This window comes from Notolabrus celidotus, chromosome 9 (assembly GCF_009762535.1).
Source record: "Notolabrus celidotus isolate fNotCel1 chromosome 9, fNotCel1.pri, whole genome shotgun sequence".
Lineage (NCBI taxonomy): Eukaryota > Metazoa > Chordata > Actinopteri > Labriformes > Labridae > Notolabrus > Notolabrus celidotus.
This window is the reverse complement of record NC_048280.1, coordinates 9,385,780-9,529,958: the sequence shown is the minus strand read 5'-3', so window position 1 is coordinate 9,529,958 and position 144,179 is coordinate 9,385,780. Positions and strand designations below refer to the sequence as shown.

The window sequence follows — 144,179 nt, the reverse complement described above, 5'->3', positions numbered from 1 at the left end:
CCTTCACCAAAAGTTACGAGAAAGAATCACCAAACCATATACTGGGCGGTTGTATTGTCTGAAGAAAACAGTAGGGGTAAAATAGGAGACGTGCAGACTGGCCAGAGTGGTAAAATATGAACCAGCAGCTCTGTCAGTGAACTTGCAGTCAGCCTGAGAGTTAAATCTGTCAATGGGACAGTCATTGAACAAAACTGAATCTGCACCCATTTTCACATGTGGTCGGTCAGTGAGAAAATTCCTTTTGTCCTGAAGTCTGTTCTTGAAATTTTCTGTCGAAAGTGATGGGCCATAAACTCAGTGAAGCTTGATTTATTTATAAGCTGGTTTAAAATCACATTTATAGCTTCCAAAGGCAGCTAATCCATCATCATTTGCCTCTCACAAAGCAGTTCTGCCTTTTTCACTCAGTGTCTCTAAAAATAGTTCTTCCTAACTTAACTGTATTTCCATTGGTTATACATTAAGATTAAAACCCAGATAGTCTTCCCATTGGCTAAAGATTTCCAAGAGTTAATCTGCAAGAGCCAGAGGTTATAACTGATTGTCACAAGATGCAATTAAACCACAGATTATCATAAGCCTAGCCAGTGGACTGTAATAATGAAGATTTTTTGCTAGTTACTTCCTTTATTGAGGGCTTATAAAGGAGCAGAGAGAGAACAAACAATCAAATAACAATATACTGTATAAATCTGAATGTAACACAGTTTTTCCTGAAAATACATCTGAACAAAATGTGGAATTATTTTTAATTTTGGGCTTAATACAACCAAAAAAGTTGTGTTGTGAAAAAAACAGAATTTGATGGTCTGCAAATCATTTAAGCTTATATTTAATTGGAAATAGTCTAAACACAATACATCAACTGTTGACACTGAAAAATTGTATTGTCTTATGAAAATATATTACATTTTTGAATTTGATGCCAGTAACACATTGTAAAGAAGTTGGGACAGGGGCGTGTTTACCGTTGCGCTACATCACGTCTTCTTTTAACAACACTCTGTAAATGTTAAGAAATGGAGAGACCAGTTTCTGGAGTTTTGAAAGTGAGATGTTCTTGCCTGATGAGTGATATCAGCTGCTCAACAGTTTTAGTCGTATGGTTAATTTCACAATGCACCAAATTTTTTCAATTGGCAAAAAGACGGGCCAGTCTAGCACATGGACTCTTCTACTACAGAGCCAGGCTGTTGGGACACATACATCGTTTTCCCAGGAAAAGGTATTGTCTTGATGTCAGCCTATGTTGATCCAAGATTCGTACAAATTGTTCAGCATTAATGGTGCAATCCGAGGTGTGCTACCCATGCCATGGCATGTATGCATCCCCATGCCATCATGGGTGCTGGCTTTTGAACCGTACACAGGTGATTCCTTTTCTCTTTAGAGCAGAAGATGTGATGTCCATGATTTCCAAAAAGGATGTCAAATTTAGATTTTTCAACAGGACTGATATCCACTTCACCTCAGTCCATCTTATATTGACTCAGGCCTTGAGAAGTCACTTGCAGTTCTGGATCATGTTTACATATAGTCTCCTGGTTTTAGTCTGCATTTTAGCATGCTGTATGATCTGCGTTTTCCACTAAAGAATCATAATTGGTTTAATGCAGTGTTGCTCGAGCGTCCAAAGATTACGGCCATCCAGTAAATTGATTTTCAGCCTGGTCCCTTTAGTATTGGGATTTTTCCAGATTGTTAAAATCTCTTAATGATATACCAGATAATGAAATTCCTCAATTCTTTTTAATTTTTATGCTCAGGACCATTCTTCTGAAATTGTTGATGTATTTGCCCACGTAGTCTCTCACAGAAAAGTGAACCTCTTCCCATCTTTACTTCTGAGAGACTCCACTTCTCTGAAATGGCCACTTTATTGTATTAATCGATTAATTAATTAATACAAATCACTGTTTGAAAGAAGTTGAAAGTTCCCAACTATGGACCTGAACCATTATAGCCTTTGTAGTGGTTTTACAACAATTTCATCATTGTTCTGTTAATCACGACTGACATGCAGTGACAAAGGCATGCACAAATAATGTAAAGTCTACTTTGAACATGTGCTATAGGACCATGGAAACATCCAAGCCGATATTTTCATCAGGAAAAATGCAGCAAACCACTGGAGTGCTGAAATTAGTGATGTTTCAGCACCATGGACAGCGTCACAGTGTGCTGAGAGGAAGCAGCAGATCTCTACAGAGGAATGGTTCTTTGTTTATTTTAATGTTCTACTACCATTAAAATAGTTACACCATTTGGTTGGTTCCATCTATAAATAATTGACTTTACTTTGGTCAAAAGAAAACCCATATCCGTGGTATAACTGATGAGAGAAAATGATAGACCCAAATGGACAAACCGAGAGACGCAACAAGACGTTGTTTGAGCATGGGGGAAATAGGATAAAAAGACAGGCCAGAAAAGGACCTGCTATACTTTCCCTGCTCTTAGAGATATTTTAGAAGCTGATAAATTGCATCTGTAATAATGTTATTTTACACTCTCTGCAAGCACCATTACACACCTCTGTGTGGAGTGAGGCTGTTTCACAATCTCCGAGAGGGAGAGAGAGACGGAGGCAGAGAATTTTAATCTCTGTTCTGTAAAATCTGAATGCTTTGAATGCATCAACTTTTGAAGTATGTTTTGCATGTTTTCTGCGATGTTTCTCAAAAATCATAGTACCAATGACCTATTTGATTAGTTTGCACATGTGCGGTTCTGCAGTAAACTTTTCTATCTGCTCCTTTTTCCATTTAAACTATTTGCTGTGTTAAAAAAACAAAGTAGGACCGTTGTTCCTCCAGTCTTGTTCTTGTCTGTCTGTTTGTTGGTGGGTTCCACAACTCTGTTCCTCCAGCTTTTCTTCATTTCCATCCACCTCTTTTAACCTCCTTCCAACACCCCTCCTCCTCCTCTAGCCTACCTTCTTGATCTTCCTCCTCTCTTTCTTGTCTCTTCTTCCTCTTTCTTTCTCTCTCCAGAGTTTCATCTCGCTCTGAGGTTTTGCTGTGTAATTCATAATTAATTGGAACACTTGTTTACCTCTGTTGCTTGAGGATGACTGAGTTGCACTCCTCAGCAGGCCGTTTGCGTGTTTGTGTGTGTGTAGTGTGTGTGTGTGTGTGTGTGTGTGTGTGTGTGTGTGTGTGTGTGTGTGTGTGTGCATGTGTGTAGATGTGCATGTGCAGACCTTTTAGAAGCGCAGTAATTCTAATTGGCTTCTTAATTTGCCTCTTCTCGCTAAGAGGAAGTCAGTAAGTAGAAATAGGAAACTGAACAGTCAATAATCTTGATGAAAACTGACACACACACACACACACACACACACACACACACACACACACACACACATACAGACACAGACACACACACACACACACACACACACACACACACTGAGTCTTCAAGCTCAAGAGTTCAACTATTTTCACAGTTTTTGTGCTTTAATAACAGCATCTTCTCTCCTTGTTACCCACATTTCTTTTTCTTTTATCATATTTGGAGCTTTTATTTTCTTAACTCCCCTATTTTCTCTTTGTGTTTGTGTTTTGTCTGCGACACCATGGAGTCAGTCTTACAAACACACTTCCCAGGTTCTCTCTTGTTTGTTTCAACCCACACATCATTTGGTTTTGTTACCAGTATTTTTATTTCTGAACAATATTTATTTTCAGAATGTGTCTGACGCCTCTCAAAATCAAGAAATTATGATCACAAGATGAGAGAGAAAAAAACATAATGGTCCCACCTCTTGAGAAAAAACACTTTCACTTGTTATTGAGATGTTCTATTTTCAAGGCTGCGATCAAATCAGGATAAGTTCCTTCCGTAGTTTTCATACCATTCGTTCAAAGCATGAAAATCTTTACCTTAGTCTCTTCTTCTCTTTTCATTCATAACATTTTAAGTTTTTTTTATCAAACATCGCAAATAACTCAACCCTGTTTTTATGACTTTGACCTTAAACAATTCTGTTTTATTCACTTTTCTGTCTCTTCATTTCTGAAGAAGCGAGCACATCATCCTCATTTTTCCTCCACCCCATGCCCTTCCTTCTCTTTTCAGTTACAGTATTTGCTTGTTAGACTTCAACCACCCAATTAATCAACACATATGACATATTCTACCACTGTGTGTGTGTGAGTGTGTGTGTGCAAGAGTGTGTATGTATTTGGGTCACTGAGAACTTGCATGGCTCCAGGTTCATTTCCATACCAAGCGGCTCCGGCCCGCGATCAGTCAACAAGAAAAAAAGAAGGAGAGGGTGTGTGGGAGAGAAAGGGAGGGGTGTTAAAAGCTTTAAAGCTAGAAGAGGAAGTTTGAGGGAAAGTTAGAAAATGACAAGAGTGAAAAGGCAAAAAGAGGAGATATTCAAGCTTTCTAACTAAATATAAAAAAGAGGTAATGCACAGAAAATAAACTAAGAACTGTCGCGGGGTTCTCCTTCCGGACTCAAAATAATGTGGGGAAAAAACCCAGGCGCTGTCGGAAAACTTAATTTTGTTGGTTTTATTTCCGGCCTCCCCAGTGCAATGCAAGAAAAATATTTACAACTAATGTTTGAATTTCTTTTTATCCTTGAATACTCAATTTTTAATCCTAAAATGTGTCAGACTTTTCTCACTTTTTTTTTTTTTTTTTTTTACCATTTTAATGTTAGAAAGTATTCTTATATTAAACTTTCTTCAAAGTGACCATGGCCCTAATTATGGCCATTATTACTGGCCCTCATATGCCTGTATTCAATGTTTATCTCTGAAAAGATGCTCAGGAAAACTTCTCAAAAGACTTCACAGAAACCCTGCTGATGGTAGTGCTGGAAAAAAAATCAGCATTGCTTCTTTTGTGATAACAGCCTGTAAGGAAGAAAAGATAAAAATCATACTGTGAAATGCTCTACTGCTGCATATTTTCCCCATGAAGTGAGCAAAACCATGACTTTTACCCGCAAAATAATTTCCTTAATAATACATTTTCCCTGGCAGAATATCCACTGCAATAACTTTTCCCACTCTAACACATTATCTCATCAAATACCGTGTAGGTGAGGGATGAGTAATCATGTACCAAAGAGCCATATTTGCAGGGTTTTTTCTGCCCAAGCAAATGCTAGCATTAATTTCATTTGTACAGAGGGGTTACAAACAAAAAAGGTTGGATCTCACACTGATTTTTTTTGTTTGTGAATCTGAACCCACATGTAACCCAGTAAAGATATGAAGGTGTGCAAGCTTTTGCTTGAAAGTGAGGGGGACATTTTAGGAAATGGTAAGATTTGCTGATGAGCTTCCCAGTCAGACCCCAGCGTCCTTGAGTAGCTAAAGCAGATGTCTCCTGGGGGCTTTGTGCTGTACTTGAATGTGCTACATCAGTAATGCGAAAGAAACAGGAGATGCCTGCCAGCAGGAAGGGTATTGTTGTTGAAACTGGCAACCCTCTCAATATAAACCTTTATTACATTTAAGACCGAAGACTACTACACCAGGGTCTAAACTTATAAATAAAGGGATAAAGTAAAGTGAGGGGGCTGCTAAAGCAATGTGGAACCCAGGCAGGGTGATACAAAGCAGAGGGGTCTTGCCTCTCTCATAAGGAGTTCCTTCCCCATAACAACCATCTCACTTTACACTATCCTTCTTTTTACATAGCTACATACCTAAGAATAAATAATATTCAAGTTAGGTATTCATGAAGTTCAGTATTTCCAGTGCTCACTGTCCACAGCACGAAAACGCCCCAACATCAGCTGATTATAGTCGCTGCTCTCACAGTGCTCTCGATTGAAAATGGTTCTGCTATTTGGACACCACTGCACCTCTCCTCTATCAATGTCCAATCAGAATCAAGAAGGGGTGGGACTTCTGATTCCACCTTTATCAACAACAATGGTAGAGGTCCATACAGAGAAGAAGCTGACCACACACTTTTTAGGTACAATTTCCAGGTCTAGAGCTGCTGCATTGAATAAAAGCAAATGTGAAGCATGCAGAGTATGTTTTAACTGACTTAATAGTCACTACTAAGGGAAGTGGAAGTGCTCTGGACAACTCTCTTAACTTAGCGAAAGTAAATGCCAGTGAGAAGCTCTCTGAAATTGAGGTTGTGGGTGCTATCAGTGCTAAAAAACAACTTTAGTGGAGGCAGGGCCCAGTTCTCATGTGTATAGACAAACCTTGTACTTACTTTCATACTCTGTGCAGTGTTTTAGTTTGTTCATCTTTGTGATTATTTCTTTGCTTTGATTTGTTGATTTATTTTATTCTTGTATTTGTAAATCACTTTGTACATGGGAGTTACTGTTGTCGCTGTTGCTGTTGTTGTTGTTGCTGCTGTTGCTGTTGTTGCTGTTGCTGTTGTTGCTGTTGCTGTTGCTGTTGCTGTTGTTGCTGCTGTTGTTGTTGTTGAACCTGCAACCACTGGGACAGGGACTATAGTCTCTGTATACGGAGCACACCTAAAGGCTGATTTATACTTCTGCGTCAAATCCACTGCGTAGCTCCCGTACCTACGCAGAGGACTACACACATAGCTGACGTGCACCTCCTCCAAAATGTAACTACCCGTAGAATCAACGCTGACCGCAAGCCCTGTGATTGGTCCGCTCGGCGGCATTGTGTTTCCCGCATTTACAACACTTCCGGGATCCCGGACATTATCGGCCGCACATCTCCTCCTCTTTATTCTTCATGTAATCATGTCTGTATGATAAACAACAACATGTGCTGTAGATTAACATAACACGCTCTAACTAACCACACTGCCCTCAAGGGTTTCGGTGGAGAATAGCTGCGCGACACGGACACATTGACGCACAAGTATGTGGTGCTCATGTCTACGTCAGCCCCTGCTGCGTAGGGGCAACGCAGAAGTATAAATCAGCCTTAAATAGCTAGGCCAACAGTGCCCTACTCGAGAGTTTTAAACTTATGTAAAGCTTTAATTTAAAGCATTTGATAACTTAAATGTAGTTTGTTCCTCTACCCTACACATTACAGTCCTCTTTGAGTCACTGGTGAAAATAAAAGTCATCATAATACCAATAATTAGTGCAAGCTGGAAGGTTTTCTCTCAGATGTTTCTTCATGTACCTGGTTACATAGAAGACTGTCATCCTATGAAAGTTTAAAAGTATTTACATCAGAAGACAATAATAGTCCCGAAAAACACAATGAAGAGGCAGAGAAACAGAGAAGTACACAGGGACTGGATGTCTTTTGAAATTAGTAAATATGACTAAGTGTATGTTTAAAAAAAACAACAGACTGAGCTGAAAAAAATCTGGGTTCATAATGGGTAAAGTGAGGGGTGGGTTGGGAGAGAGGGAGAGGAATAAAAGGGAGTTAGGTTAAATTGATAGACATTGGCAGGACAAAGAATAGGCAGGAATGGAAGGGAGTGGTGTTACTAATTGATAGACTGAAAAAAGGAGACAAAAGGATGGAGATGCTAAGGGAGGACAAAGAGAGAGGGAGTATGGGGGAAGGAAATAAGATGAGGTAAAACTGTACAAGTGAAAGCAGGGGGAGAGAGAAAGAGGGAGAGTGGAGTAAAGAGAGAGAGAGGAGGACCCAGTGGAGGTGCAGAGCAGCATGTAATAGTCCCCTGGAAGTACTGGGCAGCACAGAGGAGGAGAGGGAAGAGAGAGAGAGAGACATAGGGAGAGAGAAAGAGAGAGAGGAGACGAGAGCAGGGCAGTTCTAATGCAATTAGGGGTCTGGAAATTGAAAGTACAATTCTCCCTGGGATCTTTGCAAGAGTGCTCTTTCTGTGTGTGTGTGTGTGTGTGTGTGTGTGTGTGTGTGTGTGTGTGTGTGTGTGTATGTGTGTGTGTGTGCGTGTGTGCGTGCGTGCGTGCGTGTGTGCGTGCGTGCGTGCGTGGGGTTGGATGGGCTGTTAGCTTTCATATCTACCAAATGTCTTCATCCCCCTCCCTCCTGTTCTACCGCTCCGTCTCTTCCTCTCTAAATTTGATCCCCTCCCTTTTCAGACCCCTCCCTAACTTTTACTTCTCTTCATGTCTTTCCTCCCTCCTTTCTCTCATTTTACTTCCTCCATCCACCCCCCTCCCCAATGTCCTCCATCTGCCTCTGCATATTTTGCGCTGCATAAATGTGCACAGAGGAAGCTAAATGTCAGCTGCTTTTTACATTTACATTTTGTATTTCAGACAATTAAGTGATGCTATTATCCGTTTGGACTCACCCTGAGTGCTACAGTGGAACTAATTCAATTTTTTAGATGAGCAAAAACCAAAGAAGCAGAGTATTACATGCAGGGATTAGAGTCAGAGTCTCAATTATACAGTGTAATAAAAGACAAATGTTGTTATATCATTAATCTAAGGTTCTTGTGCAGCAACACATTCAGTCTGGCAGCACATTATGTTAGCAGCAGTAATTCAAAGATTCCAATCCTCACAGTGAAGTGACCTGTTTTACTCACTTATCTTAAAAAGATGTTCTCATATACTGAAATACAATGTGTTTATTTTGATCTGGTTATATTTGAATTTAGTGTTATGGATGCTAATTAAATGACACATACATACAAATGAAAAATAAAAATGTAATAATGGCTAAATCAAACATGCAAGTTATTTTCTAAAGTATCAGATACAGTTTAAAATACAATTTGTCTCCAAAATGACACAATTAAGCATTAAAATTATTATTGTTCATATTTTTTTGTATGTGAAAAATGTCAGCACTCGCAATCAAGTTCAAAACTATTAATGTCAGAAGTTGACAGTAGCTGATAGTGAAAAGAAAAGGCGCACAGTGGGGAAACACTGATGAAAGCCTAGGTCTTAAACGTGTCCGTTTTTCTAAGCTTTTGCCAATATCTGAGATTAAACATTTTTAACTTTATTGCAATAGCTGACATTTTTCACTTATATTGTCCACTTTGGGTCAGCGTGTGTTTTTTTTAGTATTTTTGAGGGAGCAGGCCAGTTCTATTTCTAACAAAAAATGTGGACCAAAATATCCCAAAAAATCCAGATATACCCATTAAATCATGACTTCCTATTGAAATAAAATACTGTCATTTAACAAAATTTGTTTATGTTTATTTATTGTATTATTATTATTAATAGTATATATATTTTCTTTTTTTTCTAATTTAATACACAAAGTACAGTGTCGTGAAAAAGTATTAGCCCCCTACCTGATTTCTCACATTATTGCACATTTTTCTCACTTAAAAGTTTCAGATCATCAATCAATTTTTAATATAAGACATAGATAACCAGAGTAAACATTAAATGCAGTTTTTAAATTATGATTTTATTTTTCAAGGGAAAACAGTTATCCAAACCCACCTGACCCTGCGTAAAAAAAAAAGTATTTACCCCGCCTTTTAAATCACAAATTATTTGCGATTAACCAGTTTTTTTTTGGAAAGCTGAGCTCAATTTCACTATCCACACCCCGGCCTGATTACTGACAGACCTGTTGAATAAGAAAATCACTTAAATAGAACCTGTCTGACAAAGTGAAGTGGGCTAAAAGATCTCAAAAAGCAACACATCATGTGATCCAAATTAATTCCAGAACAGATGAGAAACAAAGTCATTGACGTCTATCAGTCTGGAAAGGGTTACAAAGCCATTTCTAAGGCTTTGGGTCTCCAGAGAACCACAGTGAGAGCCATTATCCACAAATGGAGAAAGCTTGGAACAGTCGGAACCTTCCCAGGAGTGGCCGGCCTGCCAAACTTACTCCAAGAGCACAGTGACGACTCATCCAGGTCACAAAAGAACCCAGACCCACTTCTAAAGAACTGCAGGCCTCACTTGCCTCAGTTCAGGTCAGTGTCCATGATTCCACAATAAGAAAGAGACCGGGCAATAATGGCATCCATGGGAGAGTTCCAAGGCAAAAACCACTGCTGACCGAAAAGAACACAAAGGCTCGTCTCACATTCACCAAAAGACATCTTGATGATCCCCGAGACTTCTGGGAAAACATTCTGTGGACTGACGTGACAAAAGTTGAACTTTTTGGAAGGTGTGTGTCTCGTTGCATCTGGCGTAAATCCAACACAGCGTTTCACAAAAAGAACATCATACCAACAGTCAAACATGGTGGTGGTAGAGTGATGTTCTGGGGCTGCTGTGCTGTGTCTGGACCTGGACGACTTGCTGTAATTGATGGAACCATGAATTCTGCTCTCTACCAGAAAATGTCTGGCCATCAGTTCGAGACCTAAAGTTTAAGCGCACTAGGGTTATGCAGCAGGACAAAGATCCAAAACACACCAGCAAGTCCACCTCTGAATGGCTTAAAAAAACCAAAATGAATGTTTTGGAATGGCCTAGTCAAAGTCTGGACTTGAATCCAATTGAGATGCTGTGGTATGACCTTAAACAGGCTGTTTATGCTCGAAAACTCTCCAGTGTGGCTGAATTGAAACATTTCTGTAAAGAAGAGTGGGCAAAAATGTATCCAAAGCTATGTAAAAGACTCATCACCAGTTATCACAAACAGTTATTGCCTCCAAGGGTGGCACAACCAGTTATTAGGTTTAGGGGGCAATTACTTTTTCACACAGGGTCAGGAAGGTTTGGATAACTTTTTTCCCTTGAAAAATGAAATCATCATTTCAAAACTGCATTTAATTTTTACTCTGGTTATCTTTGACTTATATTAAAATTTGTTTGAAGATCTGAAACGTCTAAGTGTGAAAAATGTTCAATAATGTGAAGATCAGGAAGGGGACAAATACTTTTTCACAGCACTGTATGTTCGGGATAAAAAAAACAATATTGAAGAAAAGCTGGAGTTAGCAAGAACGCACATCATTAATCCATAGGCAAGTAACATATGAAACTTCTACTCCTGCACAAATTTCTCACATATTCATGGTTAGGCACTGACCAGCACTCAAGGCTGAATGAACTAAGCACAGACTGCAGTCACTTATAGCACCAAGAATTGTGCAGTTTCCTCCGTCTCAATGTCCAGTGCACAAAGCATATTGAAAGCATTATAATATTCAAATCCAAACAGGCTGAACAGTTTTGCAGCTCGGCAAAGTTTGCTCTTGTTTTGCGTCTGTTTGTGGAGAATAGCTGTCAGCACCCCCTTCTTTTACTATGCAGAGCTACGCACTCATCCAGAAATGAGAAATACAAATTTCACCGTTTAAGAATCCTTCCCTAAATGAGAAAAAAAGGACCAGCTCCACCAAAAGGACCAGCTCCATCAGTTTAAAAAACAGCCTGTCTCTGCACACGTAGACAAAGTGTTCTCACTTAATGCAATGTGGTAAACTTGCAGAAAAAGGGTCCAATTTGTCGAAAATGTCTGCTTAAAAGCTCATTTAAATACTCAAACAGCATCTGAACATGGACACTATTTGTCTTGCGGTTTAGGGAGCATTTAACCCTTTGTGCACCCTTTGCAAATTGGACAATGTCATTTGGTCTCATTTGCACAGGTTTCGTCAATCCTTTTGAGAATCAGGCCCTCAATATTATTCCATCTATTTTTCCCCTGATAACTGGTGTTTCAGCCAAGGCTTGAAACAGCACAAGTCTCTCCATTCTGTTACCTGCCTTACTTATCTGTGCGCATAATTACCACTGCCAGGTCTAAATGATGTCTCAAGAGAAAACCTCTTCTGTTAGCCCCAATAACACCTGTGTATGTGATTCAAACACAAGCGGTGTGTGTGAGGAAGTGTTTGTCTATAGATTTAACCTGGGTTTTTTTCAGAATGGCAGTTGAATAAGAAGGAAGTGGGTTATAAGTTTGCTAATTGCCTCAGCAGGGCGGTTGCCTCACTGGTACCCTTATAAGCTTGTTAGCATCTTGTTACGGGGCATTGAGGAACAGCCAGACAATAGATGTAGAAGTGAAGAGGGTTGATGATTTCATGTACAATGGTCAATACGGTAGACTCAGGAGGGGGCTAGTGGGGGTAGTTAACAAAAAGTATGAAAGGCAACAACATATTCACTCACTCATACATTAATTGTATGATACAAACAACCAATACAAGTGCAGAATCCCTGTTAAATAGTCAAGAATGTAAATAAATAGTCCTAACTTTATAGCCAGTTCGGGCAGTTTATTTATTTGTCCTTGTCTTTTGGGGACCCCAGTTTTGCCTCATACTGAAAGTGGTAACATGATGTAATGGAAATGAAACCTCACCATCTCCAAGCCCTCAGTCCTGTTACAAACACTCTGTTTTTTGCTGATACTTCCTTATGAAACAACGCTGCCTTCACTGTCTAACTAATGCACCCTCTAAATTTCAGGAAAAAACTGCATGGTTTACTTTAGAACATGTTTTAGTTGGTCTGTGGTGCAGTCACCTTCTATCCTTAAGATAGCAATGGGCCATCTGTGCATTTGAGCACACCTTGTTTTAGGACCAATATGACCATGTGCCACCAGCAGGGCCTGAGAACCCCCCTGAACCCCCCACAAATATGACTTTAAGGCACTGAGATACAGCAGGAGGTATGTTTTTTAAAAAAGCAGTCATGGCATCAGTATTTTGAATCATCATTTATGCAGTACCTCTGAGGAGGGTTACCTAATCATAAATCCTTTTTTTTATTTTAATCAAACCAAAAATTAACAAAACACACTTTCACACTTGGGAGGTACCTGATACGATCAAAGTCTCACACTGCTGTCCACCCACCAGCTGGGTTTTTTATTACCTTGAAGTTATCAATTGGACATGTTTCATCACACAGTGTGTGGTTGAATTAGTCACACAACAATCAACAGCACCTTCAAAAACGCCCTCCCATCCGCCCTGCTTTCAGCTCTCATCAGTGCTACACTCCTACACATGTTATATACTGCCTAGTTCATGCTATTACACCCAATAAAGCCTGACATATCAGGCAAAGTTCAGAAGTGTTATGAGTTAAATGTTGTGTAGGAGTGGAATTTGTCCAAACACATGACAAAATGTTTGATAAAATACGAAATATTGTGAAAAATAAACAAGGTACTGGATATTTGCAGTGTATCAAAATAGCCAATAAACTAGCAGATGACAGTTTTCCGTCACAGGGTTTTTTTGTTTTAAGATTATATTTTGGGTAGCTGAAGAGAGACAGGAAATAACAGGAGGGAGGTTGGGGGATGAGTCAAACCCAGGCTGCTGGGATGAGGACTGAAGCATCTGTGCACTGGGCTCACACTTTTACCACTGATGGATTAACCAACAGCCACAGACTTTCAAGAACAAACTGCCAGACTTTTTCTCTAATGGTGTTTGATTTAGTTTTTCATTCTGAAGATGCTGTCTGGTTTTCAAAATACATTGCTTGGTAACCTCTCAGTGTCAGACCTTTCAAAGTCCCCAATAGTAACTGTTCTAAGTTGGCCAAAATTAATATAAAAAATATATATGGCCATTGTGGTTATGTTAGACTTGATACTGCTGTCAAGGCTAAGTCAGGGCTCATACTGCGGAAGTCTCCAGACTGTTTATACCAGTTTGTTCCCAACTTGCTCCTCTAAGATTTAAAGATAAACCTGAATAGGGCCTTTGGCTCGTACCAGTGTTTTTGCCTTGAGTGTCTGGTAATGTGAGGGATTTCCAGATCCAATCTTTAGTCTCCTGAGTAGCTTGTTGACTCAGTGGAGCCACCCATCATTAGTAAACATGATTGGTATATGGGATGATAAAACTGAATATCTGAATCAAGCTTCAGCTGTCAACTTAAAAAGACTACCAGCAAGCATACTTTCCTTTTTTACACGCTTAACTCCTGCACTGGCACCCAGGGATGTTAAAACCCTGATCAAGTTACAGCTGACTCATGAAATTCAATCATTAAGGTTAATCAAGGTCAAAACTAAAGAGAAACGTAAACTAGCATGCTACTTTTGAAGGACAGAAAACAATCTTAATTTCTTACTGGAGAACAGACAACTTGTGTTGACCACGTATTTCCAAAGAGTTTCTCATCCAGTCTTCTATCTCTTGTAACCATCTTGTCATCTAGTTTAATGGGTTTTTTTTTAAGTCTGTATGTTTTTGTCTCTGTTAAAAAGCACCTTGTGACTTCTTTGTCAGTGAAAAGTGCTAAATAAATACATTTTCTTATTTTACTTTTATAAGCTATCTCCGTCTGTTATATCCATATCCAACATTGGTTTCTTGCATGGCCTCATAAAGGCCAATAGTGGCATCTGCCGTATTGGAAATGCTGACTTGACCTAACTTTTCATTAACTTAGAAACAGGCAAAGAGGTGGAGTTAAGGTGGACTTTGCAGCCTCCTGGCAAACACCAGCCTTTATTAAGGGAAGGTATGCAGTGTAAAACAAAAAATGAACCCCCTGTACAGTTGTTAGAAATAAAGAAATAGACTGTTGAGGATTGAGAATTGGCATTCAAATATTGGACTTATTTGTGTGTCCTTTGTTCTTGGTGCCATCCTTGAGACAAGACAAGAGGATCTGTAATTTATTTTGCACTTGGTTTTGGTTTCACTTTACAACGCCAGAGGTTGCCATTTGGTTATATCTCACTGCAAAGCAGAAATACACTGTGAGATCCCGTTAGATCTTCTAAAGAGATCTTTAGAGGTGGTCTATTGCTATCTCTTGCTTATAAAGTCAATCTCAAAAGTTTCCTAGAACAAGAAATTAGCCTTTATTTTTACTCCTGTAGTCTTTTTGGGTTTGCAAAAAGATGTATATGATGCATTTTTGTACCTGTTGCCAAATTGCTTTCCATCCATGCATGGTTATTACTCTATATACTGTCTAATGATGCAAGATGTGCAGTTATTCCTGAATAAAACTTAACAAGTTCCACATTTTAAGACCTTTTTTGATCCCTTTCACACTCAATGCCCAATCATAAGCCTTTACACAGCTCAGTCAATACATTTTCTCAGAAATGTGGGAAGAAACCAGGAAGACCACCGCACTAATAATCCCTTGATTCCATGAGAAGAAAATATTGGTTATAAAAGTCTTAAAATAACCCCAATGAAAGAGAAAATTTGGCTCTCGCTCAGTTAGTAATGATTAGGCTGAAGTCTTATAGATCACAAGAAACATTTCATCGTTTGGCCAAAGCCTGAAGTAATTACTCTGTCTAACAAATAGATTTGATGTGATCACACACACACACTGTCAAAATCACACACACACAACCACACACTTAGGCACTCACAAGCATAAAAAATGGCAGAGGCACACACTGAAACATTCACACGCCCACACACAACTGTATAGCAGCCAAATAAATGAGCCGGCACTCCTCAGGCCTAATAGTCTGGCTGTAATTAACATTGTCATAGTGATAATAGCCATTTATCCCTGACATATCGCACACACACACACACACACACATACACACACAGTCCAAAACCTCTATCTTGTCTAGGCAGCTCGCCCAGCTGTCACCTCCCTCATCTGTCTCCCTCTCCCTTCTCCCTCCTCTCATTCTCTTCCTCCTCCTCTTCAGTATTTAGACCTCATGATCTCTTTTTTTCTGTTTTCGCATTTAAATTTTACTCAGTCACACCCCCTCCTTCTGCAGTCTTCTCTGCGATATTGTATGCCATTCTTTTTTTCTACCTTCGCTTCCTATCTCCCGCTGACTTATCAACATTCAAACTGCATTTTTCATCTCTTTCCCATCCTTCTTCCATGTTTCCCGTAGTGTATTTCTATCACACTTTTTATTTGTAGTTCTCCTTAACATGCATGCTGTCTTTGCACGACAGGAAACCGGATGTTTGTTGTTTTTAATTAGATGGTGGTGCAGAAGTGTGGAGACTACAGTTAGTTTTCACCTATGTTTACTATCACAACAATAAGCACAGCTCTGGGAGTCATTTTCTTAACCCAAAATGAATCTTAATCCAGACTCTGTGGGGGAAAATGTTCCCTACAGATCGATCCATGAGGTGACAGTGTGCAACAAGTAGACCTGCAGAGAAATAGCAGGTATCAGGAAGGGAACAAGCTATGAGGTGATGGGAACAGGCATTAAAGGAGGCCGAACTGGTAGATGAACTCAACCTTTACTGAGGATGATTACGACTGAGGTGTGACTGCCAGGTAACCAGGTTAAATGATCTGCAAGAGGTGTGATCCCAGCAAGCAGGAATGAGATTGAAGTTTTTGTAAGTTATTTTGAAAATGACCCGATTATTGGTTCAGTTTTGAGCAAAGGCTGTCACATGTGTTCTCCTTCATATACTGTTTTTTTAAGCAACAGTTCCTGCCAGGATCCCTAAAGAGGTGCCACCAATTGTGAGGTTTTCAGTCAATGCACGCCCAAGCAGAGCAACTGTTGTGACTCTACTGAGTCCAAGTGGTTAAGTTCGTTAAAATTCTGAATAATAGCAGGAGGGCTGCAGATATTTTTGGGTTTATTAGACACCTGCAGTGATCCTACTGCAGCAGAATTGTTGAGTGGGCTTCCCCATGAAGAGAGGCACAGTTTGCACTTATGCATGATGTAACTTCAACATTAAATTTAAGACTCTAGACACACTGACAGGATCAGTCTGAACTTTATGTTGATCAATGAAATCTGTTATGTACACATCCAAAAAGGTCCAACATATATTAATAATAAGGACCTGACACAGACTTGAACTCAGGTAATAGGGACTCAACTTGGATTCCACTTGGACTTGAACATTGAGGACTCACGACTTGAGTTGGACTTGGACTTTTGGTGTCTCGACTATAACACCTCATAAGACATAGTAGGCTAATACTGAAGCTTGGTTTGGTGTTCAAAGAAAAGAAGTAAATAAAAAGAGGAACCAATACTAGAACTGTCCAACCGGAAAGCCAAATCCTGTTCAACTGACTTGATTATTATTTGGAAGTAACAGCTAAGAACCATGGCTTTGCTAGCTGCCAGCATCACACAAATCCTCAACAAAGGGATGCAGGCCTTGAACAAACCTTGTTGAGCTGTGTTTACGCCAGCCTTTCCCAATATGCTTCTTGTGTCAACTACTTGAGACACGTGCTGAAAAAAACTAAACCAAATCACAAACCTTCCATGAGAGAACTGTTATACTCATGGTTGTCTTTGATTTCTCTTTTCACATCAATATGGCACCAACATATATCTGGATCACTTCCTTAGCTTTTTCCTTGACACCAGCCTCCATAAGACCCACCCTTTTGAGTCTGGCAGCCAATCATAACATAAATGACAACCTGTGGCTATGACAAAGTGCTGTTATTAGTCTAGGAGAAAAAAAATCCTCAGCCAAGTTTGCAAGTTTGTCCCACATCCATGCCTGGCCCTCCTACACATGTCCACTGAGAATTTTATCACAGGTATCATCATCAAACAAAATATGTTTGAAGTCAAATAAGTAACTGAGACACAGTTTTCATTGTTTGATTGCAGTACAAAAACCAACAAATCTTTTAGTTATCACAGTCTCCATGGCAGCAATTTGAGTCTGGCGTTGCAGTTGACTCCCCTCCAATCACACCAACTGGTATCAGTGGCTTATTTGAGGAGCGGCGTGTAAAATGTGCATCAGACACACAATGCACTTTGATTGTGCACACAGTTTGCTTTAGTTTGTGTTTCTTCATCTAGGCATTCAAACACACACATACTGATGAGTGCATAGTTATGTAGACTCTGTCTGTGTTCCTAGACGTAAGAAATTGATGCAATATTGATGGTACAACAGTTTGCACATTAGAAAGCCACTCTCTAATTATTTTAGTAAACAGTATTGACTTTAGTGGCACCAGGCAGCCGCTCTGCTGAATCACAATATCTGTTCAAGTCGAGGTTCATTTACTTCAACAAGACCAAACACAAAAACAAGTTATTTCCACGACTTCTCGCCCAAGACTCTTTCCAAGAAGAGAGGGGGAGAGGGATTAGGACAGAAGCAGAATCAGCATGTGCAAACCAAAACGATTTGTAGCACGAATCACTGCATGCATCGTGACAGTCTGCAACTTAAACAACAGCTTTAATCTTTTTTCCCATACAACATCTGAAAGAATGGACACAGTGTGAATATATTATAATATTAATGCTTAACTCAGATCAATACAAATCGTTAAACCTTCGGATGTGCGGGCCAAAGGTTGGAAGGTTGGATCTCAGAATTGATGGCAACGTTACTGGGCTGCACATTAAAAATAGCACTTCAGATTCAGCTGCGGCGGGATGGCTACATTTGTCTCTTCTAATGTTGAACTGTGCTGAACTCTTCCAGTTCTCTAGATCACTTCCCTCTGGCTAGTCAGCCAGTTAAACTTCCTACTGTCATTTATACAAAGAATACATGACAATAAAGATGAACACAAAGTGATGTTTTCTCAGTTTAACTGTTTTGCTCTGAAGCATTACTGCTCTTCAAGCTTGGAGGGGGGACAGTGGTGCTTTAAAACACTGATGTGTTTACAGAAGGTTAACTCATATTTCAGCCAATTCAGCGTATGAAGGCTTTCAGCTCTAAGCATTTAAAAGAGGTGTGCAAGACTGTAAACTTTTGTTCCTCTTCATATTAAACAGAGAACAAAAATTGAGTGTCTAGGTTTAAACTGGCGTTAGCTAAAAGCCTGATACTGCATTTGAAGACACCTAACGATAATTTGTGCATCTCTGTGACACTAAACGTTTTGTGACAGAACACATAGTTAAAGGCCTGGGATGAGAGTGAGTTTCGTGAACATGTAAGTGTTGGAAAGTTGAGGGAACATCCCAATGTGCTTGCATTCTTACGGTTTCATTGAAGCAGTTGTTGGTGTCCACTTAGTGGACTAGGCCTGGGCTAAATCCTGAAATGTTTAAATATCGCTTCCATAAGGATGAGATTTTGCTTGAAAAGAATGACATCTCAGACTTGAACTGCTTTATGTTATCCTAACATTGTGCTGCAAGGTGAATTATCTTGTGTGCACAGTTGATTACCTTGCAGCAACAGTGTTTAAGATTCCTCTTGTCTTTAAAGCTGCTATTGGTAGGATTGGTGTAAAAAACGTTCACAAGGTCACAATGCCCATCGGTACTCATCGGTAAGGGAAGTAATTTGAGACTATTGCGAAATCTGTGTTTTCCAATGCTTTTGTATCAAGCAATGTTATTATTCCCCTCGTTCCCGTTATGACGGACCAATCATAGCTTATCTCCAATCATCTGTCCTGATTGGTTAAGGGGCAGCCCCAACTACGTCCTCGGATTGGTTATGAGTCCGGCACTATCATGACTGCACACGCCGATCTGTGTTGGTGGGCTAAGTGGAAATCTGGTTGGTAGGGATAGTGTTGACATTCGAAGTCCCTCTCTCTGAACAGATGTTTACTCTGTGACTACCAACCAGCAGCTTTACTCGCCATCATCTGTCATTAAATGCCATTATTTGCCAGTAATTTGCTTATTTGATTGTATGAATACAGTTTATGTTTGATTCTGAGCATAACACTGTGCCCCATGTTCTGTTGATATGTAATATACTCCTTTCAAATACTTTAAATCAAGTCAGTTTTTCTTGGTGAAAGAGCTGTTCAGCCATAGTTTGTTTGAGAGAGGCTCCATGTTTGATCGTTTAAGTGGTGATTATATGGATTTGCTGTAGAGTAAAGGCGGCTCACTACAAAATGCTATGCTAGCTAGATCTGCGGCCTCATAATTCTTAGCATGGAAATGCTACCCAGTGGTTAGCTATATCAAGTCTTTCTGCTTTCAAGCATTTCCTTAGCTTTTTACTGCGAAGTTAGCTCTGACAGGATGTGAAATGTATCTGTAGTTATCAAAAGGAATGGCATGTTGGAGCCAAAATTGCTAGTTAATGCCTACACATCACGCATAGAGACAGAGTACACAAACACTTCCCGAACAACGTATTATTTTGTGCACACCAGAAAAAAAATAAGCACATTTGCAGGACTTCAGGGCTCTGCATTAATGATTGCATTACTTATTCAACAACAATGGATATATTCTGACAGCTGCATGGGCATTATCAATGACTTACAAAGTGTATGTGTACCAACTGTGAGTGCTTGGACTTCTTACACTCTACGATAAGGCAGTTGAACCTAAAATACTACCCAGAGACACACACAGCACATACAGGTCACATGGAAGGAAACACACACACACACCCATAAACACGTGAATATGAGCGCACGTACACACACATTCAGAGTGCGATACACTTGATGTGTTTAATGGGTCTGTAGTAAATTGCAGCTAAGTGCCTTCAACCAATTTTCTTTTCACAGCTGAGCCCCAACACACACACACACACGCACACAAAGGCACATGTGAGCAAGCACACACACCCACACACCCACTCACACACCCACCCACACACACACACACACACACACGCACACACACCCACACACCCACCCACACACCCACACACACACACACACACACACACACACACACACACACACACACACACACACACCCACACACACAAAAGGACAATTTGCTCACGTTCAGGTTGGACAGATGTGACAAAAGGAGTTAGTCAGAGAAAAGCCAGCCTATTGTTTCAATATAAAGTAATTATACCACAAAATTGAAAATCTACATGTTTCAGCTAAAAGCATCTTTACTGAGCTCATTCTTATTCAGCAGGCTTTGCTTCTCTGGAACCACTAAGTATGAGTTTCAGAATCAGATCAGGCTTTTTAAAAGTATTCTAAACACTTAAAGAGAATTTCTCATAATACAATCATTCAACATATCAAAATGATAAAGATTAGAAAGCAAGAAAATCACAGTACCTCTACCATCAAGTTACTAAGATGAAATGAAATAAAGAAGTTAATGAGAGTATGAAGCTCTTGAAAAAGTGCAACCATTTCCATTAAATCCTGAATATTCATGATTTGCATATGTTTCCAGATTGTTAGAAACCCCTTTATGTCAATGCAGCGAGATAACCCGACTTGAAACAACCTCCATTAATGCGCTCGTCCAGCCGTAAAACTGGAGCCTGAGCAGTAAGACATTGAACATCTGATTCACACGCATGCACACCCTCACTGACTTTATTGTTTTATAAGTGCCGTATATAATGCAATAAACAACCTACATGCATGCATGACCTGTGATTTCCTTCTCTCGCTTTCTGCTGCAGCCTCTCAGAACAGATACAGACGCTTGGAACATTTTCATCCCTCTTCGCTCACACACTCGCACACGTTCAAGCCTTCTTTGTTTTGAACCCTGTTGCTTCTTCTCTGTTTTATGATCATCTCGTCTTTTGCTTGAAATCAGAGATGTGTAGACGCATAACAAAACAAGGTGACAAAGAGGTGAGAGGGAGCAGGTATGAAGTTTAGAAAAGAGACAGTTGCTGAAGCAGTAAAGAAGAGTAGGATGCAAAAAAAAAAACATCCAAAGAAGAAAACAATAATTTAATAAAGAAATTAAATTTATCCTCTCCTCATTTTGTGAAGTAAAAATTATTATTTTTCTCATATTCAAGTTTAATTCATCTTGTGTCGAGACATATGGGAAGATTTTCAGAAAGATGAAACCATACATCTTTATTGATCCTACAACTCATCTTTCCTACTCTCTATCTTCACATGCTGTCTCTCTGGTAGCTCTTTCTTATTGTTTCATGTAGTCATCATTCATTTATTTATTGAAATCCTTGGAGAACCAATTGAGTAAGAACCCTGGTTTACCAATGTGCTAGGATACAGACAAATGCAAAGTAAATGAATATATATTATCAGAGGAAATCAGTGGTAAGCAAGAACTAAAGAAAACATGGATAAAATAAAGGAAATAGAGAATATCAAAAGTTAGAGATATCTGATTTTACGACATTAACATGCTGAACATTTTGTTTAAACGCACACAATTAAAAGTACCAGAAATCAAACTAGATGGATAAAACAAACTTTAAATAACAAGAAAGTACAGTAACAACAATTAAAATCAACAAGAGCATATACGATCTTTAACCTTTATCTACATTAAAACTCCTGTTGGGAACTTGTTTTTTCTGTTGACTTTGGCACTCCCTGTGGACAAATCAGTACCTTTAATTTATTTGCTGATCAAGTCCTGTTCATACAAAAAGTAGTGTTTTCTGTTACAGAAATATATCCTGATGTATTCTAACAGTCAAACGTGTTTATGTCCGTGAATCTGCCGTAGAAAAGGTAGAACAAAGACTGTTTTGGCACACTTGACACCTACCCCATGACAGAGTTTACATACATTAAACACAACAACAGAAATACTCAGTCCTGTTGCTGATGATCTCATTTGCTTTTGGAGGTGATATAGATGCTTTGGTATTAATCTCAATCTGTTTCATAACAAGCTAAAAATCCTAACAGGAGCTTTAAAATAAATCAAACTAAAGGGAAAAGGGAAGTTTTGGGAAAATTGACCCCCTATTATCAAGAAGTCATGCCAATTTTATATCCCATCGTTAGCTCCAGAAAATAATCTCAGTGCTGAGTGACAGACAGCAGTTACAGAGGCAAATTGGGTGCCATTCTGTAGATTACATCCCCACAATCCAACAGAGATGCAAACTGCCCTAATTGTTCTTTCTAGTAAGCAAAATGTATTTCAAAAAAGGAAGCTCGGCTGTTGCCTCAGTTTTGGTCAGCTGGATAATAACTGGCTTATATATTTTCCTGTCTAATGTTTTCCCTTTTTTTCATGGCTTGAAAATGCCCAATCTCGTCCAGTCTCAGAGGCTAAGCAGGGTTGAGCCTGGTTAGTTCTTGGATGGGAGACCTCGTGGGAATGCTACGTACTGTGAGCTTAGGGCGGCTGTAGCTCAGTGGTATTGTCGGTCTTTCTCAATCAGAAGGTTGGCAGTTCAATCCAGCTTGCTTCCACAGTTCACATACCAGAGTGTCCTTGGGCAAAATATTGAACTCACTACATTGCTCAAATTGACATACTGTAGCAAGCAGTGTGAATGGGATTGGCTAATACTGATGGAAACCTTATATAACATTCGCTGCTAACAGTGTTTGGATGGGCAAATCTGCCGTGTCGTGTAGGAGTGCTAAGTACAGTCAATTTATCTTTTTCACCATTACCAAAGGTTGTGATTGGTTGAGAAGCTAACAGCTTAAAGCATCAAACAGACATTCTGCAGTAAATTTCAAAATAAAAGCACTCTTCCTGGACTGATGGGAGGTTTCTTTCACTACATGTGTGAATGCATGTCTTCATAAGAAATGTAAACTGTGATAACATAAAGAAACGAGGGCGAGAGCTGTATCAATTTGTCTCTCTGCCAATTACTGGAGGGTATTTGTTAATTGGTTACCATGTCAATACATCACGTGGTTTTAATGTACTCTTAGGAGTGTTTGTTGTGTTTGCCATTCACGTGTCAATATGCAGCCACAGGAAGAGAGACTAATTAAGTAACTACTTGAAGTTCACAGTCCACTTCCCCTGAGTAAACTGTCCATACATTAATGTTATGTAATTATGTTGGAACAAGTGTATGTGTGATCAAACTGATCTTTCTTCCAACTTAACAGACAACATGTGCCAAACAGCCTCCAGCTTCTTTGACTCGCTGGCTCTCTCACACACCCTTTCAAAATAAAAGAAGTAAAAGCTGTATTTATCTCCCTGGGAAAAGGACTAAAAAGCATGACTTTCATATTTCTTCATGCTTTTAATTCATTAAACAGAGTGGATCCAGATGTCCTGCAGAACATGCAGGAGAGCTGTAAAGTGAGGGCCACCGTGTTTGTGTTAACAGACTGTGGTGAAAAGGTCACAGCCAGAGCAAAGGGAGACTCCGAGTCGTATATGTTCCAGGCAATTTCCTCCGAATGAGAAACTTGACAATTTAAAGAACGAACAGAGAAGTAGATAGGCAAAGATTTGTAGTGTGTGTGTGTGTGTGTGTGTGTGTGTGTGTGTGCATGCACATGCTCAAGTCTTTGTCCATTTACCGGAAACACAGTCTTATGTTAGATGGCAGCACTTCTATTTTGATCGTAAGAGATTCCTTTATGTGTGTGTGTGTGTGTGTGTGTGTGTGTGTGTGTGTGTGTGTGTGTGTGTGTGTGTGTGTGTGTGTGTGTGTGTGTGTGTGTGTGTGTGTGTGTGTGTGTGTGTGTATGTTTATATATGCTTAAAGAAAAAAGAGCAAGGGACCGAAGGAGGGAGAGAAAAAGAGTGATAGACAGTCAGGGGAAAAAAAGAAGAGACAGAAAGAGAAGTGCTTACATACTTTTATTGTAAGAAATTGAATTTGTACAGAAGAGCAAAAGAGTCCAGTATTTTCATTGCGTCAACTATTTTAAACCACTGTGTGCATATGTGTGTGTGTGTGTGTGTGTGTGTGTTAGTTTATGTGATGGGTGGTTTCGCTCTAGTTGCTTCACTTTAGATTGCACACACTGACACACACACGTACATACATGCATGGATAAGCTTCATTGGAGAGAAAGACTTTTCCTGGACTTCATTTCTCGGCGCGACATGCACACACAAATGTGTTTGTCTGTGGATGCACATGTGTACAAACACCCACACACATACACACATATTTATTCTCTCTATTTCTCCCTCTCCACTCATCTTTCACACACACATCCTTGAACCTACATGAACTCACACTAAAAACCATTCATTCATACATACAAGTACTCGGCACAAGACCCCATCACACACGCATTGACACACACACACACACGCACATTGACACACACCTCCTCTGAGCTTATCTGGGTGCAGTGTGGAGCAGCTTTTGAAGGCAGTAGGGAGCCAGTTGTTGACGAGCCACTTAATAATTCCCTTGGACAAGCATGAAATGCTTTCCTTTTTCCTCTCTGTCTCTTTTGCTCTCGCTCTAATATTCCACTTCCTGCTGTGTTTGTCTGATTTTTTCCTTTACATCCTCTTTTTTTCTCATTTTGTTCTTTGTCTCTTCTTGTCCATATTACTGCCCTCTCTGTCTCTGTCTCTTTCCCTCCGTTTTTTCCCTTCTTCCTGTGTTTCATCTCTCCTTGTAAAATCTGGTTGTTTTTAACATGAAGGTTAAAGGCACTTGTAACGACAGTGTGCGTTTTGAATGAAGTTGGACCTGAAAAGGCAGGTTGTCTGAAAGCCAGACATTTTGTGGTGTGCCATCAATGTTAAAAAAAATAATGTCTGAGGTTCAAGTTCCTCATATGTGCTTTCCTTTCTTCTCTCTCTCTCTTTCCCTTTCTCTCTGCTTCTCCTCCGATCTAATTAGATTATGATCGAACATACATATAACTCAATTACAGCTCCATACCTGTTTGAAAAGCTTGTTCAGAAAAGCCGGCTGACATCTGTACTCTCGTTCGATCGAGGTCAGGAGACGGGTTAAGACCCTTGGTCAGCAGACACAGATTGCTCTATATAAATAGATTACCAGTGTATGTTTTTAACCTGTATCCTGCAGCATTCATTTGCACATATTCGTAAAATATTTTGTTTTGTTTGAGGTTGAAGGGAAAATTTTCAGAGCAAGATAATTCATTTTAATTGCACAAACTGAACAGATTTTTTAAACTGTGCCAAAGGATTTTATATATTTTGAGTTGTTAAAGATGAAGAAAAATATCACAGACTTGCTTGCAGTTTAGTTAGCAAGCTTGGTTAAGTTTACTCCTACAGAGGAGGGTTTGAAATAACTCCATTCTACAAAGCCAAGGTGTTTTCCACTGCTGACTTGTTTGGCTTGTGTTCCCTTTAATCCATCTGTAATATTGTTATCCTGACTTTTCCTAGGACAATATTCATTTTTCAACAAATTGTTATTGCTTATTCAAACTTTATCACATTTTCATACCACTAAAAGTTAAGCTCAGCACAGTGGAGTGATTTACTAAACTTCGGAAATAAAGGGCAAATGGAAACAAATTTACACAACGGGATATAGGGTTTAATGATTTTGGACATTCATAGATTATAATGTTAAATGTTAAAAACACATACAAATTAGTTTAATCCAGTTACATTGTCTAAATGCTGTCTGTTGGGGATATATTACATGCATAAATTATAAAATGTGGACATAGTGTCGGTGACGTCACACATTGGTCGCTGTATTGAAGCTGCTGACTCCAACTCACTTCAGGCTAGTCTTAAAACAAAGGGATGGAGTTAAGGCCTTAGCCTTGCTGCCTGGCAAACAACTACAGTGCACCCACCTGCTAATCAATTAGTAATTATGCATAACTCTTCAAGTTATACTTTTGGGGCATTTTCACCTTTAATCAGGCCCTCCAGGAAGTTGCGATTCCGCGATCGCAACTATCAACGCAAATTCAACCAATCAGCGTGATTTTTGCGCAGCCTTGCAATTTTATACAATCACCACAACTTTCCCGCAAATTTGACCAATTACCTTAATCTCAGCCCCTGTACGTCCTCGGTTTTGTCATCAATTTCACTTCCTTGGAACATAAACGTAAGTCCGGACTTGGTCGGCACTTTTCAACAGCAAAGCACGCACAGAGAACGGGGGAAAAGCGAGGACAGCAGGCAGGAAAAGTGACAATGACAACGTTGTTATTTATAGATACTAGAGTTGTTATTTGAGGGGCCCAGTGTTTGCTTGGTCTCTACCTGCAGTAGGTGTGCTTTATGAAGCAGCTCTCCCCGCCTCCATGCATCTGTCTCATCTTCATTGAAGATTTTTAGCCCCGGTGTGCGTTAGTGACAAAGACACAACTGGGGGACGTCTGTTTACTATTTGAGGTTTGACATTGACATAAAAAGCTCTGCATCTACAGCTTGATTTAATCCAGTTTGGTGATACATCAGACACATTTAGTAAGTTTTGATCAACTACTTGTTGAAAGACGCAAATATATTTCAGAGTGCCGTGAACTGACTGTCTATCCGGTGCGCCTTTTAAATGTGCAATACATCCCTTTCATGGCATTTTTCTGTGAATCAAGAGAATAAAAATACAGTCACAGTGGCCACATCAAGAATGTTTTCTAAAAACAACTGTAATTTAGGGTATTTACTTGCCCCAGAGATGTTATTGGAGAAAAAAGAAAAAAGAAATCACAACTTTCACTGCAATTTTCTCAAAAAGGTGTCGCAAAATCAGGCTTTTTGGGCCGCAACAATCACAAAAAAAACCTGCGAAATCCTGGAGGGACTGTTTAATGGATTGGACAGCTGATAGAGACAGGAAATGTGGGGAGTAGAGAGCAGGGTAAGACATGCAGCAAATAGTCGAGGCCGGGAGTTGAACCCGTGACCCCTGCAACAAGGACCATAGGGTCTGTATATGAGGCACGCATTTAGACCCCTAGGCCAACGGCGCCCCAATTATTCATAATGAGTCAACAGATTAGATTTTAAAATAGATATCACCATGTAAAGTTGTGACAAAGAAACAAATGAAGTATAAAGGCTAAATAACATACACATCATATAGCACCAGGCTGTAAACATGTTGAATTCTCCTGTATCGTGGCTTCTCAATACAGGCTCTAACAGGCTTTTCTCAGCTTTTAAAGACCGCCTCAAGTGGACTTGAAGGAATTGCAGTTTTTCACATCTAAACTGGCTTCATTTATCAACTTCTGAGATTGCTGTTTGGTTATATGCTGACATTTTATATTAGAGTCTGTGCTTTAAGGCATTTCAACCACTGTGCTAGGTTTTGTACAGCAAGCATAGGCCCAAGAAACAGATAAATAAAGAGTCCACACATCAAATTCAATAAAGACTACATCAAGGAATTATTTCAATGCTACTAAATAACTATTAGGAAATGAAAATAATGATTAAATGGCACCTTCTTCTTTGTTCAATTCACTTAAACCTTAAGTTCAAGACCCAAAAGACCTCTAACAAATCAAATAGAAATGTTTTTTGCAGGAGACAGCAGCATCTAATAACTCAATGTTTTATTTATTTAAAGAAAAATCTTTCCCTCATGTTGTTGTCATCTTTTGGCCTGTGGTGTGATAGCAGAGATGTAAACATGATGTTATCTGTGGCACTTCTGTGGCTTCCAAGAGACTACTGCCCCAGGATACACACACACAAACACACACTCACACACATACATTTTAACATATACACATAGAGGCTGCATACTTACACAAGCACATAGAGAGATAGATGCACATTATCTCCCCTCGTCTTACTCCTCTTCCTCTTTGATTTTTATCCCTCTATCTGCTCTCCGACCCTCAAGGCGCAGAGAGAATCTCCTCTTCAATTTATTTATTTCCCTGCTTCGTCTCCTCTCTTTGTGCCCTTCATCTTCCTCTCCTGCACTCTTGGCTTTCATCTTTTTCATGCTTTTAATCCTGTTTGTCCCACTTTTTCTCCCCATCCTCCTCCTCACCTGTTTCTCACCTTCAAACCGCATAACTGTCTTCCGTTGTGTCCCACATCTACAGTATCTATTTCTGATTTCAGGGAAGACTGAAGCAAGAAAATAAAAAGAGGAACTAAAAAGAGAGTTACAGAAATAAAGTGTGTAGGAGAGTGAAGGATAGAGAGAGATAGAGATAGAGAGAGAGAGAGAGAGAGAGAGAGAGAGAGAGAGAGAGAGAGAGAGAGACAGAGAGAGATCTCATTAAATAAAGGTCACATAGCGATGTGTTGCTGAGAAGGATAGGGCATTAGGCGACTTGTCACTAGTCACTTCCACTTAAAGTCTTGACTGTGTGTGCAAAGTGTGAGTGCATCAGCATCTTATTATATTTATCTGTGTTATTCATGAGTGTGTTCATGTCTGCAAGTGTGTTTTTATGCCCTGATATTCTATTTATACTTGTACATTATTTACATATTCTTTGCTCTAAGTCTTCCTCCTGCGTTTGCATTTTTGCATCATGCATTTTTTTAAACATGGGATATATAACTATGTCTGCAAATATCTAATGTTACTTTATATGATTTAACATACTGTATAGTTTATTGGTGGAGAGTTGCCAGATTTGCTCCACATGTCTGGTGTTTGTTCCTGCTGTCAGCCTGCGTCACCCTGTACCCTCATGCAGTAATGTTATTCATGGCAAGTGCAAATATACACCTTTTTTTGATCCTCATTTCACAGAAAGTCTTATTATGAGTTCATCACACATGTTCATATTGTGATGAAGCTAGAACTAAGATGGCTGTGCTACTGTTGGTTAAAAAGAGCTAAAAGAAAAAAGAGCCTTCTTGCAAGGAACCTCATTTACATGCATTTGCGCTCTGTAGCCCCTAACCCTGCATGCATAAAGCTCATGTGAGGAGATCTTAACTGGTTATACAACAGACTGAAATTGACACTGATGTCGAAATGACCTACAAAAGCAAACAAGGCCATCAGCGATAGTTGCTAATTTTCAATCCTGGTAGCCACAGCCGCCAGGTAGGTGTCAGATAAAGTGAGTTACAGCACTCTGCAGATACAGTCTTCATTTATATTTCCAAGGCAGTGATTCAGAGTGAGTGATAAAAATAGATGGTAAAATAAAGAAGGGTGAGGTATTTCAGTAAACGCTACTTGGTCATGTGAAGGAGAAGATCAACAAAGAGTTACTTGGTGCAGCTTTGTCAACAGGGGATGCCAAAAATGACAAAAAAAATCCTCACAGAAGCTTTGAACCCAATACTTTTCCCTAAATTAAAACTGGTTTGTACTAGAACCTTTAAACAGTATAAAACTAGAGAAGTGAGGCCCAGCTTAAATGTCCCAAAACTATCCTTGATGGGAACATGAAGATTTAGTCCCCAGAATACCAGAAAACAAGAAAAAGTTCACCCAAAGCTGCTCACACATAGCTGTTCTGCAATAGGGCCATAACTAAGTTCTCTGATCATCAAGCCTTCGTACTTAAACTTTGAACTCTGCAACAGCAGTAAATCAATATCAGAGTCAGAGAGTGCGATTTTGCATAGATTTATGTTGTTGGGGAAGCATAACATGCATGGTGTGTAATACCAACGTGGGAGCTCACACACTCAGACATTAACACATTGTTGTTCCACTCTTCCGGTTCTGAGTCTGACACACACATTGCCACCGTCTTACTCCCATTATGCTTCTGCTATGATGGCAGATCAGTGGCATAACAACCTACCCTCACCAATTTTCTCCCTGGTGTTACACACTGCGGAAGAGACGCAACAGGGGCACAAATATCCCGCCTTGAACATACGTGGGCCATAGATCATCACAGCATTTTGAATTGAAACCATTTCAATGACAAACTGAATCTGGAGAATCTGTGTCTTTCCTTCATCTTCTCTGCTGGCATTCTGTATGCTCAGCTGAATTCCCAAGAGTCAAGAAGCAGACATACTAAAACACACTTCCCCTCCAGAAACAGTGGGCCCAGTTAAATACCCTATAATCAGGCGTGTGTGTGTGTGTGTGTGTGTGTGTGTGTGGTGTGTGTGTGTGTGTGTGTGTGTGTGTGTGTGTGTGTGTGTGTGTGTGTGTGTGTGTGTGGGCGGGCGGGCGGGCGTGTGTGTGTGTGTTGGTGGTAATAAATGCCCCCTTGGAAACCCAAAGGCAAATAATCACCGCTCTCTGAGGTATGTGTTGGTTTTTGTGCTATTTTTGTTGGACGGATCTAATCAAATGTAATCATGCTGATTACATTAATCGTGCAGTTTATAATCACCTCTTTTTCTTCTTTCCTGAAAAACTCTCCTGCTCTCAGTCACTTGTTTGTGACTCTTTGTCCCCCTCTATCTCTCCTTTGGATTCAGACACTTGAGGAGAAGAAATTCTAAAATTAAAGCTTGATAAACAACACGTGTCTCACCTGGCATCCCCATCTCTTACTTGAGATTCTTACATTGTTTTCAGGGCTGTTGGTTCCACATCATATTTTTAAAACTTTCTTCATTATAGTGGCAATCCGAAGTGATATATTTCAGTTAAGAACTTGTTTTTTATTTCTCTCTGCAGGACACAGAGGTGGTGAACACAGCCATACTCACGGGAAGACGAGTAGCAATGCCAATCAAGCTTGTTACTGTGGAAACTGATGGGCAGGTGAGGGAAGTGGACGATTCGGTGACCTGCAGCTCGACAGACGTGGACGTGGTCAAGGTATGCATTTAAAGCACACACAATATAGGAGGCATGATTTGATTGTATTTTTTCCACACATGACAGAAAAGGCTCTCCCTCATACATGCTAAGTCAGACGCTAAAGTCAAACTTCTAAAGAACACTTAGGAGAAGGACGATAAAAGTCATATTTTGTTAAACCAGTTCATATTTTGCATTTTTGACTGAACATGTGCCAAAGAGAAAAATGGGCTCTGGGAGTTTACAAAATATCTTACGACACGCTCCGCTGGGCACATGAAATATGGATAAAGAAATCACTTGTGAAGCGCTTGAAAAATGAGAAACAACTTTTAAAGAACAGAGAGGTTTTCATAGTAAATGTAAGGAGGTAAACTCTGTGTATTTTACACAGCAGGGAATCAATCTTAAATCATCATCATAATCCAGAATCTGGCTGGATTTGTGTTGTTCTCTGATTCACTTTGTGCAGCACTGCATAATAAGACACTTATCACAGTGTGCAAGCTTTTGTATTTTTCTTTCTGTTTTACTTCATGTCACATGCAAATGACTCAGTTTCCCAGCTATTGTTTAGCTGACACATTTGTTTGTTTTGTTGGAGATGTAAGAGGGGACAAAGATCGCTCCCATTTAGATCAGTGATTTAGTGAACAGCTGAAGATGTGGCCTTGTGAAATCTCCCTTTTTACTGATTGATTTCTGAACTGTAGCTTCAGCTTAATATCATATTGAAGGTTGTTTTCTTCATGTAATCAAAGTTTCAAGGCTCACTCAAGGCCTTTAAGTTTTCTTTTAAGCTGAAAGGGTATGCATGATTCAAATCATATTTTCTCCCTAGCAGTCTCCCTCTTTCTTACCTTTTAGTCTTCTTGTTCTGATGTACAGTTGGAAACCACATGTAGGCCCTTGGAATATTATGATATTATTAGCAAAAATACCTAAAACATCTCATGCATGCAAGTGTGTATGCAAAGTGAAATCCACACCTTTCAGTACTACCTCAGCAACATAGTTTCCAACCAGAGTCTGTCATTGTTTTTAGCAGAATAAACTGTGCTGGTTGGTCATAGCTTCCTTTATTGAAAGCAAGCTATGACGAGGAACTTTTATTTTGAGCCCATCACTGCAACCCCTGTGGTCCTATAAAACCCTGTTCATCTGTAAGTAGTGTTTTCTGTGACTCACTTCTTTTGGCACTGACCTAGTGGAAGCAGTAACAGGCGTTAGAAATAACTCCACAGAAATAATCAAACTTCTCACTGATGGTCTCGTTTGCTTTTGTAGGTAATAAACAGTAACGATTACTTTTTATAAGGGACGCTTGCTGTACTAAGTGAGCTAAATCAGCTCTTCCTAGCACCATCTCTTTTTGCTGGGTGGATTTTGCAATCTTACTAACTACAGGAACTGCAGTTGAGCTCAGTATATGGCATAGACTGTATAAAATATGGCATAGGCAGAGTGTGACGTAAAAGGTGGAGTTTGAGCCTCCTAGCCAACAGCTAATTGTTCCTGTCCGGGAGTCAAGTCAGTCATGTCCTTATTTGGGCAAAAACTGGTAATCTTAATATCTTCTGAACCATCGCATTAGAAAAAAATTCACCCCCTGTACAGTGTGTGCTGATAGAGAAATTAGCTACGTAGAGCCAAGCCGTGTTTTGAGCCAGGCTAGAAACATGTTTATTAATGCTACAAAGATTGTCTTTTTTGAAATGGTGTCTATGTGGTTTCCAGTGTTTCTGCAGCCAGCCTCATGCGGATTCTCCATGAATTGCAGTTTATAACACTTCCGCATGGGCTTCATAGTTTGAGACCGGAGGTTGCCACTTGGTCCATGGTAACTTTGATAGTTGTGAGATACAGGCCCACTGCCTATGACCACTTTGCCAAGAGTCATGCCACCCACCTCCACTGGTAACTTGTCTTCAATTTCGCCGTCTGTTCCTGGTCCCTATACCTATGTAGCCAAGCATGCTTTGCACAGGGGGGCGCTCTCCTCCATTACACAGTGAATGGGGGCACTTTCATCCACATAAAGTCACATGCTGTGGTCGATGGTAGCTGCTGCACTGACGGCTGCACTGGCAGCTGCACTGGTGGTCACAACAGTGCATATCTATGATGGAACTTTAATGATAGTGACATTTTCTGGGAAAATGACCACAACATAAAAAGATACTTATGTTGTATACTGGTACAATGGTTGCACTGGTTTATAGAACGCATCCCATTTAAGGTTGAAAAAAAAGTGCAACTTTATTCACCAAGTATAACGGTAATCGATAGAGTCAAGGTTGTAGGAACTGCGTGTACGAAACGTCATTTCCACACTCTGATGTAAGACATCTCTGCTTTGCTTTTTCATTCAGTAATCAGTCCTGACTTTTACACTTAATCCCCTCCCCAGGAGAGGTCAGAGGTCAGGGCCAGCTGGAACTGGCAGAGGTCCAGTGTCCCTGTGAAGGACTCTTGATCAGGACAGCTGAACATGACACTTGGAAGGACAGTCTCAAGTGCTAAGCCACCCCACTGACCAAAAGCAAACAAATAAAATTAATCATACAGAAATAACATCAAAAAATACCTTTACAGAAACAAGCCGATGTCAGGGACTGAAGATTGATTCCTCTCGTGCGCCGTTCCCCGTGCCCTCAGGCCCGAAAATGAAACGCACCCTTGCTGTGACAGTTTCAATATGAAGCCAATTTCCTGGTACAAGCCGACAGGAGTGGTGCTGTTTAAGTACGATCAATAACAACATAGTGAAAATGGAAGGAACTCATTCAGATAGATGTAATGTTAGAGCGCTGTGTGTGTGTGTGTGTCGGTGTGTGGGTGTGTGTGTGTTTGTGGGTGTGTGTGTGTGTGTGTGTGTGTGTGTGTGGGTGTGTGTGTGTGTGTGTGTGTGTGTGTGTGTGTGTGTGTGTATTTTCAGATTTGTAGATGTGTATCCTCGTATACAGAAGGGAGAGTGTATGACAAGATGTCTGAAAGCCGTGCTTGTGTGGCCATGAGTGTGTGTAAATTTGTTATTTTCTTTTGTTTGGAGACTTTTAAAATAATGAGGCTTAAAGAAAATAAGGACGTTAGGCAATTACCATGTTTCTGTTTAAGTGATGATGCTTCCCATATAGATCACCATATAGATAGACAAACACACTAGCACATGTTAAATAGATGACATCATTAAAAAAGTTAACATCTACATAATTAACATGAACGGAAACAGAACCTTAGCTCAACCTGAAAACAATTTGCTGTGTAAAGCTGCATAAGATTTCTCCAAGGCAAAGTTTGTGACAAAAAATTATCCTGCTTTGTTCTCCCTGAAGCTTTTTGCAGGCCATGTATTTGTTACAAATAGCCAATGTGCCAGCAGGACCACAGAGCATTGAATTTTGGAAGGTTTTTCCCTGCAAACTAGCTGATGCCAGTGCAAGGGTGGATACCTATTCCAAGAATTTGTGGGAAACTATTGTTCTTCACTGCTTCACTGAACTTGAACTCTGGATTTTAGATTGTAATAGATCCCCTGAATTACTTGTGTACCCCCAAAAATGAACTTCCAGTGTGTTATTATGCAACTCTTTTGGGGAAAGTAACTCAATGACAAAAAAAAAATTGGTTAAATATCAAATACTGACAAATTTATTCATCAAATCTTCTCCTTGCTTTATCTGCTTCTGATATTATAATTTACAACAAGTATCAAATATGGAAATTAATAACAACACATTATGATATACTAAAGGGCATAATGGTGTTATTATGACAATTAGTGGTAACACAGTACAGAGAAAACACTATAAACTCACCTCTGTATGATGGAGAGCTGAATAGGGCTTATTTGTGAGGCAAAGAGTGTGTATGTGATGACTGGGTGTCTGCAACATGTTGTTTGTTGACATATGATTTCTGACAGATATTCCCTATCTGTTGTTCCCTTCCCCACACACACACACACACACACACACACACACACACACACACACACACACACACACACACACACACACACACACACACACACACACAAACACACACACAAACACACACACACACAGAAAGAGGGAGCGAGAGAGAGAGCGAGTGAGATTTAACACAGACAGCTGTTTGAGAATGGCACCCATGGGGTACAGCTCCAGGTAGCTGTAGCTGTCAGGAAGCCACACTGACAGCTGTAAAGTACAACCCTGAGAGCTCATACACACACACACAAAGGACTATCGTGCCCTGAGCTGAGGCTCAAAAGCTGCTCTTTCTCACAGGCTCCATACAAAATCTGGCTTCCTTTTATGCCTGCACCCACAGTCCTGAAGTAGTGAATATTCCTGACACTAAAACAGAACTTAAAGTGGAGTTCATGCCTGGTGACTATTATTCACATGGTACAGCAGATGTATCTTAAGTCCAGATTATGATAAAGACATTTTTGTCATGTGAACAAAATCTGAAACATAAGATTCAAAGTGCAGTGGGGCATTGCAGATGGAACAAGTAGTTCTACATTTAACCAGCAAATGTTTTGCAATAAGTTATATTTGGCATCGTTGCTTTATTCTGAGGGTTCCCTGCCCTTCTACGTACGTACATGGGATGCCAAAGCCTGTGGAGGGGAGAGCACAACTCCCCTCTCTTTCACGTGCATACATGAAAGCTTAGGCAGGGAGGGCAGCAGCAAAGACTCTGGGGTACAGAACAGAGCTTGCATAAGTGATAAAAGATACAGTATGATACTGTCAGAATCAGACATAGCATTAAAAGGAAGAGCTGGAGTGGAAGTGTGAAAGAGTAAGAGTAGACAGGCTAAAGCAGATTAAATAGGACACACGTTTTGACATTTGCCAATTGGATGCATATAGGAGGTAGTTGGCTGAGCTGTTTACTTATACAGGCTGGTGTTAAGTTCAGTTAGTGTACCATGGGCTGAGCATTACTTTGTGGCCTGCCTGAACTAAAGCCATGCTATACGAAGCATGAGCAAATATGGCTCAGGGGATAAAGCTGGTTGTGAATGAATCACTAAGTGCACAGTTGGATCCCAACCTCCACCTGCCCAAATGTTGGAGCATCCTTGTATAAAATTGCTCTCATAATCTCTCCCCATGGTCTCATTTGGTCCCAGTGGTCAGGCAACTTGACATGTTTTAGGGGGATTGCGTAAGAAAAAGATACAGAAAAATAAGGTAAGAAGATTATAAAGGCATCTTTGTTGGTGTTATCAGTGTGTCATTTGTATAATGTGAATCAAGAACTTAAAAGACAGCTTTACAAGACATGATGCAGGGGGAAAAGAAAGTATAAAAAGTGCTTATAAAGCCAGGTCTTAAACACCCGGGAATACATGTTAGGTGCTCCCAGGTGCACGAAAACCAGCTAAGTGTTGACGTGAAAGAGGAACAAACAATGAAACAGATAGGACATCACACCCTGTTCATAGAAACAAGGCCCTAACCATAGACTGTATAAAATATGGAGGTAGGATCCGTGATGTCACCCATCTGTTTCTGAAGAGCTGTTTGAGGCCAATCGGCAGCGGCAGCCATATTCTTGCTGTGGAGCCAGTGTGACGTAAAGAGGCGGGCTTTGAGCCTCCTAGCCAACAGCTACAGTGTTCCAGCAGGCAGCTGTACCTCTCATTGGAAGACTCGTAATCTCAATATCTTCGAAATTGCAGCGTTAGAAAAAAATTCACCCCCTCACAGTGTGTGCCGATCAAGAAATTAGCTATCCAGACTACACTCGTCTTTTGTACCAGGCTGTAAACATGTTTATTTCTGCTGCAAAGATCGCCTTTTTCCCATTCATGTGTATGTGACTTCCGGTACTTCCAGAGCCAACCTCATGCGGATCCTCCATGAACTGCAGTTTTTAGCACTTCTGCATTGGAATCATATTTTTAGACTGGAGATTGCTGCTTGGTCCTAACTCAAGAAGCAGAATCAAGTATAACATTACAGGTGAAAATTTGCTAAAATTAGTGAGTGAGTTCAGCAAAAGTGACTTACTTGGCAAATTTGGAATCATCATTTTGGTGCCAATGAAACGGTGTTATTATTGCAGGTTGGTGTAATGCTTTAAATATATATATATATATATGGTTAATTATTGGTGTATAAAATTGGGCAAAAACAACAAACAGCAAACCATTATTGACCATTGGCCACTTCATTGGCCAGGGCCATTTTTGAGTCCTTTGAACATCCCATGATGTAATTCATCCTGGCCTTGGTGTGCGTTGTAACTCAGGAGAGGTTACACGTCTTGTGTTAAAGCTGAATTCCACAGTTATTTTACTAAAGCTGTAACTCAACTATTTATAGCGTGTTACCTACAGTCAGTTAACATGGCAGGGCCTGGACATGAGAGGTAAATTCTCAACAGAGCAACAAAGTAGTAGCTGTAACAACAATGAGAAATCATAAGAAATTATCCTCTGTATTAGCTTTTACAATTCTTTTATAGCCTCCTGCAGTAATATAACTATTAGGCCAGGAGAGAAAATGGATGAATATATCAAGAAGTGACTGCAAGTTCCCCTAGAATAGTTTTAACTGTCACACTCCACCTTTTACTGCAGGTTTGTTGAACGACTGCTCCACTGGCTTTATTCTGAAACTTGTAGGAACAAAAGATAAACTTCTAGGACGGAAAAAAAGGTCTTTCTGTTTTAGCTGTTAGTGGATAGAAGCAATAGTCTGAGAGGGATTAGACTTCTCATTTGGTTTCACATCACTTTCCATTAACCAGCCTTTTGTTTAATTACTCACGGTGGATAAATGTTTGCAGGGGGAATTGAACACTGCCTTTCCCTGCCCTGCTAATGAATGTATGGCTGAAATGTCTGGCTAAAGCTGTCACTGGCTACAGAGCGCTCATGTGGATTTCTGTCATGCAGCTTGTGTTGTTCACTTTAGCTCATTTATCCCCTGACATCAACATAAGCAGCAGCAGCAGCAGTGATGTACTACATAGATAATAACGTTCAGCCTCCCTCCCCCTCCTCTCATTCTCTGTCAGAGCAAACTATCTTGTTAAGGTCCTCTGAGATGCTGTCATTTGCGATGCCTGTATGTGTATGCGCTGCTATTGTTGACACAGCAGTATGTGTAGGTTAGCCGTGTCAAAGCTAGCAGGGGACAGATAGGGGACAAGCACACGCATACACACAAATTAGTACCATTATCCTGACCTCACGCAGACAGCTCTCTGACAAAGCTGGAGGGGGGAGAGGGGAGGAAAGACGGGATGAGGGGGGTGAGGAGATGACGGACAGATCGATGGGGAGACGAGAGGAGATCAAATGAAGAGATCGGGACAAAACTTTGGATGAATGGAAGTAAAATACAAGAAAAAGAAAGAGAGGTAGGAAAGAAAGCAAATAAAAGGAGGGTACAAAGAGTGAGAAGAGGAAAGGAGGGCTGGTGAGAAAGCTACAAAAAGTCTTGTCACAGTCCCACCAGTTTGGCACTTTCATCATTGCAGAGCCTGAGCATTTGTTAAGAAATCAACCAGTCAGCTTAGCAGGTATAAAAGTAAAGATACATGCGGGGAAGTTAAGATTCCAGGGATAAACAAGTATTTAAGTAAAGTAGCTTGTCTTACACTTTTCAGCCGCTGATCTTTCATTGCTGTTAAGACTTCAACTCACGTAGCTAACACTTACCTAATGAGCTGGCTACGAACCACTAATTACAGCAACTGTTGACAATAAAATTGAGAAACAGATTTTTTTCCAATTACTGCATCAAACAACTGAAAGCTTGACGGGAGAAATGGTCACTTCACACACACATGGACCACAGAAACACACACATACTCAACTTGATTTGTTAGTGTGTGTGGTCAATGCCATACTCTGACTCCCTAAACCAAAAACCAATACAATCGTCCCATTTCTCTTCCATACAGGACACACACACATCCGTATCACACATGATCCCCCCCCCCCCCCCTCTAGAGATCATCTCACACACACACCCAAGGGATTTGAACAGTAATTGGTTCATGTGGAGATTCCATCAGTGATGTCATCCATAATTGAATTTGACAAAGTGGAAGACAGAAAGGCTCCGGAGCGATGGAGGAGAGTGTATATCTGTGTGTGCATTTGTGTTTCTTTATGCATGTTTGAGGGAAAATTAGGGTGTGTTTCTGCATGTGTTAGGACAGCTACAAAGCAGATTAAGAATTGATCTGCGGGCCATTTAATAAACCAGTAGCAGAGTTTGACACGCGCCTACGTACTCCAACATGCAAGCACAAACACACACACCTCTCTGTCCTTGGAGGAACGCTGCATGCTTTTTTTTTTTTACAGTAGCTATGTTGGTGCACTTGTGGTTAAGCTTTTGTCAGAGCATGAAAGGATATTTGATGATAATTTTTTAAAAGTATTCACAATATTTGCCAGAAAATTTTATTTTTAACCTTTAGTTGAGACTCCTAATTAAGTCAGTTTTAAGCAGTCGAGTTGTTCGGATCCTTCAGCGCTTTGGTATAAACAAATTAACACACATTAACTGCTGCAGCTCTCAGACTTTACCTTGAACTCTCTCCTCCTTTATCTCTCAGTCGGATTTTGTTTACTTCGGTTAAAGTTCAGGAATAAAAGAAGTGTTGAAGTTTTTGTGTGAAGTTAGGACTGCTGTTAAAGGAAGTGCTTCATCATAGTTTGAGGTAAGTGGACATCAATCAATCAGATTCTGGTTTCTGAAGGTCGTGAAGCTATTCTTGTCGACGGAGGTGTTAGAGCACATCAGATTTAAAACACAGAGAAGGACAATTTTTTCAAGAAGGTGAGCCTACATGCTGTCGCTGCACCTGAATATAAAAGAGACATGGGCTGTGGAGGGGGGGGGGGGGAGAGGGAGACAGGTGAGAGGAGAGAGAGGACCAGCAAAGCACTGAGTCACTGTAGGAGGTACACAGTTGTACATATCTAGACATACAGGAAGTCAAAGAAGTGAAAGCAAAGAAGAAACACATCAAGTCAACTGTCATGGCAACAGTGGCTCTGGAAGTGTGTTAGCCCTGTATGCATTTAAATTAAATTGAAGTATATTCATATTCAGTCAGCATATAAGGATATGGAGCTCTATTATCTGAGCTCTATTCTGTATTTTGCCAGGCAGACAAATGTGATTTACAATAACAACAAAACACTGTCAGGGTGCCAGATTTGGACTGGTAGTTTAGTAACGCACCCCTAGGGCAGAGGCTATAGTCCTCAGGCAGGCAGTCCAGGTTTGATCCTGACCTGCAGCCCCTTTCCTGCATATCGCTTCCCACTCTCACTCCCAGTTTCCTGCTCTATCCACTGTTGTGTTCCCTCAGAGTAAAGGCATCAAAGCCTGTAAATAAAAACAAAACAAAAAGAGGCCATTGTTGTCAAAGTCACCCCAATCTGACTAATAATTGAGATTGACTAAAACAAGCTTCATAATCTTTAGTCTCAATTTAATCCATTTTGAACTCTGTCCTTCTATGTTTCGTAAAAACTGCATCTTTGGAGTTGCAGTTGAATTCTCAATACAAAGTTGTATGCACACAGGTCAAGGGACAACCTACAGAGCTGAAAAGTGAAGCCAATGATTAAGTGCAAAAAATGCAGTTCCTCAAATGTCCACATGAAGCTGGCTCCAAAAGCCAAGGAAACCCCATTAGAGCCCATGTTGAAATGCCAATTTTAAAGCAGAAATAAAATTGTCTACAACAACAACAAAATCAGTTTTGGTCTCTATACCTGATATATTTTATGGTGCCATCTGAATGGGAGGGGTGTTTTCATTATTTATCCTTTTTTGATTTTAAGGAGACTAAAACTTATACATAATTTGGCACAATTGGGGATGAGGCTGATTTAACCTTACAGGCAGACCCTTTGTAGACGTTTGTCAGGCAGTTGTCAGCCATGGCCTCATCTCCACCCCTTTGTTAATTTCTCAATTAGCCTCAAGTTTGTTGGAGCCACCATTTCCAATATGGCTACCATCACCTTTTGGCTTCATAACTCCTCTTCAAAAACCAATGGGTAAGACTACATCCATGTTGTACAAAGCTTATGCCATGCATAGCTTTGTTGGTTCAACTTTCAAGAGCTTCAATCATCAGATAATTTCTCCCAGTCCATCAAATTTACCCCAACCACGTTAGTCATGTATATTTAGGGCTTTATGGTCAAGGTTAGTGCGCTCTCTCTTTGAAGTAAAGGCAAGGTCATAAATCAGGGAAGGGACTTGATTAACATAAGTTTCTTTGTAATGAATGTGATTTAATACAACATCTTGACGAGTGACAAAATGTACAAATACTAATAAAGCTGTGGCATTTGGGAACACAAATGACTTGTACCAGTTGAGATGATAAGGAAATGTTTCTTAAAGTTAGCCAAAATAAAACCAATAAAAAGGATCAGATTCTACAGATCAGCGCTGATAAAGCTCTTATTTTTCCCTTAGGCTGGTCTTTTTGAACTCAGCATTTTGAGCACTCATTAGTGTCTTCATCAGCACAGATATTGTATCAAATTTTGTCAGAGTGACAGAAAAAGGTTCGTAGTTGTCAATTGTGAAACCAAATACTGCTTCTTTATCCGGGTGTAACACAACTTTTATTGTAACTGTTATTTTTCTGAGTTAATTTACTCTTTTGTTGCCAGTGCAATGACACAATTCCTTACACCACAATTCTAAAGTCACTGAAAGCCTCACGACCAACTTCAACTTATTTAATCTCAAACAGGGCCAGTGTATCTTTGCATGTTGTCTTTAATACGTGGGTAAATATATGCTGCTTATTTCTCCATCTGCAACCTTTTTTGTGTTAAACAGACATGACATATACCATAAAAAATACACCAAGACAACAGGTATACAGGAAAGCAGGAGCATATTACCCTCCGCTGGCTCCCTGATGATTGTCAGTTAAGTCACTACTTAGATCTGCCCCCTCTTATTTAACAGACTTCTTAACATCCTGTACCCCAGCCAGGTCCCTCAGGTCCTCTGCGCAGGCTCATCTGGTCTCCCTCTGGCTCAGTGAAAACTCAGGGCTGACCGTGCCTTTTCAGTTATGGGTCCACGTTTGCGACACTTACTGCCTCCTAACATGAGATGTGCAGACCAAGTGCAATTTGTTACCGCACACCTTTAGTCTTTGGCCTTTGAATGTACCTAGAGTACGTAAGTTTGTGTTTTTTATGTGCATTCTTCAGTGTCTGTGATCATCATGATTGATTGATTGATTGATTTTGCCTCTGTCTGTGAAACACTTGGTAATGTGCTATACAAATACATTTGACTTGACATTGTCTTTCAGTAAATGGAAAGTCTGTCCTTTGCCAATTGATCATTTGGGGCCCATTAAAATGGAGAGAAAAAGGAAATAGGAGTGGAAACTACAAATCCAGCTAGCTTAAATTCAGGTTAGCAAATACTAAGATATCCTTGAACACTTTTGCTTGTTTGTGTCCCCATATGAATTATATTCATGCAACTTGAAGCCTGTTTAACATTCTACCCCTCTTACACTCACAACCCAGCCCTCAGTTTGAGATTCTCTGATAGACATGCATGAATGTCACAAGGAAAGTGTCCTGAGTGTTCGCTTCTAGCTGGATATAATTGTATTTATAGTTCCATACTACAGAGTGCTGCAGATTAAATGAATGAAATACATTTTGGTGCTTTATGTAAATACACAGTACATTTCTGTCCAGTAGGGGGGGCACAAAATAACCTTCTTTAAACCTTATGAATGAATAGAATATGAATTCATGAGAAGGATAGTTACAGATTGAAGGTGTTTTCTTTTTAAATGACTCTGAGGAGTTTTGTGTAATTCTGTGGGTGGTGTTGTGTTTTTGGCACCAACCACTAACAAGAAACAATATCCATTAATGGCATTGTGGGGTTGATTTAAGTTACAGTGTCAACTCAGTTGTGTAATTAATTGTTTTTCATAAATCAGCCAATCAAGTTAATTCAGTTTGCCTTTGTTAACCAGGGAACCTTCTCAACAGTCTGATGCAACCAAACAACCTGATTACAGCACAAATTTCCACTTTACTGTTAAAATGTTGAATTAGCCCTCCTGTTATGTTGCGGGTCAAATTGACCCTTTTTAAAGTCTATTTTAGGCAATGTGTGCCTTCGAAACCAGCTAATTGAATCATAAAAATCTGGGCAGCATGTGACAGAAGAGGTGTCATATTAATTTATCAACATCACTTCATAAAAAAAACAAATTCAAAATGTAAAACAAAATAAACAAAAGTTTATGTCATGTAAAACTATTGTATTTATATTTAAGGCTTTTCAATGTACATTGAAAAAAGTTTTCACATTAATTTTAATGAAAAAGGAGTGAGTTATCCTCATTGAACCATGATCTATGAGAATGAAAGAACACCAATGGACTAAGTCTTGGTTTGAATGGTTAGTAATTGAATTAAAAATTATATTTAAAAAAAAAGTGTATTGGGATTTTTTTGGGGTTCTGACACTTTTGGATAATTGAATATGCCCCGGGTCAAATTGACCCAGGAACATTATTGCTGTTCCATAGAAACAAACATAACAGGAGGTTTAAAGGCTATCAAGAGTGCCTTTGCTGCCAAGCACTTGAAATGATGGCCAGAGTTTGCTCAGAAACCTGTATTTGGTGCTGCCCTTCATCTGGATCTGGCCTCTGACCTCCCTCTAGAAACATAAAAAGAAACTTTCTTCTCTGTAAAAAATACTTTTTTCATATTTCTTGAGTTTTTTTTGTTGAATAAATAGCTCCATTGAAGGCCTTTTTTGGGTTACATGTAGTGTAATTATTTGTTTTTGAGAAGAGAAACGAAGAGGTAACGCAAGAGGACAAGGTAGCAGAGGAGAGAAACTAGGATTCTATCCAGGTGCCCTGGGTCATTTAAGAGCCTCGAAAGGAAATGAAAGGTAAAGTGGATTAAAGGCAGAGGTCACACAAACACACACACACACACACACACACACACACACACACACACACACACACACACACACACACACACACACAAACAATTACACACACACCTGAACTCACACATTTTCCATTTAGCAATAACAGGCTTAGGAAATAGCCAGCAATTTGAGGTGCACAACATCAGACCGGACCATTAGCAACACCCAAAGACAGATATCTTTGAGAGCTCAGACCTTGGGGGGTTTAAAACGATTATTTAGACCTCAACTTCTTACAGTGTTCTTAAATCAGCAAAGCCCCCAGAGCCCGCACATTAAATGTTCAACAGATTGCTTAGTGACAAAAAAATACCAGTGAGTGAGAACTTCTTTTACTTGAGGCTTTATTAAAAAGTGAAATGATTCAATGTTACTCTGTAAACAGTTAGAGTGAGGAAATCTGACATCATTCATTTCAGTTGCATCTCTCTTGCATCAGAGCGGATTTTTTATTACTTAAATAATATTTTATTATATTAATGATCGCACTCTGGGGAATATTTACCAGCATTGTTAAATTAGACACTCTATAGTGTTTACCTGCAGAGTAAATAACAGATTCCACTGTCAGGCTCCTTCTAAGTTTACGTGACTTTCTATTACAGACATTTTGACCACTGTCATCTCCTTTAACTCTGAAACCTTAAAGCTCCTGTGAGGAGTTTTCAGCTGGTTATGAATCTGACTGGAACTGACAGTGATGCCTCATTATGACCCAGAAAAGCAAACAAGACAATTTATAAACAGACTGACAATTTCTATATTGTGCTTTTAATGCCTGTAAGTGCTGCAAGGGGGTAGGTGTCAGTTTACGCCATGATAAATAAAAACCCTAGCTTCACTTTTACTACAGCAAATTCTCTCAGAGTGATACGTATGACCGTTAAAACACATCAAGAAGAGATTTTTTGTCAGAAAACAGACTTAGGCTGGAGATATGCCTCATTTTAACTACAGTCATGCATGTACATGATGGCTGCCATGATGGGCGCGTCGGCTGTGCATGTCCTCTAAAATGTGTGACGCAGATGCGAGATGCAGTGTGTACTGGAGCTCTCAGGATACCCTCCAGTGAGATGTGCAGTGCATGAATGAGAGCAGTCAAACGTCACTTCCCACTCGCTAAAGTGACCCCCATTTGGCTGGAAACAAGTTCTGTAAAAGCACTGAAAGATCCTAAAACATGAGTTTAAAAGTGTTGACCCAAGTCAGGTTACACAGTTGAAATACACACAAAAGTTATGTGATGTCAGATTGTGATGCCTCCAGTCAGAAGATGAGTTTATTTCAATCAGGAGAGACACAATTTGAAGATTAAATTATATTTATTACATCTTAATGAATAATGAAACTTGACAGAAATCTTTGGCGTGAGGACTCTATGGGGATAATGTCGTGAGTGTAGGATGTGTGAATTTGGCAGCAGAAGAACCCCCCTAGAGTCCAGACACTGGTGGTGGTGGTTGATGAATTATAGGAGTTGCAGAGACTTGCAGAGACCATATGGAGATGGGGAGGTGGAGGGGTGCGCACCATCGATGCAAGAAGGAACTAGCTGGAGAGAGAGACACATTTAAAAAGACAGCAGAAAGTTGATAGGCTGACAATAAGGGCGTGCCACTGAGCTACTGGATGACAGCCGCCACTGATTAGCCAATGACAGCTCCGGAGCGTGCAGCTGGAAGCGGGTGAGCTTTTGAACGAGGCAGAGGAGAATTAAACAACTGCTGTGTTTGCTTTTATAGTCTTCCTGTCTAAATTTTGGCTGGAGCTACTTGTTAAGTTTGACAAAGTCAGACTGAGAAGACACCCAAGTAAATCCTTCAGCTTTAATTTCTTTTGCATGTTACATCGTTGCCATTAAATAACCCAGTTCTTTGATTTAAGCCTATTCAATTTCCAAAGACCACAGAATTTCCATTTACCGCCAGTCATTTTACTGCTTTCCCCCCAAAAGGGGCGGGGCTACAACTTGAGGGCAAAGTGCAGGAACAGATTGCTCTCGTGTGTACAATTATGTTAATCAAGACACAGGGGGTCGTGTACAGCAATGCAAGGTTAAACAGAAAGTCTATCCCCGGCCTCACACATGTACAGGACAAGCTCAGAAAAGAGATGAGGAGTATCACTTTGTCTACTCAGGGTACCAAAATCAACACAAAAGAAAACTTCCTCACATGGTCTTTAGAAATCTACTACATCTGTGACACTATTAACTATTTTGTATCCAGTCCAAATTAATTCCAAGCTGATAAATATGGCATCAGAAAAAGGAGGGAATCAAAGACAACATTTAATCTACAGAATACAGAATAGCAGAGAGTAGCAACAATGGAGTAAAACTAAAGTGAAAGAAAGAGAAGAAACAAGACAGGAATGAAGGGAGAAATATTAAAAGGAAGGTGATGGAAAAACGGTGTATATGCATTGTGCGTGTGTGTGTCTGCAGTAGAGTTATAGCTGAAGTGTCATGAGCCCTGTGTCACACTCGTCCTCTCACCTCCATAAAGTGTACCAGCCTCGATCAATAACTAATTAGTGGCTAATTACCATGCTAAAATACACAGCACCAATCGCATAAACACACTAACATCCACGTATTGATAACTTAAGTAGGGTCGTGCCTCGTGTTACACCTTCAGACCCCGATTCTTTATACCAACACACACTGGCTGTAATTCAGGGCAATCACTTGATAAGGGTCAAAAAGTCAGGAGAACACTTTGAATACAAATAAAGAAAAAACACTTAAAATCATCTCCAATGAGTCCCCAAACTGCGGTGATGATGCGCCGTACTTTAGATCAGGGGCTCCCAAACTTTTCAGCCCGTGACCCCGAAAATATAAGTGCCAAAGACTTGCGACCCCCACTTTCCCTTGATTTATTTTAAAGTTGCTTCATACTTAATTTAGCTGGTCTGCAGAAAATTAGCCTACCTACATGCACATGTGGCTTCTGAAGGTGCTTTTGTTAATCAACTGTTTACTGACCCTAACCCTAACCCTAACTTTAGGAGTCATCTGGAGACAAAGAAAGGCAGAAAACTCATGAAATGTTTTGTTTACAAGGTCTTACTTCAAATGTAACTATTATTTTGTTGGTATTTTTTTCAGTAAATGGTCAAATATGGCATTTTTAGATTACTTTACAAAAACATAATAATTCTGGAAGACATCTCGCGACCTCCCACTAGTGTCTGGCTAACCTCCAGGGGATCCCAACCCACACTATGGGAACCCCTGCTTTAGATAATGTAGATCTCTAACTGTTCGTCCTAAGATCAGCACCTGTCAGGACTCTCCAAGGCACAGACGTGTTTGTTTTTCATCCCCTCACTTCCACAAGTTCAGAGCAGATTAGTTGCTGCTCTTTAAGCTTTACAGCACACTAAGAAAACAAAGGATTTACAGCTTGAAAGCCACCAAACTATGTGAGTAAAAAACAGTCTTCATTCATATACATATACATCTGGGGATGTACGATAACACACAGCTTCACTCTGGATGCTGCTGTGTTGTGTTGTTCTAAAGAGCTCTTTGTTGTTGTTGGTTTAGGATTTTAAAGTACAGAAAGCTGCATTATTACTTCAAGATTAATATATGCCAAGGCCTGCCATGTTTAGCATCTCCAAACTTTTAACTGCCTCACGACAACAATGACAGAATGATTTGGCCATGAGCAACTTTAACAGACACTGTCAAAAAATAGCAGATAATGTTTCAAAGCCAAAACGATACACCCACTGTGTTTCACTCAGACCAGGAGAGGGTGCATTGGCCATGGTACCCCCTCTAACCATGCCAATGCCCCCCACTGGCCTTCACCCATCACTCTCTTCCTCTTCCTCTTCCTCTCTCTCTCTCTCTCTCTCTCTCACTCTGTCACCCTGACATTTTGGCAGCTGTTACCATGCCTCCATTTTGCATACCCTCAGGGAGCCATGTTGTTTCCTGGCGGTGCATTAGCGGCCCATCACTGGCACTCATGGACAGACTCCACAGACAGCTGTCCCCCAGCTGTGCGTGTGTATATGTGTGTGTGTGTTGGTCCGTCCTGCCCTGTGCTTGACCTGTATTTGTAATAATGCATAATTGTTTCTAATGGAATTTGACTTAGAGTTGTGTGTTTGTTTTTCACACACTCCTCCTGGTTGTGGTGTCGTCCCATGTCTGTTTTGAATCAATATTTTAACAGTACTCCTGTACAGATAACAAAACGCACATCTCACTGTGTTATCCAAAACATTTGCTTCAAGATGACCCAAGAAGTTACCTTAAGATTTTAGATAACTTGGATTACTCTGAACATGTTTGTTTTGGATCAAATGGGAAAAAAGTTGAAATGGACAAGATATTAGACCTTAAGGAGTTGTCACTTTTGCTCGGTTCCATCAGAAAACAGCACATGCCAAACTTCTTGTATTGTAATCATTTGAGCCTCTTATTAACACAAAACTAAAACCTGTCCATCAACAGAAAATAGCAAACTATTTGCTCATATCAAACATTACAGTAATGACCCAAATATTCCCTTTGAAGTGAATCTGAAAAAGTGGGATCCTCTTATCATCTCCAGGGTCAGGACCTTTAAATGAAAATATTAATGACAGTGGTGGGCAGTGCCAATTATCTGGAAAGTATGTGTGCTCCTCTAACTAAGACCTGCCGTTACTCACTACCATAGTGTCAGGGGGATGAAAGATGGAGAGACACAGTGATTGTCCAGAACAGAGTGACCCAAAAGTGGGTCAAGTTATCCAACAACTGAGTGATGATGTTAATTTTAAGATAGTGGTTATCAATGCGCAGAGACTTCAAACAACTGTCAAACAGAAAAGGTGCCTTCAAGGCTTAAAACTTCTAACTCTGGTCCTTAAAGCAGCTGCTTCCAGGAGACTGACCGGAGATGTTACTGAAAAACAGACTGAAGGTATGACCATCAGCTGAGCTGAAAAGCCTCAGAGATTGCAATAAAGGCTACATATGGCTATTTTTAACTGAGACAGATGGCCTGATAACTAATAAACTACAAATTATCTTCTTTTTTATGCTACTTGAATGCAACACTTTCATTTAAAATATACTTTAAACCCAATTTTATTTCAATGTTTGAAAAAACCTTGTATAATTCAGCGTGTTTATATTATTATTATTATTATTATTATTATTATTATTATTATTATTAGCATCATGATTATTATTAGCATCATGATTATTATTTATTAATATTTTTATTATTATTATATTTATTCTTTTTTCATAGAAACAAGATTTGGTCTTCAAAAATATATTTTTTAAAATTGCTTCTTATAATGAACGTCGTATTTTGTTAGCCTGCAGTCACATAGACGGGGAAAAAAACTAAAGCTGGCGGAACAAAATCTGGTTCTTTAATTTTTACAGGTCAGAAACTGTTCAATCTGAGAATGATGAGTTCTATAAGTTATACAAATCAAACACAGCCAACAGAAATGTGTCCCAATCAGTAACAGCAGTATATCGAGCCTGTAACTCTCTGGTCAGGTTGCAGAGCATTGCTGTAAATGGATGTATTGAACAAGCACTCCTTTCTTTTCCCTCAAACATTGGATTCTTCCACATTACAAGGTAAACGTACCATATTATTACCGTATGGTGGCGATGAAATAGAGGATAAGTGAACACCCTGCTTCAAGAGAGGACAAAGTGTTTCTTTGAAAAACTTGCACTTAAATATATCCACATTCAATACAAGTAACACTGAAACCGTTGGGGTTCATTCAGTCTGGGTAAAACTGGGTAAAAGCCCCAGAGTTTTGTGGCTTTTAGAGCAGTGCTGTCATGATCGTGTATGGGAAGCACTCGTGATGCTTAACATTTCCTTCAACATCACTAGATATATTTTACAAATGAATAAATACCAAGACAGTACAACTCATCCATTTAGAAATCTACTGTAGTAACTTGTCTATGAAAGTATCCCAATCAAAAAATCATCAGGAAACTCTTATTTATTCTCATCTTCTGTTTGCTACTGACTGTGCAGGTGTGTGTGAGATCTGTGTTTGCGCTGCTTAACATCTCCTACTAAGTGAAACACCTGCACCTCGCTCCCTCTGGCTTCCTCTGGCCCTCATGTTTATGCTCATACTCACATGAAGTGACAAAGGAAATGAACAAAGTAAACCTGCCAGTGGAGAGTGAGAGAGGGTAAGATGATGAAAAACAGTGAAAGGATAAAACATTAATGTTGCGCAGAGGAGCTGGAAAAATGGAGAGACATGCGGCCATACATCATTAAACACTAATTTTACACAGTATTTATTTTTTAGTGTAAGATTGCACATCTATATAACATGAACGTATTCATTTAGAGTCATGGAAAGGTTGTGGATTGGGGTTCCTCCTCCTCCGTGCTCAGCAAAACGTAGCTGCATTGATTCATTGCTGTCCACTTTATGCAGTTTGAGGTTACAGGAAAAACAGATAAGCCCAGATGTCCTCTCTTCCCACCCACGTCCTCCAGCTCCTCCTGGGGTATCCTGAGGTATTCTCATGCAGGTTGGGAAGTATAATCTCTCCTGTGTGGTTCTGGTCTGCCCCCGGGGTCTCCTCCCAGTCGGACGTGCCCAGAATAGCACCCCGGGGAGCCTTTCGGGGAGGCATCCAGAACAGTTTGATGCTGTTTCGAGTTCCTAAATTGCCACGCTTTCTAGCCATTTCTTTCCTCTGCCCTTCTTTGTCATGTTTCCCACGTCTCCTCATGCGCTCAGCCTATTTAAAAAGTTGAGGAGTGAAAACTCAGAGGGGGAAAGAAACAGAGAAATAGCAAGAGAGACAGAGAGAGAGGGGGGGATTGTGTGAATCAGCTGCAGTATTGCTGCATCTCCCTCTGCAGCGCTCTTTTGTTAGCAGCCAGCGGTCGGCTTCCTCTGCAGGGCCATTAACATTAGAAAAGGCCGGGCTGTTGAACTGCTTTCACAGAGGTCGAGCGTCTGGCCCATCCAGCATTACACGGCTGATGTTTACATCCACTTAAGCTTTCCTCAATAAATGTTATGAAACCATGTAGTGTAAAATTGAGATGGGGAAAAATGGGCTTGGTACAAGCAGGTAATCACCATTATGATTAGCTGCATGTTGAGCAAATAAGCTTTACAGACTCAGTCCACTAAGTCACTCTGGATGAACTGAGGGCCTGCGGTGCACGGTGTGCAGCACACTGTTTTGAAGTATTGTCCATGATGATGCTGAATTTGTAGCGGTAATGCACCAGTTTTCTTCAATTGAAAATAATGGATTGTTGTACGGGTGTGTTTATGTTGTAGCATGTTTTATTCCAGCATGAGCAGAGCTTCCAATGTGTGCATCAGGTCAGTGTCGGGGAAGAAGTTAGATGAAATGTAAAGTGAACAGGTGGTTGTGCTTTTTGCTGAGACTAGAGGTCACGTGTTGTAGGCTTTTTTGAAGAGATAGGTTTTGAGTTGGTTTTTAAATGAGTGAGGAGAATCAGAGTTGCAGATGTTTTGAGGAAGACAGTTCCAGATGGTTGGAGCAGCACCGGCAACCGCTCTGTCCCCCAAGGTGTGGAGGAGGTCGGGTATGGTCAGGTATGAGGGGACGTGGTAATTTAGGGCTTTTTAGGTGATGAGCAGGACGTTGAAGGGGATTTGGCGCTGTATTAGTGTTACCAACTAAAGACACAAACACCCTGACACAAATTAATGGTTAAAGATCATTTTATTGATTTCAAAGGGATTTATTTATACAGCTAAAAATAGACTCTCCAATTCCATGATAATGGATTCGAATTAGCCTCCTTGTGGATTGAATTGACATTAAACTAAACAACTCAATTCACGGTCAACTTAAGACGATGGCCTGCCTATTTATTTTAATTCACATTAGACTGAACATGTCCATGAAAGGTGAAGTTATACAAGGTGATCAGGACTTCTGGACTCCTTCCTCTAGGGACTTGGTAATTGGCATACCTGCAAACATGAATGAGGCAAAAGTTACACTTGTTAAAATTGTTGCTATTATCACTACTACTTTAAAGTCTTTTGTTGCAACCATCAAATCAGAGATGCTCTCACCAGCTTTGTTCCTATTGTCTAAATTGCGGGACACTTTTATCTATCAGAGATGGTTGGGGCCATGTTGCTCCTCAGGCTGCTCTCATATCGCTGCCCTGTAACTGTCACTACTTCCTGAATCTCAAAACCAGCCTGAGACAGAAACTAGCATTTGGACTCCCCTCCGCAATTGATTTGATATGATGTATGTGGTTAGGTGTTGAGAGGGAATTAAGTGTTAAAAATAGCAATATGAACATTTTCAGTGTTTATGCTAATGGTCTTGTTTGCTTTTGCAGCTCATCATGAGACATCAGTATTAGCTTCGGTATGTTTCATTGTTTCATGGCCAACTAAAACTCCTCACAGGAGCTTTAAGTAAATATAATCTTTAAGGTAGTCAGAAGAATTATTAACAGAGGGCATTTTCAGTGTTGTTCCAGACATGCTCACTGGTGTATAAAGAGCTTACCTTGGTTATCATTTTTATCTATGATCAGAAAAATGAAGTAAATCTTGGTATTGAGATTTTCATGTGCCAATGTTTCCTCAGTTTTATCACTCTACTCGTAAAACCCGGAAATTGCGTGCGCCAAAAATAATTCTGATTTATAAAACCGTTCGCACGCAAACTTTACGCAATGTTCCGTTTATAAATCACAAACCACCACGTAGATCAGCCTCTTATTCTGCCCTTTTCACGCCCACATTCAACCATATACGTTCAATGCAAAGCACTTTATGAATGAACCTGCATACAAAGGAGACGGAAGATCAAAGGTTCTCACGGTGAATCACGGCAACAACAGAGAGGAAGACGGAGAAAATAAAGTTTCTTACACACAAACCGTGGTCCTCGTGAATGAAGCAGAGGTCAGAGAGCACGCATTGTTTGTTTCTTACTGCAGGAGGGACACAAAAGAAATACAAATAAAACTAAAAATATCGAGTGACTCCACGTCACTACAGCATTCATGTATCTGTCACCAGTGCCAGAGCAGCCATCATTCATCATTACACACAGTCTCACTGCACTGTTTCATGTTTACAGGACACACACTTTTATTTCACATTACAGAGAGCTCACGTCCTTCAGATATCTCCTCTCTCTGATATTATCTGACAGAAGTTTGATCCCTGGATATAAGTTGTAATGTGTTGGTTTCATCACGGGCAGCTTGGCCTGCGCTTTGACTGATTATGATGATATGTGAGATAATAACTGTGAGAACCGGTCATGGCTTTACTCACACTTTTCTCATTAACACAATAAACACCTGCAGGTGAGGAAGATGTGATCAGTGTGTGAGGCAGCCGGGGGCGTGTCTCTGCTCTCCACGTGCGTCGTACAGCAGTCTTTATTAAAAGTATAATGACACTCAGTGACTCTGCACAGCGTTAGAGACATTAATAACATGACAGTCACTTTGCTCCGCGGCTTATTTACGTCTTCTGATGTTCCTTTGTTTTACCTCCAGACGAACACGTTAGGATACGGCCCGTGTGTTTCCTCTACACTTTGGAGAAATGTGACGGTGAGACACAGCTGATTAAATATTTGATGAACTTTAAGTCACGCTTTTATCTTTTAATGACGGCTTATTGGAAACGAATAACCACAGACAGACATACACATAGAATAAGTTAGATGTTAGTGATGATGGTGACGCGGGTCTGTTAATGTTGTTATTCAATGAATGAAATGTGTAAAAGGCATCAAAATATAAACTGACTTCAGTTCTCCCTCTCACCAACTGCGTTGCCAATTTCCCCCTGCCTCTAAAATGTACGTACGCCTGGGTCAGAGTTTGCTTACAGGTAGGCACATTTTCACGTCCAGTTTGTTTTTATAAATCATAAACTTGGCGTGAAAACTGGTGTATGCCAATTTCAGGCCCTGTTTTGTGCGTAAGCAGCGTTTATCAATGAGACCCCAGGACTTAATGGGACATTGTAAAGAACAAGGAATTATCTTTTACATTTATTAACCTACCTAATTCAAAAGTTCTCTATAACTGTGAGGTGATACATTTAGCACTGATGCAGAAGAGGACAATAAAGAATACATGAAGTGAACTGTGGTGCCACTGTGAACTATTTTTTATTCAGAGTACTTTTTTAAACCATGTCAGAAATAAGCAAAAAGCCCAGCTCCAAGAGCAAACACAGACACCCCCTTAACACACACACACACACACACACACACACACACACACACACACACACACACACACACACACACACACACACACACACACACCTAGGCCACAATAGGGCCATACAAACAGACATATCGGGGGCAGTGTTGACTTATATCCTTATGCTAATAAGCATACTAATTCACACAAGGCCAGGAACTTTTTGGAAAAAATAAAAAATAAAGCACTAACCTACAAGATACACACACACACACAAACCCGTACAGAGAAACCCTCCTGCCTCTTTCGAAAGCCCTGTAGACCTCTATGACAAAGACATGAGAGTCAAAGAGAAAAAGTCTTTGAAGTAAAGAGCGATTTACAAAACTACTTTTTCATTGTCTCATTTCAGAGAAAAGGTAAAGAGGATAAAAAAGAAAGTAGCTGTAGGGCTTTTGCCAAATGATGGAACTGACTGTAAAAAGATTACTGCAAGGTTCAACTTTCATTGTGCTTAAAAAAATGTGGTTTGTGGAAACATAACGATGGTGCCAGTAACTTTTAAAAGATTGTGCTATAAAACAAAACCATACGTTCTGCTGGTTGTATCAGCTGCATCTCCAAATGTGACCGTGTCTGTTGGTGGCATTAAAAGCAACAATGGCTGAGATTAAACCTCGTATGTGACATATGGACAAGGTGATATGATGTCTTAAGGCAACAGGTTTAAATCCACCAAGGACACAACAAATACTCAATGTAATGCCATCATTAAGGCCACATTTGGAGGTGGTCTATGGGACGTAGCCTAGATTCTTTGGGTAGTTTGTGCGAGCACGGTTCTTACACCTTGTTTAAATACCGTCTACTCTTCACAACAAGGATGACGATTGGACCTGATTTGATGTCCAGTGTGTATCACATCTGGCTTTGTTAAATATTTGATTCTAATACTATACTTGATTCCATAGTGAACAGGTGGTTATGCAAATTTACTCCCTCTCTCCTGCCCAAATCACAGAGAGATTGTACTGGATGTGTCGGTCAGTCAGAGACAGTATGGTTTGACTCTGAACTCATTTTTGCTTGTAGTCAATCCAAGATTAGAACCTGCTTAAACACACCTGGCTGACACAAGGACTTTGATGTTAAAGTAGAAAAAATTACTTTCTACAATAGCTTTTTTAATTCAAGAGGTTAATACCCGGTTCAGTAACATTAAAATGTCTCTTTCATGCTTTCCTCTCTCAATCTCTTCTTTTGTGTCCGTCTCTGATTGTTTTCTCTTTCACTTCTCATAACTCCCCCCATTCTTCCCATCCATTCCCTTATTTTTTCTATGACTCCATTTATGTCTCTCTCTCTTTCTCCGTCCCTCCATCTCTCTTGATTAGACAGTTTTATTGTGGAGGAAAGCAGAGTGCAAATGACCATTAGAGAACATTTTACTCCCCTCTTTACCAAATTCAAAATGACAGACCTGTGACACTCTACAAACGTGTGTGTGTGTGTGTGTGTGAGTGTGTGCATGGCCCTTCCATCAGCTCCCTCCATCAGCTGTCTATTATCCGAGCCAAATCCAAATAATATACGGGCCCTAATGGCTACTTTGGTGTGTGTATGTGTGCGCGTGCTCGGCCACAAAACAAAATCTCTTAGCTAAATGACAGCCATATGAAACTGTGTGCAGAGGCGATTGGCCCCACGCGGGTTTCCTTAACTGATGGACAGGTGGGAAGTCTAATCCCATCAGAGAGTTGGTTAGTCTGTCCCTCAGGGCCCGCCCCTGTCTACCGAGTGGGCCCTGATTGGATGATATGATTCTTAAAGTCAGATGGATTGGATCGCCCGAGGCCGAGAACAAGAGAAATGTGCAGAGAGGGAAGGAGGGAGGGTGTGAAACAAACAGAGAGAAAAGATTGCAGGATGAGAGTGAGAGAGATGGATGGATTGTGTTTCAGTGAGAAAATATACATCTGTGAGACTAATAGGGAAAACCTGCAAAAGGAGACACAGAGAGAATAGCTGAAAATTTAGACGGATCACTTAGCTTGGAGGGAGATGAATATGTATTTAAATAAATGACTCAGCTCGGGGATATCGTCGGTTAATGGGGGTGAGTGGGTGGTTGAGTTTTGGGACTCCTGAGGAGGTTTTGGAGAAAGTGAAGAGGAGTCAAGAGGAAGAAGAGTGTAATAAGTTTAAAACTCATTCCATAGTCTGAGTATAAGTTTATGCAGAAGCACACACATGAAAAAGCAAGAAAAGATGTCAGTTTTCTTGTTGGTTTTATATTCTCCTGATAGGTTTTAGGTTGAAGAAGAGATTTCAACAAAATCAGAGCAAGCTGAACTTGCCTGCAGCTCTGTGCTCCTAATGGATACACCACGTTCTCTTCTCTTTGTCCTGTTTGTCAAGGTACCAGCTTTAGCTCTGACTTTGTAAAACTTCCCTCCCGTACAAATTTAAATCAGATTTAGCTACCCAGATGTTTCTTTGTTTCTTGTAAACCTTAAAAAACACTGCTAGCTTGAAGGTTTAACTGTTGTGTTAATCATATATAGCCTCTACGTAGGGCGCTTAGACTGCTAGGCCACCAGCGATCCGAAACCCACCTCCTCCAGTCTAACAGATGGAACATGGGTCAAACTAGAAAATCAGACGTGTCAATTATTTTGTTCTCAAACATATTTTCTGTAATAATAATAATAATAATAATAATAATAATAATAATAATAATAATAATAAATGATAATACATGTTATTTATGGGACCCTTTCAGGACACTCAAGGTCACCTTAAAATCCAACAATAGAAATAGACTTAATATCAAGGCCTTAGTAAACAATATGCAATAAAAGAAAACAATATGCAATATATAAAGTATAGATTATTAATGTATTGTTCTTTGTCAGTTGACAGTAATGACTCAGTGTAGGACATGGCAGCTTGTTAGCGTTAACATCAGAGTTTGCAGCATTGCAGGCTTGATGATGTGATTGTTTTCACCCATCTGGAAGCACTGCCCCAAAATATGATGACCAGCTGTATCAATTGGCCCCACCTTAAGGCTTGACTTCCTCTGCCTCCCTGTTAGTTGTCAAACACTGTGTTAAACATATCTCAGAGCTTTTTGCTTCCTCTTTGTAGCTCCACCCTGTATCAATGCAGTCTAATAAAATATTCGCAAGCATAAATATGGGTCTCAATGTTTCAAACCAGAGGTAAAACTTTAATACAAGTAAAGTAGAACGTTCAGGGATTATAGGAATGTATGCTCTAATTAACAATAAACAAACAGTACCTGACAGCTTCATCAGACTTCTTAAGGAAAGCATCAACTGTGAGCTGTTGATTGGAACTGGGTCTGCAGATTGTTCCTCGCAATCCAAGAGGGAGCTACTTAGAATACTTTTTTAAAGAAACTAAGTTGCCTGAGTTGTCTGGAATTGATGTTTTAAAGTAATTACAAATGTCTAGTGGCTATGCTGCTAGAAACAGATTAGTATAATATAACATGAGCCGCAGGTGCCTCTAAACCAACAGCACCACTGCTTTGCTTTTAAGCTCTGATTTTCAAAGAGCAAGCTGAGGCTCCTTTGGGGCGACGGAGACAAAACGGCAGCAGGTGGTTTAACAAGCACACAGTGAGAAACAGGATTGTAACAAGTGCTGCACACTCATGCACATCATTGAGGCATGACCATCAATTAACCTCCGCACGAAAGCACAGAATAAAACATGTCTTAAACAAGCCTGAGGTCTGTGGGTCAGAGCTGCCTGCATGCATAATGTCATACTCTCACTGTAGACACATCATTATGAGTTACGGTATGCACTTGAAGTAAAATACTGCCTCACTGGATTCAAATGTTGGCTGTCAAAAAGCTGTAAGAGTGCTACACTGATGAAGGCGTCTGAGCATCTGTTGCAATAGTAACACATATTTTAAGCATATAGGGTGTTTGCATACAATACGTAAAGAGTGGGAGAGCTCTAGACACCCAAGAAAAGCTGTTAAAAAAAATTCACCACCTTCACACTGCAAGAGTTCTTATGAGGAAAAAACTGAATCCGAAAAACATTTAAAAGCATGTAAATACTTTCCTCTCCTTGTGTGTGTGTAACAGTGTGTATGTCCTCTTTTAAAAGTACAAATAGTGAATAGGGTTCAGCCTCTACTTTCTCACAGAACTTCAAATAGTTGAGTCTGCTTTTGCTGGAATTGCTGCTGAGGAGTTTGGAAAGTTTCCTGCAATTGTCTTTGGTGGTTTGTACGATTGTTGTGGTGTTATTTTGTGTTATTTGATAAAGGAGCAGGCAGTTTTTTCTGGCCGTGCTGTTTTCAACAAGTCCTAACTGCTGAGATCTACACTTTCACTCTCTTCTTGCTACCTTTTTTACCTCTCTTAGTTTTTTCTCTCACTTTACTTCCCTCTCATTGCTGCTCCTGTTTGTCCTGCTCCTTTTGTTTTGTGTGTGTGTGTATGTTTGTGTGTGTTTGTGTGCCTCGGAAACAGAGAGATTAAATCCATTCTTCAGTGTCCTTAAACCTCCAGCTCAGCTGTTTACTTGCAAAAACACGCTTGTTCTAAGTTTGACCGAGTGTTTTGCATCTTTATCTGTGTGTCTGTGTGTGGCTGTGTGTGTGTCCATTTTGTGTATTTCAGTGTGTTGGACCTGCCATGTTATAATAATCAACATTTTTATATATGAAATTATTTTTTGAAATTATTAAAAGCATATCATTTAGTTATAACAGAACACCCAGTAATAAATATAAACTAAAAATAGTAAAGCCCGATTGAATTACTTCATTTGAAATAATCAATTAAAAGCACTGAAATGAAGCCACCTCTGAATATTTTCTGTTCCAATATTTTAACCTCTGACTTTCTTATTTTTGGATTTTAAGAGTGTAATTATGTTTAGTGTTTCGGTGGAGTCCAGAGACTTGTACAACCACGGTTTTAAAAAGCTTTTTGAAGTTCAAACCTTCGTATAACCTCTCGGTCCTGGTCTCTACAAACTCAATGTGACTGGGTGCTTATATTTAGAAGTTGTTCCAGATTCCCATGGGAAACTCTAATGTCTCATTTCAAAGTTTATAATTTATTCTGCTCTGTTTTCCTTTGGAATCAAATCAATATTTAATCCTCTGTGTTTGTATTTTTCCATAAATAACCACCAGAGAGGAAGAGATTGGGACTTAAAGCTCCTGTGGGGAGTTATTAATTTGCTGTTACAGAGACTGAGATTTACAGTGATACCTTTTTATTACCAACATAAGCAAACTAGATCATCAGATAAAAAGAAGGAACGTTTCTACGTATGTTACAATTCTAGATGTTTGTTACCGCCACAAGTGGGGGGCGGACATGTTTGTTTGGTCACATGACTATCTGGTGAGCAGAGCACAGTGGTTAACATGGATGTGGAGGGTTATGAGCATGAACAAGTATTATCGCACATTTTTACCAAATTAGGCAGCACTACAATAAAGTATTCTTTTAGAAAACAGACTGAAAGCCATGTGCACTTTAAGTCAGAAAATTTGACATCACTGGTCCTGTTCATTGATTTAGCGGCTTCCTGGAACGTGTGCTGGTTTTCATTCAGCGGCGTAGCAACTCAAACCATGAGAGGAAGATACTTCTGTGAAAAATACTCTTCCAAAATGGATGTGTCCAGCTAAGGATGTGCTTGCAGACAAATTAGTATAATTGGTTTCCTCTTGATTTCGGTCTTTATGCTAGGCTAGGCTAATTTGTCTGCAACCCTATGCTTCACATGAAGAGATAAAAGAGGTATCAGTCGTCTCGTCTGACTCTGCTGGATGTAAATAAGTCCTCAGTGTTGAATGGTGTTCCTTTAACCACATATAGAAATGTAATCTGACTAACGTCAGACAGGAGTAGGCGAATCACGAACATACTTGTGTGTGTGTGTGTGCGTGTGTATGTGTGCGTGTGTGTGCGTCTGTGTGTGTGCGCAAAACTTTTAGATTTAATCTGCACTGTGTTCATAGAGTCTTTGTTGTGAAATAAGGCAAACCACTGATGTTCTCTCACTCTTCATCTCAAGTGATCTATAAAAATGATTACTTTGAGCCTTGAAAAAAATGTAATTGAAATATTGATCAGCCTATTGTTGCCTATTATCAAGGTGTTTCTGTGCACACTTTTTTACTTGGTCTTACCGCCATGGACTGTGAAATATTTCAAGTCATTAAGGTCACATAATACAGTTTCGAGCAGCAGTGGTAGAGAAAATAAGAGGTGAAACAGGTGGTGGTGAAGGATGTTACTGAAGGGCAAGAAAAGAAAGGGAAGTATTTATCTTCAATGAGTCGATAAACGTAATTTAAAATGATCCCATTGAAGATGGCTGTTTTGGAGATCACTTTGGTTTAGTACTCTCCTTATTTTGCTCCGCACTTACCAGTCCTTGGATTTCTCATTCATCAGGTGACACAAGTGACACTTGATGCTCTCTCTCTTTTGTTAGTCTGATCAGCCATGGTTAGAAACACGGGCGCTCTGCTGCTTCGATGTCTCATGGAGGAATATAAGTATTAGACATGTTAGAAATGGAGATATGCATCTTTCTATACCAGATTCAGTTGAGGGAAATTGGTGTGCTTACTGGAGAGAGCAGAGATAAAACTGCTGATCTTCTGATCAGTGGAAAATCTGATGTACCTCCTTTACAACAGCTACTCTATCAAAGGATGTGTCAGTTCTCCAACTAAGATCATTACAAAATAGCACCATCTTAACTAAATGCCAATATTTGTATACACTTATATTCATAACGGGGAACAAGCCACCCCTGTCTTCTGGGTAACAGTGGCAGCAAGCTTAGCAAGTTGCCCCAGACATCCCTCTCCCCAGCAGAGCTTTCCAGCTCTTCCTGGAGGATTCTGAGGGGCTCCCAGACAATCCCTCCAGCCCACTCTGGATCAACCCCAGGGTCTCCCTCCAGTTGGATGTGCCTGGAAAACCCCCAAAGGAAGGCGCCTAGAAGTCATCCTTACCAGGTGCTCTCCCTGGATGTCCGAGCTCCTGGTCCTATCTCCTGGTCCTATCTCTTAAGGCTGAGCGCAGCCACCCTCAAAAGAAAACTAATTTCAGCTGTCTGTATCCAAGATCTCATTCTTTTGATCACTACCCACAGCTCATGAACACAGGTGAGGGTTGGAACATAGATCGACCAGTAAATCGAAAGCTTTATCTCCAGGCTGAAGGGAGAATTTAAATCGGATCTGAATACTTTTTTCACGACTGGTCCACAGCTGTGCGACTTTGTGTCAGCTTTGTGTCCTCTTGTATTCTTTCTGAGTGTGATGCCAACTCCACATTATGTGTCTGGCAACTCTCGTAAGTCTGTTTTGGCACTTTGCTCCTGAGCTCTGTGCCATGAGGACACCAACACACACAAACACACACACACAAACACACATACACACACACACACACACACAAACACACACAAACAGACAGACATTACCACAAACAAAATGAAAGACATTGTAATTATAACTAATAAGAGGAGGAGAGAAAACTGATTGAGAAATTAGAAAGAAAACAAAAAAAGGACCAAGGGAAGAACAATGGAACATAAAATTAAAAGAACACAAAACTAACTTTTCACCTGTGACCAGGTAAAGCAGCTCAGGGGTATGTGAATCTGTATTCCCTTATTCTACTGTTTGTAAAAGTGGATTTATTTATTTTTCCCAAGGATCAACAGATTCAACTCTAACCCTACCTACAGTCAGTTAGTCGATGGCTTTGTTGGATGGAGAAAATCAACAGTTAGCAAAGTTTTTCGAGAGATTATCCTTTAAAAAAACAGTTTACCAAATTTATTGAACCAAATCAAGATAATTTGTGGCCTGTAAAATCTAAAAAAAATTAGCTGGAATGCTCTGTACTTCCTCTACAACTTCTCTCTTCGCATCTTTTTTGGACCATTATATGTGGTTGCACCAATAAATCATCTTCTGTGTGTTTTACTGTCCACTGATTTAGGTAGAAACTGGTCTGAAGGAATGAAAACCGGTGGACGATGACTAAAATGATAAAGAGAAATATAAATGCATCATAGCTAATGTGATGTACAAGTTCAAAATGCTATTTTAAAATCAGTTAAAAACTCCTTACAGGTTCTTTAAGTACAGCAACTGGGTATTTGAACTTGAGTAAGGCTGCAGTGAATACAAGCTTTCATTTTACATTTAGTCAAGGTATCTGCTGTTACTGTGAAAATAAAGATTTCTGTGCTCTTTCTAGTGATTGATTAAAGAATTGGAAAAGTTTGCAAGATACCATTCAAAATCTGAAAAACGACTAGCTTAAAGATTTTCAAGGACTTCTACCGCTGTAAAAGTAAACATCCTGAGTTGTGCATTAGAGTGTTATACTTTGTTTACTTCCTACCAGTTATTCAGAGTCTATTCATCTGTGCTGCAGAACTCCAATACAATAATGCAAAAACTAAAACTCCTCTCACTGACACTGAAAAGTTTTGAGGCCTTTTCTGCGAACTCAAATTGCTGACAAAATGCAGTGAAACTTGATTTTTCCAGAACATTCCTTTGGGCCATTCAGCCATGGAGAAGAAGTAATTCAGTGGTAGAAATGACAGAGCAGGACAATGGATGCCGTTTCACTTCAAGCAGAACCATTGTGCATTCGCACGACGTCTGCTGTCTTTACCTTCATTGGAACCTGAACAGTGCTTCAGTCAGCGAGCGTCGTTTTCACACTGATTTACACCTGGAATATAAAAATGATTTGGAGAAATAGTTTGAGGCACCAACAGTCTAACATCCCTTTGATGTTAACAAGCGGTAAATCAGGTTTCAGAGAGAGAGGGAGATGAAGAGCGAGGCTGAGCGATGGGGGAGGGGGGGGGCGAGGCGGAGACAAAAGGAAACGAGAAGGTCAAGAGAGGGAAACAGTGACTGTTGGGGCAGATATACAGACAGTTAAAGGAAAAGAAGAAAAAAGGAATTGAAAAAAGTAAGTAGAAAGGAAGTGGGTTGGGCGCTTTTCCTTTTATGTTTTGGGAGAGACGCCAGAAGAAGAAAGTAAAATTGAAAGAAATTAAAAGGTGAGCGGAGATAGAGAGGAAACGGTTTAGCTCTGATCTACGAAATGTTAACCTCTTTGGAGATCAAAGAGTTTCTTAAGAAAGCCAAAAAAATGTCACCTCACACAATGTATGTGTGATGTGTGTATGTGTGCATGTGTGTATGTGTGTGTAGATTCTCCTCTTATCAAAGAGAACATGACGCAAATCTGAAGTCAATATTATAACGTCACATTTTCCAAATTTTAACCGAAGTCTAAAACATCATAACCCCCGAATATCATCATCATATGCAAACATATTTGTGACGGTGTTACCTCTCCTTTACATATTTTACTTTACCCATTCTTTATTAGAGCTAAGAAGTGTCAAATATACTTAAATATAAAAGAGTCAGTTAAGGTTACCAAGGAAATTTGCTTTCCTCATGTTGATCAGGACAGCTTGTGAAAAATGATTCAGTGTTGATGGAGGAACAACCACAACAGAGTTGTCATAAAGGGCATTAATGTGTTTATTTTGACATGTATTCAAATTAAGATTATACCTGGTAACAGTGAAAATGTATGCTGCTAACATCAATGTGTTACTGGGGATGTGATTGGGGTCCAACATTAACACTTTTTAAAATGAAGTGCTATTTTGTCCCTTTTGTCCCTTCTGGCACACCGTAGTTATGCTGCCGCAGTCTTACTGCTTCCTACTGATGCGGTTGTTGAAAAAACAACACCCTTGTGCTTTTAAAGACATGTTTCACTTCTAAAATCTATCAACCTGCTCAGTTGACAGGTCAAAAGTAATATCTACTTTGTGTCAATCAGAATTATAATATCACCAGCAGCAATACAAACAAACAAACAAAAAGCATGTATTATTACTCTGTATGAATATTTACGACTTGATAAAAATCAAATATTGTATCAATGAAAAGCAGACATGTACACCAGGGAAATTAAGTCCAGGTAAATCAATGTTTAAAAGAACATAGATACATTTTATGTGATGCAGGAATAAGAGAAAGGAATGGATAAACCTACTTTATGGTAATTTACAGCTTTGCCATAAGAAGGTTTAAACCATTGAAAGGTGAGACAGACAGGCAGTGAGAGAGAGAGAGAGAGAGAGAGACAGACAGACAGACAGACAGACAGACAGACAAGTCAGACAAGTCAGACAAAGGGAGTGGATGTTAAATGTGAGGCTGAGAGTGAAATAGGAAGGGGTGTGGAGAAAAGAACGAGGTGCGCAGGATAAGTGTAGTGTGCAGAGATGAAAGAGGGTGATGGTGATAAAGAGGGAATAAAGCTGAGCACAGGAGGAGGGGGGATAAGTGTAGGGTAAAGAAAGACGAGAAGGAGAAGTTAGACACATGCCAGGAATTGGTGAATGGATGTGGACATGCAAGGAATCAGAAGTAATGAAGGGGAGGAGGAAAATAGAAGTAAATATTATCAACAGAGTTTTGCTCTTTCATATTTAAAATTAATATTTAAATAGTTATAGATGTTAACTTTGTATATTTAGAGCATAGTTTCAAAATGAATCAATGATGGGGTTTAGCGGTTAAATCAGGGCCTCAAGTACGGAGGCTGTAGTCCTTGTTGCAGTGGTCTCTGGTTGGACTTCCAGCCTCAACTATTTGCTGCATATCTTCCCCTCGCCCTCTACCCCCCACATTTCCTGTCTCTCTTCAGTTGACAGGAAATTAAACGGAAGAGAGGTGCTGACCACATCCCACCCTTTTTTATTATTCATATGAGTAGATGGTATATTTATACTACAGAAGCTGCTGAAAAACCTGTGAACAGTTGACAGATTAGTCATTTTATACCTCTGTATACATTCTGCACTGACCTATCAGCACTCAGATATACGCATGATTGTTCTTTAGTGTTCTTAGATTTTGTTCTTGGCCAAGAATAAATCCAAGATAAAGAAACTTTGATGATGTCGGAATCTTGTACAGAACTTTGGAGGTGAGTTTTATGAAAGCAAAGTCTTCTTCAGAAGGGTTTGTGGATGAGGCCCATTGATCGACAATGGTAGACTTAGGCTCTACAGTGACAACAATCTATCAGTTTATTATTTGGTAATAAAATATCATTTTTTCATAACACAAACTTTAAAAGATAAAACTATGGGAACATAGATTCTTTTCCCCTAAATTTTAGATGGCCTCACTGTTTTGTATCCTGATAATTGGTGCCTTTATGACGACATATTTGGGGCTGAAAACATAATTTATATGCTCACTTTTACACACTTGTTAACTGTTCATTTCTATGCAGTGCTATTTGGTGTTGGTAACATTTCCTCAACATGCCTAATTCAATACATAACCCATTTAAAATAATATAAATAATTCTGTATACATGGAAAAAAAATACTTGACAGTCTAGAAAAAATTGCCGTCATTGGTTTATGAACAGTGTTCTTCCTCCATGAATCCATTGTTGGTAAAACAACGTGGGATGATTTGTGTAAATGCTGTCGTCTCAATCAGTCACACAGCCGGGGGGGTGAAAATGAAACTGACTCAAATCCTAGTTTTCCATTGTTCTGCCTGTCGGATTGCGTGTGAGGGTGCTGTCCACTTTCTGAAATACAACCATAATAATCCAGTGTCTACATGCATTTCATCTTCTGCCTCAGATTCAGTCTAATTGGGAAAACAGGTTTCTAAAAGTGGATCTGTACATTTCCATAATCAGAGAAACAGCGAGCATGTAATGGTGCATTTAAGGACAATACGTTATTTCAGGTCAGGTCAGGCAAAAAAATATAAACATACAAGACAGAATGGGAAAACTGAGAGGGAAACAAAAGGAGAATATTTAACTTAACAAGATAAAGTCTGTTATGTTTTGATAAAGAGAATGTATTTAATGTTTGTATAACCGAGCAGGATTGGGCTGTTATGGTGGAACATTTGAAAAGACGAATGATTGTATTGTGAATTACTGTTGTGCATAAAGTGCATGTAAGACATAGCTTCAGATTTGTTAGATGTGACAGGAGCTCCTGGTTATTAACAAACCTGAAATTCCCCTGACGTGGTAAAAAGGATCTACAAAACCATATAATTAACCTTCTGTTCAGGGCCCTTTGCAGAACACTTTCCCAGAGTGCCTCAGAAAATGAGTTAAAACATAAGCGATCAGCGACAAAATATCATATCTGCTGCAAGAGCATGAATCCTCTGATGAAAACTGGCTCCGGGCTGTGCTTAAGGAATGCACGACACAAGCTGCATCTGATTCTATGGAAATCACCAAGTTCAGTCTGTGTGAGGTCATTCACAAATGTCACACTCTGCATGCACATTGTTCCAATTTACCCTGAACTCATTTTCTCCTCTCATCTTTTGTTCTCTCCAGGTGTCTCCTAACTGCGACCAGGTTTTGGTGAATGGGAAAGAGATGCGCGGTCGACAGTCTCTGGCAGTAAACTTCACCTACCTGCACCTCTCTGCTCAGCTGCTGCTCACCGTCTGGGTGCCGAAGCTTCCTCTGCAGATAGACGTGTCTGATACAGAGCTGAGCCAGGTTAAAGGCTGGAGGGTCCCCATCGTCACTAACAAGAGGTAAGTTACCAGCAGGACAGTACGTGAACAACCAAGGGAAATAGGAGTATAAGTTTGAATTTACCTAAAACAGACAAAATTATGTAATAAAGGTAGTTTTGCTTCATACATGTCCTTGATTTCTTTTCTTTTTAGTGGAATGTAACTTAAAGCTCCTGTGTGAAGCTTTTTTGCATCAAATTTGGCGCCCCCTCTGAACACAGTGGTACCTTTCATCTCTTTACCGATCTTGTCCTGATGAAAGAAACTTCCTCATGCTGTCTGTTAACACTCAAACGTATCACTCTCCATGAATCTATGCTGTGGAAAATTAAGCAAAGAGCTTTTCTGCTGTATGCTCTAATGTAGGGGTTCCCAAACTTTTCAGCTTGAGATCCCCCAAAAAAAGGTGCCAAATTTTTCGCAACCCCCACTGTTTTTCAAAGTGATTTAATGTGGCTGCAATTAGCTGGCCTGCAGAAAATGCGTCTACCTATATGAGCATGTGACTGTGTTTCCTGTGCTGAAATTAATTAACCCACTGCTGCTGATGCTTTTGATGATGAACTGTTCACTAACCCAAAACTTAGGAGTCATCTGGCAAAAAGAAAGGCAGAAAACTCATTACACTTTCTATTTTCAAGGTTTTATTTCAAGGTTAGCTACTATTTTTGTTGATATTTTTTTACTATAATGGTTAAAATGTACTATTTTTAGATAACTTCAAAACAATTCTGGAAGACATCTCACAACCCCCCATTTGTGTCTCGCGACCCTCCAGGGGGTCCTGACCCACATTTTGGGAACCCCTGCTCTAACTCACTACTGACGCCTACCCTGCAGCGCTGGTTACATTTGTTAAAACTTTGTAGATAGAAATGACCAGTATTGCAGATTGTGTTGTTTGCTTTTGTAGGTCATTAAGAGGCATCAGTATTAATTTCAGCCTATTTCACAAGCAACAAAAAAATCCTGCCATGAGCTTTAAACTTGTTTCATTCTTCTTCTTTTTTTTTACTCAGAATGACATTTTAAGTTTGAACTATGAGTAAGTTATTCCTGCTTTCTGTTGGAGAAACTGCAATGACGGCCCTCATCAAGCCTTTACTCTCTTACTTTAATCCTGAAGCGGTGTAATATTGTGTAACATCATGGCACTGTGGAATCACTACAGATAAACACACGGCAGAGTTTCACACAGACACACTCTGACACACACAGTGCTGTTCCACCGGTTCTCAGTGATCCTGTCTCGCCTCTGTAACACATCTGCTACTACCTCTGATGCTCGCACATGTAGCGGTGGGGCGACTTGCACCCACCATTACCTCTCTGTGACAGTCAAAATGAAAGCGCGACGTTATAGAGGCGTTAATATCTCACCTTGAGCTGGTCTTCTGATAAGGGCTGTTGTTAAAAAACTACAGTATCTCGAACACTCTAACCTCTCCTGAGCATTTATGGGGTTAGTTATCAGCTGACTTATACTGATACCAATATTCTGTTTCTACAGTAAGCTAATGTCTCTCATTATCTCTGTTGCTGGTTTATTGGTCTTTCAGTCAGACAACTCACGTTTACTTAAATAAGTTTATTGCAGCATACAGTATTGTGTTTGGTGTGTGGGCTCCGAACTTCATTACTCCTCGTAGAGTATTTAAATCCAGACATTAGGAGCAATGAGATAGGACTAACCCCCTCGGAGCCCGCAGGTGGAAGCCGGGGAGGAGGTGGGGACGAACTTCACACAGCACTGAGCAGAACAGCAGGAACACTGGCAAGCAGAGGCAGAGACAGGGAGACTTGCAGTTTAAATAGACCGCCGAATGAGGATATTGAGATCAGCTGATGGAGAGGTGGTGACGTGTCAGTATGAATGAGCGCAGCTCGAGTTGTCTGCCTGAACTAGCTTGCAGGCGGCGCTCCATTTCTCATTTTTATATGATCAATGTATGCCAAAAGAGGAGGGGGAGTTTTTGTATCATTTAAAAACTTAACTGGTTGTAGTACAGAACCAGCACATTGATTTCTATTTGACTAGCATCTTGCTCCACAAAAGGAATCATATAGTTTGTAATAATCTATTTCTTGTGTGAGTGAGGCCAGTTACAAAGATTATTCTTGTAGCAGCCTCAAAATTAGTAGTACTTACTCTTCTTCAAGTGTTAAAGTCAGCTCTTTTTCTTTTGTAATGTACAAATTATGATGAACTAGGAAAGTTATTGTCTCATAAAATTGCTGAAATGTGGTGCCCAGATGAGCAAAACTGGAATAGCCGTAAAGAAAAAGCTTGACGTGTTTAAGCGTTCTAGCTTTGTCTGAAAGCCTGGAGAAGACAAGATAGTCTGTTAAATTAGTATTAATGCAGAGTGGATATATACATGTATGTATGACATCAGAATAATTAAAGAAACGTCAAACATGTACACCTTCATCAGCATAAACCAGCAACATCAGACAAAAAAGCTCCAATCTGGCTGAACTTCTGTGGCAAGAATTATAACAGCGGAAACATTCATACAGACAATTAACAACCAAGAACTTATTTCTTATCAAGACTGTAGTTTGTTAAAAGCTTCCTGACTACGTGTGAATGCAGAAGCTACAGGAAGAGCCAGATTCCCTTTCAGCCTTGACTGCAGCCACTGACTTCTTCTGCTGGAGCACATTAACGTTTATTACTTCCTCAGCACACAGCAGTGAGAAATAAAGATAGTGTGTGAGTCACTCTTATAACTTATGTGTCGTATGACGAATGTACAAGATACCTATTCTTATTTTTAAATAGAGAAAAGAATGAATGAATCGACTAAACGTGTGTGTGTGTGTGTGTGTGTGTGTGTGTGTGTGTGTGTGTGTGTGTTTGTGTGTGTGTCTGTGTGTCTGTGTGTCTGCGTGTGTGTGTCTGTGTGTGTGTGTGTGTGTAGCTGTGTGATATAGTGCTTATTGAATGAAGCAGTTGAGAGCACATATTGTTCCAGCCGGTCTATAATTTCCAGTGAGGTCAAGTCCTGCCGGTCTATACCGATGACAACTATTACAGCTTTAGCATCATAGCCACTGAATGAAGCCTGCATTCACTTAAGCACGCACCTATAACACCCCCCCCACACACACACACACACACACACACACACACACACAAACACACACCCACCCACACACACACAAACACACGCATGCACAGACATCCTCTCTAAAGGTTGACTATTATTGTAAGGAGTTCACTTCTCTGGCTCTTTGTGAGTAACTGTCACTTAACTTTCCATACTTGTGTGTGTCTGTGTGCGCATGATTGTTTTTGTCCAGATTTTTGTGTGTTTTGTGTGTTTGTGATGTGAGTGAGGGAGGGGAGGGTGAAGGAATAACAGGATAGAGAGGATAAAGAAGAACTACAGCACAGAATATGAACTGGCAGTGTAGAATATAAAGTGTAATTTGCCTTCAGGGCATTTATCTTTCCTGTAGCCTGCAGTCAGAATGAAAATCTCAGCTGAATATAATACAGGAGAAAATAATTATTGTAACAAAAATGAACTTCTGGTAAGCCAACTCCTTACTAAATCGTTTTATATTAACTTCCCAGAATTCTGTACAGTTATTGCTTTGCCTTATTTGTCACAGTGTGTGTGCTCAGCCTTATTTGTCACATGTTTAATCTCATGATGTTCTTTATTTAAATTGTCTCTGTTTCAGCAGAGGAAGTATTTTTAATCAAATCTGGTGAAAATTCAGCCCGTGGGTCAGAGATAAAATGTATTAAGATAGACGGAGAGGGGACTCCTATGCTTCAAATAAAAAAAACAGTCTTAAGGATGCTTTAATAATATGTGTTGAGAATATTTTCATTGATTTCTTTTAGCTAATGCACTTACTGGAAGGAAAAAATATGCACATGTAGTGTGAGTGTACATCACTTTGCATGTACATGCAGTTCTGATTCACATTTTACCGTAATATTTGGAATAGGTATATATCATAAGATGCAGATTTTGAGGGAATCTCCCAGAGGAAAAAAGGTTAACACTGTCTTCCTACACCATTACATTCACCACCGTCTACAGAGTGCAGTTTTTCTACAGCTGTGTAGCTTTTTCTAGTACCATCTGCTTTCGCCATGAGGAGTCTGCAATTCTGCAGTTCTAGGGGTACGGTAGTTGAGCTGTGAAGTACAGACTCACTGCCCTCAACTAATTCACCCAGTGGGATGCCACACCTACCTCTGGTCACTCACTGTCTTAAAACAAAGAGTCTTTTCAACCAAACCAGACATCTACAAGTTTTATTTACTAAACAGTTGTCTTCTTTAAAAGCATGACATTTTGCCTGTGCAATAACTAAGCTAGTAGACAGTTCCCATAGTGTATATATGTATAGTTATTATATTTTATTATTTATATTTTTTTACCTTACATTATGATCCGATGAGGGAGAAAAACTTCCAGCCTGGTCAGCGGCTCTTACAGTCATGCCAGCGTATGTTCATGATGAAGCTTTAGTTAATGTAGCACAATTAAGTACTGTAAGACAACAGTACCCCTGCGCTTTATAAAGGAATACTAGTTCCACTGACATACAGCAGACAGCCCTCCTTTGAGATGATTATAAAAGGTGTTTTAAATGCATTTTATGCACAGACTTTGAGGTAAAATTCAGAGGATTTTGGGGCCACGGCAGAGCTATGTAATTGTATTGTGCTGGTCTTGTTACACAAATAGAACACAGCACGGCGGCAACCCTCTGCGACCCAAGCTTCAGTAATGATTGTGGACACTAAGGGTTGCTTAATCATTAGTATCACCCCACGGAATTTTTTTTTTGGCAACATGGTGAGATGGTCCCTCTCCATCTAAGTGTGTTAGGTCTCTCTCTCCTTCTCTCTCCCTGTCCCTTTGTATATCCTTATGTAATCTTTCTTTCACTTTCTCTTATTTATTTATTTATTTATTTTTTGGCCCACCTAGGTGTGCCCTCTTTTACAGAACATGATATTAGCTGCCAATAAAAGATAGGCCAGAGTTCTAAGAGGGATGGTGATGGTTGCATGCACACAGTCACAAGCACAGAAGAAAAAGGTTTTCTTTCTTTTCTTTTGCTGCAAGAATAAATTGCATTAATATTTGACAGTTTGTGACAAACATGACACAAACCAGAAATATATATGCAGACAAGAGAAAAGAGAAAGAAAAGAGAAAGAAAAAAAAAGAGAAAAAAAAAAGAGAAAAAAAAAAAAAAAGTTATTGTATTGTGCTAAATATATTTCAATGTGCATGATCGACTCATACTTTAGATCACAAAATGTTAGGTTCAATCAAACCTTCATCTGGATGATAGCCAACATTTTGTCTTTGCTCTGAAAACTTTAATCTAGTGCACATTCATTATTCAGAGTCAAATGTGATTTCTACATTAGCTACTCACGTGTTCAGGTGTGAACAGTTACCCAAATAAAGACGTATTATGTGGTTTAGGAGCTGTAAATACAATATAAAGATGGACATACAGTTGAAGCAAAAGTTTTCAGATTTAGATACGAAGCTCTTAGGTCCACATCTTCTCTCTCTCTTTGAAAGCTTACCTGTGGTCTGTTTTGTTTGATGCATTTGTGAATGTGTGGTAATGTGTGGTCATGTGTGGGCGTGTGGGCATGTGAACACATGTGAACACATGTGAACGCATGTGAGTGTGTGTGCTCAGCCATTTAATTTATATCTGTGTTTCTTCTGCTCCCCATCTTGTTGTCCTTCCACTCTGTGCTGCTGGGACTATTTTTCAATTTTGTCAATTTCTGCTCAGGTAGACACAAGTCGGTGTGCACTCACTCACTCACTCACTCACTCACTCACTCATACGCACACACACACACACACACACACACACACACACACACACACACGCATACACACTTCTATCTTGCCTAACCACTGTCGCACAGAATGAAACACAGGCACTATCAGACGCACACTCTGACACATATGCACCAGGGGCTGGAGAATGGAAAGAAAATTCCTGTAATATCACCTGGGTTTCACACTAAGGGACACAAAAGTAGTAATGTGTGTATATATTTGTGTTTGTTTGACTGTAACAGCCAGTGGGAACCTGCCTGCGTGTTATATTGTGTAGATGTGACACAGAGGGAGGGAACAAGAATGTGTGCGCTTTGTGTGTCTGTGTATGAGATGGAGAAAAAAGACAAGGAGTGATGGAGGGAGAGAGGGAGGTTGTGTGTTTTTGCAGGGATGGTGTGTATAACACTCTGGCTAGTGTGTCTTCTCAGAATCAGGTCTCCTCATGATTAACTCTTTTTATATATGTATATATATTTTTCAATTGAATTTTAGATATGTTTCATTGTTTACCTTTTAGTTTTTAAAAAGGGGGCGGGGCTTGTTATCTAGGATGAAATGGAACATATTTTAAAAGCTAACCCAAACTCTAATGCAGATGAATACAGCAACTAGAAGAACTACTGTGCTGCCATTTTCAAGTCAACAAAGGCAGTGGTTTCCAAAGTGCCAGTCGGGACCCCTGGGGGGTCGGGATACACTGATGGGAGGGTCTCTAAATGCCTTTCAAAAACAAAAACGATTTAATATTGTGTATTTTATCCATAATTATAAAAATATGTTCAAAAGCAGTGGTTATATTTTGAATAAAACATGCAAATATTTTTTTTTCAAATCTGATTTTCACGTTTCATTGTTACCCCTGAGGTGATTGAGCCAGATTAACAACAGTATCAGGAGCAGCTGTAATTTACAGCGATCTGTGTCATCTTTATTTTGCGAGTCAGAGGCTGAAAAGTTTGGGATCCCATGATCAAGGAAGGAACATAGAAAATGCAAGCCGAGTCCTAACTGAGATCATTGAAGCGGTTTCATCTCACTGAATTACACCATGTTCCTGCTTTTTGATCGTGTCCTCTCCAGATGCATTCACAAGGGGGGCTTTCAACAGTCCAGCTTAAACTGTAACTTAAAAACTCAGCCACAGACAGTATTAGCAAAAAAACTAAGCTCAATGTCGGTTGCGTTTCAAGTGATTTATTCAAATAGGCATCCCAAGAAATTCTTATTGTGCGACTGAAGTGTTTTAAAAGTGTTTCAGTGGGATTAAAAGATGAAGTCTCTTTTCTCTGACTGAGAGTGTAACCTAGAGCAGAGATTATACACTAGATTACCCGGGGCTCAGTGTAGAGTATAAAACTGGCATTTAATTACAAGATTATCTCATCCTGTCTCTCTTTCATATATCTCCTTTCCTCCCAGACCTACCAGAGACAGTGAAGATGATGAGGATGATGAGAAGAAGGGCAAAGGCTGTACCCTGCAGGTATGATTTGATAAGTTTGCGTATCACAGCCTTCAGGGAATTCTTGGATGACTATATCTATATGGAATGTTTAATTTCAGTGGGATTAAGATATAGTGTGCAGTTCTATTGTGTATTTTCTTCCATGAGTTAACTCACATGCTAACACAGGGACATAAGAACCCACTTAATGGTGAAGGATTAGAGCCTCATGTGACTTTCTCTTGATGTTCCAGTACCAGTATGCCTTGGTGCGGGTCCTCACACACTTTGTGGCAGAGCCCTCTGATCCAAGAGGAGAGATGGTGTACATGTTGGGAGCAGACTGGCAGGCGGATATCACTCATTTGGTGTTGGACCAGCTTAAAGTACGTACAAACTCTCACCATATTAAATTCCCTCAGAGGAATTGAGTTCAGTATTTTTGGAAATAATCTGTCTCACATTCTAAGTGACGGATGAGGAGGATTAAAATACTTTCATGTCTAGCAGTGCTTTAAAACAACATTTCTATGCACTACTTGTCCATGACAAAAGCACAGGGTGTAAAGATCAGACATAAATAATATTTAAGTGCTGACTGACAGATGTTTTGTTTTCTGTACTCCACAGGTAGAAGATCCTCGCATTGCCAGACTGATAGATGGACGTATCTTGATAGGGCGGGACCTCGGGATCACAACGATACAGGCATGTACCCTCTGCTGTAAACGCAGCTTTATACAAGTGATCAAGCCTGCTCTTTGTCGCATTACTAAAAGTGTTGCTGCCTTACTTTTCATTTAAGCAGTGAAAATATAACTTCATAACACCTCTTAGGGAGGAAACACTTTAATACCTCAAAAATATGCTTCAATAGAGTCAGAGATTCTTCTCTGTTTCAACTTTCAACATAGAGAAATGTCCAAATTTTTATTTTGCCTAAAATGGTTGTCTGCTCAATGGCTTATCAAGACTTATATTTCATAAAAGGAAAGAATTATGCACATTTGTACTTTTGGGAACATATAATATAAGATTGAAATATTTAGGGGATTTATTTCTCTCAGGGCTGTTTCCCTCAAAGTCTAAGAAACATCTAAATCACATTAAAGTCCTTACGTAATCATAGTCACTGTTTCTGTAGCTTTTATTTATGGAATAACATCCTCATGTTCAGGTACAACAGAAAAGGCTACCTGACTAAATCTTTAGCAGTACTCTAAAAATATTTAAAAACATGTTGTCATTGGCTGCTGTTATTATCATGATCATCATCAGGTGTCCAACCAGCTTGGGTGGGTGTGATGGATCTGTAGTAGAAAGTAGAGTTGATCTGAAGGGACTAAGTTGCTTGACTATCTGACAACTGTTAAGGTGAGAAAAAAAACTCAGAAATAAGTCCAAATTAAGCACAATTTATATAACACGTCTAACTAAGGGATCACAGAGTCTGAGGGTAAACGATGTCAAGGTTTACAGATTGGTCCAAGTCAGTAGAGCTAGCAGCAGGTCTACATAAATCATTTAACGAACTAGAAATTCTGTTGTTGGCTTGTGATGGTGACAACGTTTAATCATTTGGTCCACTAAGCGCACACATATGTAGTTAAAGGGGCCATAAAGCTCATTCTGGGATGGAGTCAGGGGTAATGAATGAGTCAAAAATTCAGTATTCTCATCTTGGAGACCAGAGTATGATTCTCATGTTAAAGCAAAACCCATCATTCACTTGTTTAAAGTTACTATCTGATGCACTTGTGCAAAGTAATTCTAACATAAGTAGTCTACTTCCCACTTCCCTGCGACTTTGTCTGGCCAATCACAGAGCAGCTGTGTGTAATGTGGCTTCAGTGGAACAGTACATCCACAGATGATGGTTAATGGTCAATTAGAACACCAGTCTGTCTTTGAATGTTCTTCATCGCCTGGGCTCAGGTGTTCAAAAAGTAGAACCTGGATGGTTTTACAAAGATCACCTGGATGGGTGAACCTGATCCACTTACAGATAATTTAAAATGACCTTATCCAGATTATAGAGCTGTTGGAGGGTATTCCATGGTTTAGGAATCAATGCCCCTAAATCATGGAATACCCTCCAACAGACTTTAGAGATGATATCTATTCCCTCTTTTGCAGTTTAAGACTCCGATCTCTGACCACAGTGTCTTAAATTGTATTTGTTTTTATGAATCCATTTTTTTCAGACTGATTGTGTGTTTGTTTCATTGTTTCTGATGTGCTTGTGATCTCGACAGCATTGGAAAAGAGGGAAGCCTTAATATCTTTTCGAGAATAAATAAGGATTTTGAATACTAATTTTCAACCAAAAATGCATTTTTTTCTGTTTGTGATTTTAGTGTATATTTTTGAGCTAAAATGGCACTTTAACAAGGCAATTGTGTGTTCCATATTTGTTTGAACATTGATGCAAGTATAAGAACATGCTAGGAAACACTTGCATGAAACATTACATTATTGTGTGAAATAGTGTGGAAACTTGTTACAGAAGAAAACAACCTGTTATATGACTGATTCATGGTGTACAAACCAACAATGGTATCACATTAGAGGAATTCAGAAAACAAATTTTAAAATTAATATTTATGACTTCCTGTTCAACCAATCTGAAGAAAAAAGGTTGAAAATGTCAGATTATATAAAGCACGGTGTAATTTGGCAAACTTACATTACAGCCATAAGCACTCCAGTAATGTTACATAATCTTCTCCTCTTCCTCTTCTGCGGTTCTAAGCCTTGACTGTAGCCTCTTTACACAATTAGCCACAATTAACTGTCGGATTTTGCCCTGACATCTCAGTGTGATGTTCTGCAATTATACACAAACATACTTACTTTGGCACACAGTGAACACACTTGCCGCTCCCTGAATCCCAATAAGCCGGTCCATTGTGAATAAAGTGACAGTGGAGGACAGTCCTGTGGCTTACTGTCTTCTTCTACTGCTGTACTGAGGCAAAATCACTTCATATGTCTTCAAATTTAATGCAATTTATGTAATTTTCTATCCCGTTATGTAACATCTCCATCTTTCATGTAACAGTATAGCTATATATTTTTGTGATCCAGGATACAATTTCATTCTAAGTGCTTAAATTTGCATGATTGCTCTGAGAAGTGTGTTGTGCGTGCGTTAAAAGTGGTTTGGCATGAAGCAGTGGGAGGATGTCTTGGGGATTTTGGGGAACAGCTGAGTGTGTGTTTGCATCCATTCAACTAGGGACTACTGCATGCATGCACGGGTACACACACACACACACATGCTTGCACGCATTCAGACAGCTGTCCTCTGTTTGGGGAGCCAGGAGAGAGAATTTACCCAGCATTCCCATCCAGAAGCCAGAGCCGACAGCCGTCATTTGATAGTTTGACATTTCAATTTTACCCCCCCAGCTACGTCTCCCGGAGCCTCACCTCCTCCTCCTCTCCTCCCCTGCCTCCCCTTCCCTCCCTCGCCCCGAGTCTCTCTTTCTTACCCTCTTATTCTGTGCCTTTCTTGAAGAGCAATCCCAAACCCGTCAATCATTGCATTTTGTTACCTCGCTGAGGGTGGGATTGAGTTTGACGCCCCGACACGTTCACTGAGAGATTTTCTTTGTACACCAATCAGATCTGCCTGTCCTCCTGTCGCCGGGCGAAGTAGTACACTACAACAACGGGCCTCCTAATCTCTATCACTGTCTGTCTGCTGCTCTTTCTCTCTGTCAGTTCCTCAATCTCTTTTGGCGCTCTGTCTCTCTGCCCCCTCTCACTCTCTGTCCTCCTCTATTTGTCATCATCCCTCTCTCTGACACCCACTCCATTTATTTCTCTCTTGCTTGCTGTCTCTCACTTACTCTCTCTCTCTTCTCTTCTCATTCACTCTCTTTCGGCCCTTTAGTTGTGGCCTTGTGGTTTTTTTTATGCCGAGTTATCTCAGTTTAACGCTGACGCTCTGAAGCACAGCTGTGAGACAGACATGAACAGTGGATGTATTTGTGTTTTTGTACATTTCAACCACTGACTAGATGAAAAGATGGACAACACATCCACACCCATTCCGGTTGTATAATAGTAAAGCAAAAATACCCCCAAAATTTGGTGATGACATGTCACCAGAGGACATGGAGCTCTTCTCTGTGCAGAGCGTATCTGCTCATAGAGATGTGGTACATACAGTAGGTCCTGCCATTTCTCTAACCACACAACATACGCTCAGCCTCCATCTCCTTCATTGCGTTGCACTGCTATGATGTCACGTTGGCAGGCTACACCATGTGATTCGCTGTCGTATTCAAACCAGATGCGAAAGATCGAGCTATTCGTGTGTACAATTCGCGTGTCAAAATCACGCATACATGAGTGCCCAAGATGCAAACAACTTACCAGAAAATTCAACCTCCACACTAACTTTCCTCAAAGTGAGCGCCTGTTTATTGCTGTTGCCATAAAAAGTAGGTAGAGTCACAAAGTTTGGGGAAGGTCCACAGAGATGTAATATTTTGTCTATATATTCCAGATGAATTTATCTCCGCCTGTCCGAACATCCCATCATAGGTCATTATCGCAGTGCAAATGATTCAGTGATCAGATTTCGCAACTCTCACAAATTCATTTGCACGTATAATTTGTTTCATTCACGGGTTTAATTTGCGCCATTCGTGTAACAAGACAATAACTTGCGTCTATTCGCGTCTTTACATTGACTTTACATGTAATTTTGGAATGAACGCCCCATAAGTGTACAATCAGCACTTCAAGCATGAAAACACTGATCGAAATACATCATATCCTGTGTAATCAGATGAACAGCAGAACAGCATAAAGTGGTAAAGTCAACCCATCTACTGACCATAATGTTTGGACATCTGTCACATGTTTTTGTTTGTCTGTGTGTCCATGCCTATATGTTCTCTAAATTGAACAATAATTGCCAGTCACTTCAGCCCAAAGCTCTGACAGAGGAGCAGTGAGAGCTGGTAAACATTACAAGGTTGAACACATTTCTGTCACCTTCAGAAAATAATCACTGAGACAGAAACTAAAGCTCTTTTATGCACATCCCTCCTGTCTTTACGAGTTCCCCATTCTTTCCCAAACGCTCCCTAATTTCTGATAACTGATCCATAACATCTTGCTTTCCTCAAAGTCATCATTCTGCAACATTTGAAGCACAAGCTGTCACCTGTCAGACATCAAGCTTGTCATTAATGCACTCGCTGTTTTGAGCTGGATTTGGCAGCAGCTGAAGAAACAGAAAACAGTCACTTTGATTTTTAGGATTTTTCCACAAAAGAACCAGCAAACACCAGAAGTTAGAGCAAGCAGAACTATCACAGAAAGCTTATTCTTAAAGGAAACATTTTATTTGTGCAATGTAAACTCTTCTGTTAGTATAGTATTGCTGATGAATGAGGAATTACATTTGTTTTTGATCTTATTTAACATCAGTTTGACTGTTATTTGACTTTTCTTTTCAGGTTCTGTCCCCGCTGTCTGATTCTATCCTAGCAGAGAAGACTGTTACAGTTCTGGATGACAAGGTAAAATAAAGTGATGCTTTACTTTATGTATTTGGGCTAAAGGCCACTTTAATTGGCATTTATATGAAAATATATTGTTCTTAAACTACATGTTACATGGAAATTATTGTCTCCCAAGAGTAGGTGGTAACTGTGCTGCTGTGTTTATCAGAAGAGATGTCAATCTCAAACTTTCTAGTGATCATGACAAAAAATAAACCATGTCTTAATCAAGTCTGTAAATATTTCCTAGGCTTCTGTTATTGTTATCTTGTATTATTATAACCAGGGGTTAAATTGGTCTGGGGCTGTCTGGTACATACAGCCCAGCACACTTCCTCCACCTGTATGGAGACAGTACAATCAGTTCCAAATAACAGGGATGACAGTATTTTTTACCCGGCTCTGGATGAGCTGCTTTCACTGGCAGGCTCCAGGGAGGAGCTGATAAAAACTGCGAAACTTGTATTACATCTGTCAACAGTGGACTTCACAATTTTTTTTTAAAAGTGTCCCCTTCTCATCTGGCTCATCATATATTTGAACAGATTTGAGCTCTGAGAGTGAAGGTGCCGACAGCTCATCTCTGCAAAACAAGAGCAAACTGCCCAGAGCTGTACACTCTATGGCCTTGTTAGTGAAATATGCTTTGTGAATCACCCATGCTTCTGGGTGCTGTCAATGGCCACAATATGGTCTCGGTGAATGTGCATCAAAGTTTATAAAGATTTGAACTATTTATTCTCAAATCAGTCCTCAGGGAACAAATGGTTCTTTTCTCCTAGACCAGTGTTTTTCAACCTTTTTTGAGCCAAGGCACATTTCATACATAAAAAAAATCCTGAGTCACACCACCAACCAAAAGTTTTACAAAATGACACATTTAGTCTTTCAATATATGAATGTATTTATCTGAGAGAGGGACTTCGGCTACTTCTTTCACTGTGTCAGGGCAAAGCATCTTATTTACAATAGCTTTTGCAGGTAGTATTATTGTCCCTGCCACAGTGTGTGGCTTTCTTAATTTGGCTAAGAGTTCAGCTACTAAGTAGCTAGCTTTGAGAGCTCTCGCAGTCACCGTTGTAGTTTTTTCTCAACCACCCCTATTACGCTCTTCATCCGGGTTAGAATTTTGTCCAGGGCCCTGTTTGGAGTTTCATTTTTCCTTTTTTTTTTTTTTATGATTCATAGTTTATTGTTATTTTCACAGTAAACAAGCACAAACAAGCAGGGGCACCCTGAACGGCAAGGGCCACCTAGAACTAAAAAAACAAAACAATAAAATTACATACACACATATACAAATAATAATCATAACAACAACTTCATTTTTCCTTTTTGAATATTTATCCATTGCTTTTGTACGTCTACGTCTTGTCACATACACCTCACACGCATCATTAATTCTATTGTCTTAAATTAACAAGGTCATTAGTGTGCTTCATTGCCACCCAGTGCGTGGGGAGCGCAGGTCAGTACATGGACAAGGACTGAATTACTCCGCCAGTCACTACACTGCAGGCACAGACGCACTACATGGCAAATTATTTGCAGGATATGAATAATACTTTTTTGGAATAACTAAGTGAAATTTGATAATGTCCCACGGCACACCTGACGATCTGTCACGGCACACTAGTGTGCCACGGCACAGTGGTTGAAAATCACTGTCCTAGACACTAAAAGGGTGTAACATTTCCATTGGCTGTTTAAACGAGTGACCAAGAATATCTCTCTCTTTGTGTAGGTCACCATCACAGATCTGGGGGTCCAGCTGGTTGCTTCTCTGTCCCTCAGTATGACACCCAGTCCTGGAAATAACCAAGCTATACAGCTAACCACCACAGCTACAGACCTGCTACATGCGCCTAAACAGGTACGGGATAATACAGCTACACATACACAACAAAAAAAACAAAAATATCTCAGTCATCGTTTCCTCAAGGGTTGCACTAACTGAGTCTTAGAATCTCACTTCCACAAGCAGGAGCTTGTTCTATCTCTACGGTAATACCACACAGGTACCAACTCACACAGTATGAGTGTGGTGTATCACTGCTATCTGTCTCATAATCACTTTCTAATTAGGAGCGAGTCACTTTAAGGCTTAAGCACTACTTAGCTACAGTTTCAACCACCTGAGGTATACAGCAAGAAAGAAAATACTTAACATTCTGAGCTACGTGAAAGGAACTCATTTTCGGTTGAGTTTACTGATGATGCTCTAGGCTGGAAACACATTCATCAAATACAGTATGTCGACAAACACTGTGATGAAATTAACTTTTTTAATACTTTTTCTTCAATGACTAATTTACAAAGCACATAAAATCTTTAGAAAAAGCCTTCACACACACCGTACAATAACATTCACTTGCTCACACTGCTATTTGATACCAATTCCAATGCTGTATTGCTGCTTATTGTAACTTCCTGATCCTAAGGGTTGTTTTATCACTCAATATCAAGCTACTATCCATGTGTTTCTCTTCCCACTTCCTCTTCTTTCTCTTTATTTTTTTAATCAAGCAATACCCAACGTTATAATTTCTATCCAAGGGCCAATTTGCGAAGACGCAGCTCATTACAAGGAAAATACAGATCTGATCTTGCATTTTATTCAAACATTAATTTATTTCTATCAGTCTATTTTCATCAACTTCATTTACCGTTACCTGAGGCGCAATGATGCTCCCTACGAAAACAAGTAAAAACCAGATCACCAGAGGGATAGAAGAGGTACAAAGACAAGAATGGAGGAGGAGGAGAGGAAAATGACAATTTAATGTGAAAATAGAGGAAAAGAGATAAAGGGTTGTTGTTTTAGTTTAAGCTTAATTACTTTTGTAGGGAGGATCTTGCAGTGCTAGAGTCTTGCAGTACACAGTCTTTTCTGTGCACTGATTAAAGTAAACAAAAATGTTTTATCAAGGGAAATTAGTGAGACAGGTTAGCTTTAAGACGAGAACAATACACTCACTGCTGAACCTTGTTTTGATGTATGGAATACCTGCTGCTTCAAAAAAGACGGATTAAGAAGATTTCTTTTCTTTCTTATGTTGCAAAGGGAGAGATAGAAAGTGGATTAAAAAAACAGGTTAAGTCACAAAAGTGTGTTTGTGGACAAAAGGGAGAAGAGAAAGCTATCAGTGTTTACATGTTTATCTGAGTGTGTTCCAAGAGTATTATGCTATTTCTTTTCATCGTGTCCATTGTTTCCATTGTGGACATGTAAGCAGTGGATTATTCAGAAAACATATGATATTGTCAAGCATTGACCCAATGAGGAAATATCCCCTTGTCAAGTCAAGTCAGATATATTTGTATAGCACATTAGAAAGAGTGTAAGCTGGGCGCACATTTAGCCTAATGGTTAAATTGCGTGCCCATATATTCAGCAGCCGGGGTTCAACTCCAGTCTGCGGCCCCTTTCCTGCATGTCATTCCCCCATTCTGTCTGGGTTTCCTACTCTATCCACTCCCCTCTCCACTACAAATAAAGTTGTGAAATATTATATATTTATATATATATATTTTTTTTTTTTTTTTTTTGAAGGAGTGTGAGCTGATCAAAGTGCCTCACAGACAGGAACAATAAAAAAAAACAGTGAAAGAGCACATCCAAAGCCCTATGAGTGATCTATTTACAATTTTCCATGTCTTTTAATCGTTCAATCGTACTATTTGGCCTTTATGGAAACATCAAAAAAAGCTCTGATCACCAGGTCACTTGTGATAAAACTATGAAGACAGTAACAACTGTTGATACAGGTTTTCTTATTATCGGTATGTTTTTTGAATCATAGTCAAGTTTTGTTTCTTCTTTTCTTTCAGGAAGCAGCGATTAGTGCGTGGATTCAGTACAGTGACGGATCTGTTACACCACTTGATGTTTATGATTCCAAGGACTTTCTCATCTCAGCTGTGTCACTGGATGAAAGTGTCATTTCTATCAATAATCAGGTACTCACCATGGAAGTTTCTGACCAGTTGTGTTAAGCCGAGTAAAAAACCAAAGACACAAAACTATGTGAAAAACTGAAATGACCAGAAATCAAATTTTACCATCCTTCTTTTCCCTTAGGAGCAACACTGGCCCATAGTAGTGGCAGAGAGTGACGGACAGGGAGCACTGGTTCGTGTTGAGATGGTCATCTCTGAGACCTGCCAGAAATCCAAAAGGAAGAGTGTGCTGGCATCTGGAATAGGCAATGTGATCGTGAAGTTTGGAGCAAAGAGCGAGGAAAGAGGGATGGGAAGAGGTGGACCTGACTACGATGGAGGGATAGACAACAGCACCAATGATCAACGAACGAAGGATGGGGGAGAGTGGAAGTCCAACAGTGCTGCCGCAGATCGTGAGGAAGGAGCGATGAGGAAGGTAGGATACAAGGAATGAATGGATTTAATTTTTTCAAGCTTATTTATTTTTATAATTTATAGTCAATTTATGGTAACTCAGTAGGATATCCAACATAAAGAGTGTGACCATCAGAATTGCTACTTTTAGAGTAAATATGTCTTCAAATGTATGTCCTTTTTACTCATCAGGTTAGTACAACAACCAAAAGCACAGTGACACATCGTGCTTCTGGTGGAAAAGCTGCCAGTGGAGGCAGCAGCAGCCGGGGTGGAGGCCCCAACCAGGCAGGAGACTACAGTAGCTACCCAGCACAGGTTGAGGTACCAGGCACTGGTGAAAGTGAGCTGACCCAGACCACCAGAGGACTGTCAGACCTGGAGATTGGGATGTACGCCCTGTTGGGTGTGTTCTGTCTGGCAATACTGGTCTTTCTTATCAACTGTGTCAGCTTTGCTTTCAGGTACAGTATTGTTGTAAAATAGATTGAAAGAGCACTGCAGTATTGGTAAACCCTTTTTTGAAGTTTTACCACAATTTTTGAACCATTGTTGTCTTTTTCTGCAGATACCGTCACAAGCAGGTCCCCGTGTTGGAGGCAGGAGGTAACATGAACCACGCCCACGACTGGGTGTGGCTCGGCAACGAAGCTGACCTTCTAGCAGACCACACTGATCAGTGCCAGGGCGGGCTGCCTGATGAGTGCACCACCATCATTGACCGAAATGATGGAGGGTACGAGGAGAACAAGTACCTGCTGAACGGGGCTGGTAACACCTTGGTGATGAGCACCTCAATGGGCACCATTAGTAGCGGTGGTGGCACTCTAGGACACCGGGGCATTGCCCATGGACAAACCTTGCCTAGATCCATCCAAGAACCGCATCAGTGCCTTTCAGCAATCACCACTAGTGGCAAAAACGCCAGTGGCCAAGTAGAGCACCTGAATAATTCCCCCAGGGCAAAGGCTGCAGCTGCGGTTGCAGCAGCCAAACGCAAACGCGTCCAGTTCACTTCTTTTGCCACGGTTCTGCCAAATGATAATTCAGGTGGGGGTGGCCCATATTCCAACTCTTCAACCCTTGTCACCAATGGGAGTGAGGATGACATCAAGTGGGTGTGCCAGGATATGGACCTGGGTCAGTCTGAAATCAGAACCTACATGGAGAGGCTACAAGACAATCTGTGACTGATGGGAAAGAGACTGAGAAACGGAGAGGTAGAGGAAGGAGGGGGAGGATGGACAATGACTACAATTCACCTGTAATGCCTTTGCAATGGATGAAGGGAGGGAGAGAGAGAGAAATGAAAGAGCCGTGACAGGAACAAAAAGTTTGGCAGAGAGTTTGGATGAGTAATGGGCAGAAAGTTTTTGGGATGCTTACATTTAGCTCCCCTCTGGAAAGCATACTGTCTAACTAGCTCACACTCAAATCAAAGGTAGCAAACAATAAATAACAGTTTCAGTTGATTTTATATTATTTATTGTGCAAATATTGGTGTAAAAACAACAGTTAAGTTACTTGGATATAAATGTTTAATTTTAGTGTTAATAGTGGACCATATTGCAATACAGTAAATTCAGGGTATGTTATTTGGACAAACATTATTAAGCCACTGTACATTTGAATGAGGATGCCAAGAACATCATTTCAGGCATATGTTTTTCTCATGTCTGATATTGCCATTATCTGCTGTGGCTTATGATTGACCATTGAAAGATATACTTTAAGTTTATTGGCCAAGTCTTCATAAGGCTGTGCAATGAAACGCTGGTCATGATTAGCTGCGCAGCAAAGATACATTCTGTTTGTTTGTGTTTGATCACGTGACCCTTTGTCTTTGGCATTGTTCGAAAGCAAAATGTAACATTAAAAAGAAAATCTGTTACTGCAAGTAGTCAAATCTACATTCAGGCACTAGTGGGATTTTGCCATTCAGCACTGATACTGTGCAATCTCACTCTTTCCAAAACGACAGAATGTGTCAAGAGTTGGAAAAAGATTTGTTCTATAAAAGACTGTTTCTCCCTTGGATCCAGGACAGAGGCATTTAAACTTGCACAATTCCAAACAGGAAAATACTTCAGCCATATTTGAGGCTCACTTCCTGTTTCCTGAAACCTTCCAGCCAATGGCGTCTCTCTCCCTGTATTCAGAACCAATTCTGTAACCCCCTTGGACCCTCTCCTCAACTGTGATTGGACAGCAGTAGGAAACTTTTTGAACTCAAGTACACAGTGAAATACTGACTATAACTAAAAGGTGGGACTGACTGAGGTGTCTCATATTAAAGGAGACTGTTTGGGCTTTGCAAAGCCAGACTGAACACTTAAAAATGAGGATTCATTAAAACAGAAACCACATAGGCAACAAGACAGACCAAGGTACCGACATGGAGCAAACAGGATTTATTGAATGACACTACAACAATGAAAATGGAGTGACACTCTTGGTTATCTTATGACTAGATATGGATTCATGAAACATGTGTTCTCGCTGAACATAATTGTATATTTTGTTTTCCTTTGGTTTGTCTTTTTTGATAAATAGAATGTTTTATTATCTTTTTCCTAATTACATTTTCCTCATTTGGGAAGATTTTAATTGTAGCTTTTTATTTCAGAGATTTATTAAGATTTTAAGGATATATGATTCTTTTTGTTTCTCCTAGAGATCTATTTATTTAAGTTAACATTACAGAGGGTGAGGGAGGAAAGGCCAGGGGCAACGAGTGTAGACAGTAAACCTGCTGAGGAATGATAGCACATAAGAGAACAAGTGAAAGAAAGGAGATGGAACAGGCAGAGGTTGCCTCACCTTCGTTAAGCTCAGGTGACGAGTCAAGACGATCCGACAATAAATATGGAGAACTGTAAGATTGTTAAGATTGCAATATTTATTTATAAATGTGTTACTGTTTCAGAGTACACTGTATGTTGTAGATAAATAAACATGCTTCAAAGTGCTTGTGAATAAGATTGCAGGTCACTAGCCAACAATATGGTGATATTTTGTACATTTTACAGTGCAAATAAGGTACACAATACTATCTACCACCACAATGTGAAAATGATCTCATTGGTTATTTTCTAAAGATGTTCCTGTCTTTGTTTCAAGTATTGAATGGGTTCTTGTTTTTGTACAGGGGTAGGGATCAGTTGACCTCCATAATGACATGTAAAAATGGAGGGAACCCATCGTGCAACAAACTGAAAATTGCTAAAGGTTGGTGAGTCCATGTCAAGAAAGAAAACCAAACCAAATGTTAAGATGTTGGCTAGAAAACAACAGCAGAATCTGGATTACAACACAGAAACATTTCTATTTCCAACCATTTGTCTAGCAAAATATGTCTTAAAACTTTCACATGAAATCAAACAGCTGAACGATAAGGTCTGGAAAAATGAGTATAGAAAGTTTTGAAAGAGGATGGTTTGACAGGGACGAGACTCTCAAAATGGGATAACGTAACAGGCTGCACAGCCTGCACCAAAGCAATAGACATTTTGTCTGCTGATGGCAACTACGATGTATGTTCTGGACTAAAACACAATACTGGATCTCGTCTACTTTGACGTAGCTATAGGACTGCTGAGAATGGAAATTGAATAGTTGGTTTCGGTAAAAGTGTAGCAATGATCTCAGATTTAAAAAAAAAAAAACTATGATTTTTAACATGCTTGAACTGTTACACCCACTATTGTATAATTTGAAAACTGTATGGATGTCAATGGAAAATACAAGGCTATTTTTGATAATTATTATTTGGGCATTTCAGCTTTTATTTGATATAAGATGATGGAAAATGTACTGTATGTTGCCACTGTTGAAAGACTGCAATTCACAAATGCTAACCAAGCTACTCCTGAAGTTTGACACATCTCCTGAGATAGAGGTTTGGTTTCTTTGAAGTCCTTGCAGATATCACAACAGTGTTCATGATGATATTTGGTTAGGGCAAAAAAGTATTTTTTTTTCTAATGAAATCGGTTCCATAAATAAGATTCAACAATTTTTGTTTTCCACACGGGAGCACAGTTTTCTTCCACCTACCTCTCAGAGACTGTTTCCCCCAGTTAGCATGACGACTGATGCCTCTTATCATCTAGCTAACCATTTACTACAGAAAATGATCATTTAAACCATTTTTAAATGGTAGTTGTTACATTAAGTGCATTACAAACATTAAAAAAGAAATGGAATTGCAACAGGGCATTGATTAGGAACTTAATGTGTTCAGTTCATATTAAAGACAATGACTTATTTTCCATATTCAAAAGTTTATTTGAAAATGGTTCAAAACCAACCTATCAAACGTTGAATTTAATTGTTTTTAAAAAATCTGCTCATGTTAAATTTGACAGTTTTAGTATGCATTTTTGGATGCAGCGACAAACTGTGTTCACAGACAGTGGTTTTTGGATGCAATTTTGAGCCCATGCAGTGATTTCCACTACAGAGACACACCTGTTTTTACGCGGTAGTGTCTGAGTGTTTGAAGATCACAGCCATCAAGTATTGTTTTTTGGCCTTGTCTCTTTTGTACAGAGATTTCGCCAGATTCTTTGAATCTTTTAATGATATTATGTGCTATAGATGATGAAATCCCAAAATTATTTGCAATTTTAATCTGAGGAACATTATTCTATAATTGCTGAACTAATTCTAGTGGTTAGCCTTTTACCATCACTTCTGAGAGTCTCTGCCTCTCTGGAATACCCTTTTATACTCAGTCATGAGACTAACTTTTGGGAAATCAATGTAATTACTTGGGAGATGTTCTTCAAGGTTTTATTTTGTTTTACATTACACAACTTCTTCAGTGTTTTGCTGTCCCTGTCCAATGTCAAATTTCAAATTAACATATATTTTTCATCAAACAGTACAGTTTTTTAGTTTCAAGATTTGATATGTTGTCTTTGCCCTTTTTTCAATTAAATATAGGGTTAAAATAATTCGCTAGCCATAAAATTCTGTTTTTATCAACATTTTACACAGCGTCCCAACTTAAGGCTGATTTATACTTCTGCGTCTCCCCTACGCAGCAGGGGCTGACGCGGACATGAGCACCACATACTTGTGCGTCGGTGTGTCCGTGTCGCGCAGCAATTCTCCACCGAAACGCCTGAGGGCAGTGCGGTCTCTCTGATAGCCGGCCGCCTGCTTCCGGTCCCGCTACGATCTCTGTTTACTTTTCCACAGAGTTTCAGAGCGTGTTCTGTTAATCTACAGCTGATACATGTTGCTGTTTATCATACAGACATGATTACATGAAGAATAGAGAGGACGATGTCCGGGATCCTGGAAGTGTTGTAAATGCGGGAAAGACAAAGCCGCCGAGCGGACCAATCACAGAGCTTGCGGTCCGCGTCGGCTCTACGGGGAGTTACATTTTGGAGGAGGTGCACGTCAGCTACGTGCGTAGGCCACGGCGTAGGTACGGGAGCTACGCGGACCCCCGGCGTAGGGTACACCGTTGATTCAACGCAGAAGTATAAATCAGCCTTTAGATACATGTGAAGTTGCCATAACCATTTGAGAAAAAACAACCAAGTCCACTATGATGGAATACATTTTGTTGTCTTGTAATGAGACTTGAGTGAGGTGAATACTACCTTAGATCAACAATCAGTCAGTGAGGTGAATGTACAATCACATACATCCAATTTATTTCTCGCCCAATTTTGAAAAAAAAATAACAGTTTTCCTATCCATTCATAACTGATCAAGTCAGTGTACAGCAATAGTTCAACCGGCAGTAAATAACAGGACCTCTACTATGGCTACATCTGACTGTGCTGAGAAAAAACAGTGAGTAAAAGAGATTAGTTTTTATGGAGTGTAAAAGAGTGGGAGAATCACCAGGACAGCAGCATTTGTTACAGGTAGGCGAGATGTCAGTGGACATGAATCCTGACATACTTTTGTTGGTTTCTATTTTTTCTGCTATTGTCATTGTTTAGACATGGAGGCCAATAAAGACCCATAACCAAAACAGACTGCTTCTTTGTCTTGTAACAATGTTGTTTTCATTACGTGATCTGATAATCTGCTCATTAAATACTTTGACTGTTCTGATGTTTGAATCTTTAATGGTCATGTTACAGTTAGCGCAATCTCAAAGGCAGGGTATATATTTATTTGCTGAGGTTGTCTTTAAAATGCTTTTGTATTTTTTCTATTATTGTAAGCTTATTGATCACTTCTCTCTCGGGCTACTGATTTCAACTTTGTCAGCAACAATAGCAGAGGAGAAACTAATCAGCCTTGTTTTGTGAGTGTATAAAAGAAGGCCTGGGCTGCTGCTAATGCCAGTAAACAATTCCCTTAGTTTGTTTGGTCAGTTTTTCTTTGTAAAATTTCATGAATAGAAGCAATTATTAAGCATACTTATCCATTTAAAACAGAGTTTATTTTCAAGGAAAAGTGAAAACATAGAAGTATTTTGCACTAATCACTGATTAACAGTGGCAGAACCGTTTACTACAACAGGCCACATGTGTCAAAGAGGAGAACAAGATAACAGCAGCTGATTTCTCTGATGGCACTCCTTCAATCAAAGAGGAGGGACTATAAAAATCCACTTCTTACATCTTTTTGGACATTTTGATGAGCCAGGCTTGAACAGATCCAATCACCGCTGATCTCTGTCTGGTGGAGAACAATGCTGATAACAGCTGGTTTTGAATTGTGCCCAACTTAAAATGATGACAAAGAACGCAATTACTTGCCACATGCGCTGCATCACGGGAAGTTATTTGCCCAATTGTTCAGAGCTATTTCGCTTTTTTTTTTGCCTGATTTTTGATTCCTGATGCAGGCATGGACTGCTGGTCAGTTCTTAGAAATGAAGTGTTTACCCCTAAGGGCGACTTATTCTTTGAGCCCACTTCCTAGTTTTGTCGAGGCTTTAATCAGTGGGTTTGTGTAAACTGTGGCTTGGAGGCCCAGCGGGAGTCATGATGATGGAGAGTCATTTGCATGGACTGTTAATTAAGATAATACTCTGTGGCCCAATGGATTACCAGGAATAAGTATGAAATCAGATATCCGTGATAATGTTTACATTTGATCCAAAATACCTCTATCTCCCTGTGGCTTACAGCCCACCATCCGTGCGTGTTTGTATGTGTAAGGCTGTAAAAACTGGAGGAGCAGTGTGGAGGAAATGTTTATCATAGACACGGGGACAAATCATAATGTCTAATGGCAACATCAGAGTCTTTGAGGTGTGGTCAGTCAATGCCCTCTCCAAACAATTTCATCACCCTGGTCAATTCTTAACAAATGAAGTGGAAAATAGAACAGACATTACCTGCTGTGATGCTTTTTTATGTCTTTGAGGTGGAAAAACATCAGCCTCCTGAAATTGTCTTTGAAGTTGCTACAGTATTGCTCAATAGCCACTGAATAGAAGTGCAGTGTAAATCAGCATACTGTCACAGTAGAGTCATAGCTACATATCAAGACCTTCACATCTCTTTTTGAATTAAAATTCAAAACCCAGGAGGCGGATCTAATGATTGCCCTATTACTGAAAAAATATGTGCCCGGTGGGTATTGACATGGAAGCAATATTTATGCAGATTTTCAAAAAATAAATAATAACAAACATATATGTAAGAAATAATAATAATAATAATAACAAACATATATTTAGTGTAGTTAAATCTGTCCATAAATCCCCTGTGGGTGACTCTCATACTGAGTCCAGAGAGGTCAAATGTATTTTCAGACTATATTACACAAAACTCAATTAAAAGGCATATTATAGCTTATGGCCTTATATACCAAACATGGTGTCATATGTCTTCCATTCATCACTTATCTTTGCCACACTTCAAGTCTGGGGTAATGATTGATCTGCTTATATGTTGGAGAATGTGGCCCTCATAAAACGAATGGAACACCAACTGTGCCTTAAATGAAAACACACAGAGGCGTATGACTACAATTTGTCAGCAGGTATCCTCATAATGATGGTTCATGTAGTCAATTATGTCAAATAGTACAGATAGGATTATTAAAACAAATGAGATTATAATTTACTTTTAAATCATGCACCTGTTTTTATGGTATGAACTGACTAATGTCTAAATAAAGAAACATTTTCACTCATCAGCCAATCTTGTAAACATAAAAAACATGCTACCTGAAAAATACAAATTAACAGTTTTTACAAACCGTATATCATTTAGAAACACATTTCATTAAAACTCACAGATGTCTACATATACTGAAAGTTAAAAATAAAATACTTAGCTAAAGCTTTTAACAGCCTTGCTTCTCTATACATCACTGATCTCCTTTCATTTTATGTTCCAGCCCGATCACTGAGGCCCTCGAATGCTTCCCTTTTAAATGTTCCTCGTGTGTCTCACACAAACACCGGCCAGAGAGCGTTGGAACTATGGAACTCTCTGCCTCTGGACATTAAAACGGCGAGCTCTCTGAGTCTTTTTAAAAGTAAACTTAAGACTTACCTTTAAAATCTAGCTTTTAATTTGGAGTCATTCATTTTGAGCCCTGGACTGCATTATTATAATTTTATTATTTTTATTATAATTGTAACCATTACTATTTTAATCATTGCTTTAACATATATTTATCTAATTTAATTATTTATTTATCTATTTATGTCTTGTATTCTTTATCTGATCTTGTTAGCGCTACCCTATTTTTAACTTTTCTTTCCACTATTACTTATTTTATTTTTAAGTATTTTATTTATAATCATTTCTTTTATAATTTTACCATTGATGTTGTTTTTAGTCTCTGTTATTATGTGAAGTGCTTTGGGCTGCATGTTTTTATGTATGAAAGATGCTATATAAATAAAGTTGAGTTGAGTTGAGAGACGTAGGTGCCAGTATTATAAGTGCATTTTTCTGTCATTTCTAATAAATAGATAGGGTTTAAAAAATCCGTCAAACAGCGCCCCTCTGGGTTCGCATCATAGTGCAATGGCAACAGACTCGTTGTGGTCGAAGGTGGTACTGCACTCTCACAGTACACGCCACTCAAGTCACAGCTGCATAGAGGGACCAAACCAATTAACCTACAGGACATGTCATCAAACGGATAAAGGAGTGAAACAACGACGGTACATCGATGGAAAAGAAACTAAGGAGAAATATGACGAGGACAGGCATAAACTAACCTAACACACACACCAACGAGTTGACGTTTGGCTAACTTAAAGTTAGAGACGTGCTGAGTGTTACCTTGTTTCACTGACTACCTACGCTAGCAGACACGAAGAGAAGAGACGTTTGCTTATGAAATGTGAAGCACAGCAAGTGCAGAAGTACTCCAAATGACATGGATATGGACCACTTCAGATTCATTCAAACTGAGGAGGACTTCAGCTGCTAAAGGTGAGTCACAAAACGAAATGTGTGTCTTCAATTGACTTTCAGCATGTTGCTCCCTGCTGTGTGGTTGACCTTTGCCCTTGGTAAAACATATGTATAATTATACATGGATTATTCATTATCACTCAAAACTTCCACAGTGGGGTTATTTGTTGGATTAATTTCAACATTTATCTCAGTGTGAATACAGCTGGAGTTAGGTTTTGGTCAGCAACATCAGACACGTATTTGCTGTCATCTGTATGCCCGTGTATGACTGAGTCCATGTGTATTTGAGGACCTGTATGTGTGAGACAGAGTGCATATATGTTACAATGAGACTATTTGATGCTTTGTAATAGAGTAGAGTTATTTTCGAGAGAGCACAGTAATGACAGCATTACCTTCATCTTGTCAAAATAGACCCTATGTGTTTTTGTCCATTAAGGTAAATATACTGTCTACAAAGTCTTATATGCTTTCAGGGCACAGACACTCATACACACATACCAGGACCAGCAAAACCAAAAAACACATCTTGCATTGCCTTTGCAGGAAGATATCACCAGCACACTTTACAACCAGCGGCTTGTATACAGGACTTAGTCTAGCATGTGTCCCATATTTGTGTCAGTATTAGCCAGAAAACAGCAATGTGTCCTTAGCTGACTGTGTAAGGTTATTCCTACTCTTACCAATCTCACTTGATCATTGTTCTGTAAGTCACAATCATTTTCCTGCTGTTGGACCTGTTTGAACTGTAGATGTTCTCCCACACAGTCAACACAAGTCAACACAAACTGAGGCATAAATATCCTTTGTTTTTCGTTTTCCCTCTGACCCTCCATCCTTTTGACCATCTCTCCTCCTCTCTCTCTGAGTCTAACTTGCTCATATAGTATTGCACTCCAATTTGGAGCTGCGTTCCATTAACATGTGTTTTGTCCGTCCCTGCAGGCTCTGCTCTGCTTCACAGGTTGATTTACAGCTCTTATCAAATACATATTGCCAAGCGAGTGAGACGTGCAACCTTTCATTTGCACGCCGCCGCCCTGCAAATTCGACACGCTACATTAACAAGAAAAATGACTGCCACTATGCATGCCAAGAACCTGCGTGTGTGTGTGTGAGAGTGTGTTTGAGAGAAGCTAAAGAGTGAAGAAGAGCGATGAATAAAAAGTGCCACAGAAGGAAATACAGTCAAGGGAAGGAAGTGTGTGGCTTTAAGCTTTACCTTCTGTGTGGTTCAGAGAGCAAGGAGGAAAGAGTTTGTTTTTGAAGTGATTTGATTTATTGCTAAGTGTGTGTAGGATCAACAGTGATTACGAGTATGTTTAAAAAGTACGTATAAATGTTTCATGGTTTCTTTTGTACACATTTTCATCCGTGCACTAATTGAATTAAATCACATTGCTGAGATATTCTCGTATTGTTCTGGCCTCACTTAAGAGTCGGTTACTAAACAGAGTTACTAAACCAAAGGTTTCTTTTCTTTGTACAGTGCACATAGACCTCTTACAGATTTACAAGACAAACTGAATAATTCATTGAGGTGTTAGACTCATGAGAGCACGTACCTTTACCAGCTTTTGGGATTTAAAACCCAGTGGCTGTTAGCTGTCTTAACTGAGCCACTGAGGCAGAAAGGCAGCGTCAAAGGGCTGATAGATGGGAAAGGGAATGTTCTGGAATAGGCCAGTGTAAATTGCTCCGTGTTTGTGCCCCACCAGAAGTTGTTTGCATAACTGAGAGATTCTTGCTCCTGCACTTGCTTGGTATTTTTGTGAGAGCTTTAATAACTCTGTGGCAATCCAATTGACTTTATTTATGTAGGGGTGTAACGATTCTTTTTAGCAACGATTCGATTCATATTACGATTCATGGTTGCTGATACGACTAAAGGACGCTATTGGGTTAATTTAGAACAATACGATCCGAAACAATTCAGTGACTTGAAGTCGATTCAGTAACTTTTTAGCCTAAAATTCTGTGAAATAAATACCTTGATACTGGACAGTCCTAGATTCCTGTTGTTTCCATGTTTTTGGCCCGAGCCGAGTTTTGTCCTAGTCTCTGACTAAACATGCTGGCGAGGCCTGAGGCTTCTGCAGAGCTGATGTTACCTTGCACTGCTGAGGCAGTGGGAACGCTACAAGAGGTGCCTGGACGGCCGGCGTTGTGTGAAATCCCATGGTGCCTTAGTAGGTGGTTGGATAGATTTGTGGTGTTGCTGTGGTACTTTACTTGACCTTTACTGCTGAGGCAGTGGGAACGCTACAAGAGGTGCCTGGACGGCCAGCGTTGTGTGAAATCCCATGGTGCCTTAGTAGGTGGTTGGATAGATTTGTGGTGTTGCCGTGGTACTTTACTTGACCTTTACATATCCTACAAACAGCGAGCGACTCATTCAGAACATCTCTGTCTTTGCAAAAGCCAAAGTGCTTTCACACGCTGGACCACAATGCTGGCTTGATAATTTCTCGCTCTGCATCTTCTCCTCTGCCATCCTCCATGCTGTGTTTTGTCGTCTGCTGGCGCGTGGTGATGACGTCACAGACAGGCAGCCTGAATTGAGTAACGTTTAACGTCTTTATCATTAAAGTGCAAAAATAACCACAATGTGAATGTGAACGAATGTGTGAATGTGAGCTAACACTGATGGTCCCTTACTGTAGCAGCCTCTACCATCAGTGAGTGAATGAGTATGAATGGGTGAATGTGATGAGTAGTGTAAAAGCGCTTTGAGTGGTCAGAAAGACTAGAAAAGCGCTATATAAGTACAAGTCCATTTACCATATAAGTACAAGTCCAAAAGTGCAACTGTACAGCAATTAAACCCTAATTAAATATAATGGTTTACTCTTTGACAGTAAATAGTCAGCTACATGTACCTTACAGACTGCTGCTTAAATTCAAACTTAACTTAACACATAAGCCCAACATGTGTGCAGCAGCCCATTATTTTATCGATTAATTTTGTCGTCTGCTGGCGCGTGGTGATGACGTCACAGACAGGCAGCCTGAATTGAGTAACGTTTAACGTCTTTATCATTAAAGTGCAAAAATAACCACAACCATAGAATGTCTGCCGTGCTTAAATCCAATACGTTATTTCCTAGTATTGATGCAATCGATGTATTACCTTTTAAAACAATGTTAGATATAGCACATTTAAAAAAAGAGTTTGGCAAAGTGCTGCACAGTGCGGTAAAATAAGTTAACAGAAAACGCTGTCAGAAAATACAACAGAATAAAATAAAAGAATCATAATAAAACAGATGAAACACTTTAAAAAATCGTTAAAAATACACAAAAAAACAATCAGAAAAACAAACTAGTGTTGTAGTACTCAAGATCGGTCTTGGTCTTGTCTCAGAATCTAAAGCATTTTTACTTGGTCTTGTCTCCTCGGACTGGGCGAACTCCGTATTTTAAATAAAGACCGGTCGAGACCACCACTGATGCACCCGGTGTCCCTGTCATTACTGTGATAAGAGAACCCCCCCCCCCCCTCTTTATCCATTCATTCATTTTTACCCACCTGTTGTTATGGCCCGATTTTCTCAGTGCTACAATGAGTCACACGCCCTGTTCACTAAAGTGTTAATGAATGGAGAAATACGACAGGAGGAGAGATTGTGTATGCTTGTGACCAGAGATGTCTGCTAAGTCGTTTAATTAAGCAATAAATGGACATTCAATAACGTACTCTGGAGGCACACTGAGAGAAGGGCACAGCTGAATACCTGCCACCGGATTACCACAATCAACTCCTATAACCAAACAAAAACACTACAAATATGAATCAATGAAAATAGAAAATGCACACAACCAATGAGGAAAAAAGGCTTGACAAAATAATTAGGGATGCACAATATTGTTTTTTTGCCGATATCCAATATGCCGATATTTTACAACTCATTTAGCCGATTACCGATACCAATATTTTTTCCCGTGCACATAATTGCAGAGATCATCAACTCTCTTCTGTATTGGAATTAGCGTACAGTATTATGGTGACACTCTTATCACATTTGTTATGCAATATTAATTTCTTGTGCAAAATAAGAAAAATACTTAATAATTAAAACTGCATATTTATTTATGACAATTGCTTTCAAACAAAATTCATACAAAAAGATACATTGTACTTAAAACTTGGATGATGCTGTCCCTGAGACAATATAACAATACACAACCAGGGCAAATCGGGCCAATTTAACATTTGACATAGTAAGTAAACCTCTGTTCACAGGGAACATGTGAACAGAGGGGGCGGCTGTGGCTCAGTGGGTAGAGTCGGTCGTCTATCAATCGGAAGGTTGGCGGTTCGATCCCAGCTCCGGCAGTCACATGCCGAAGTGTCCTTGAGCAAGACACTGAACCCCGAATTGCTCCCTCTGTTGTTCAGAGGTGTGTGAATGTGAACGAATGTGTGAATGTGAGCTAACACTGATGGTCCCTTACTGTAGCAGCCTCTACCATCAGTGAGTGAATGAGTATGAATGGGTGAATGTGATGAGTAGTGTAAAAGCGCTTTGAGTGGTCAGAAAGACTAGAAAAGCGCTATATAAGTACAAGTCCATTTACCATATAAGTACAAGTCCAAAAGTGCAACTGTACAGCAATTAAACCCTAATTAAATATAATGGTTTACTCTTTGACAGTAAATAGTCAGCTACATGTACCTTAAAGACTGCTGCTTAAATTCAAACTTAACTTAACACATAAGCCCAACATGTGTGCAGAAGCCCATTATTTTATCGATTAATTATATCGGCTTGTTGGCCGATATCTGCTAGTTCATTTTAAAGCCAATATCGGCCGATGCCGATAATATTGTGCATCCCTAAAATTATATAAATAATCCAAAGAAACTTCGGTTACAACCTCAAACCTCTCCTGAGATCACAGGCAACAAAAAACACAGATTTAACTTGAATCAAAAGCGAAGGTTAAACTAACAATGATGCGCCCCCTATGGACGGCCGGTGCTCCTAGCATAAGCCTTTATTGCCTATGCCACGGGCCTGCCCTGGCAGCAGAGGTGGTTTTGGTGCCTCAGAAGAGTTGCTTTTATTTAGCCATTACTGGATTGGAAGAAATGTTTCCCTTTGTAAGCCCTGCTGCTCTGCAGAACTGCAAACTCTGACTGTGAATGACACCAAACACTGAGGTAAGTGTGAGTGCATTAGGAAAGCGGACTTATTCTGGTCCACCATCTATCCTGTTTACACTGATGAATGGCAAGTCAAGGAGTTTATTGCAGTGCTGTTTCTTTGTATACAGCAGGGGCGTCAAACTCATTTCAGTTCAGGGGCCACTTACAGCCCAAGTTGATCTGAAGTGAGCCAGACCAGTAAAATCATAACTGAATTACCTATAAATAACGACAACTCTACATTTTCCCCTTTGTTTTAGTGCAAAAAGGTTACCCATTCACCTGACACAGTGTGTCATTTTTACTGCAAGAGAACAGATTGATTATAATAATGAAGAAGGTAAAGTGAATTATTTTGGACCCCTCAGCTCAAGCATGGGCAGTTTGTTTGCTGGACAGTGTTGTATGCAGGGGTCACAGTACGCGTAGTGACCTGTAACGCATGCACATGTATGGTAAGCACACATACAATATGTGGCTCCTTTCGAAGATTGTGGATCCACCGTTCCTACTGTGGCAAGTTTACATATATGTAAACTTTGGTGCAAATTGGATCATCTTAAAGTGCTCTAAAAAGTCTTTATGAATCTCAACCGGATTATGCAAACACCAAGTAATCTATTTTCTCACTTTGAGAAAAAAAAGGCCTGGGGCGCCGTTCAGGTGCGCTCCATCAGCACTATGATTTCATGCGACCCCCAGAAGACAAATTTGAAATAGTAGTTACTTTTATTAAGAAAATGCAGTTAATGTCTTCTCTGTAACTTTTTCACTTTGCATAGTTGTTCCGCAGGGTGGATTTGAACCTCTGGCGGGCTGGTTTTGACCCGTGTACCGCATGTTTGACACCCCTGGTATACAGGCTTTCACAAAGTATTGTTTTAAGACTATTTAAAGGGACGAATACACCTTTCATTTGTGAAAACTGATTGCTAACTCTTAACCTTAACTAAAAGCCCCCCCTGACTGGCTTCCTGCCTTCAGAAATGTAGATGTAAACCTAAGTCTGCACTAAATGACAAGAATTACACAAGAACTCACACACAAATCTGCAGCAGTGTGCTGTAAATGTGTGTGAGATGAGCAGTGACTCGGTGTATAACAACGACTTGGACTAAAAAAACACACACTGACACAAACAAGCGAGCGGTGTAATTCATGGACCATTAAGCGCTGTGTGACCTTCCTGAGGTATTAGGTGATCCACAGCATTTAGTGAGCTTGCAGGCTAATAGATGATATCCTACCCCACACACACACATACACACACGCACACGCACACACATACACATGCACTCAAGCCTCTAAGCATGTTCACAAATCATGATGTTAATAGATGATGGCATTATTCATTGTTTACACACATATTTTTTCAGGTACACCCAATAGGTAGAGATAGACGCACACACTCCAAATGCAGACAACTAACATGGGGTCCGAGGTGCTGCAACTAATGGCCTCATTACGTCTGGCATGTACAGGTTTTTAAAAGACACATACATTGTGAGAACAACATGGAAACAGACACACATATAGAGTTAAATGTGCTAAAAAATAAAAACAAGTACACACAATTTGCTCTCCCGGTGTGTGCACAAATACACAAAAAAGAAGAGGGGTCATCTTAATTATTCTCTCTCACACACACACACCTTAGCTTCAGGTGTGTACCTGTGTTCAGCCCACTCTCTGCCCCACCTCCCCTAATAAGAGTCCAACAAGGTCTGGCATGATTTATGACACTGTGTGTGTGTGTGTGTGTGTGTGTGTGTGTGTGTGTGTGTGTGTGTGTGTTTACATAAGACTGTGCTAATAATCCATGTGAGGCTCATATGACTGTGGTATATGTGCGTGTGTGTGGGTGTGTGATGTATGACATGTTCAGTCAGACTCAGCGCCCTAAATGGCTCCTCATCCATTCAACTCCTCTCCACTTAATGACAACTGGAGATTCAACCAGAGCAAGAAGAGACTTGAAATGAGGCGCAGGAAGACAAAACAGAGAGAAAGAGCGAGAAATAGAAAAAATTACAAATAGTGTGAACGACACATTTCTTTTGTCACATTTTAAAAAGTGTCATCTGCATTCTGCACCTATCTCTGTTCTATTACTGAAAGCTTTTATATGAATTCACAAAACCTCAAAGCTGCTGCCACATTACCTCTCACTCTTCTGTTAAAAACATACCGCAAATGATCCAAATGTGAGTCTTTGGGATGTAAGGATAAATCATCCTTGGTTCACAATATGATTTTTTGTAGGTTGTAAGTCATATAGTCTATGAACAAGCTTTAAAGGTACAGTATGTTAGTGATTTAGCAATATCTAGTGTCAGATTCCAGATGGAAATGCTCCCTTGCTCACGCCCCTTGTGGGTAAAATTCCAGAAGTGACGGTGGCCTTTGAGATGTCTTACTATCAAAACTTCTATCTTCTTCTTTGTCTTTCAAGTGGTGTATTTTTGGCGACCACCTACTAAATACAATAACATGTACAGCCTAGAGGTGTGAAAAAATATCGATACAGCAATATATCGCGATACTTTGACCTTCCGATATAATATCGATAATTCAACTCTTAATATTGTTTTTTTTTGTAAAAATGAAAAATCACATTTTAGCCGAGTTGGAACTAGAATACGACTTCAGTATTTCAAAAACAATAAAATGGAAAGGTTGTTTCCAATCAAATAGTTTTGACTTAATTTGTCCTTTCAATTTTGAGTAATATTGTGTGATTTACATAAACACCATCTCTATTTTTTTCTTAGTTAACTGTGTAGAATATCACAATATATCACAATATTGTGATATCGGGATATATCGTGATACTATCATATCATGACCCAAGTATCGTGATACTATTGTATCGGACCCAAGTATTGTGATGCATATCGTATCGGGAGGTTCTTGCCAACACTCACCCCTACGGCCTGTACAAGTTTGTTAGTTCTGTGCAAACGGTACTGTTACATCCATGGTATTACTACATTATAGGGCTGGGCGATATGGCCTAGGAAAAAAATCCCAGATTTTTTTACAAAAAACTCAATTTACGATTATAATCGATTTTGTGTTTTGCCCCTGAAAATAGTAATAAAAGCAGTATAACTTTCAGCTAGATGTCTATCTTGAAACAAAGCTACAGTACAACTTAAAGAGACTTCATTTTTCATCTCATGAAAATAATCATTTCTTTGACTGTGACATTAAGCACCATGAACCAAAACTACTCCAAAAAAGTAAAAATGAAAGTTCCTCCTCTGGGAAAAAAAGTATTTTCTAGAATGAACCTCCGGAGGAGAAAATCTAGATTTTCTTTTTTTTTAAATCGCCTGAAACAAAAAATGTGAATTAATCGATTTAAATCTATTTATCGTACAGCCCTACTACATTATATTAAAATATTCAAATTTAGCATCACTTCCCATGCTGTTATTGTGCGTGCAAGTCATTCTGTGTGAATAAGCTGTGCACAGTAAACCCTATTGAGGTCATGGTCCCTATTAGGGGTGCAACGGATCAAAAAACTCACGGTTCGGATCGGATCACGGTTTTGAGTCACGGATCGGATCATTTTTCGGATCAGCAAAAAAAAAAAGAAGACAATTCAAATATAACTTTGTCCTCCATTTATTTTTGTAAAACCCTTGTAGACTTTTGCCCATTAAATAAAAACAAGATTCAACTCAAAATGTACAGCTTGTGCAAAGCACCCCATATGTGGGCCCAGTCCTGCCTCATTCACTGCATTTCATGGCATGACAAGTGAAGGAGCAGAGGAACTTCAAAAGTTTCACTCCATTCTTCTTTCATTTGCCGATTTTCACCGTCCACTTTTCCTTGAGCTGCAAACTGTGAACACACCGTTTTCGTGCATTCTAGGGTCCTACAGCTGGCAAAGTGCCAACATGCGAACCGCTCCAGAAACGAAAGTGAAAGTTAAAAATTTCACTAACAGCATTGAACTCTAAGTGACCCAGTAACAGCCTGTCTGCGTATCTGACATGGAGACAAGTCCCGGTAAACACACTGTGACCCGACCAAAACACAGAGTGAAGGAATAACAGTTCGGGGGCCACAAATAGGTGGCCGGGTGCGGCCCGCAGGCCGCGTATAGACGGCCTCTGGTCTAGTGGGTGCGCAACAGAGTTTCATAACGTGGCTCAAGCACATTCAGCATTCACTGTATTTCACAGGGAAACCAAAATGCTCCCATACATGTGACTTACAAGATGCAGGAGGTTTTTCAAGTCCCTCTGCTCCTCCACTTGCCATGACAACAGCTGCGCTTGACGAGTGAGTGTGGATTGAACATGCGGTCATCACGTGAACACGCGCAACTTTTTTCATCAACCGATCCACGGAACCACGTCCGTGCCGAACCGTGGAGAGGCATCCGTACGGATCACGGATCAACGATGATCCGTTGCACCACTAGTCCCTATTTTCTGCACATTGTAGAGTTGCATGCTAAGTAGTAATGACAGTGACAGAAAGATGACACCAACACACTTTGATCATTTGATTTTAGAAAATTATTGTGAAGTACTACAATCCTCAGAGTGTACCATGAGTACATCCAGTTAATGGAACTTAATTAAGAAAAATACATGTCCTGCCATGTGCCAGCACACATATTAGAGTTTGGCATTACTCTATATGCTGCCAGTTTGTTGAGGAAGTAGACCTTAAGAATCCAGTCTGGTAATGAGTCTCACCAGCATGATGCCATGTGGTTAAAATTCTTTCCACACATTTCTCTGATTATAATTTCCACCAAGTTTTCTGTCTTGGCAGAAAGATGCTCGTGGAGCTTTAACATCCAGCTGTCTGAATACAAGTCATTAAGTGTGCTGTGCTCACTAATTGCTTGGTTATATTACAACCACTCAATAGTTAAATGAAAAGAAAGTTTGGCAGGGCTTTGCCTGTTTGCTGGCTTGCATAGTTATCATTAGTGATCGCCTGATAGGGTGTGGCATATGTTTCCAAAGTAGATGAGGCATACTACTGACATTTTTTGGAAGTTTTGGATTTGCAGGAGAATTGTGAAGCAGTGCAGATGTACATTGTTGGTGCATTTTGTCCCTAAACTGCTATAGCGTATGTGCAGTTTCCCGGTGAATGATGTAGACAGTAATCTAATTTTGTTTCCTCAAAATATGCACTTCAGTCGTCTGTTAGAAAACAAAGAAACAGAGGAGGGCCTCTTGGTTTCTCTTAAATTAACTGCAAAAATAAACAAACATCTCAACAGCATGATATGGTGATTACACTGTGCCTCTTAGCAGGCATTACTAATCAACCACCAGTCACAAATGTTTTATAAAGAAATTGAAAAAAAAAAAACCCATCCCACCACAACAATTACTTGCATTCGTAAATTCTCCCAAATAGATTTGCAGATTGCTCTGATTAAATTTCGGAGCAGATGTGACCAAAATGTTCACCATTCCGAGCCCTCTTTCAAATCTGAAAGTATAAGTAAATGTCTTTCGTGTTTCATGTCGAAGTTTAGTTTTCTAAAAGCAAGAGGAAAAAAAAGAAATCAGTGTTAGACAAACTACTTCTTTCATTCCTCCCTCGCCCCCTGTTAGAAGACATTTCTACTCAATAATGGAGATAGTTCCAGCTGCTCTTTAAAGCACAGAAACTGCATCAAAAAATATCAACTTTTTAAAGTTCAAACAGACAGCATTTTCCTAAAGGACGCATTGTAAGAAAGTATCTTTTGTACTTTTCTGTGAATAAATTATTTTACTGTGATTTTTCAAGAGAAAATCAAAGTCTGTGACTAGTTCACAAACTTCAGCAAAAAAAAGTAAAACCCAGCGTGAGGACCTTTACAGCCGGTAAAAGAATTGAAAATTGATCAACTTGTGGACGGTGAGTCTTCTTGGCTAATGATACAACATCCTATCAGACCCCCCCCCCCCCCCCCCCCATCCTACATCTCCTCTTGCCTTACACGGGACTTCCACCAGATCTGTGCCTGGTCAGTCTCCGATCCGCTGCAGTCCGGCTCTGTGCTCTCTCGCCCCATAACACTCACTGGTTGCGTTTTCGGAATGCAGTACGGAGCAGGACAGCCGGACAACTGGAGTCATGTGACTGAGGTTTTCCCGCGGTTATCACTGAATCAAGGATTCTCCTCCTCCCCTCCTCATCCATGTTGTCGTTATCGTCCTCTGAAAACCTCTGACCTGTTGACTGCAGGCCTGGCTCCGCTCATCATGATGGTTTGTTGTTGTAGTTAAGTGAAAAACAGTTCGGTGATAACACAGAGTGTTTTATTCTGAAAATTAACTGGATGTTTTCATTTTATTTTGGTGCCTCACTTCCTGTCCTGCTTGATCTGCTCTGTTGAGATTTATGCATCGTGCTCTGACATCCAGCTAAAATAGAAGTCTTGCGTATCTGATCCATTGCGTTCCGGTGTGCCGGATCAGAGACGCAGCCGGAACGCAACAGAGCGGATCCAGTGGAAGTTAACACATTGACTAGAAAAGAAACCTATCAGATCCAGTGCTTTGACATATCGGAGACTGACTGGACACAGATCTGTTAGAATTTGACTGGTACCCCTTCGTCATTCTCCCCCTACCCAGACATTGTAATTGCTACATTGGAACACACCTGACTGTAGTCTTGTTTCTCTTCTTCCATGAGGTTACAGGTCCTTGCTGTTGAGCATACGGATACATGCAGAACACCTGCTGTCTGTGTGTGACTGATTGATTCCCCCTCGTGTCAGTGTGTGAATGTTCCTGTATGAGCATGCAAATTTACCCCTGGTGACTTTTTACCCTATGTGTGTGTATCCATATATGTGTGTGTGTGTGTGTGTGTGTGTGTGTGTGTGTGTGTGTGTACTGCAGGTGTCTGTGGCTCTGTGCTACAGCTGCAGGTGCCATATTTTTATGTGTGCGCTAACTTTAGTGTGTGCATGTCTTTGTGCATCCATAATATAGCTCTGTGTGTGTGTATGTGTGTGTGTTCCTGTACCTCTGGTGGTCCTACAAACAACTGTTAAAAATTACATCCCAGCATCAGCTATCTATATGTGTGTGTTTTGTGTGAGTGTGGGTGTGTGTGCATGTGTGCATGCCATCCCTACATGACCATTCTGGGTGAAAATTACTTTTCTGCGCTACGCTTGACGTTTCTTTACACTATTTTTTCTCTCTCTCATCCTCCCTTCAGGTCGCTCTGTGCCTCGATACTGTAAGACTTATTTACATTCACAGCCGGGCTCCGTCCCGCGGGAGTCCCACAGTCGTCCAGCGTGTTGCCTTGACAGAGACAAGCGATGCTTTGTGCTGCAGGCCTATCCTTCCTCTCTTAAGTTTTGGCTCAGTTTGTCTCCTTCTCTTTCTGGGTCACATTTTTTCTCTCTCTCTCCCTATGTTTTCTGAACTCAAGACATTACATCAGCCGTATTTTGTTTATTTTTTATTATCAACAATTTCCCCAAAGGGACAAAAACTAACAACCAAATTGTCAGAGTATTTCCTCTGCTGCATCAGCCTGATTTAGCTTCTGCCCTCTCTAATATTTAGCTCCACCGAAGTACAACAAATATTTCATACATTTGTGTTTGCCTTTGGGTAAGATATTTCTTCATTACAGTTACAAGGCAAATGTCTCTCAGTCAGTATGTGATGAAGCTCTGCCTCCTGTGTGGATTGTCTCTCCAGTATTATATCTGACCAGTATTTTTCATCCACAGGTGATCTGAACCGTGGGGGCTGATCAAACAGATCTCATCCAACCGTGATCAATTGCACCAATACTTTTTGATACAATGCCCTTTAAAACAATCAGTCTGCATCATTCTCACATTCAATAGTATTGAAACTACTACAGCTTTTAAAGAAGCTACAGATCTAATTCACAACTCAAATCTGCTGTCATCAAAAGAGAGAGAGAACAGTGTTGGTTGAGTAAGTATTGCTTGTTAGATAAAGCTGAGAAACATGAAAATAATCCATTACTTTTAGATTGCTTCTCAGCGACTACACTCAAACAAATAACAGACCTACACCTCTGAATAATTTTGCAGGAACTTGCTAGATTCTCAGTTAATGCAGCCTCCCCACATTTTGTGAAGTCCTTTTGGAATCTCCTAAAGATGCACGTTTTACCATAGCTATATTTGCATTTGGTGTGGACCAAAGGAGAGCATAAGAGACACAGTAATGCTACATGATCACCGCCTTGTCTTATAAGTCACGACTTGCTCCACGCCTCTGCACACAGAAATATCCCAAACACAGCAACATAATGTTAAAATCAGACAGGGTAGATTGACAGACCCAACCATACACTTTAACTGGATATGTGATGACTGGTCCAAGGTCCATTGAGTGAGGTCGGTCAGACCAGATGCCACAATACTGGAATATTCAAAACAAAATGTCTCTTTCGTTCAAAATAACAACAAAAATAGGAACTTCAGTTGTTCAAGTTTACATACCCTGGCAGAATTTGGGATTTTTTTGGCAATTTTTCAGAGAATAGGAAAGAAAAGAGAAAACATTTTTTTTCACTCATGGTTAGTGGTTGGGTGAAGCAAATTATTATCAAACAACTGTGTTTACTCTTTTTATATCATAATGAAAACAGAAACTACCTAAGAAATCATAAATTCTCCCAGGGTATGTATACTTATGAGCACAACTGTAAATGTTGTTGTGTGTATTTGTGTCATAGATGTGTCAAGAGTCCTGCTTGCAGCGTGATATGATGATTTCAGTGCTTTTATTTTTGTAGTTCTTACCTCTGAATTTTGAGGAAATGTCTCTTCAAAATTCCTATGCTTCATCTTATAGTGCTGTTTCAAATTGGAAATCATCATCACAGCTATAGTCTCCTGGCATATTAAGCACATGGATCTTGTGGTGGTTGGAGGGTGAGTGAATTCAAAAGTTTCACTCCATTCTTCTTTCAGTTGCTGATTTTCACTGTCCACTTTTCTTTGAACTGCAAACTTGGAACACACCATTTTCGTGCATTCTAGGGTCCTACAGCTGGCAAAGTGCAAACTGCTCCATAAACGAAAGGCAAAGTTAAAAATTGCACTCACAGCAGTGGAATCTAAGTGACCCCGTAACAGCCTGTCTGCGTATCGTTGACATGGAGACAAGTCCTGGTAAACACACAGTGACCCGACCAAAACACAGAGTGAAGGAATAACAGTTCGGGGGCCACAAATAGGTGGCCGGCTGGCCGGATGTGGTCGCCTTTTGAGGGCCTCTGCCATAGACTGTATTAGGGATGTCAACAATTAATCGACTATCGATTCATTGATTAAGAGCTTACTCAAACACATTTTTTTTCTATTTTCAATCATGTGGAACAAACATCATGCGGCTGAGTGACAGGTCTCCAGGAGCGCTTTTTTTCTCCACAGCCACACTGATTATGACCCAGTTGCGCTCCCGGCTGACACCTGACCACGTTCACATGCTTATTTTTCTCGAGAACGAGTACATAGGAAACTGGACTCTGTGAGTCTAAAATATGTTTCTGTTCAGTTCCCTTGTTGAAGTCTTAGCCTTCACTTTTATGACTATATGTCCACAGAGATTATGAGCCTGCTCCACATGTTTATATTCAGTGTGTTTAATTTTTTGAAAACCTCAATACTATCTTTAGCTATTCAATGCTGTCAGTTATATACATTGTTTCATGAAGGAAAACTTGATTCAGGGGAAAAAAATGCATAAGACATCGATTTTTAACACAAAAAACTTTAAGGTTATTTTTAAATGATTAATCGATAATTGATCGTTAACATTTCCAAAGATGGATCACAAAGAATACTGGACTGTATAAGATATGGACATAGTACCCGTGACGTAACCCATCCGTTCCTGAAGCGCTGTTTTGAAACCAACCGTTGGTGGGAGCCATATTGGAAATGCAGAACTCATCCAAAAAAGTGTGACATAAAGAGGCGGGCTTTGAGCCTCTTAGCCAACACATGTGTTCCCGCCTGTCAATCAAGTCAGTCATGTCCTTAAATGGGCAAAACTCGTAATCTTGGTGTCTTCTGAACCGTTATAAAAAAATTCATCCCCCGTACAGTGTGTGCCGATCAAGAAATTAGCTATCCAGACTACACTCGTTTCTTTAACCTGGTTGTTTATTATTGCTGCAAAGATTATCTTCTTTGAAACGGTGTGTATGGTGTTACAGTTGTTTCTGCAGCCAGCCTCAAGTGGACACTCAAGTTAGGGATGGGAATTTACCGTAATACTTGTAATCGATTACTCGAATTTCCTAATGAACGATTACTCGAGTACTCGCAATTATTATTTTGTTTTAACCATAAACAAAAATAAAAAATAAAAGTCCGTCGGACACGGAGCTACCAGACCAGAATTGTAGTATGTTCTGCTGCCTTTTCTTCATACATCTTTTCCACTCTCGTAGTTGTTGTTCTCTGTGATGGTAGCTTGTACTCCGGCTCGACTTACGCGATCAGCTCTTTGAAGCCTTCTCCTGCCACAAAACTTAATGGGAGCATATCTCCAGTTACCATTTTGGTTATTATCAGGCTAATCTTCTCCGCTCTGGTTTCGTCACAAAGACGTGTGCTAACAGGGCGAACAAAAGACGTGATGTGAGACTGCCTGTTATCCCTCTCCGCTGTTTTGTCCTTGTGCTTGAAGCGCTTGTGGTTAAGCATCAAACTAGTATTTCTATGGTATGTAAGTTTAACGCCACATATCTTGCACTGCACATTAACTTCATAGTTTTTTACAAGTACTTCCAGACATCCCTTTTTTTAACAGACATGCTGCAGGTGTCGCAGACGGTTTTGTGTTTGTTGTGCTTTCGCTTTCGGTTGAATAACGTGTTCCTAAAGAGTTGCCGTATCTGCCGTAAAACAGTCTTTTTTGCTGAAATCTGTCTTGATGTGTTCTAAAGCCGAAGCCGTGGCCGGAGAAGCCAAACGTTTATATCCCGTTAATTATTTTCCTACCTATTATATTGAGTTAGACGAAAACAAAAAGCACATGGTCACACATGTAATGCTGTATGATTTCAAGTTATCTTGCCAGGTGCGCGAGTAACAAAATGCTATTCGAATAATGGGGTCAACGGTGAGTACTCGAGTAATCGTACCCATCCCTAACTCAAGGAGCTGCAGTTCATAGCACTTAAGCATGGGCTTCATATTTTTAGACCGGAGGTTGCTGCTTGGTCCAAACATTATTTTCAAAGGAAGATCCTCTTTGTTCACCTTGTCATAACTACACAGTATGTCAAATGTTGATCTGTGCTCGGTGACTTTTTCTGTACAAACATATTGGAAACTAAATACAAGAACGGTATCCAACTTTTCACACTGGTAGTTAATTATCTGTTGCTCTGGTATTCAAACAGGTATGGACATTGTTTGTGATTTCTGTTAGTATCATACCAAAAAGTTAAGAATCCTGTAATCGTGAAAACTCTAGCAACCTACGTCGTTCCAAGGTCTGTCCATCCGCCTACACCTTCCTATCCCAAAACTGCAAAACCCAGAACCACCAGTGACAGTAGAATTATTGCCCAGTAATTGCAGTGGTGCTGGGTTTGGTCCTGGGATACCATCTGTCTCCAGGCAGCCAAAGTACTTTTTAGGAAGCAACCACTGGAACTGATTTACCTCCAAATTTATTTGAGGTACGACTCCCTGCTTCTTTTTTTATTCTCAAATTGTGATCTTTTTCTGTCCGTCTTTTCATACCGCATGTTTACATTTTACCCCTTTTTCAATCAGGACATAGTGTTATTTTATTCTGTTTATCCTCCATCGCTTTATCTCTCCTTTCAGTTTGGTGTTCAGACTATTGAATAAGTGGTAAAGTTGGTTTACAGCTCTATAATGGCTGCTCAGAATGACCTCTTTACTTCAACTAATTAAGTTGTAGTTAGGACACATAAATTTGAGGCATAAAATAATTTGGACGTAAGAAGAGTTTTTTGTTCAAGGTGAAGTTAAACAAATCAACAGTGTGTGTGTATGTGTGCAGTAAAGTAAAACTTGAGGCAGATTACCACATGGATGGAGACTAATAGTGTGAAAATGTACATGTGTGAGATATTGTTTTTGGATTTGAGTATGCATTGGATAAAAAAGGTGGATGTGAGCCTGCTGCGATGTAAAGTGGTTGGATGGTGTTGTTGATTTAGTGATTGTGTTTGGGTGTGTAATATCAGTGAAGTTTGAGGCCTCTCCTTTTTGAGAGGCTGATGGGATGTTATGTTCCATTTTAGGAGGCAGCCATGCTTGTAAATGGCTTGATGTTGTTTTGCTGCAGCAGAGGGGGAAACATGCACAAGAGATGAAAAGTGTTTGAAAATAAAGAAAAATGAACGACAAAAGGTGAAAGTGGGCTGATTCGAAAAGGAGTGTCTCTCCTTTGTTGCCGTTTCTCTTTCTCTACCTCCTCCTCTCCAGCTGAGTGATTGTGGCTTGCCGGTGTTTTTGATTGTGCAGAGAAGCACTTCTCTTTCTTTTCTTGTCACTTTCCCCTTTCAGAATACTTTCTTAAATCACCAGATCAAAGCGGGAACCTCAACATTTTTGAGCACAGACGAGTGAGCAGAGGAATAGTTTCTGGACTGAATCATTTCCCCTCAAGTGGCACGCCTGTCATTTTGGTTTGCTATCAAAGAAAGGGAAATTCTTTTATTTCACAAGCTAAGAGTACTGACACTATCAAACAGGTGTGAGCAGGAGAAGACATTATTACCACTAAGAGTTTCTTTTAGTGGTACTGAATTGTGCTTCAGTGTCAATAAAAAGGACGTATTTCATAGGACCAGATCATACAACAACAAAATACATATATATTCAGTTTGGCTTTTGACCAAGCGGCAACCTCCGGTCTAAAAATATGAGTCAATGCGGAAGTGTTAAAAGCTGCAGTTCATCGAGGATCCGCTTGAGGCTGGCTCCGGAAGTACCGGAAGTCACATACACATGAATGGGGAAAAGACAATCTTTGCAGCATTAATAAACATGTTTACAGCCTGGTACAAAAGATGAGTGTAGTCTGAATAGCTAATTTCTCGACGTCCTCTCACTGTGAGGGGGGTGAATTTTTTTCTAATTCAGCAATTTCAAAGATATTGAGATTACCAGTCTTCCAATGAGAGGCACAGCTGCCTGTGGGAACACTGCAGCTGTTGGCTAGGAGGCTCAAAGCCCGCCTCTTTACGTCACACTGGCTCGACAGAAGCAATATGGCTGCCGCAGCCGATTGGTCTCAAAACAGCTCTTCAGGAACAGATGGGTGACGTCACGGATACTACGTCCATATTTTTTACAGTCTATGCTTTTGACCAGGGATGAACCAGTCATGATGTCTACTGTCGGATAGGGGCTGATCTTTGCAATTATTTATTTATTTCCTTTGGATGCATTTTTTGCCTTTATTTGATAGGACAGCTGAAACGCAGGACATCTGGGGAGTAGAGAGTGGGGGAAGACCAGGCGGCAACCTCCAGTCTCAAACTATGAAGCCCATACGGAAGTGTTATAAACTGCAATTCATTGAGCGTCCGCTTGAGGCTGGCTGCAGAAACACCGCAAACCACATACAGGCCAATTCAATAAAGACAATATTTGCAGCAGAAATAAACATGTTTACAGCCTGGTACAAAAAACAGTTTGGGTCTGAATATTTAATTTCTTTATCAGCACATCCGCCTGTCAATCAAGTCAGCCATGTCCTTATTTGGGAAAAAACCTGTAATCTTAATATCTTCTGAACCATCGCATTAGAAAAAGTTAACCCCCCGTACAGTGTGCTGATAGAGAAGTCAGCGACGTAGACCGATGCCCTTTTTGTGATCCAGGCTGTAAACATGTTTATTATTGCTGCAAAGATCGCCTTTTTTGAATGGGTGTGTATGTGGTTTCCGGTGTTTCTGCAGCCTCAAGCGGACGCTCGATGAACTGCAGTTTATAACACTTCCGCATGGGCTTCACAGTTTGAGACCGGAGGTTGCCGCTTGGGCCCCGACTGACTTGTTTGACAGATGGGAACACTGTAGCTGTTGGCTAGGAGGCTCAAGGCCCGCCTCTTTACCTCACACTAGCTAGACAGTAGTTAGGTTGAGTTCACCATTTCCAATATGGCTCCCACCGACGATTGGCTTCAAAACAGTGCTCAGGAACAGAAAGGTGACTTTACGGATACTGCGTCCATTATTTATACAGTCTATGGCCTTGCTGCATACTGGATTGATTCCTCCACTTTCAAGTTTGAGGTGATCCAGGTCAGTTGACATTGTAGTTTGTGGAGGATGAGCTTTACAGATCAGATGTGTGTGTGTGTGTGTGTGTGTGTGTGTGTGTGTGTGTGTGTGTGTGTGTGTGTGTGTAGGCCTGTGTGTGGAATTATTTTTCCTGCGTGGTGTGTTGAGGCCTGACTAAACACAAACAAATACTAAATAATACAAAATAGGCACTTCAGTTGACTTTTACTGATAAGTGTCACAGTGTTTGGTAAAACCAGAGGAAAGCTCAAACTGCCTCCGTTCTTTTCACTCTTCTGGTTTGATGAATTGCTGCTTGAATTGCACCTCTCTCTCTCACACAAATCAAATTGTTTGGACTCTGAACTTCAAAAGGAATGATCTGTCAGTGATATTTCAACCAGCTCTGCATTTTGGTGGGTCATTCTTTTGCAGAAAGAAGGCTCCTCGATTGCCTGCCTGCTTGTGTTTGGAATCATTTCAACGTTCAATTGAACAGAACAGAACACTGTAAGAATCTTTTATATTTTTGGATGGTAAAATCCACCACCACCACATCAATGTCAACAATAGCATAAAAAACAAACATATTTACATTTGGAAGCATCATTTCAAGGCGTGCTTGAAGAAAGGGGATGAGGAATGATATGCTAACATCAAATAAACATGCCATTGGGGAAATAGAAAATAGTTTGATTATAGTTCGACATTTTTGATTTCATGCTTAGAAAAATAAAACAGTGCTGACTGCTGTTACTAAGCTAGAGTGTGTTTGCATGTCCATGATTGTACATTTTTGTGTGACTTTGTCGAGTTCATTTCTCGTAATGATATTTTCCATTACAAAATGTTGATGTATTTTATAACAATGGCTCCTTATTTTTCTATGGTTTTCTTTGAGTGTGTTTGTGTTTACAGTCTGAATGTCGGAGGGAGAAATAAAGAGGGAAAAGGGATCACATTTTGTTTGTTGTTGACACAGTTGAAACCTTCTTTTGATATAGAAGAATACAGTGCAATTTTTTTGACATGAGGCTGCTCGCTTCATTTAACATCAGTACACATAGTGGTGATCCTGACAAGCATGAATCCCTTTCTTATACGTAACTGTGTGGCCTCAAACAAAGACATCATATTTCTGGAGCAGACTATTGAGAAGATTAAATTACATCAATTTCATCTACCTTCTACTTCTGCAATGCTTTTTTGAATAGTAGGCATTTAGCTGTTTGTATAATTTGACAATGGTTAGCCAGACAGGAGCTAAGGGGAGAAATGTCGATTTTCTGAGTACATTTTGCAACATATTACTAAAGTGCATCAGCAAACATGTCTTTGCATAATGCTACCAGGGTTGTTTTTTGTTTTTTCATTCCATAAACCGAAGAAAAAGTTGGTGTCAGTCCAGTCACATAGTAAATACCAATATGAGAAATTATGTCTCGAAACAATCAATCAATCATCTTTATTTATATAGCGCCAAATCACAACCAACATTATCTCAAGACGTTTTTACCATAGATTGTATAAACAATGGAAGAAGTATCCGTGTGGTCACCACGAGAATTGAAGTTATAAAAACTGCAGTTCATCGAGTCTCCACTTGAGGCTGGCTCCTGTAGTACCATAAACAACATACACACCAATTCAAAAAAGCCGATCTTTACAGCAGAAATAATCATGTTTACTGCCTGGTACAAAGAATGAGTGCAGTCTGGATAGCTAATCATAACGCGGCAATTTGGAAGTCATTAAGATTATGAGTTTTCCATTATTAGAGGCACAGCTGACTTGACTGACAGGCGGGAACACTGTAGCTGTTGGCTAGGGGGCTCAAAACCCGCCTCTTTACCTCATACTACCTTGACAGGCATTAGGTTGACTTCAACATTTCCAATATGGCTCCCGCCGACGATTGGCTTCAAAACAGCGCTTCAGAAACAGAAAGGTGACGTCACGGATACTACGTCAATTTTTTATACAGTCTGTGTATACCACAAAATTGACTCTTTTTATTACATCCCTTTAATTCCTAAGTTGCTTCAACCTATCACTTCTCAGACTTATCTCTATCCATTTGGATCTTTCCGCTGACTTTACTCAGTAAATATAGCAGCAAAGGTTTAAAACTTGATTAATGAAAAACAATAGCATTTGATCTAGATTTGCAGAGTTTTACAAAATGTTCCAACACTGAAACTCTCCTCTGGTGACACAGTAAAAAAAAACATTCCTTTGGTTAAATAATGCACCACAATCCATCCCATCAGTACCCAGAGTCTAAAGGAGACAGAGTTTATTTTAGAATAAAGTAACCTCAAGAGCAAGTCGACAAAATAAAAGTTAGTTCCTGTCCTGATGTAGCTGTGCCAGGTGGCCGTCTCCTTCCCACCAACCCCCTTCTCTGTTTCTTTTCCCCTCTGTGCTGACTGTGTCTGCTCTCTCCATCTTTCTCTCTCATCTTCTGTCTTCCCTCGTTCTTTTACCCCCAAACTCCCTCTTCTCTCTATTCTGTGCCCAGGTGAGTAATGTCATGTCAGAACAATGGCCTATTGTGTTTTATTGAGCTGCCCATGTCCTGTTCTCCATTTCTCTCTCCTGCCCTCCCCTTATACACTGTGCCTTTGTCTCCCTCTCCCACTTCTAATTTTTCATGTATTTGTGCTGGATGGCTGAATGAATGGATAGATGGATGGTTGAGTGGAGAAATAACAAAAATGTTGCAGAAAGTAAATAGAGAAAGAGAAATCAAAGAAGGAAGATTGGGGAAGGATGCATTGGTTAGTATTGTATAATGAATTCAAGTTAAGACTGGAGGAATAAAAAGAGAGGAAGATACAAAGAGTAAGGAAAGCAGTATGACAGAATACCTACAGGAAAGGAGAAGAGAAGGGACACAGTGTTGAGGTGCTTGGGAAGCGTACAGGATTTAGGAATAGACAGGAAAGGATGCATCGAGGAAAGGACGGCATTGTGAATAATGGCCGGTCAGTGTTAAGGCCTTAATCAATGCTCGATTAATATTAATTCGTTTAGCCGTGGCAGAGGGGCGGGGCTAACCTAACACCACCTCTTTAGATTGATTGGGGTGAGGGCACCAAGGGCGTGCTAAGATTGCAGCACACACACACTCGCAGAATCAGTCATGCATCCTTTGTGCTGACATTGTGTATGAACTTTGAGGAACTCAGCTTGTGAAGCATCCTGCATTTTAACCTGAAACACACACACACCACACACACACACACACACACACACACACACACACACACACACACACACACACACTTGGGAACACACAGACATGCACAAGAACACACAGAAGCAATAGAATCAAACCTGACACTGCCTTCAGTGTTCAAGCAGAACTCTGGTTCTGATAAGTAAGCTGAAGATGATCAAACTTGCATCTCATGAGAGCAGAAAGCATATCTGTGAGGTTAACCTTTTACCATGAAGGGCCTATGATAGCAACATGCACTCTAAAGCTGCCCTGTCTCGCCTGACACCTACCTCTAGCATCCGGGACACATCATCTGTAACGGTAGCTCTGTTTTCTTAATATTGTCTGTTCACTGTTTACTTTAAAAGGGTGTGCTAGTAATTTTATATCACAGAAAGATGTAGTATGGCATGATTGAGATTATATGCTCCACTTGACATCCTGTATTTTTCTGAGCCCATGCATACCTTGCAGTGTCAGCAGAAACGATACATTGTTCCAGTCAGATCTCTGAACATGTTAGATTTGATTTTCTTTGTGCACAAAAAAACACTTAAAAAATGATTATCTTCAACATTCACTGAAGACTAAAGCTCTTATCACACGTGCACTGAACTCATGAGACTGTCCAGACTTCACACGGTGGAGCTGCCTGTTGACTTCATCAGGTTGTCAATCAATCAATCTTTATTTGTATCGCGCCAAATCACAACAAATGTTATCTCAAGACGCTTAAACAGAAGGTCTAGACCATACTCTATTTTAAATTATTAGCAAAGACCCAACACCAAGACAGGTGAGACTCAGTCTTATCCCACCTCAATCCACCATGAGCATTGCACCTTGCAGTATTTAGTTAGTTACAGTGGCAAGGACAAACTTCTTTCAACAGGCAGAAACCTCGAGCAGAAACCAGACTCATGTTAGTGAGCCATCTGCCTCGATCAAGTTGGGAACGAGGGATAGAGGAGAAAAAGAGAGAGAGATCGCATCATGTCACTTTGCAACAAATTGCATTGTAATGCATCGTATGATGAATTGCTCTGTGATTCCAATCCCTTGTTGCTGTTTTTTAAGGTTATACTTTTGGGGGTTTAGGGTAGGACAATGGATAGAGCAGGAAACTGGTAGAGAGAGTGGGGGATGACATGTGTGGAAAGGGGCCGCAACTTAACCTTTGTAGACTTAAGTCTGATCTACACTTCTGCGTCGAATCAACGCCGTAGCCTACGCCGTAGCCTATGCTGTCTGCAGTACCTACACAGAGGCCTAGGCACATACCTGACATGCACCTCCTTTAAAATCTAAGTACGCGTTGAATCGAAGTGGACCGCAAGCCCTGTGATTGGTCTACCCTCTGAAGGGTCCTCTCTATTCTATGCTGTAATCATTGCTGTATGATAAACAACAACATATATCAGCTCTAAATTATGAAAATATATTCAGAGTCACTCTTAAAAAGTAACAGAGATCGTAGTGGGGCCGGAAACAGATGACCCGACAATCACAGAGACCACACTGCCCTCAAGCTTTTCTGCAGAGTATAGCTGCGCGTCACGGACACATCAACGTACAAGTATCTGGTACTCACGTCCGAAGATCGACGCAAATCTATAAACCAGGCTGAAATCTGCACCCATGCCACTCACTTGTTATTATAAAACAATCCTCCTCTGCCTTCCCTTGCAGTCTCTTCAGACTCCTCTCCACATCTAAACCATATGTAATATTTTCTGTAGTTCAGCACGTGTCTCTCACAAATGTTTTCTCTCTTTTAGCTCTATTTTTCAAAGGGCAAGTCTTGACATTGACCGGACCCAATGTTCCTGACATTTAATTAGTTCAATTCAATTGTATTTGTAAAGCACATTTCATACAACTATACACTGAATGTAATTTACAGGGAATAAGAACAAACAAAACAAAGCAAATTACAAATGAAAAACAATAACGAGTTCAGAAATAAGATTCAAAGCACTTTTATAAAATGACCTTGCACCAACCCAAACATCACACACATGCGCCAATGTATTATTGTCACTAAGCTACTAGAGCACACACACACACACACACACACACACACACACACACACACACACACACACACATTAATTTTTTTTTGGTAAACAGAACAGTTGCTGAAGTTTTTTGTCATTGTAATTGTAGAACTGCTGCTTTTCTCATTTGCTGCTTCTAAATAGAATAAAATATGGTCCCACACACAAATGCTGAAAAATTGGTTGACTGTCATACAAGTAAAGCACACTTTGGTTCCTGCTTTTAGCCGTGTTTAAAGAAAGAACAGAGTTAGTCTTTCTTAAGTCATGAGGGTATTTTTAGGCAACATAACTCTTACTCTTCTCAAAACTGAATCAGCCCTTTGGACCAAAAAGCACTGAATATCCGCAAAATGATAGTTGTTAGGCGTTTTCTGTATCCATTTTCACTTCCTCCTTTCTGACTCTCAGTATTTCTCTCCTTGCTTTTACCACCTTTCTCTCTCGCAACCTCACTTTATAAAGGCCAGTTGTGACCTTGAATAAAAATAGACAGACCAGCACACACACACACACACACACACACACACACACACACACGGTCAGTTGTGACTCACAACATTTGTAGATTTAGGGATGGTTTTGGCTTTTACTTGCTTGAGGCTATATTTAATAGAGCCCTTTTTATTGGGTGGAATGCACCTTTTTTTATAGCTTATAGCCCTGACGCTGGTAAAGAGAGACAGATTGACTGACAGAACAAACGGATACTGTAATAGAGTGGGCAGAGTGGCAAAGATAGCCAGGCTGACAGACACCAATACACTGTCATTTGTGAGACTACAGGCGAGTGTTCAGAGGGCTCGAGTCACAGGCAGATGGAGTGAAAAACCAGGCGCACAGAAGGTCAAACTATTACGCCTAATACAAGGTTCTGTGTGCCTTTAGAGGAGTTTGATTTTATTAAGGCTGCCAGGTTCAGAGATAAAACCCCTTTTTAAGAAAGGCTTTCAGAGTTTGGGATTTGGGATTGGAGACCTTCTCAGCAAAAAGAGATTGTGAATGAAAAATCTAACGGACTCCTGACAACAAAATCTGTGTAGTTGAGGACATCACATCTCAAGCTGCATTACACAGGACTCTTAAATATAGAATAATACATTTTAGTCTAATAAAGATGTGGAGCAGCATCTGTCTGTTTTCCTTAAATAAGAGTAAAGCAGCAACAGAGCAGGTAACCATGTACACAAGAGCTCTGTGCAGTGAGCGCTGTCCATGGTGCTGATTCTGGAGCTGTACACAGCACTCCAGCCAAGCGGAAACCTCCGTCTGCAAGAATTGAAGACAATGCAGAAGTGTTAAAAACTGCAGTTCATCAAGTGTCCAGTTGAGGCTGGCTCCGGGAGTACAAGAATCCACATACACACCAATTTAAAAAAGCAGATCTTTACAGCAGAAATAAACACATTACAGCTTGGTAAAAAAAACGGCGTAGTCTGGATAGCTTATTTCTTGATCGACACAAGCTGTATGGGGTGCGAATTTCGAAGATATTGAGATTACTAGGTGGGAACTAGCTGTTGGCTAGGAGGCTCAAAACCGGCCTCTTTAGCAGGTAGGATGAGTTCAGCATATCCGATATGGTTCCCGCAGATGATTGTCTTCAAAACAGCGCTTCAGAAACAGATGGGTAACGTCACGGGTACTACTTATTTATACATTCTATGATTCCAGCCAATATGGTGTTTCTTTTGCTCTCGGCATCACCTCACCTTTTAACTTCCTTTGTACAGCATATGTTTCAGTGGTGAGATAATAACCACTGCTGTGTCAAGCTTTGCCATGCTGAGATTTTGAAAGGGATAGTTGTCTAATGTACGTTGTCCCTGAATGCCAACTGCACACATTTTTCATTACCACAAAAACATTTTACTGAACGCTAAACCGTTTCACTAGATGCAAAAATGTTTAACTAAATGCAGTGTTCAATACATCTCATGAAATGTTTTACATTTCCTACATTTTTTAAGGGTTTAATTGAATATTTTTGTGTTTCATGAAATATGTCTGTGTATTATGAATTGTTTTTGCTCTACTGAAAAGTTTTTGCTTTTTGCAGAGTTGTTTTTACATTTCATGAAATATTTTTGCATTTGGTGAAATTTTTTTGACAATCTGTGAAATGTTTTAGTGTTTAGTGCAATTTTATGTGGTCTTGAAATGTTTACAGTTGACCCTCTGGGCCCCTATATTCTTACGTGAAGTCTAAGACCAGCTTGAGTCCGTTGCTGGAGACCTTTTCAGCGGTGGCCTTTTCATTTTTTTCTATTGTCTACCTTCAGATGAAACATTGACTTAAAATAATGCTGTGAATTTAATCCTAACTAAGCAACATTACAATTTAATTTTCCTGATTTTTATTACTTCAACAATCCAAACTGCACTGCACTGTTTCAGATTCATAAAGCCAGACTGTCATGGGACATTCTGCCTGCGAGTCTTTGTGTCACTTAATGTCTTCCTCTGTCTGTTTGAGGTGTAAATGTATGACTCTGCCTGTATCTGTCTGACACCATATGTCAGCTTAAAATGAGCGCTTTAGCACCCATTGTGATCTCATGTGTGTGGATTTTTCTGCCTGTCTCCATGTTTTATTGTCACTCTAAGTCCTCCTCTACGTTTTTCTATCTATTTGTTACCTGTGCTCTCTCCCTCTTGCCCTCTCCCACTCTTCTGGCATCTCTTTTCAGTGTTATCTCTCTCCATTTGATCCTCTCTATTCATTCTGTCTTCCCTTTTGCTCTCACTCCATCTCTCCCCCAAAGTATCTCTTCTCACAGTGCATCATTTCTGTCCTCTATCACCTGGTTCTCTCCCATATTATCTTTCATTTTCATTTCCATAGCTCAATGTCTTTATTTTTCTCCCCTTGCATCTTGATAATTTCCATACAATGTCTGGCATTGCTATCATTTCTTTCCCCCCGTTGTTCTTTTACATAATTGTGTAAATGCTGTGAAGATAATGGAGAACATGACCATTGTAAGCTGGAAGTTCTTGATGTATCATTTCATGTGATATAATCACTAATAGTGGTGTCCCGATCCGATATTGATATCGGATATCGGTCCAATATCAGCAAAAAAACAGTGTCGGATTTTATCGGCCTGCATCTAAAATTTCCGATGTAAGCACTTCGATATAGGCAGTCCATTCCAGACTCTGCTCCAGCGCTTCTATCCAGCAACGCCCATATCCAGCATGCAGAGCCCACGTGATCACAACAACAGCGTGTGCTATGAGTAGGAGTGATGTCGGCTATGTGGCAGTATTTTTGGTTTAAGTCTGAAAAAGACGTTGCAGCTGAGTGCAAAACTTGTCATGCACAAGTTTCCTGTGGTGGCACAGAACCGGGGAAGTTTAATACGACCAACCTCAACGCGCATTGAAGCAGCATCACAATAAACAGCATGAGAGTTTTCGTAAGCTACCTCTGTGAGTCCTCTATTGAACGTAAGAACAATCCTTTACATTACTGGAGAGCAGGCTGAGTTATTATCTGAGGGGCTCAGTGTTAGCTTGGTCTTTACCATCTCTCCACGCCTCCATGCCTATGCTCCATTCATGTCTCATCTTCATTGATGAATTTTACCCCCCCGGTGTGCGTTAGTGAACATAACCGGGGGACGTCTGTTTTAATATTTGCCGTTAGCCGTTTTTGCCACTCTCACGGTAAAAAGCTCCTCGTCCAAAGCTTGATTTAATCCAGTTTGGAGATACATCAGAGACATTTAGTAAGTCTGGATCATCTCCTTGTTATCAAAGATGCAGATGAATTTCAGAGTGCTGTGAACTGACTGTCCAGCGTCTGTAACTGCGATGTGCTTTCAGGGACCGTCGTAAACTTGCAATACTGCCTTTATATTGTGTCCATTGCATTTTTATTTGAATCGAGAATATCTTCATAGTGGTCACATCAAGAATGTTTTCTTTTTACTTTTTAGCAGTGAGAGGCTAAATCATTTAACTAAAGATATTACACAAAAGTATTTTATTTATTGTTCTCTGTTTGAGTAATATCACTTGATCAAGCCTTTTCTAACATTCCATACTACAAAATAAGTAATAATAGTATGTATGATTCATGCTGATATCGTATCGGATCGATATTGGTATTGGCCAAAACTCAAGGCTGCAATATCGGTATCGTATCGGAATTGATTACATTTTACAGAGCAATTAGCTCAGTTACAGTACTTGATTCTGAAAATAACCATGAGCTGTAGCTGAATATAATTGATTTGTGACCATGGTGTGGTCAACAATAAATAGAAATTAATGATTAGGGGTGTCCAGATACAGAAGGATGTAGGGGCCCAAGTCCGAGTTTATACTAGCTGTGTTAATACGTTTTTGACATATAACGGGTGACCTTTGTTATTCAACCAATCAATCAATCTTCTTTATTTGTATAGCGCCAAATCACAACAAACATTATCTCAAGACATTTTTAAAGACATAGCAGGTCCAAACGGTACTCTGTTAAATTATTAACAAAGACCCAAAATCAAGACAGGATAAGATTTTTTCGAAACCGTCTACTATACTAGTAGTACGCGGTAAATTCAGTATGTGGTATGTAGTATGTGAACAAGATGAAAATCTGCAGTATGCCAGAACTCCCCGGATGTCCCATATGCATCAGACCAGTCTGCCTCTGTACTGTTTCCCACAATGTACAGCGCTGGCTCCGCTTTTTAGTTTCTCTTCTTTTTTTGACAGGGGGAACTCTGTTTTAAGGTGCTATGAAAATTATTAAATTCCATATAAACCACTTCCTAACTTTTTAAATCATAAGTGGATGCTAAAGAAGCAGTTTCGCTATCAGCTTGGCCGTTGTTCACTTGCTTTCCGAAACCGGAAATTCAGTGACATCTGGCTCAGCGTACTGCAACACAGATCCAACAGAACAGTCATACTACATACTAAATTCAAACGCAGTATGTAGTAGGCAGTACATACCCCATCCATCCATCCATCTTCTTCCGCTTATCCGGGTCCAGGTTGCGGGGGCAGCAGCCTCAGCAGGGAAGCCCAGACACTCCTCTCCCCGGCCAATTCCACCAGCTCTTCTGGGAGGATACCGAGGCGCTCCCAGGCCAGCTGAGAGACATAGTGTCGCCAGCGTGTCCTGGGCCTTCCCAGTGGCCTCCTCCCAGTCGGACATGCCCAAAACACCTCCCCAGGGAGACGTCCGGGAGGCATCCTGACCAGATGCCCGAACCACCTCATCTGGCTCCTCTCGATCCGGAAGAGCAGCAGCTCTACTTTGAGCCTCTCCCGGATGTCTGAGCTCCTGACCCTATCTCTAAGGCCAAGCCCAGCCACCCTGCGGAGAAAGCCCATTTCGGCCGCTTGTATTCGCTATCTTGTTCTTTCTGTCACTACCCACAGCTCGTGACCATAGGTGAGGGTGGGAAATTGAGAGCTTTGCCTTCTGGCTCAGCTCTCTCTTCACCACGACAGACCGGTACAGCGCCCTCATCACTGCAGACGCCGCCCCTATCCGTCTGTCAATCTCCCGCTCCCTTTTCCCCTCACTCGTGAACAAGACCCCGAGATACTTAAACTCCTCCGCCTGGGGCAAAGACTCCCCTCCAACCCGGAGAGGGCAAGCCACCCTTTTCCGACTGAGCACCATGGCCTCAGACTCGGAGGTGCTGATCCCCATCCCCGCTGCTTCACACTCAACTGCAAACCGTCCCAGTGCGAGCTGATGGTCACCGTTCGATGAAGCCAATAGGACTACATCATCTGCAAAGAGCAGAGACGGCAGTACATACTGTCATTTGAAATGACTGCAGTTGCCTTACGGATCAAGCTTGGAATTACCATGACCTGGATGACTGAGAACCTGAACAGACATCTCACTGGAGGGCGTTTATTAATGTAGTAAATGGCAGCAGTTAGTATACACAGCCATCATTTAGCATTGCGTTCAGAGCTTTGAGAGTAACAGGGTCACCCCAGCTATACCAGTGTATACGCATTCTTACTGCTGACGAAGATATGGATAGAAAATAATTTTCTAACTCACCCGTTCCAATGAATTATATTTAGTCTGCAGTCCCTCTGCTTCCTTATCTGTTTCTGGCTCTAATTAGTAAAGACTTTGAACTGGGTTTTCTAATAATAATAATGAACGTTGATTTTCACTCAGATGTTTGTAAATGCTTAATGAGACTCAGCTTTGATATCCTGAAAGAATTTTCAAGCCAAATTTTGAGAGGCTTTTAATTCATATGTAATCATTTAATTTTCCCTGCGGAGCTGGAGGAAAGAGGAAGGACAAGTGTGGGAGAAAAAACATGTTTTGAGTGTCTGCGTGCTGCATTCAAGTGTGTGTAGCTCAATGTGTTCTGGTGTTCTGGGCTGCTAGAAGTAAAAAGCTGGAGGGCCGTGTCTGCTCCAATCAAAGTGGGTATTTCTCAGTGCAGAGACATTTTTTAAGCTAACGAATAGCAGCCTGTTGGCCCTATAAATCACCTGAACAGAGATAAAAATGAAACCATCACTAAGATGGAGAGTTGAGCACCATGCCAGGGCATCATTTTACTACTTTCGTGCGTGTGTGTTTTAGTGCACGTAGATGTGGATCTGTTTAGTTACGAAAGAAGCTACTGAAGACAAAGGATATATGAACAGGGTTCGTACGGGTGCTTGAAATCCTTGAAAATGCCTGCATTTTAATGTTGTGTTTTGAAGGTTTGAAAAATGCTTGAATTTTGGGCCTAAGTCCTTGTAAATGCTTGGAATTGTAATCATTCACAATTGACTGTGATCTGACTCAATAGATCAATTAAATGGAGAGAAATAAAATAGTTAAATGTAAAAAAAAAACAGAACGCTCTCCCTGGATGGCTCGTGTTGTCATGTGTGGCGTGATGTCGCCCCCAAGAGGACAGTGCATAGACCAACATGCCAGGAGGCTGTCGCTTCAATGAACGTTTGCTGGAAAACGATAAATAATTTATGGATAAGACGTGGAGCAAACTCATGCGTTGCCTGCTGCAAAGTCTACAAAAAAGAGATTTTTCGATATTGGAGAGTCGGCACTCTCCAGTCATATAAAAGTTAAATTTACAGGTGTACTAGCTACCACGTTAGCCCTACAGGTTAATTAGCATGACCGTGGTTGGTCGGCAACTAGTCTTGTCTAAGAATACGTGCCTGAGCTGGCGGCCGCGGATCGGAAGGCTCTCCCGCCGAATAGGAAGGCCCGACACTGTTTCTCATCGAGACCCGTCACAGACCGACCACGGTCATGTGGTGACCGGCCCCAAGCTACAAACACCCTTTGAGTGACAGCAGTGCGGCCGCTGCTTTATGTCTAAACATTGAAGGCTTATTAATAAAAGTACCAATAACAATATGAATTTTAACAGAAGATAAAATATGAAAGAATGAAACGATTTCTCCTTTAGAAAAGCATTAGACTGAAGTGCCCTGTTAAGGTCTTAAAATGAAATGACTACAGCTGATATAATTTGGCCCACCCAGTGCAAATCGTAATGTCTCTCTAATTGTATGTCTTGAAAAGCAGTTCTTGAAAAGTTTGAAAATTGACCTTAAAAGTCCTTGAATTTCACCATGAAAAAACTGTGTTTGAACCCTGTAAAAATCTCCTCCTTTCTGTGTACATATGTGATCAGTTTCCTGGCTGAGCCCTGCTGTTGGAGGCTCCCCCTTTTTTTTAGACTTATCTGTCACGCTGTCAAATAACACATAATGAGATCTGATGCTTCTTTTATTTAGAAAACACATGTTGGCTGTTTAATTCTCCCAGAGAGTTGTATTCTCTCCATAGGTTCCTGAATCCATTTCTCTCAGTGGGGCACGTTTGCTTCAGAAATAGCAAGTAGACAATGTGACAAAAAGAAAAAAAGAAAACCCATTAAGCTTCATGGATGGTTATAAATTTCACCAAATTTATATGCTGCTCAAACCTTGAGGACTACGACACCAGATGGGCTCGTTTTATTGCACAGACTGGAAAATAAATTCTGGAGTTATTAGTAGTAATCTGTTAACAGATGGTTATTTTGGAAATCTTTGCTCCAAATTAGCTCTAAAATTTGAAAGTTTGCAAGTAGTGTCAAGACAGATGCAGAACAAATTAATGAGGACTAAATTTAGGTGAGCATTCAAACTGCCACCTACCTTTATCAATAATTGGTAGTACAATCACAACTCTGTGTAAATATTAGTTGAATACACTCTTCCAGAAATGACACATTGTCACATTGAAAAAGTAATTCTCAATATTTTGTCTGAGTCTAGTTAAGCCCTGATTACACATTTGTGCTTTATTGTTTGAACATTGTTCAGCCGTGGTGACTGTCTAGACTGAGTCATGCTTTCAAAAAGCATGACTCAGGGAAACTGGTTCAAATAGAGGTCACACTGATTTTAATCAGAAAACATTGATCTGTTGGGCTGCCATTATTTCTCAGCCAATCGTAAGTCAGTGAAAAGAGTCCAAGTCCAACAACAATTTCTTGTAGGAAGAGAATAATTTTCAATCTCAATTAGGAGGAACAGTCTGTCTGTCTTTGTTGTCTCAACACATTTAGAATCATTGCTGATTTCAAAGTTAGTATTTTCATGAACTCACACTCCGTGTTTGTTTGTGTCATTGTGGCATTCCAGCCAAGCGATAACGTACGCCTGTGAGAATTGAAGCCAATGTGGAAGTGTTAAAAACTGCATCCAAAGCTTGATCCATAAGGAACTGGACTGGTAGAAATTATTGAATAGTCCAGTCCAGTTGCCTTACGGATCAAGCTTTGGATTACCATGACCTGGATGACTTAGAACCTTCACAGACTTAAAAACTGCAGTTCCTCAGGTGTCCACTTGAGGCTGGAACTGGAAGTACCGGAAACCACATACACACAAATTCAAAAAAGCCGATCTTTACAGCAGAAATAAACCCATACAAAAAAGTGAAGTGAAGTGAGTGTAGTCTGAAAAGTTTATTTCTCGATTGGCACACACTGTACGGGGGCTGAGTTTTTTCATAACGTCGCAGTTTCAAAGATATTAAGATTACAAGTTTTTCATTGTGAGAGGAACAGCTGACATGATTGACAGGCGTGAACACTGTAGCTGTTGGCTAGGAGGCTCTAAGCCCGCCTATTTACATCACACTCACTTGACAGAAGTTAGGTTGAGTTCAACATTTCCAATATGGCTCCTGCCGACGATTGGCCTCAAAACAGCGCTTCAGAAACAGACTGGTGACGTCACAGATACTACGTCCATTATTTATACAGTCTATAGTTTAAGGGCATTTTTGCCTTTCCTGATTATTAGAGGCTCATACGTAGACTGTACAAAACTTGGACGTAGTCTCAGTGATGTATTGCATGCAACTTTAATAGGGCTGCAACGATTAGTCGTGATAATCGATTACGTCGACTACAAAAATTCGTCGACGCGGAAAATAAGGCGTTGACGCGTCATATTATTGTTGTTACTATTATTGTTTTCAGCCGAAACAACACGGCCGAAACAGAATGTTGTGGTGACTAATTGCTAACTAGGCCAACTATGTGTATGTGTAATAGAAGTGAAGTGGCAAGTAAACATAGTAGCTCTGCAGAGTGATATGTGACAGGCAACAACGTATATCGGACCTCGCTCTTCTCTGTGATACCTCCGTGACACTTCACAGGGCCACAGCAGTGCCATGCAGGGATTTTCATATGTTGCTACCTGCTTCAAAGTGTGTTGAAACTCGATTTTCTAACGTCCAAAACGTGTAGGATCGATGACTTTAGTTGTGGCTTGAAGCTAAATTAACAACTGTATATATTCCCTCCCGACGGCCGCCACTATCGGAGTTAATCTACTTTGAAAATAAACATTACGTTCGTGAAGAACCCTTCACAATGAAAGTCCACTCATGTTACGTAGTCCAAAAAACTTTCCTTTAAAATGGCTATAACAGGAAGCAGCATTTTGCACGATGCAGTAACTTGACAGAAAATAAAGTACCTGTTAATGTCTAAATCATATTAACGGGAGGAGGAAAGGGAAGGAAATTCAGATAATTCAGATTTAGTATGAAGCTACAAAGTCCTGAGTTCTGAACTAAAAGAGGATTATAAAAACGTCTCTCTGTGGTCTCAGGCTCAGACACGAGTATAGTGTTGCATTGCAGACTTGTTTGATGGGGTCACAGTGAGTTAACATATTTTCAGTTGTGATCTCTTCTCATTTTGCAATACCAGAAAATATCATTACCTAAAGAATCAACTATATAAAAAGGAAAATTTATGAATAAATCACAAAAAAATGAAAAAATAAATGAACAAATGAGCTAATTCATGTAGGAATCAAACACTCAATCAATCAATAAATACATAAATACTACAACTGCACTGTTATAAAACATGATATATATAGCCTTAAAATTGTAAAATAATACAATAACAACAATACTCTATTTTGTTCCTTCTATTTAAGTTGTGCTAAGCAAAGGTGTGTGGATGAGTTAGTGATGAGGAGAGCCTCATGCACCCCTCAAATAGTTGAGCCAAATAATCGTGACTAATTGAAGAAATAATCGATAGGTTAGTCAACACCAAAAATAATTGTTAGCTGCAGCCCTAAACTTTAGATCTCTAGATCAAGACAATACCAAGCCGCACCACACTGTGAGATACCATCAGTCATGTGTGCTGGTTCACATACAGGTCATCAAGCATTATAGCATTATGGCAGTAGCCATAAGTTGGAGCTACAGCCCTGGCTAGTGATGGGTGACTGCGCTACAGCTTCTGATGCTTCAAAATATATATATATATATTTGGATAACTGAATAGATATCATAAACCTACATTAACACATCATTCAGTGGCTGAAACAAACCTAACACGAGTTGAAGCCTTGGTATGAACAATAACACAAAGATATCTATTGAAATGGTCACATGCCAGCGTTCTGTACCAGGTAAATTGTTCTTCTTTCTTTGTACCGTGAGAAGGCTTTCAACACAGATGTACTTCACAGTAAAATATACAAGCTGAATAAATCCACCCTTCAAGTTTTGCAGTTAAAAACTCAATGTGCTTAAAACAGATAGATCACAATGTACCACAGTTTGATTCTGTGTGCTGTGGTTTAACTCGTCTCATTTGTATTTCTGACCTGATGTAACCCCTCAGAGTTTCCTCACAGCATTTTTCTTTCCGGTATTATTTCTGCACCCACTTTGTTGCTTTTTTTACTGGCCTCCTATCTTCCAAGGTTTTCTGTCAATCAAGTAAACATCTGTGGAGTTATGAATGATATTTTAAATGTTTTTCAAAACCAGCACTGCTGCTCTGCCAAGTGCAGGTTGCTTTCCAGAGTGCAAGATTTAATTCAGGTCAAGTTTTGCAGACAGTTTAATGCTGTGAGGCAGATAAGAAACTTTGATATGTGAGTGGAGATGGTTTGTCCCTCAAGCCTTCCATCCTCAACATAAATAATCTGCTATGATTTTAAGATGGAATTGAAGTCCTCGGGTATTCAGTCAGGAAGTTTGCACCGATACTTGAGTGTAGTAAAACTGTGTAGGCATCCATACTTTTGAGAATTAATGAGAAAAATCTCATTTGGCAGGTTGAATGTTGAAATGAGACCTGATATTTTCTCATCTACAGCAAATTTCCTTTCATTCCAACTTTTTACTAAATGGAAACACTGCAAGGTCACCCCTTGCCCTGTAACACATTAACAAGGTGAAGACTGGATATTGTATTCTTAAAGTGTGTGTGTATGTTTGGGCTTGTGCATACAGGTGTTCCAAAGCCATATTTTCCTTCCTCACATTGATTTATTTTTATAGATGAAAAGTACTGAACCATACCGAGTACCCTGCTGGTCCAAAATTATTCATATTGTTGGTGAAAAATACAGTAATTGCTGGTATTTTGCTAGCTGTGAATTGTAGATTTTTTAGGGGGTGAACAATTTATGCTATCAGATTGATGTGTTTAAGGCAAGCAGCTACCTGCTGCGAGAAATGAAGCCAATGCGGAAGTGTTAAAAACTGCAGTTCATCAAGTTTACAGTCTGGTACAAAAAATAAGTGTAGTCCGGATAGCTAATCAGCACACACTGTACCGGGGGTTAATTATTTCATAGCGTGGCAGTTTCAAAGATATTAAGATTACGAGTTTTCCATTATGAGAGGCACAGATGACTTGATTAACAGGCGTGAACACTGTAGCTGTTGGCTAGGAGGCTCAAAGCCCACCTCTTTACATCACACTCACTCGATAGAAGCTCTGTTGAGTTTAACATTTCCAATATGGCTCCTGCCAACGATTGGCCTCAAAGCAGCGCTTCAGAAACAGACGGGTGACGTCACGGATGCCACGTCCATTAGAGGCTCATACGTAGACTGTACAAAACTTGGACGTAGTCTCAGTGATGTCACCCGGTTTCTGAAGCAGAGTTGTGCCTCCTGTTGATAACGGTGGCCACATTGGAAATGCTGACTTAGCCTTACTTTTGGCATTAGCATAAGGCAAAGAGGTGGGCCTTTAGCCTCCTTTGTAACAGCTACAGTGTGTCTTTCTGTTGGTCAAGGCAGCTGTCAGCAAACTTGTGACCTCAATATCTTCCAAACTAATGAGGTATAAGTTGATGTGTGAGTTGAATGGGTGTGTATGTGGCTTTGGGACCTTTGGAGCCAGCTTCAATTGGGCACTTGAGGAACTGCCATCTTTGGCTGCATTTCTCAAGACTGGAGGTTGCTGCTTTGGCTGTTACTGATACTGCAGTCAGTGGTGGAGTCCTATCTTGAGAGTGACCTCTCAAATGGACAAAATTAGGCAGGGACTAGGGCTGCCAAGATTAGTCGACTAGTCACAATGACATTGACGATCAAAGTCGTGGATGACTTATTTAATCAAGGTCATCATTTATTTTTTGAAGCTTTGTTTCTCTCTCAAAACTGCCACTTTACTTTCCGCTGTCTTGTCTACCTTTCTGTCCTTGACGCACAAAACATGTAAGAAATGCTGCTACAAGCTGCAAAGTTCATTAAAAGTTGAATGAACTATCATCTTAATTGTCTTTATTTTTAGTTAGCACATACCTTAAAGGGGACATATCACGCTTTTTTCATCAATATATATTGGTCTAAGAGGTCCCCAAAACATGTCTTTAAAGTTTATGCTCAAAAAAACACTTTGAAATCAGATTTTGGCATGCCTGAAAAGTCCTCTTCTTCATTCCTACTCAGAACACTCTGTTTTCCCTCTGACCACGCCCCCTCCGGAAGTGGATGTGCCTCGGCTCTCCAGCACGTTGATCTAATGTTTACATGTTGGCTGAATATACACGGCTGCTCAGAGATTGCGTTACTTCAACCCTCTGAATCTGATCCTGACGGAGAGGCGCCTGTAGCAGGACCTTTCTGAAGGATTGGTCATAGATTTAGTGTTTCTTGTTGTTTTATTTATCAGTATGTAGACATGTGTCTTGGTACACAGCTACGAACATGTAGCTATGTGGCTATGCTAACTAGCGCTAGCACTTATCCATGATAAATAAAAATCATCCACTAGATCTTCAAATCTGCAGACGTTGGGAGTAAAACCGACCTCTACCAGAAAGGCAGCAGGACCTTTTATGAAGGATTGGTCACAGATTTAGTGTTCCTTGTTGTTTTATTTGTCAGTATGTCGACGTGTGTCTTGGTACACAGCTACAGCTACAGCTATGAACATGTAGCTATGTGGCTATGCCAATTAGCGCTAGCACTTATCCATGACAAATAAAAATCATCCACTAGATCTTCAAATCTGCAGACGTGGGGAGTAAAACCGACCTCTGCCAGAAAGGCAGCGGGACCTTTTCTGAAGGATTGGTCACATATTCTGTGTTTCTTGTTTTATTTGTCAGTATGTAGACGTGTGTCTTGGTACACAGCTACAGCTACGACATGTAGCTATGTAGCTATGCTAACTAGCGCTAGCACTTATCCATGATAAATAAAAATCATCCACTAGATCTTCAAATCTGCAGACGTGGGGAGTAAAACCGACCTTTGTGTTTATTAAGACAGCCTACAACTAGCATGCCTCCCTCCTAAGCTCCTTGTTAGCACACATTTGTGCAGGTAATGAAAAATGGGGGAGGGATTCGGTATCATTTTATACAGTCTATTGGCTGAACAAGCTCGGAGCTCTGACTCCGTGACAGACCGGATATTGTTGTTACGTAACAAAAACACGGAAGTCCGAAACGGCTCGTTTCACACACATTTACAGAAAGGTGTAGAAATCAAAACAGGGGCAGAATGGATTTTTTTTCATTCTCGGGGGGTTTGTAGACATGCCAGGGACACATATTTCAGGTAAAGAACCATTAAAAAGTCAATTTTGCATGATATGTCACCTTTAAACACTTCAAGCTGGAAACGAATGATGGTTATATAAGAGCAGCTGCATGCTGGTGCGATAAGCTGCAGTTTACGTATGATCCGATTAGTCGACTAATCACAAAAATAATCGGTGACTAGTCGATTATCAAAACAATTGTTTGTGGCAGCCCTAGCAGGGACCACCAAGCACTTTACTGTCACTATTATTAGAAGTTTTATGAGTGTAGGTGATGTACTCTAAGTTATGGGTTTCCCTTCACAGGCTGAATAAACACGTATCTGGGAAGGTCCAGTTTGGACTTGATAATCTTTTGCAGGGTGAGACTGAGGTGTGTTGGCCCTGAAGTGATCGACCAAATGTGGCATGAGCCATCTCTCATGTAATCTGGTGTTATGGTACAAATACCATTTCTTTGGAGAGGCATATGCCGATTGGGGAACTTCCACCCTACAATTTCCGATGGTGTAGCTTTGTCACTCATTCTGTCAGTGAGTGACAGACGTGAATCTAACAGCCTCTGCCCAGAAATGCTGCATTTCCACTGATCTCCACCATTCTCAAACCCAGTCACTGCTCATCAGGGACAGTCGAAGCATTAGCAATAAATATGTTTATTAACTGGATGTCTCTAAAGCTTCTACAGCCACAGCATAGCATCACCAAAGGGGTCATCAACACACACATACACGCGCTAACCGCTGACATAATGTTACAGAGCAACAAGCTCCAGAGCATTACAGAAACGTATGCTCTTAACACACATAAAGTGACTACACCCGTCCTCACACCTTAGTCTGCTCATAACTAGAAAACAACTCCCTCGAGATGGAAAGTATGGGAGAACATTCTTCCTTTAGAGGATTGTCTTCATCTCTCCGTCCCTGTGGATCTTTTCAAAAGCTGTTACATGAGGCAGGTGGTCTCAGATTTCATATCTGTGATGCCTGTTGTTATTATTTCATGAAGGCTGTCAAAGGAATTCACTTTATGACTGCCAATTGTACCATTAGACTCCAAATAACAGTAACATGTATTTACAATTATTACAATTTCAAATCATAAAAGAACGTGTCATATGGCGGGCAATTACGAACCACAAAGACAACGGACAGTTCTGCCAAAAGAGACAGAGACAGACGAAGACAGCAGCTCAATGAAAAATAAGGCAAATTAATAAAAGGAGGAGAAGATGAAGTACTGCCAGACACAAAGAAGAAGATGAGGATTGAATCGTGTACAGCAAAGCACAGCTACCCAAACCCTATTATCTACAACATTTCATCTATATTAAATGTCTGGCACCGCCTGTCATGACACACAAAAGCTTTTCTTTACAGTTCAAGAAAATGTGAAGAGTTAAATCCATGGAAAAAAAAGGGTTGAGTGGATCTTTTATGTGAAAACTACAGATATTTGTGATAAAGATTTTTTTAATACATCTTCAAAGGGACTGCCCGTTTTTTTAGATCATTTAGGCCATTTTAGATTTCATCAGTCTTCTTATATGTTTTCTATTTTTCCTCCATGACTTCTTGCCATTCTGTCTGCCCATATAATACGATATCTTCATATATTTCTATCCCACGTACACACACGTTATCTTATATTTCCTCAAGTGTAACAGGAACATAATCTGTCTAGAAAAACTTCAGATAACCGACTATCAAACTTTCCCCCTGATTTGAAGCCCTTTTCAAAAGGCCAGCCTCTGATATTTCCTGGCAATGACTTAGTCAAATGGCACACTCACACACACACACACACACACACACAGAAGACCAAGCAAAGACTCCCTCTCCCTCTGGAGTTCAATAACACACATTTCTCAAATTGTAGCTTCATCATTGATTATTATGTGAAAGGATTGGACTTGAATAGCCTGATGTTGACCAAGCCAGGGTCATTTATGGATGCTTGGTAACTGGTTGATACTTGTCAGTCGGTTGGAGCTGCAAAATTATATTTTACAAATTTTTGGTCAGGAGGTCTTTGAGTCAGCTTCAGTGTTCAGCTTAATGTCAGAACTTTTGGTTCATTGGTATATGAGAACCGGTTCCAACAAGGTCAAACCTTTGATATCATCTGCCTTTAATGCTTAACGTTTCCCTTATCAATGCCGTACACTTAGTGAATAGCATAGAACAATTACATCGCCCATCACATGAGGCAGTCAGGGCAAAGTAATCATGGCGGGTAAAAGACCGGAATGGTCTAAGCCAATGTTGTATATATGACATTCTATTATTGTACTAACAATGTCTGCTCCAAAAATATAATGAAACAACAGACAGGGTTCCCACATGTCCTGGAAAACCTGGAAAACAGTTGACCAGTTGACCAGTTTTCAAGTACTGGAAAATGGGAGAAAAAGTCAAATGTCCTGGAAAATCACATATAGTCCTGGAAAATTATTCCAACATGACTGCGTGCGACCTGACCCTATTAACAAAACACATCCCCATTCATTGAAAGTTGAGTTCATGCTGTGCTGGAAAAGACAGCGACACAATGCAACTTTTTTCACATCTTTTCTCCTTCACTTCATAATCATGCATTCACAGAAAACGGGGGTATATTGTCTAGTTTTATGGTACATGAACTTTGTAGAGTAATTTTTTGATTCAAAGAGTCCAGCGGAGTCGGGCAGAGAGCTTGGCGGTCTGTGCCTCACAACTTTCTCTGCAGGCTGAGAGCTCAATTACCGTACTCTAGCTCATTTGTTTTCAAAGTGGGGTCCTGGGACCCTTGGGGGTCCGCGAACCATAGCGTGGGGGTCCGTGAAATAATTTCAATACATTTCTAATAAATTATAAAATTGTGCTGTGTCATTACAAAACAGCATATACACCATTGTTCTGATACCATTTGGTGGCTCGAAGGGATATGTGAGTCTTGCTACTGTTAATTTTCTGAAAGTGTTTAAGATCAATTACTTGAAAAGTATAAATGCTGTCATGTTGAGTCCACAAGGAATGAAATGACCCTCTGTTTTAAAGTATACAAGTGGTTTTTACTTGATTCAAATTGAAGTGTTATCTGTTTATCACTATGGTACAGGTCTGAAGTATTTACATTGATACGTTTTACAATAAAAATAGTTCCATGGGCAACTAAGAGTGCAAATGGTAGTAAGCATGTGCTTTGGTGATGGGAAGTTCGGCTCTTTTCAGAGAGCCAGCTCTTTTAACTCGGCTCCCAAAGAAGAGCTGGCTCTTTCGACTCACGAACAGCTCTTAATTTAGGATCTTTTGTAGCCGTACACTGTTTTTATGAGAAGCCTTATAATTGCCCAATTTTGTGCATTTATTCTGTTACAAAACCATTCTCACCCTGATCCTAGGGTTAGGGTTATGATTAGGGTTAGGGTTAGGATTAGGGTTGTGAATAGGGTTAGGATTAGGGTTAGGGTTAGGGTTGAGATTAGGGTTGGGATTAGGGTAAGGGTTAGGGTAAGGGTTATGATTAGGGTTAGGGGTTAGGGTTAGGATTAGGGTTGTGAATAGGGTTAGGATTAGGGTTGTGAATAGGGTTAGGATTAGGGTTAAGATTAGGGTTGTGAATAGTGTTAGGATTAGGGTTAGGGTTAGGGTTGGGATTAGGGTTAGGGTTAAGATTAGGGTTAGGGTTAGGGTTAGGGGTTAGGATCAGGGTTGTGAATAGGGTTAGGATTAGGTTTAGGGTTGGGATTAGGGTTAGGGTTAGGGTTAAGATTAGGGTTAGGGTTATGATTAGGGTTAGGGTTAGGGTTATGATTAGGGTAAGGGTTAGGGTTAAGATTAGGGTTAGGGTTATGATTAGGGTTAGGGTTATGGTTAGGGTTAGGGTTAGGATTAGGGTTATGATTAGGGTTGTGATTAGGGTTAGGATTAGGGTTATGGTTAGGATGAGGGTTAGGATTAGGGTTAGGGTTGTGATTAGGGTTGTGATTAGGGTTAGGATTAGGGTTAGGGTTAGGGTTGGGATTAGGGTTAGGGTTAGGGTTAAGATTAGGGTTAGGATTAGGGTTAGAGTTAGGATTAGGGTTAGGGTTGTGATTAGGGTTGTGATTAGGGTTAGGATTAGGGTTAGGGTTAGGATTAGGGTTGTGAATAGGGTTAGGGTTAGGGTTGGGGTTAGGGTTAAGATTAGGGTTAGGGTTATGATTAGGGTTAGGGTTAGGGTTATGATTAGGGTTAGGGGTTAGGGTTAGGGTTAGGATTAGGGTTAGGGTTATGATTAGGGTTAGGGTTAGGGTTATGATTAGGGTTAGGGTTATGATTAGGGTAAGGATTAGGGTTAGGATTAGGGTTAGGGTTAGGGTTGTGATTAGGGTTAGGATTAGGGTTAGGGTTGGGATTAGGGTTAGGGTTAGGGTTAGGGTTGGGATTGAGGTTAGGGTTAGGGTTAAGATTAGGGTTAGGTTTAGGGTTGTGATTAGGGTTAGGATTAGGGTTAGGGTTAGGGTTGGGATTAGGGTTAGGGTTAGGGTTGGGATTAGGGTTAGGGTTAGGGTTATGATTAGGGTTAGGGTTAGGATTAGGGTTATGATTAGGGTTAGGGTTGTGATTAGGGTTAGGGTTGGGATTAGGGTTAGGGTTAGGGTTGGGATTAGGGTTAGGGTTGGGATTAGGGTTAGGGTTAGGGTTGGGATTAGGGTTAGGGTTAGGATTAGGGTTAGAGTTAGGATTAGGGTTAGGATTAGGGTTAGGGTTATGATTAGGGTTAGGATTGGGATTAGGGTTAGGGTTAGGATTAGGGTTAGGGTTAGGATTGGGATTAGGGTTAGGGTTAGGGTTAGAGTTAGGGTTAGGGTTAGGGTTAGAGTTAGGATTAGGGTTAGGATTAGGGTTAGGGTTAGGGTTAGAGTTATGATTAGGGTTAGGATTAGGGTTAGGGTTAGGGTTGGGATTAGGGTTAGGGTTAGGGTTAAGATTAGGGTTAGGATTAGGGTTAGAGTTAGGATTAGGGTTAGGGTTGTGATTAGGGTTGTGATTAGGGTTAGGATTAGGGTTAGGGTTAGGATTAGGGTTGTGAATAGGGTTAGGGTTAGGGTTGGGGTTAGGGTTAAGATTAGGGTTAGGGTTATGATTAGGGTTAGGGTTAGGGTTATGATTAGGGTTAGGGGTTAGGGTTAGGGTTAGGATTAGGGTTAGGGTTATGATTAGGGTTAGGGTTAGGGTTATGATTAGGGTTAGGGTTATGATTAGGGTAAGGATTAGGGTTAGGATTAGGGTTAGGGTTAGGGTTGTGATTAGGGTTAGGATTAGGGTTAGGGTTGGGATTAGGGTTAGGGTTAGGGTTAGGGTTGGGATTGAGGTTAGGGTTAGGGTTAAGATTAGGGTTAGGTTTAGGGTTGTGATTAGGGTTAGGATTAGGGTTAGGGTTAGGGTTGGGATTAGGGTTAGGGTTAGGGTTGGGATTAGGGTTAGGGTTAGGGTTATGATTAGGGTTAGGGTTAGGATTAGGGTTATGATTAGGGTTAGGGTTGTGATTAGGGTTAGGGTTGGGATTAGGGTTAGGGTTAGGGTTGGGATTAGGGTTAGGGTTGGGATTAGGGTTAGGGTTAGGGTTGGGATTAGGGTTAGGGTTAGGATTAGGGTTAGAGTTAGGATTAGGGTTAGGATTAGGGTTAGGGTTATGATTAGGGTTAGGATTGGGATTAGGGTTAGGGTTAGGATTAGGGTTAGGGTTAGGATTGGGATTAGGGTTAGGGTTAGGGTTAGAGTTAGGATTAGGGTTAGGGTTAGGGTTAGAGTTAGGATTAGGGTTAGGATTAGGGTTAGGGTTAGGGTTAGAGTTAGGATTAGGGTTAGGGTTAGAACCGGTACTAAATTTAAGCAAACGGAACCAGAACCTAACTCATGCAAACAGAACCAGAACCAAACTCAAGCAAACAGGACCAGAACCAAACCCAACCAAACCCAACCAAACCCAACCAGAACTGAACCAGACCCAAACCAGAACCGAACCAGAACCATACCAGAACCATACCAGAACCGAACCAGAACCGAACCAGAACTGATCTCTAGCAAACCGAACCGAACCAGAACCGAACCAGAACCGAACCAGAACCGAACCGAACTCAAGCAAACAGAACCAGAACCAAACTCAAGCAAACAGAACCAGAACCAAACTCAAGCAAACAGAACTGGAACCAAACTCAAGCAAACAGAACCAGAACCAAACTTGATCAAACGGAACCAGAACCAAACTCATGCAAACCCGACCAGAACTGAACCAGACCCGAACCAGACCCGAACCAGAACTATACCAGAACCGAACCAGAACCGAACTAGAACCCTACCAGAACCGAACCAGAACCGAACCAGAACCGTACCAGAACCGTACCAGAACCGAACCAGACCAGAACCGAACTCAAGCTAACAGAACCGGAACCAGAACCAAACTCAAGCAAACAGAACCAGAACCAAACTCAAGCAAACAGAACCAGAACCAGAACCAAACTCAAGCAAACAGAACCAGAATCAAACTTGATCAAACGGAACCAGAACCAAACTCATGCAAACAGAACCAGGACCAAACTCAAGCAAACAGAACCAGAAGCAAACTCAAGCAAACAGAACCAGAACTGAACCAGACCCGAACCAGAACCGAATCAGAACCATACCAGAACCGAACCAGAACTGAACCAGAACCGAATCAGAACCATACCAGAACCGGACCAGAACCGGACCAGAACCGAACCGAACCAGAACCGAACCAAACCAGTACCGGACTCAAGTAAACAAAACTGGAGCAAACAGAACCAGAACCAAACTCAAGAAAACAGAACCAGAACCAACTTGATCAAACAGAACCAGAACCAAACTCATGCAAACAGAACCAAACTGGAGCAAACATTATTAATGTCCTCAGGTTAGCATTGAGAAAAATCAGATGCCTCAGCTTGGATGGGCTGATCCGTTTTCTCCCCTTTCAGTGAGTATTTACCAGGTCTTCAAGAAGACTCTCTCTGAAGGGTCAGATGAAGTCAGGATACACAGCCTCCCCTCCATCACCTGTATCCTATATCCTCACATGTGATTGGCCGCTTGGCCGCCATGCTTACCAATCAAAACAAAGTTCTGCTGTGAGCAGAGCTGTGGCTGAGCACTGTGAGAGCTAAGCAGCGAAAGGAAAAAACTGGGAAAAACTTCTGATTCACTATAAAGCATCGGCTCTCAGAGCAGCAGCTTTTGATCATCACACACATCACTAATGTGCTTAATCTGTGTTAAAATTATGAGCCATGGACAATTTTCTCACCTGTAAGGGGTCCCTGGCTCCAAAAAGTTTGAGAACCCCTGCTGTAGCTAGTAGGAATCCAAATCCCGATAGTGAAAACAAACGGAACAAAAAGAGCGACACAGCTGCACAGAAACTCTACGTTGTAGACATCACTGATCATAATAGACATCGCCAGGCAGGAAGACAGTTTACATTTTTTTAAACCTCTGAGAGACCTTCAAATACAGAGTGCATCTTTACACCGTTGCGATTTTTTCACAGTTTACGGTAACTCAAATTAAGAAACGTGACATATGCTTTGTTTTATATCGACCACTTAGCAGGATGAATATCATGATTAAGCAGGTATATTTTGAGTCTGAGTTGAGTTGAGAAACATTTGTGGCCATTTTTGTCATTTAGTTCTATTTAGGTAAATGTATGCACTGATCCTCTGATCATTATTATTATTTATTTAAGTAAGGCAGCTTCCTGATTCCTTTGTAGGCTCTTTTGTTTTTCTTAGCTCATTTTATATTTTTTGAAAAAAAGAGGGCTAGGTTTGTTGCCCATCATTGCTACTTGGTTGCACTTATAAAGTGAAGTGCTGTCCAGCTGTGGTTGCATTATTCTATAATCAATTTGCCATAATTTTTAAGTATGTAAGAGATGATTTCATTGATAGCCATAGACTACGTCTTTCAATGTAGACTTCCACTGAGAGGAACATATTAGACTATTTAGGAACTAAATTAGGAACTTAATTTAGACTGTCATACCAGCTTGATCATCAATGAAAATGTCCTGGAAATGTCCTGGAAAATGATCTCTGGAAAAGAGTGGGAACCCTTAACAGAACTTCCTCCTGTAAAATCTGCCTGCTTTGTGTAACCAGCAGCTTTCTGACACTAAAGGCATTTCTGGACCGGAGGAACTTTACCCCGGAACAAGGGACTTTACCCCTGAACTACTTGCGTTTCGACCGGTGGAACTAGGGTCTAAATGTAGTTCAGGGGTAGATAATCTCCCCCCTAAAAAGCCCCATGCTAGGGGGGTAGTACTTTTCAAAAAGCCCCAGGGCTTTTGGGGGGCAGGGCTTGCAATGCTGAACGTGTCTAATTGGTAGATTAACCGCAGTGTGTTTATTACGCCTGTCGTTAACAATAACATCACACACATCTGTGATTTACTTGATTTCTCTTTCTTTTATTTGTTCTATCTTTTTTGTATGTGTGTGTTCTTTTCAAAAGAAGAAGCTTCGATTCACTTGATTTAGTAGCTTGTAACAGTGGTCTTCTCTCAGCCTACCGCAAATGCGTCTCTGCCGGTGTTTTGGTTTTAAAAGTGACCCTGTAAACTGGAGACCTTCAGCTGAATGTAACAGTGTTTGTGACGTTTACACAGCTGTTGAAACACAGAGTGAGTTTTAAGATTTAATATATTCATCAGATAAGTAATTAATGATCGTCTAAAGACGTTTATGAGGGATGCATCCTACTGAAGTCGGCAGTTAACAGGGTTGCTGTTTAATCTAAGACACCGGCAATTTGCCACGGCTTTTTGAGTTAAAAAGGATTTTAAAGCCGTGTTGAAACGTCTTTGCTACTCGCGCTTATCTCCTCTCACGTGTTGATTCAGTGAATCCATCTGTGATGAAATATAGAACCATCTTAAACAGTGCGAGCTGAGCCTCTTCCATGCTAACAGGCTAACTGTTGTGATACCTGCCGGTCCATCTTCTTCTGCAGTGACATCTGTGAAGAATGGCATTCGTCTTTGACTTACTGTCGTCTACTGGTCTAGTTGTGTAGTGCATTTCAATTTTTTTTCCCTCCATACATCACTGGCCTGATTTGCACAATCTACCCGGGGCTTCGGCCACGCGGTCGAAACGCAGACAACAATGGGGGACACAGAACCTTTTAGTTCAGGGTAAAGTAGTTCTGGGGGCTGAAAGACCCTGGAACTCTTGGTCAAAATGCACCTTAAACTCTGTTTCTGTGACATCAATGGGTTTTTCCCACAGACCAGCTCAACAGCTGACTACAAGGGTTAAATGATGTTGTTAAAAGATCTGATGAAGTGGCTTAAACACAAAGTTTTTGGACAAATATTTGAGGGAAAGAAGAAGTTACTGAAAACAGCAATACATATAAGTTTAAAAAAAAACAATTCCATAATTGTACATTCAGAAGACATAGTAAAACAATTAGATCAGCGGGGTAGAAGAAAAAACTTACTTTATTAATCCCCAGGGGGGAATTCAATTTTTTCACTCATGTTGTTTTTTTTTTTTTGGGACAGTTTTTTGGTATATATATTTACATACAATCATGCACACACACATGCAGTGGACATGCACTTTGGGAGGGATGTCAGAGTGAGGATACTGCCGTCAACCAGCGCCTCCCGAGCAGTTGGGGGTTCTGTGCCTTGCTCAAGGGCACCGCGGCAGTGCCCAGGCAAGTGAACCAGCACCTCCCCAGCCACCAGCCCACTTGCCAAACTTTGTTTATACTGGGACTCGAACTGGCGACCCTTGGGTTCCCAAGCCAAGTCTCTATGGACAGAGCTACTGCCGCCCCCAGTATGTTGAGTCTTGTTAAATTAGCTACCTTTTCAGATGCTTTTTGAAGGATGATAGTGACGATACTGATTGTAAAGATTTGGGCAGATTCTTCCAGAGAGACGGTCCTCTGTATTTTAATGTGCACTGATTAAGGGAAGTCCGGCAAAATGGGAGGTGGACGTTTTTTAAATCTCTAGTATTATATAAATTAATTTCTGAGGAAAACTTTTAAAAATATAGGCTGACATCAGACTTTGGTGTGTCATAATGTTGTATGTGACACACTTTATACTTTTATATTATATCTTTGTCCGGAAGGCCAGATTGAATTCAACTTAAAAATGCAGTTTGTTTGAAATGTTACTGCACTTGAAGAAAAAAGAAGGGATGTTTAAATTGTAAAAGAAGACAAAATGAGAGGAAGAGCACACTGAGGGATTAGATGAAGAGATTGGTTGTAAGATAGTTCAGTTTACTGAATAGGCTCTGGACTTGGTAATATAAAATGTAGTATAAATTGATTAGAGCACAGTTTATGGAGTGGCAGTTTAGTTTGTCCATCCTCCACAATATCAAGAGCAACTTTGAGGATACATTTCTGTCAGATGGAAGTATATAATCAATGGTGTTGAAAAAATGCACCTCTGAAGCAAAGAAATAAAACATTTTTTACTAATTCTTTGTTTTCCATAATATAATACATTAGAGCTTAGTTGATAGAGGTTGAATTTGCATCACTGGAAAACAGACTGATTATTTGAAATTCAACTCCATTCTTTCTCAGATGGAGGCTCACACTTCATTCAGATTACTGTTTTAATTCTTCAAATGAGTTTGATTTTGCCTTTTCAGAAAATGTTACCTGCAGTGACAAAAATTACAACTGAACTGAAAGTAAAGCACATTGAAAGTTAGAATCATCAAGGATATGATACAGAATGAATGAGGAAAACATTACATGTTACTGGCATTGAATCTTACTCCATAGGAAATGTATCTTTTTTACGAGTTGAGGGTGTCCATGCAGGAACTAAGCTGATGAATTGGGGCTGTACATGTTGCCATACTTCTTATGGCAACATGTACAGCCCTAATTACCCAAAATTTGGGATGTTTTATAAACTGCTGTCAAAAATACATTTTGGTTTGCAAATCCTTTCAACCCTATATGCTTAATTGAAAATAATGCAAAGGCCACATATCAGAAGTTGAAACTAAAAAACGTATATATTTTTTTAAAGAAATATATGCTCTATTTAAATTTGAGGCCAGCAACACATTTGAAAAAAGTTGGGACAGGGACAACAAGACACTGAAAAAGTTGTGTAATGCAAAAAAAAAGGAACATTTTCCAACTAATTAGGTTAATTTGCATCTGGTTACTAACATGACTAGACTTTACAAGGAGATTCCAGAGAGCCTGCGTCTTTCAGAAGTCAAGAATGGTAGAGGCTAGTGCTGGGCGATAATTCAATAACGGTAATTATCGTGATACAATTTTTCTCAATATAAATATAACCAATGTTTGATAAAAATTTGATATAAATAAGCCTGTAATTACACCCCCCAACCACTTGAAAAGGAGGGGGCGCTAATGAGCCTTAAATGCTAGTTTAGTCAGAAGAAGAAGACGTCATTGAACAGCCAACCATATTGCAGGGTGAGAGGTAGGCGGGGCTTAAAGACGTTGGGAGCACAATGTAAACACAGCCGAAACTTGCAACACGTAGGAAACTCGAAACTTCCAGCTCAAAGCAGAGTTGTTAGTCTGACACTGTGCTGACTCTGCGTTAACTATTAACTTCATACACTTCAATAAATAAACGTTCAGGATGTGGATAAAGGAAGATCACAAAGACAACTTCTGCTGTACATTTCAAACACGTTTAATGTCCACCGTAACCATAGGACAACTGAACACTGAATAACCGTGAGGCAT

The 144,179-nt window shown here is 40.2% G+C and overlaps 2 protein-coding genes across 5 annotated transcripts in view; both read left to right on the top strand.

Moving 5' to 3' along the window:
• The first annotated feature begins 30,894 nt into the window (after positions 1–30,894).
• Positions 30,895–85,919, top strand: LOC117818254 (transmembrane protein 132C-like). Its single transcript, XM_034691027.1, has 11 exons — positions 30,895–31,023; positions 66,664–66,869; positions 74,120–74,183; positions 74,399–74,530; positions 74,775–74,852; positions 79,622–79,684; positions 81,411–81,539; positions 83,498–83,626; positions 83,748–84,044; positions 84,215–84,486; positions 84,591–85,919. Exons 1-11 carry the CDS (start codon positions 30,928–30,930, stop codon positions 85,210–85,212), a joined length of 2,088 nt encoding a protein of 695 aa, XP_034546918.1. The 5' UTR covers positions 30,895–30,927; the 3' UTR covers positions 85,213–85,919.
• Positions 85,920–93,024: 7,105 nt separating this feature from the next.
• The window catches only part of LOC117818303 (protein C2-DOMAIN ABA-RELATED 11-like), a 222,345-nt gene continuing 171,190 nt past the window's right edge, over positions 93,025–144,179 (top strand). For all 4 annotated transcript variants that reach the window (XM_034691114.1, XM_034691110.1, XM_034691107.1 and 1 more), the window contains exon 1: positions 93,025–93,402. The gene's annotated coding sequence lies outside the window, so the exon portion shown is untranslated. The remainder of the gene's footprint in view (positions 93,403–144,179) is intronic.

What these genes read in the sequence shown, in the direction of transcription:
- LOC117818254 (XM_034691027.1), top strand. Translation starts at nt 30,928, where the DNA reads ATGCCAATCAAGCTTGTTACTGTGGAAACTGATGGGCAGGTGAGGGAA. An exon ending in TCGGGATCACAACGATACAG is followed by an intron (nt 74,853 to 79,621) that starts GCATGTACCCTC and finishes TTTTCTTTTCAG; the next exon opens with GTTCTGTCCCCGCTGTCTGA. An exon ending in TTACAGTTCTGGATGACAAG is followed by an intron (nt 79,685 to 81,410) that starts GTAAAATAAAGT and finishes CTCTTTGTGTAG; the next exon opens with GTCACCATCACAGATCTGGG.